The 144179-nt window shown below is 38.9% G+C and overlaps 2 protein-coding genes across 4 annotated transcripts; one reads left to right on the top strand and one right to left on the bottom strand.

Moving 5' to 3' along the window:
• Window positions 1-25177: 25177 nt before the first annotated feature.
• Fam107b (family with sequence similarity 107 member B) lies at window positions 25178-104233 on the bottom strand. Of its 3 annotated transcripts, none has more exons than XM_013362378.4 (4): window positions 104076-104233; window positions 36529-36712; window positions 28358-28508; window positions 25178-27820 (listed from the first exon to the last, which is right to left on the bottom strand). In XM_013362378.4, exons 2-4 carry the CDS (start codon window positions 36654-36656, stop codon window positions 27704-27706), a joined length of 396 nt encoding a protein of 131 aa, XP_013217832.1. In that variant the 5' UTR covers window positions 36657-36712; window positions 104076-104233; the 3' UTR covers window positions 25178-27703. The 3 variants fall into 3 exon arrangements, with proteins under 3 accessions (XP_013217832.1, XP_040133145.1, XP_040133144.2); XM_040277211.2 differs by lacking the exon at window positions 104076-104233 and adding an exon at window positions 76456-76579; XM_040277210.2 differs by lacking the exon at window positions 104076-104233 and adding an exon at window positions 39110-39266.
• LOC120887283 (uncharacterized) lies at window positions 103488-106731 on the top strand. Its single transcript, XM_078024689.1, has 4 exons — window positions 103488-103846; window positions 104060-104555; window positions 105128-105199; window positions 106601-106731. The coding sequence occupies exons 1-3, from the start codon at window positions 103488-103490 to the stop codon at window positions 105170-105172; spliced, it is 900 nt and encodes a 299-aa protein (XP_077880815.1). The 3' UTR covers window positions 105173-105199; window positions 106601-106731.
• The last annotated feature ends 37448 nt before the right edge of the window (window positions 106732-144179 follow it).

The following is a 144179-nucleotide window of genomic DNA, read 5'->3' as shown; positions in this document are numbered from 1 at the left end:
AATTCATTAATGACATATGATGCTTTTTTTTAAAGAGACAGAGAGAGAAAATTTTTTAATATTTATTTTTTAGTTTTTGGTGGACACAACATCTTTATTTTATTTTTATGTGGTGCTGAGGATCGAATCCAGCGCCCCACACATGCCAGGCGAGCATGCTACCGCTTGAGCCACATCCCCAGCCCGATGCTTATTTTTTAAAATCATTCAAACATGTATTAAACATCACAAATTTCATCGCACGTAACGTTCAGTGTTGGTAGTTTCATGGCTTACTACAAAACACAGTATTTCTTTCCCTTTTTAAGTTTATTCATTTATTACACCAATATTGACTGAGTGCTAGGATGTACCCATGTGGAGATCTATAATAACAAGCTTTGTCACCTCTGTCTTCATGGAACTTACATCTACACGAAAGTGCTAAATTGTTTTGGTTTGGTTGGAGTACACCCTTAAGTAATTTTTTAAAAGTCATTCTTCCTGGAACAATCCCCCATGGAAGGAAGTTTGACTTCTTCCAGGTATTTGCTCATATGTCACCTGCTGGGGGAGCCTCTCCAGGACCACACCATTGAAAATTACACCCTGCTCTCTACAGCACTCCCTGTTTCATTTCCTCCACAATTCTTCCAACATTTAATATGCCATATTTCATGCCAGAAGTCTGTTTTAGGGCACACTATTGCAAAGAGAAATGCTGCCAATCTGAGTCATGGCCTTAATGTTGGGTCACACCTTAAATGTTTCTTTTACTAATGGGGAAGATTTCCAGAGACTTTTCCTGCATTCTGTGGAAATCCTTAATATGTGATAAGCAATACTTGTGGCAAACATAGCTCAGTTGTAAGACATGACACAGATTCATCCACTTGGGGGTGTCTTCCTTTATTATGGTGCCTAAACGTTGGTGGTTATTTACAGGAAAATATGAAATTGTGGTCAATAATGTCCCAATAATGAATATCTATCTCATTTCCATGCCTTGCTGTGTCCACAATAACTTATTTTTTCAATGTTGGATCATTATGGAATCTTTTTGAAGACATTTTAAATAGCAAATTAAATCCTATAATATATAACCAACAATAAATATAACTAGATTGAAGTGAACAACTTTTATCACATCTGCTGAGTCAAGACAATGACAATTACCTAAAGACAGCAGGAATTGTAAGATGCCTCTGATTAGAGAAAGCATCCCAATCACAGAGTCGCTAAAGTAAAATACTGTGCTTCCCAGAATCAACAAAACATGGTTATCCATTCACTTTGTCCATTACTATGTCTCTCTGCTATTTGCAAGCTCAAAGAAGACATTGAAGTTTATCTTTCTATGGGTAGATCACCAATGCCTATAAAAGAACCTGGCCCATAATATGCACTCAAGTGTACGTTAAATGATGGCACAAGTGACACAGAACTTGACTCCCAATCTGCTTGCTTGGAAAAGTCATTATTTCCCACAGCCTCCACTCTCTGCAGCACTTCACTCAAGCTTGGAAAGTAATCCCATGGTCATGCTCCCTCTGGTTTGCTCCCTGACCCTTTCTCTGGCTGGAAGCCTGTTTTCTAGGAAAAGGGGAAGAGCTGATTGACACATGTCATCTGAAAGATGACTGATGATTTTCTAGGATGCTAGGGTTTTTTAATCAAATGCTTATAGATTCAAGCATGAATGTCCCAGAAGATTCAGTCAAACATACTTTATAAATCAAAACAAGAGCAAAAGAAAGGAAGGAAGGAAGCAAGCTCACTTCTTATACAGAAGAACTTCACTCGCTAATGTACTTGGATCTTGCTCTGATGGCAGCAAAGATGTCACTTCTGGGCACTAGGACATTTCAGAAGCCAAAGAAGTTCCCAGGCAACCCAGGAAGAGCTACAACTTCAGCAGGAAGTTGGCCCTTAACCTCATGTACCTCTGAGCAGGTATCTTAAGTTGGTATCTTAACCTCATGTACCTCTGAGCCTGATGGCTCCCCACAGCAGGCTGGAATGTGGGCAGAACAGCTCCAGAATCTTTTACCTTATAATCCATTTCTCACTGGCTGCATGTTGTCTTAAATTCCTATTTCTGTGATTTAATTTAATGGATGTTAGTAGTTGAGAAATACTATCTGTCTCTATGGAGAGATGCTGGTTTTCCTTATGCTCCTGCCATAGGAATTTATTCTTACAACCCTCATGAAGATGTTTCTCTTACCCTTGCAGATCCAGTGCAGGCTTTTGGAGCCTAATGTTGCAGAATCTCTATTTTAGTTACCTTGATGGCCCATCCAAACTCATCCGTTATATGTACATTTCCTTTAAATAAATCCTGTAAGGAAAAATTTCTGATGTGTTCTTTTACCTTAATTAGCACAACTCAACTTTTCATTTCAGGTATCAACAGGATCTTCACACTTTAGGATCTTAATATCAGACACCCAACCAAAGTTCATTCATCACTTTAGTGCTTTGTACAATGGTTAGTCTTTTCCATTCAAAATTCACAGAACAGCAAGCTAAAGAAAAGTATCTTTCAGGGATCCTGAAAGTGTGCTTGGGGCATACCAGTAATCAACGCCCAGATACCCAGCCTAACATTCATCTCATTTAACATGATGAAGGGAGCCCCTGCTAGGAGCTGCTGCTGGGCACTGTGCCAGGTCCTAGGGCTGTAAAATTCAGGAGGCATGAGCAGTGTCTGGGGGAACTTAAATGATAGACTCTGTTATTGGAATGAATTTAATTTTTATTTAACATTTATTATCTGTCTCACCTGATACTCTTTTCAAAGAAACCCATTCTTTCTATTAAAAGAATGGTACAATCACTTATGGAGAGAAGTGATTGAAGATCAACTCTTGATTGAAGGAGATCTAGGATCTCCCTAGATGGGTTTTTCTCTTATGCAATGGTCAGTAAAGGCTTTGCTTTCACATGTCTAGTAGGTGCATCTCAAAGTCCTTCCTCAAAGAGCCAAGAAGCTTTCAACTGCCAGACTATACCTTCCAGTACCTCATTGCACTCAAAGGCAGAAAAATATTTTAAATATGTTAATCATGTTTAGGGCTGTGTCGGAGACCAGCTCCAACAGGGGGTCTCAGGAGACGAATGGATGGTGAGGAGTCGGCGAAAGAGGGGGTGGAGAAACAACACAGACACCAAAGTGAAGGTGTTGATCCCAATCTTTACTTGTGAAGTTGATCATATATACTTTTCATTTTGGCAGGTTTACAGTACTTTGTGGTTACAAAACAGGAATCATTATTCAAACAAAACAAAATATTACGTAGCTACAATTAGAATAGAAGAATGTATCTTGGCTTATGCATAAGCAAGCATTTGTACTTTCAGTTCGAGTTTTGCTTTGAGCAGTTTCTGCTTAGTTAACTTTTAATAATAGTTACAAATGTCCCAAACTATTGGCCTATACCTTGACTATTCTTTCTTGACTTACTGACTGGAACCGGTGCCATGGTTACGGCAAGGGGTTGACTTGTTATTACTTTTAATCAAACAGAAGAGCACAAACCATTGTGCATAGGAACAAGAACAAGTTGCCCAGTACTAAGCACTAATCTATCTTCTTAACATTAATTTTTCTTCTCTAGATTTTAATTTAATTTCTCAAAAACTTCCTTGACAGGAATACAGGGAGTTTTTCATTAGACATTAACAATTTACACTCCACAGCTGAATCATTGCATTTAGAGCAAACAGATCTATGCTTTAGAAGTAGTTGCATTAATTGGGAAAGTCATGATTTTTCCTTTATACTTAATGGTCATATGAGAAATCGCAACTATACTTATTAAAGGAATACAAAAACAAATCAGCCCATTCCCAGAAACATACTGCGCTCCTCCAGAGGATGGACGCCTTGCGCCATCCACCTCAGTAGGGCCTTGCCATTGCCTGAGTCAGGGGAGGGGCGCAGCAGGGCTGGGCATGGTAGTAAATGCCTGTAATCCCAGTGGTTCTAAAGGCTGAGGCGGGAGTAATGCAAGTTCAAGGTCAACCTCAGTAATTTAAGGAGGTCTCAAGCAATTTAGTGACACCCTATCTCAAAATAAAAAATAGGTGGGTATGTGGCTCGGTGGTAAAGCACCCCTGGTTTCAATCCCCAATACCAAAGAGAGAGAGCAAGAGTGAGCACTTAGAGCCAAAGAAATTGTGACTGCTTTAGACCTGGGCTCTCCTCTCTCGTCTCCACTTGTGCAGCTTTTACGAGACTCTGATTTCTAAGGCAATTCCAAATGAAGTTTTCCAGAAGGAGCTGGTTATACTCTTTTGGCCTCATGCTAGGGGACCAGTGAAAAAAGAGGGGGCTTGAATTTATCATGCTAAACATAGTAAAAGGCATTCTCCATCCTGCTGATTAACTACAGCCAATGCTAGTGATTTTAATAATAAAGGAAAATCTAATCTAAACCCATTTGCTGTGATATTAATGAACACTAATTGTCTCACCCTTGACTCTTGGTGCAGTTGTTGGGCCCCCTTGAGAGTACAGGCCTATAGGCAGGATCCTCCAACAGAGCCATAGGAGAGAGCACTGTCCTCAGTAACAGCAGATGTCTTTTCTCCAAGAACACTCGTGGTTGGCTTCTTTGACCCAGCCTGGCTTCCTCTCCTCTCAGTACATGTCACTGTCTGCTTCCTAGATGACCAAGGTTTTTCTTGCTACTCCAAACACAAATCATAGGGTTGCACTGGAAGTTCTCCATTTTTTAAAAAAAATTTTAATGTGAGATAATTCAGGCTACTGAAGAGTGTGTACAACATCTATCAACACCGTAAATGATACTAAAGCAAACTCTTAGGCAACCACGACCCAGGTAGACAGAGCATTAGAGTGACTCACAAGTCTCTTGTGTCCCTCTCCCTGAGGCACCTCCTTCCTAACCCCAGGGCAGTGACTGCATCCTGAGCCCAGTAGGAACCACTCTTTCCCCTTTGTAAGGGACACAGGAAATTTCTTAAGCAGGATTCCTTATTCCAAAGTCACAAAAATATGCTTTCTAGATGCTTTATACTTTTGCTTTCCTATTTAGTTTCTTTAATCCTCCTGGAATTGTTTTCCTGTATATGATTTGAGGTAGGATCGTGCTTTATTTTTCCTATCTGGATAAGGATTATTTTAGCATCATTTATTAAAATATCAGTTTCCCCACCCTATTAATTGGCAATATTGCCTATGTTAAATATTTGACAGCAGTATCTCTGTATTTGGACCCTGTTCTGTACCATTGTTTGAATTTTTTAATTTCTGGGTCCATGCTATACAATCTTTATTATAATATTTTCTCCTGAGAGATTTTTTCCATTATAGATATATAATTATATATATATATATATATATATATATATAATTTAAATCACATATTATTAACAAATATATATTTGTTAATTTACTTTTATTTTTATTGTGATAAATTTTTGTTAATCTTTTTGGGTCATATTATGATAATTTGATACATGTATATAATGTGGGATAAACAAATTAGGGTAATAAGCACTTCCATCTCTTCAAACATTATCATTTTTACATGTTGGAAATTTTAAAGGGAGAAACAAGATTGCTATTATTTGCAATTGCTCAACTCTGTTTCCATTTATTCAACATTATTAATGCTTTTAAAGAATTTTTATGCTATTCTAAATGGCATCTTTCAAAAAATTTATGAACTTTTTTCCTTTATGTATATATAAACAGGATATATGTGTGTGTGTATACATAAAAGATATATATATATATATATATATATATATATAAACTTTCTCAGGAAAATTTGTATATATGATAGTAGAGTATATTTGATATACATACATATTAGCTATAATTTTATACCACATCTTAATATCTGGTGGGGCTAGCCTTCCTAGGCATCTCCCTGATTGTACTTGGCCCTTTATCCTTACATATAAATTTAGACAGTGCTTATCAAGTTATACACACATACACACACACACACACACACACACACACACACACACACACACACACCCTATTGGGATTCCTTTGAATAAATAAGTCAATTTGAAGAATATTTTCTAACCCATGAGTATAATATATTTCTCCATTCATTTAGGATTTTTTCCGTATTTTTCAATAAGGATAGAAAATAATAGAACTTTTAGAATGTTTATGTTATGCTCTATTTTAACTTTTCATTATGCTTTATTGCCTGGAAAATTTTGCACATGAACTTAATCAAATGTTTTGAAATGCAGCAAGAAGCAATAATAGAATGCAGAATCTTAGAATTTCTACAACCTTTTTTTATGTCTTTATAAGGCCACTTCATTTAACATTGTTACTCATTCAATATGTTTTATTTATTTGAATTGTATGTATTCAAGGTGTATAAAATGAGGTTTTGATATATATATACACATGCATAGAGAAATGATTACTACAAATTTACATGCCTATCCCCTTTCCTGGTTACACTGTGGTTATAATAAAAACACCTAAATTCTACTCTATTAGCAAATATTTGGTACATAACACACTATTATTAATTCCAGTCTTCATTCTGTACATTAGGTGTCTATTCTTGATTCTGCCTACCTATAAATCTGTATTCCTTAATCTGTTTCTCCCATTTCCTTCTCCTCACCACTTCTGGAAAACATTGCTCTACTCTGTTTCCATTTATTCAACATTATTAAATGCTTTTAAACCTTTTTTCTGTTATTCTAAATGGAATCTTTTAAAAAATTTATGAACTTTATTTTCAGAGCAATTTTAGGTTCACAACAAAAAGGCATCTCAATTTTATTTTCTAAATCTTCACAACAGTATATAAAAAAGACAAAAAGTTTTTGTATGTTGATATCACATATATAAACTTGGTAAATTTTCTATTCAATCTAATAAGTTTTTTACAGATTCTTTTGGATTTCTCATATATACAATCATGGCATCTGCAAATAATAGCAATCTTGTTTCTACCTTTAAAATTCCCAACATGTAAAATGATAATGTTGAAGAGATGAAAATGCTTATTACCCTAATTTGTTTATCCCACATTATACACATGTATCAATGTGCCCCATAAAGATGAACAAATATTATATCCCAAGAAAAATAAAAGTAAATTAAACAATCATATTTGTTATTAATATTTGATTTAAATTAATAATATATAATTTTAAAATTCTTTTATTTTTCTTGTCTTACTGTACTAGGATCTTCAGTTCAATGATGAATAAAAATTGTGATAGCCCTTACATTTTTACTCATTGCAAAAGAAACATTTTCACTTTTTCACCATTGAGAATGTCTGTGGCAGGATCTTTGTTTTGTTTTACTTTTTTCATGTTAAGGAATTTTAGCTTTAGAAGAATTTTTAAAATCATAAATGATATTCAATTTTATCATTTTCTGTATTCATTAAAATAATAACATATTTCCCCTTAATCTTATAATTTAGAAAATTACATTAGTTAATGTTTAAATTTTACATTAATTAATGCTCAAGGCAGTTTTGCATTCCTGGAAGAAACATACTTGATTCTGATGTACTATCCCTTGGCTATGCTGCTGGATTTGGCCTGCCCATATATTGTACAGAATTTTTATACCCATAATTATAGAACTATTGGCCAAAATTTTCCTGTCTCCTACTGGGTTTTTGTAGGTTCTGGAATCACGATGTTGAAAGCCTTGTAACTTACGTTTGGAGAACATTCCCTTTCTTGCTATTCTTAAGAACCGTTTGTGGGCTGGGGATGTGGCTCAAGCGGTAAAGCGCTCGCCTGGCATGCGTGCGGCCCAGGTTCGATCCTCAGCACCACACATAAACAAAGATATTGTGTCAGCCAAAAACTAAATATAAATATTAAAATTTTATAAAAAGGATCATTTGTGTGAAATTGGAATTATTTTCTCTTGACCAATGATAGAATTTGCCATTGAAACTATTTCTGGACATTTAAGTTATTTTGACTACTTTTCAATTTATTTGAAGTATATAATGTTATTTAAGAAAATTTTGGTTTTTAAAATATTATGCTTCCTTCCTGACTACAAATGATTTCATATGAAGCAATTTTTTTATTAGTAACCAAACTTAAGCTTGCTAAGTTCGGAGTCTGGACCTCTGGTTTTGGAAGGTCACAGGGTGATGCGATAGATCTGCCCAGAAATAAGAGCAAGTGAACACCAGAGAGATGGAAGCAGCCTTCCTTAGAGAACAATAAATGCAGTTTCTAAGGTTGTAAACTGCATAAATCTCATTTTACCATCCCAAGAAGGAGGATTCAGATCTCACTTACAAAACTCATCTTCTAAAAAGAGCACTGGCCACCACTATGCTAGGGAGCCATCCTGTTTAACTGGGCAACACTAGCCTCCTTTGTTCTTCTCTTCATTTATTAGATTTTAAATTCCATGAGCAACTGATGTAATATTTCTCTGTGATGGCCATAATTTTCTGAAAATTCAGACCAGTTCCAATTTATAGGCATGAATATTGATTTAGAAAAGCAATTAAACATCTCCAAAAGATGAGGTGCAGAGCCAAAATTAGGACCCTGGGATTGGAAGGGACTTCAGAAACCCTTTTGTGGCCTCTGTACTGAGAAGGTCAAAGACACAGAGCTGGCAAGAGCCAGAGTCCCAGCCCAAACTAAGGACCTGACGCCTAGGTCAGGCTCCATCACCTGGAAAGATTGTCCCAGGCTGCAGTCACTTGATTAATGTTTTTCAAAACTCTTTACAATGTCCACACTCTGAGAGAAAATTTGATTATATCAAGGTACATCCAAATCATAAAACTCTTTACAATGTGACAAACTTTCCTTTATGCAAAGACTGCACAAAGACAGTTTTAAATCTCTTTCTCAGGAAGATAATGGGAACTATTCCCTGTTTGATAACCCCTGGTTGAAAGGCAGAAATGTACATTTCCTCACGTAGTGAGTTCATGTGGAAAGTGGCCTAAAATCAACAAGAAGAAATTGCTTGGTCACAAATGAGTACTTCATGTTCTAAGGTTCATTTAAAAAGAACCTTTTAAAGCATCTGCTGGCTTCTGATTCCCTGATGCCTCCAACACTGTCAATTTACTCCCATTCAACAGACCCTTATTTAGCTCTGACTACTGTGGATATTTACGAGACCCTCTTTGTGTGTCAATGGAAGCACAAGTATGAGACCTCTGTGGGCCATGACAAGGATGACACCCATGAGAGGGTCTTCTAGGATGGGGAACAGGAGAGCAGCATATTGGCAGCAGCAGTGTGGAGGATGTTTGAGCTGCCCATGGGCAACTGGCGAGATCCCCATCAGGGAACAGCTGTGGATCCCAGGGTTGGAGCAGCATGGTGCTGGGACTGTGGAGGAGGAGTGGGTGCCATAGACAGTGGACCTCAGTCTGAGGTCTAGGGCCACCATTTACTAGCCAAGTGACCTTTGTTGATATGTTCCTTTACTTTTCTCTGCCTTGGTTTCCCCATAAAGTAATAACAGGACACAGTTCATAAGGTGGTTGTGAAAATTAACAGATAAGGCACTTAGTATAATACTGGGTGCATGGCAATGCTTACCAGCTGCTTCTGCAGAAGACCCTCAGCAGCTAGAGGAAGCTGGGCCAGTTTGGCATCACAGCTTCCATGATAGGTAAGGTAAGTTGGACCTTATTATAAGGACAAGGGAGGTTTCTGAGCAAGATGGTGATATTCTCAGAGCTCTGACTCAGAAAAAGAAAAGGACTGTCATATGGCGAAAGGAAAGGAGCCTTCCGTTAGTCAATGTTTTGCTGTGTGTGTGTGTGTGTGTGTGTGTGTGTGTGTGTGTGTGTGTGTGAGAGAGAGAGAGAGAGAGAGAGAGAGAGAGAGAGAGAGAGAGAGAGAGAGAGAGAGAGAATTTCCACTACAGAATGCTTCTGATGTCAGAAGCCTTGACTTCCTCACTTGCTGGAACTCAGGGCCTGCTCATTTGCTGGATGGATGGATGAATGGATGAATGGATGGATGGTGGCACTGGAATTCTCACAACAGTACCCAGATGTGGGCAGGAAGAAGATAGTAGGGAGCCTGGCACTAGCATGTGTGGCCTGTCACCAGTACATCTACTAGCACATCCACTAGGCCCTCCTTCCTGGCCCTCTGACTCCCTGTCCTTACAGATGAGGGAAACTGGACATCAGGAGACTCAGTGACTTCCCCACTGCCCCACAGTGGGAAGCAGCACTGGGACTGGAAAAGGAGACTTGATACTCTGGGTGCAGAAACCTGTCATGCCAAACTGACAGGTTTAAACGTAGTATTTACTACTGATGACTTAAACTAACAACAGAAGACTAAGGTCATGGTGGGAAAGTCTAAGATCAATAGAGCCAATAATAATAACAGCATAAACAACAATAAATTAATAAATGAATACAATTCTAATTTAAAAGTTTAAAAGGTCCATGATGCACACTAGATGGCAGCACTGGGCGTCATTTTAAGGACTTTGCTGGGAGCAGCTGTCACATCCCTTCACTGAGGTTCTGTCTAGGCCACGGCAGGGCGGGATTGCATTACTTAACTTAAGCATCAAAATTACTTAACACTTAAATCATTTAGGATTTAAACATCCTAGTAGAAAGATCAAATCCCAAATGCAGGGTCCTTGTGTCACCAACTTTCCTCCTGGCAGAGCAGGCAGGGAAACAGGAAAGAGAAATGTGCTCCCTTGTCCTCTCAGAGGCTGGCTTTGGTTGCCTCTCTGTGTCACTGAAGAAGTCCCTCTGGGGAAGCTTTGATTTCTAGAAGCCTCTGAGCTAGGGGTTGGTTCTTCCCAGTTAAGGTGTGACAGAGACACTGGCTTCCTCTGAGCCTTTGGATGGTCTGAGTACATCTACTAGCACATCTACTAGGCCCTCCTTCCTGATCCTCTGATTCTCCCTGTCCTAGGCACACTAGTGACAGGCCACACATGCTAGTGCCCAGGATCCCTCATTCTAGGACCTCACTAAATAGTTAATGCTTATTGAGGACCCAGTGTGTACCAAGTGTTCTGCTCCAAACACCAACATCCAGCACCAACATCCAGCACCCACATGCTTCACTTCCAAACTAGCCATCAGCATCCACCACCTCCTGAACCAGGCTCCTCGTGGCTCCATATTGACTTCCCAGCCTGGTCTCCTCCCTTCTCACACCAAAAGGGCTTTTTCTGGCTGTACCCACTGCTCAGGAATGCATCAAGGTGTCTCTGTCATGTGCTGACAGGGACATGTGTTTTCTCTCCCCAGACAATGGCATGATGGAACTTTAACATAGAAAAATGGTGGTTGGGATTTAAAAAATAAATATTAGAGGCTTTCAGAAGAGGAACTTGGGGATAGGTAGACGTTATGGCTTCAGATCACACCAAGTGGCAGTGTCTGTGCCTAGCATCTCCCTCACTCTGTGTGTTGCTCCCCTGAACAGCATAGCTCTGTGGCCGTTCTGCCCACACAAGTTCCAGTGACTGGAGCCTTGACTGGCTTGAGCATGATAGAAACAACATACGGATGAGTATAAAAAACAATGGTAACCACTACTCTTCATTAAGTGTTTTACATGGATTAATTCCTGTAACTCTTACCAACACAGTGAGGCAGACATAACCATCATACCCATTTTGCAGATGAAGAACCTGAGGTCAAAGAATTCATTTTTCCATGATCACAAAGGCAGACCCTGGTGGTACTAAGATTGAATCCAAGTTCTCTGATTCTAGAGCCTGAGCTCCTAGACTCACTCCATGGTCCACTCAATTTTCCACTAAAATCCAATGTGAATTCCACTGACCTTTGTTATAGAAAGTAGCCCCTTGTCTCTCTCTCTCTCTCTCTCTCTCTCTCTCTCTCTCTCTCTCTCACACACACACACACACACACACACACACACACACACACACACACAGAGTCATTCATTATTCAAGGAGAGCAGCAACAAATACCTCCCAAGGCAGTGACCAGAGAAAGGAAGCCACAGACAACCTGGAGTTGAGTGTTGTCTTTGCCTTACTGTGTTTCTTGAGCAAAATATTTCACTGTTTGTGTGTCTCTGTGTGTGTGTGTGTGTGTGTGTGTGTGTGCATGCACGTGTGCATCCCAAAAGCTGTGTCCATATTTGTCCATATGCAGCTGTGACAGACAGCATCATGGTAATTTCTCAAAATTGGACTTCAATTTCCCTCATATTCTCTTAGAAAAATATCAGTCACACTTGAATGGACCCCATAACACTTTTTCATACCCATTTTTGTGAAGGTCAAAATACAAGGAAGCTCTTAGCTGCCAAGGACACTTGTTCACCTGTGGGGCCTCCCAGGATGGGGCTTCTGTCCCACACAGTTTTCATCCTCATGCTACCCAGCACACAGTGGATGCTCAATAAATGTTGGTTCACGTAAAATAAAATGTGAGCCTACCCTAGGGAGGGGAAGGGGTGGGTCACCTCTTGATCCCTGGGTGTCTGCTCTTGCACCTCACTGCTCCTTGCTGGGCTTTGCTGAGGTCTCCGTGTCTGTTCAGTCTCTCTCTGCTGTACGCCAGGGAAGGAGAAGCAACAAGGCCCATCCAAAGCCACAGCCATCATGTGGCAAGTGAGACAGGGGGAGAACTACATACAGCACCACAGAAGTCGTGTGAGACGTGTGAACACATGTGAGAAACACAGGCCATTGCGGGGAAAAACAGAGCTTGCCTGGTGAGTGCCAATGTCAGATCAGCCCTTACAACACACATCTTTTGTCTCCACTATGTAAGAAGGAGAGACAGGAAGAGTGAGGAAGAGAGGGAGGGAAATTCATGAATCGTGCTGAGAATGAGGGGAGAGGGGGATCACCCTAGGACTTAAAGCTGAGAGAAAATAACGAAACTGAATTGAGAGACTCCTAGGCTTTACTGTGAATTAAACTCTGTTGCCTAAGAAGTAAACTGTGGTCTTGAAAGGGAAACCATTTGCACTTGGTTTTGTGCTATTCAGACCTGCCCATGGGCTTTCTATCCAGTCGTTTCTAGTTGGCTGGGTTTGTTGGCCTGACTTGCCTTCAGGTCCACCCTCACTGCCTGGGTTCTGGCTTCTTTGGGGGTACTCAGGGGCCTCATGGCCCTAAGGCAAGATGAGTGAGGGGCAGTAAGCCCAGCCCAGCCCATGGCACCCACAGAGAACTTGGGGAGAGTTCTGAGATCTCAGGCTGGTGTCTCCCAGCACATAGTAGGAGACAAGCTTTTGGGTAATTTCACAATGCAAAAAATGGGTATTGCCAGGGTCTCCACAATTTACTTTTAAGGGTTATGTGTGCCCTTAATACCTGATGTGCCCCCCTGAATTGCTTCGGCTTTGCTGAGACAATTCAAGACTAGATATTTTTGCCTGCAGAAAGAAGCCCCCACCCCCGCCCCACCCCACCCTTTTCAAAAGTAAATTCCCAGGGTTGAGATTCACTTTCTTCCAGGGAACAATTATATAGCACAACAAAAGAAAAAAAAGATTTTTTTTCCAGCTAGAACTCAATACTACAAATTCACCTACTCAATAGTTTAAGTCAATTCATTGATCATGGACAATTCATGAACCAGTGAACTCAGCCAGCTGCAGTCTAACTACAATGGAGAAAACTACATTTTTAAAATTTGTTCACAGTAAAAATAACTTTTGGAGAGTAGTGAAGGTAAAACATCAGGTTCAATACAGAATTGTCTTTCCTCTTGACTCTGATTTCCCAATATTAAAGATGCTGCAGTGTGCTTTGAAAAATATATAGCTTTTGTAAAAATTGATTTTTGTAAGCCATGCAATATAAAGGAAAGCAGCGTGGACTGTAGATGATCAACAATAAACTACCTTTAATAAGTTCCTCTTCCTGCCTTTTTGGTGGGAAATGCATTTATCGATCATGTCCTATATTTTTATTGAAGCCACTTGGCAAAAAACTGCCCTAGATGATCCTCTAAGAGAAGATGATGCTGCTGCCGCTGGAAGATCAAGTGTCAATCCCAAACCCCAGATTACCTGGAGATGCTGTCCATCCAGCCCAGCCAGCTAGTAGTTTCTCAGGCTTCAGTTAAAAGAAGAATAAATGGGGGTCTGGGGGAGGGGAGGCAAGAAAGGAGATTATCATGTCTTGATATCTGGGATAAAAAAGGTATCCATAGAGAATTGGTTCCTAGAAATATCTGTAGATGCCCAAATTCCTTAGGTAAAATGGTGCAGTATTTGCACTTGACCTACACACAGCCTCCTGTATGCTTTAAAGCATGTCTAGATTAACCATAATGCCTAATATAATACAAATGCTGAGTTGTTCCGCTGTGTTATTTAGGGAATGAAGAAAAAGTCTGTACATGTTCAGTACAGATACAATTTTCCCTCAAATATTTGCTGTCTATGGTGGGCTTCGTCCAAGGACACAGAACTGCAGATATGGAGAGACAGTTGTACAGTGAATGCTCACTCAGAGAAATCTCTGTGAATTTCCTTCTAAAATTTACATCACTAAAAAACTTTGATATGTAAGAAATGAATTGCTGGACTTTGAGTTAAAAACAATCTTTTGCACAGAAAAATATAGAAGTCCACATGTTTAGGAAAAATCTCAAAGTCACAGGTGAGGTCATTAAAATGTTGGAGAAAAGATGATGTTTTGGAGAAGCAAATAGCCCAGTGCACTTCAATATCTGTATATCTGTTGTGGTGAGTATTATTGTGTTCACTAATATCAGGTTTATTCCTTGCGGAGAGAGAGATTGAGAATGTTTTACTTCCCTGCCCCTTTGAAGTAGGCATGGCCCTATGACTTGCTTTACCCAATGATGGAGATCACTTCCACTGCTTGACTCCCCATCCCTGTTGCATTGTGGTGGTATCAAAGTACATGCAGAGGGCAGCTGTCCAGGAAGTTTCCCGGGCCCTTGGTGACTTAACAGACCAGGACATGAACATTAGTTCTGTTAATCCACTTTGATTCTGGACTTATTTGTTACTGTACCACAATCTGGCCCATCCTCACTGGTTTATAGACTTTTGAAATCACATTTTCATTCATTTATTCATCATGTCTTTTCTGCACATCTATTAAATGACTAGCGATGTTTCAGGACTGGGGACATGGCTGTGAGCAAAGACAAACCTCCCTAACCTCATGAACCTAGCATTGTGTACTTTCCTCACCTAATTTGACACCACAGTAAATCATCTTTTGTATTTTCCTTCCAGTCCTATCTCATACTTGATGATGGATGTCGTGTTCTGGCTGAATGACTTGCTGAAACTGTTTCACAAATTGCTTTCTGTTCTTTCCATGTCAAATAAATGAAAACTCAGCCAGCCTCTATATTCCATTATTTTAAATCTTTTTTTCTAAAAATAATTTTCTTGAATTTCTTGATTTTTATCACTAGAGCTTTTTCCAACTCAGTTCAGAAGCAGCACATGTGAGGACAGGGAGCAAGTAACCAAGTTACGTGGAGACATGGCCGTTGCACAATGTTCTGTGAAAGAGAAGGAGGAGGCTCCAGCTGTATATATTCACTCTGAAGCATGCTTCAGCTCTGATGTCTTAAAATATTAACATGGTGGTGGCACGGGTCACAACAGTAGAATGCAGAGATTAAACATAAGCTTTGATAATAGTCACAATGGGTTCACATCATAGTTCTGCCAGATGTTCACAATGTGAGCACTGAAAATTTCTCTTACTAATTCAACCAAGACTTCTTGAGTGCCTAGTATGTGCCAAATCCTGAATTGAGAATCATGCACCAAACAAGATAGATATTAGACTCAACTTTACAGCATGTGACAGATTAATTATGATATGGATCAATGTATCTAATGTTCGAAAGAAGAAAAGAAACTATCATGAGAGAATTTGAATTGTTTTTCACAATTAAGAAATAAGAACCTAAGAACTCAATATGAGTTAAGCATAGAAGGGAGAATAGGAGCTTTTCAGGAAAGGAAGTTGGTAGGTGCAAAGGCCCTGAGGCAAAAAGGAGGCCAGTGGGTCTGGAACAAGGAAAGTAAGGGGCAGAAGTATGAGAGGAGTTCGAGATGGAGGCAGGAGCCCAAGAGTGCAGGGCCTAGGAGTTTGGTTTTTACCCTTAAATCAATGTGAAGTCTTCAAAGAAGGAAGAGACATAGATCCTTTGCCAAAGATCACTTTGGCTTCTCTGAAGAATATAGATCTGATTGAGGCAAAGGAAGCAGGAGGCCATGAGGAGTCTCACTCTAAGATGGTAATGGGATCAGGGAGGGAGCACAGAAATTCAGTAGGTATTTAGGAGGTAAAACGCACAGAGCCAGGTGATTAGCTGATATGGAGGAGGCTGGATCAACAGTGATTCCCATCTTTCCAACTCATAGAAAGACTGTATGGGTGGATGAGGGCATGATTCTCCTGTAGAAGAGGGAACTGTAGCTCACCAATGTAAATTATTCAAGCCAAGATCTTCTCCCCCAGAAATGTCAGTAGTCCCTGAGGAGGGTGGTGAGAGGTGAATTAGATCCTGAGTGAACAGAGCCCAGGGCCTGACACATGAAGCTTGTGCAAGGATGGTGGTTGTTTCTCTGATCACCATTATCAACCATGTGAGTGGGAGACACAGGCCCCTGTTCTCATAGCATCTTGCCCTTCACATTTTGTACCACTCTCATTTGCTCATTTTATATACATTCGCATAATTCTTTTTTTTTTTTTGGTACCGAGAATTGAACCTACATGTCTCAATCACTGAGCCACATCCCCAGCCCTTTTTATTTTTTATTTTGAGAGAGGGTCTTGTTAAGTTGCTCAGGACCTCGCTAAGTTGCTGAAGCAGGTTTTGAACTTGCCATCCTCCTTCCTCAGCTTCCTGAGCTGCTGGGGTTATAGGCATGCACCACTGTGCCCAGCCATCACTGTTTCTTTGAAAGATATTTGTCTCCTCTCTTGACTTGAAGCTCCAAAAAGACAGAAACTGCATATGATTTTGCTCAGCATTGGAGTCCCAACACAAAGCATTGTGACAAAAATGAACAAACAGCTTGGACATGAGATACATGCTTTCCCAGAGCCTCATTCTTTCTTATGACTTGTACCCCTAGACAGGTATCTAAAGACAGCCTGCCATTTGGTTGTTACTGACTGCACCAGAGCAAACCACACAGTTCTTCAGATTTCACTGCTAGATCAAAACTTGCCCAAAGCCTCAAGCACCTCAAGAAGTTCTTTGAAAATAAACGACAGATGTTACCTAGCAACACTTCAAGCTGCCTTGCATGGGGAAGACTCTAGGCTTATCTGCCATCTCCCCTTTTCTCCATTACCCACTCTCCTCTTCTTGGTACTCATAAGATCTCAGGTTTGAAAGTGTCTAGTCTTAACTTTTGAAAACCAGGGAAATCAGAGAGAGAGAGAGAGAAAGAAGAGAGATATCAAGGCAAAATAAAATTCACATTTAACCTAAAACATTTGAACCATTAATTACGACACTTCTCTCATAGAGCATTTATGAGAGCATCTATCCAGCAATAAAACCATTTGATTTACTGTGTGCATTTTCTTAATTTGCTCCTATAGGTACTATCTTCTAAGTGTTCATATGGCATTTTATTTAATGCTTATTATTATTTATTACATCTTATGCAACGCCTTACCTCTGAACAAGATTATGAATACCACAAGGACTAGAACCAGCTCCTTGCAAGATATCTTATTAACATATGTAGCAAGTACTTGTAATTAATTGACTGGGTTGCTTATCTTTGAGAAAAAATAAAATTGAGAAAATATATAGACCCTTCTTCCAGATAGCAGAGTACCACCTGAGCAAATTCAAGGCAACTTGCTATTGCCAGAGAATCCTCTTGGCTCATTCAGGTTACACAGTGAATGTTTTTCTAGTTCACATCCTAGGTTGTCTATTAGCTCTCCAGGAGCTACCTCTGAACCCTGATTTTGCTTCATGGTTCATTAAGTAATAGTGCCCTCCTGCAAGGTTGTAGGACTTTTTTGTTTTGTTTTGTTTGGTACTGGGGATTAAACCCAGGGGTGCTTAAATGCTGAGCCACACCCCCATTCCTTTTTCATATTTTATTTATAAACAGGGTCTCAATGGGTTGCTTAGGGCCTGGCTAAGTTGCTGAGGCAGTATTTGAACTTTCGATCCTCCTGCCTTAGTACTCACCCCCCAGCTACTGGGATTACAGGTAGGCACCACTGAGCCTGGCTGTAGATGGTTTTAATCCTGCTGCTTTCTTTCTTTTTTGTTGACACCTAGCTGGTACAGGTGCAATGACTCTCTGAAAACTCTTGAACAAAAAATAACCACGAGCAAGTGACGTAGGAGACATGAGTGGGAACATATGTCAAGCTTCCACATTGGAGTCAGAATAGGGGAGGTGGCCACTTAAGATTCATTGCTGCTAATTCTATTGAGTGATAGCTTCTTCTAGACTTCAGAAAGGGCCAGGAGTCAGCAGTTTCCAAATTCTTGGCTAGCTCCTTTTCCAAGCTTAAGTCTCAAGCATGCAGCCAGATGAGGAAGAAGAAATGTACTCAGTAATATAATGAAGGCTCCACCTAGAATCAAGGAAAAAGGCAAACAGAAATTTAACCATCATCCAGGAAGCCCATCTTCCAGCAATACCTTGATTGGCCAACCAGGAGCTCCCCGAAAGCCCTGTACACCAAGTACCAGTTTCCTCACATTCTCAATCACCTTGACTCCAGCCAATAAAAACAGCAGCAGGAAGACCCAGAGGATTGTAAGCACATTACCTAAAATTCCAGTAGCAGTAGAAAAACTTAAAGGACAAAGCTGTCTTCAAGCAAAACCTATGTCCCTTGGATCTCTCTCAAGAAACCTTGGCTCACTCTCTGCTCCACTCTGAGGGAGTCTTAGGGATCTGAAGAACAGAACCAACAGAATGTATATGTAACTATAAAAAGGAATTTATTGTCTTGGCTCATGCAATCAGAGGCTGGGTAGTCCCATAATGGCTGTCTGCAAGCTGGAGAGCCCAGGAAACCAGTAGCTGTTCAGTCCCAAAAAGCTGGAGCTGCAGAAGAAGAGGGACCAATGGTGTAGCCCAGTCTGAGGCTGAAAGGTTGCTGGTGAGAGTCCACATTTAAAGGTTGAAGGAGCCAGAGTCTGATGTCTACAGGCAATAACAGCAGTGAAGAAATGGAGAACCTAATGGGCCTGGGTGAGCCTGCTTTCCACTTCTGCTTTTTCTTCCTTCTGAGTCCCCAGCCAAATGGATGGTGCTGTCCACATTCAGCAGGGGTCTCCCCTCAGTCCAGCAATGCACATGCAATCGTGTCTGGAAACACTCTCACAGATACATGCAGTGGTGTGTTTTACCAACTTTATAAGTGTCTTAATCCAGTCAATTCACAATCAAGGTAACCGTCACTTGGGGTGATGAAAGGTCAAAAAACCTTCCTTACTGTCTTTCTGGAGTCTGAACTTCTCATTATTCTTTCACTGGATCCCTTTCCCCCTTTGACTTCATCAGTTATGGTGTCTGGGGTTTCTGAACACTGAAAGCATTCAATTGTAATAGAATTCTATCTCCATAGTACACTTATATATGCACTATGTGTGCAAATACTATAAAATGAATAGCATTTAAATTTTAAGAGATACTTTTGTATTAAGCATACTTACAGTTAGGTTTTTCTTTGTGTTTATGTTTTTTTGAACCATTAGTGGCTCATTCTTATTGCACAAAGCCTTAAAATAGCAGATTAAACATGGAAGCCTTCTTTGTTTCTGAGCCCAAACAGCTTCCTTTCCCAGGAAGTAACTACTATTAACTGGATAGGTAAGCTTTCAGGCCGATTTCTAAGCATTTTTAATAGATATATGGCCAAATATACTTTTAAATTTTTTCACGTAAATGGGATTATACTACGTGTATTGTTCTATAGCCTTTTTTTATAGAACAGTAGAACTTCAAATCCAAATTTCTATATAAATAATAATATATTGAAAGACATGCATTATAGTTTGTTAGAGGGGACAGGTATTATACTTAATTTAGTAAAATACTACTAGATGGGGATTGTCTCATAACAGAAATTATGAGAGCTGCTACAAATATATCTTTGAACAACAAGGTATATAAACATAAATCATTCTGAAGAACAAACTGCTAGAAATGTAATTTTTGTGTCAAATATATCCATACCTTTAAATGTTTTACTGAGGTATAACTCACAATAAAATTACCCACTTAAGTAGATATTAATATTGTTCATATTAATACTACTATTCATATGGTTGTTTGCTTGTTTGCTTTTGTACCACAGATTAAACCCCGTAGCACTTAACCACTGAGCTACATCCTCAGCACTTTATTTTTATTTATTTATTTATTTATTTATTTTGAGATAGGTCTTGCTAAGTTGCTTAGGACCTTGCCAAGTTGCTGAGGCTGTCTTTAAGCTTGCAATCCTCCTGCCTCAATCTCCCAAGCCACTGGGACAACAGGTGTGTGGCACCATGCCCAGCCATATTACTCATATGTTTAAAGAGTCTTTTAACCATCACAATTTTAAATCATTTCCATCATCCTGAAAAAGAAACCTTGCAATCATCTATTATAGCCAGCTAGAGCACTAATCTGCTTTGTCTCCACATTCCAGATGTTACAAGAAAATGTAACTATTGGTTGTTTGTTTGCTCCTTTTACTTGCAGGTTTAGAGATTTACCTTTATTTTAGAATCTATCAGCATACCATTTCTTTTTGAGACTGAGTAATATTCTACTATATGGATATACCATATTTTACTTTTCCATTTATCAATTAATGGATATTTGGGTTGTTTCCACATCTTAGCTATTATGAATATTCCTGTTATGACCATTTGTGTGCATGACTTTGTGTGAATGTTTTCATTTCTCTTGGGTATATACTTAGAAGTGCTGGGTCTTATGGTAAATCTTTGTTTAACTTTTTTAAAAACTGCTAAACTTTTCCAGATTAGCTGCCCCTTTTACATTGTCACCAGCAATGTAACAAGGGCTTGAATTTCTTCACACTCTCATCAATACCTGTTTTTGACTATCTTTTTTATTATGTTCATCTTAAGGGATACTAAGACATTTGCACTTTAAAATTGGCTTTACTAATTTGTATTCTTGCTGAAGATATAAATATATATATGATATACACATATATATCATATATATATGAAAAATAATACCCATATCTCATATCACTACTAATAGCTATTATCAAACTATGTATTTCTGGGAGCAGTGATGCATACCTATAAATAATCCCAGTTATTTGGGAGGCTAAGGCTGGAGGATCACAAATTTGAGACCAACCTGGGCAGACGTTGTCCATGTAGCTCAATGGTAGAACACCCCTGTATTCAATCTTCAGTAGCACACTAAACAAAAACCCTACACAATTGTGTGTTTGTTTTTTGCCTTGTGAGTATTTGTACAAAATTACTCATTGTTATTTTAATTTGCATTTCCCTGATGCTGGTGACACTGAGCATCCCTTCATATGCCGCTGGACCATTTTATTTCATTTATAAACTTCCTGTGCACAAATTCTGTTCATTTATTGACATTAACAGATAATCTGTGTGTAATCCAGGTATTATTCATTTGCTAACATATATGAAATATATCTTTGTCTGTTATGTAATTTTTTTTCAGGTTCTGGGGATTGAACCCAGGTGTGCTTTACCACTGAGCTGCATCCTCAGCCCTTTTTTATAAGTTGTGGAGACTGGCTTTGAACTTATGATCCTCTTGCCTTGGTCTGCTGATAGGTGGGATCACAGTTGTGCACCATTACACCTGGCCCATTTTCTATTTTTGTAAATTTAAATTTTCATAGTTTTCTTCATTATAAATTTGGGGTTAGATTTTTTTTTAGTAAGTTTCTCCCACTCCCACTCCCAAGATTATAAAAGTACTTTTATATTTTCTTTGAATATGTACATAGTGTTATTTTTGTGTTGAACACTAATAAATTTGAGAATTATTCTTCAATATAGTGTTAAGTAGAAGAATATATGGTTCTAATTGCCCCCAAACTTTTTATTAAATTTATTCTTTCCTAATTTGAAGGACAATTTTACCTCAATCATAGTAATTTCAATGGGCAAATCAATGTTTTGGGGGTGACTATAAACTCTGCTGCATTGACCAACTTGCCTACTCTGGGCCAGTATAGGGCCAGTTAAGTCACTACTACTTGGAAAGTGCATTTGGATAAGTGCATTTGGCAAGCAGGTCCCCTTTCCTAATTCTTATTTTCAAAGAGAACATCTTGGCTAATCTTTGTAAATGTAAAGAAAAATCTTCTGGTTCAATGATACCTCTTAAGAAAAATAAGACAGAAAAACAAAGGTTTAAAATAGGAAAAAAGCCATGGCAATTTCATGTTCTCTCATTCTGTCACTATTAAAATTGCAGGGATACTTGTCCAATTCAAATTCTTTTGTGCACCCCTCATGACAGACTTTGAGGTCTGTCATGGGAAGAAACCAGGACTCCTTGATGGGCACAGGTCCTATGTAACATGTCAGAGACAGAAAAAATAAGGATGGTTCAAAACATCCTATGTAACAAAGTAAGGATGTTGCTAGAAATGTTAAAAGCAATGTTTTATAAATAAACAGAAAATAAAGACATAATAAGCTTTAATTGCTTTCTCTGGCCAATTTGAAATATTCTTAAAATCTACAAAAGGAGAGGGAAATTAAAGTAAGAAGTTGAACCTACAAAGAGTCACAGATTTGTACTGATACTCACAATGAGGATGATTAAAGGGAATTTAAGGGAATATTCACAGGTGTGTGTATTTTGTTCATTCTATGAAAAAATATACTTTTTCTTTAAAGTGGAAGAATGTGCTTGTTTCTAGTTATGAATACAGGAAAGAATACAGTCAAGATAAAGAAACCAGAAATATATAGTACAAGAAGACGACTGATTACCAAGAGTGGAGACACATAATAACTAAGTAGAAAAGGAATCCAGGAGATCATATACAATGATGAAGAGAATCCAACAGCACGTCCAAGGTAATAAACAGCCAAATATCTTGAAAAAAATAATTCTCCACACAGATTCTTCATACACAAAATCTCAAAGTGATCCTGCTAATTATATGGAACATCGATAAGGTCATACATAAGTTCTCAAAAACGGTAACAAACAAGGCCATCATAAAGGCTGACAATGAGTAGGTAATACTGGTCATGTTAAGTGAAAACACCATTACTGGGAAGAACACCAAGTTTTGAAAATTTAAAGTAAAATAAATGGGGAGGTTGTAGAATTCCAATAACAAAGTAAGTAAGAGCTAATTATATAAAAGACTTGGTCCAAGGCCTTGACTTATGGTTCAATGAGCTTGGACTGTCCAGCCAGAATCCAGGTCTAAGTAAGAAACAGTCAACAACCCAGATCTTTCTCCTTCATGTGGTCAGCAGACATCCCTTTCCCTTTAGAAAGGAAGCCCAGGAAGTTGTGTTTAACTGTGTCCCTAGGAAGACATGAAAGTAAATATGGCCATAGTAGTATAAAAGTCATTTTTAATATGCAAAAATAATTGACACAGACTTGGCTTTAGAAACAGGTTTACATAAGTCATTTTTAAAATGTGCTAACTGCATTTAAGCATGGGTTATATACTGTTTAAGGAGTTTGAAAGGTCCCAATCACCCAGACTAAACCTGTAGTTGTAGTTGAGGTTGTTTGAGACAACTCAGTTAACTAAATTTATAACAGATGTTTAAAAGCTCAAGAAAAATTGTTGTTTCCAGTCTCTTTCCTTAATTCAGTTGAAAAACCAGTGGGCAGGACCAGAGTGAGCAAGGTGGCTGAGGAAAGTCACACACAGGAGGACTAAGGAAATCATTAGCTATGAGGAGGAGGCTGGCAAACAGGTTTTCACTGCTGGAGAAAGGAGCTATAAATATGGAAAGAGGGAGAGGGAGAAGAACTTGGTTGGCATTAAGGGTATTGCTCATGATTCAATAAATACAGATAAAAATAAATATCAATGCATTTATATATTGGGAGCCTGGGTGCAGCAAACCCCAGGAACAATGAACATATCTTCAATAAAAAACTAAGAGTCCTTTTTACTACTTTCACTGGGAATTACTATCATTTCAGAAAATCAAGAGGCAAATAGGGAGACCCTCAAAACACCTCCAGTTGATAATCAGACTACATTTGCTCAGGTGGAAAAAAGAAAATAGAAATTATGATTTAAAAGGCTAGCCCATAAAGCTTTTATTTACTCTGAGACCTGGAAATAAAATAAGTTCATTTCTTAAAATAAATGTAAGACTAATGTTTTAATGCTTCTTTTAGATATACTACAGCATGTAGTATGTTAAAACTCACTTAACATTTTAATTGGTATGTCTTCTTTCAAATATATTACTATTGTAAAACACACATACATTAGTCCAGAAAAATGGCTTCAAAACTGTCACCATGGAAAACCTTGCAGCTACTGTACAAATCATTTCTGGAATCCATCTTCTGCATGGGTTTTTAGGGCTCATGATATACCTTAGAGATAGCAGATCTACTCTGCTAAGTAAGGCTTTGAAAAAACAAAGAAACCAACCAACCAAACAAACAAACAAACAAATGTAAAATAAGTACAGAGACACTAGAAGTTAGGTAACTGAACACTTGAATAATTAATTTAGGGTTGAAAAATAAAAGCATAAAAGCATAATTATCAAATAAAGGGACCTGAGCCTCCAAACTATTTTTAAACAAGAGGATAATGCAATCATGAGAATAGTTTTCCAAAATAACTTCTCTGATGAAAACATTAATCTGTGCAAGAAAAAAAATTTTCAGAAATCACAATTGTACTAGCTCACAAGCACTAAAAACTGATCCTTCCCAAAATGCTTCTCCATTGGTCATGTCAGTTACCTAAAATGCTCAATCTTTCCCTGCAGGACTGGCACCTGCTGCTCTAGTGCCATATACTCTCTGTAAAGGGTATATAGAGAGCTATTAATAGCTTAGCATGAACTTATTTGACATATAAATTCCAGCTTGTATAAATGCAGATGATAGGACATTTGCAGGGAAGGCTGTCAAAGACCATGGTCACCAAGGGAGAGCCTGGAACTACCTTCTGATCTCTGAATTGAACATAGCTGCAGCAGGTTCTGGACATCACCTTAAACAGATCAGACAAACACAGCTGCATGGTCCAAGCATGTGGTGATTTTTATTAAGAATAACTTTGGTTCTAAGAATTCCACCCTCAATTCTGTAATACTTTCCATTAAAAACAATTATACAAGAGCAAATACAAAAAATATTAAATTATGAAAACAAATCCATTAAGGCTCCCTTTATATATATTATATACACTCAAACAAGGCAAGATTGTTCAGAGTAGAAGAATAAAGTCAGCTGTTATAGCTTAGAAAGCAACACTACTTTACTATTAAGAGACTATAAAACACTGAACTATTTTAAGAAAACCACGGAATGGAAAAATGGAGCCATTTTTGTCAAATGGTGGCTCCAAGCACAGAACTGCTCAGATGTTCATGAGTCCTCAGTTTATAGTGCTAGGTACAGGAGAGACTGACCACCTTTTAAACGCAGCTTGTAGGCCCAGCTGACCAGATGATGTCAAAGCTTCCTTTCCTATACACTCTGCTACTGAGCCACACCCATTACTCTACACCATTTACAAGTCCTCTTTAGGCCAGACCTTGTAGTATAGCTACAATCAATTCTGCAGATCTTAGTGCAATTAGAAGGGAAATGCTTTTTTAATTAACTTTTTCCCAGTGTTGAATGAATCCTAAGGAAGTTCTAGGAACAGAATTGGTCCTTCCAGCCCTTGAGATTTTTGTCAAGTGGCAAAACTGCTTCAAGGAACAGATTTCAAGATCAAACATCCTATTAGATAAAGATAGGAGCCAGTCCAGAATCTTCACTTTACAGATCACACCGTTAAGTCCACAAAGACAGAGGAAGAACTCTAATTAATGTGCAATAAGGAATGTTCTTTCAAGATGATCACTTACCTCACTTTCTTCTCTCAAAGGGAATAATGATAAGAAAACTGTCACCATTCTAATCTCCAGCAGCAAACTATTTTAGAGCAACCTCAGCATGTCTTATTTAAATAATATTTGCTGATGAGACAAATAATCCATTTCAGGTATAAACAGCTAATATATTTCTCTAACTAGCAGTATATTATCATCTATTTAATCTTATTTTGTTCACATTGGGACTGAATGTGGGCCTGTTGATTACTAAAACTAAAGCATCTCCCATAGAAAGCTAATGTCTACTTGCTAGTTAAGGATTCCAAAGCTCTGAATCCAACTTTCTATGAGTTGTAAAGGAAGTATAAAAGCCTCTGATGTAGAAAGGCTGAATCATCTCTACGAAGAACATACTAAATCCACAAGAATTCTTCCATGTCAGCAGTATAAAATTAACTTTTCATGAGAATTTGCTATTATTTGCAACTTGGATGTCTTTGAATAGCATGCTAGTTAACATAAGGAAACTGAGTCTCTTCTCCCTGCACCTCAGTTTCTCCTGAGAGATGCAATACAGTAGTCATCAACATTATCCTTACCAACAGCATCACACTGAGAGAGTGGTAAAAGTTTTCCTTCATAAGAAAAAAAAAAGAGTAAAGAAATACACAATCATTAATCAACAAGTTTTCAAAGCTTGGATTCTACTAATATTCAAAATGTACAAACCAAAAGCCTCCTTGAGATCAACTGATACTTGTTTCACATTAAAATACCTAAAGAAGACCTTACCATCCAGTTCCTAATGGGAACTTTCCCTGCACTGTGCTCAAGAGAAATTAAGATTTTTGTACTCTTTACTTTTGACACTAAAGCTGGGCTATACAGACTATTTCTGTTTTCCAAAGGAACGAGGATTTTTTTTCTTTTCCTGAAAGAAGTATCTCAGCAAGAAATTTAAAAATAAAACTGAACTGAAAACATGCTGGTTATCAAAGCAATAAATGAATTTACACGAGATACCTTCTGGGAAGTGGATGCCTCCACAAAGCATAGAACTGAAAGAAATTAAAACAGACCAACATGAATCTTTACATGTTTTTATACCTTCTTAATCTATTTCTGAATTTTGATGCCAACAATGGTAATAGCTGTGCTCAACATTAACATTCTCCACTATTAATTCTAACATGGGTGAAAGTATAAATTAAACAAGAAAATTTTGAATTCTTAAAGTAGAATTTACAAATATTGGATGTAACTGATTAAATACACTTCTATGTAATCTAAATTATCTTGTAGATAACCAAAAGAAGAAATAAACACATTTTCTTTAGCTCTTCAAAGAAAATAATATTTGCTCCACTGAACTCAGATTGGAAGAAAAACCAAGTAGTGCAGCTCTCAATATTTTTTTCCAGGGTCCTCTTCCTTTTTTTTTTTTTTTTTTTTTTTGCTTTAGGTCTCTGAACACAGGTCCATTATTCCAACTTACGTGCTGGTCAATGTCCTTCATTTGGCGAATGGGAACTATAATTTTCATAGATAATTTATCCATCCAGACTGTAGTAAAATCAAATCAAATCCTTGTCATAGTCAAGATTCTTGGCTGGCTGGAATTCTCTCCAGGGGCTCTGGCCCTGAGACAAATGCAGAGGAGGCACCTAGACACAGCTCTTGCGGTGATGGCAGGACACACCAGGTCTCCAGACAGCCTCCGCCTAGGACTCCTGGGCTTGGGCCACCTCTTGGCCTGTTCTCCTGAGATTGCCTTTCACCTTCACAAACTCCGGGGCATTTTCTTGCTCTTCTTGCAATTTCTGCTTCTCCAATTCAAGCTAAATGAAATTCAAAACCAGGAAAATTATTTACAAACTGAGAGGCTTTTCAAGGCACTCCTCTCATTCCAATGGAAGAAATTCTCTCTTGGTCTCCCAATAGAAAGAAAGAAGAAAAGCAAGGGAGGGAAAGAGGGAGGAAGGACTGATTCTGCAGAAGCAGCACCCAACTGGTTGTTACTACCAACGACAGCATGAGAAGACAAGAATGAAAAAGTCAAAGCCAAGAAAACAAAATCCCGAGAAGAACACGCAGTTGCCCTGGAGTCCAAGTGAGGCTGAGCTGCATAAATTACTCCAGTACTCTGTGAATTCAGCGATATTTCTCTGATTTGCCTTTGCCTTGAGCATTTCTTTTAGGTCTTCAATAGAATTCCTGCCTCTGCCTGGAGTATAATATACGCCATCTGCTGACATTTTGTTTCTTTTCTTTCAAGGCAACAATGTTTATATCTGATATGTCTGGGAGATTCTGCTTGCTCCAATATCCTTATTTCTCAGAAATGAGAAAGAATACTTTCCCCCAGTCACTCTTACCTGCTCCAACTTCTGCTGCCGTTTTAAAAGTTCTATTTCCAGGTCAGATTTCTTCTTTTGTGCTTCTTCTTCCTTCTGCTTGATTACTTGGTCTCGTTTTCTCTTTTCCATCACCTTCTGCAACTCTGGTTTATTCTGAGGGGCAAGACCCCTGAAAAAAAAAGCATTAATGAAAATGAGAAATGTTAATCATGAATAAAAATGTAATTGAAGGTATCAGCCACAGAAAAGAGGTCTGTAGAATCAGCACACCTCTGATACCTACTCCTAAGCTAAGCAGTTAATGGGATGCTCAGAAACTCACCATCATCAAAGAAAGGAGAAGAACATCTTCCAAAGAATTTGTAAAATCCTTATTCAATAAAAATGTATTGAGAACCTACTTTGTGCAAGAATTAGACTCCACAAAACAGGGTGATGGAGAAGGGGATAATCCGGTGGGGAAATACCCTCATGCAATGGGTATGATATGTACCCACCACAGAGAGATAAATGCCCAAGACTCGGGGAGGCTCCACTGGAGGAGGATTCCCAAGGCATAGTCTCTGACCTCATGCATTAATGCAGTCCAGGGACAGGTTATCACAAAACTTTTTCCTACCCTAGAAACCTCTTCCTATTCTCCATTTTCAGATCCAAAAAAGAAACGTTCTCTGTGACTAAGATTATATCATTTCCAAGGGTCATGGCCAGGCGGAGCAATCAATCATCTCCTAACTGTCAGTCTACTGTTCTTTCCACCTAGACCATCTCAGATACATGGTTTATTTATAATACATGAAATTCAGGCTTCAAGGAAATTCTACTCTTCTGAGAGATAAATTAGGTGTTCATTTCTTTAAATGGAGGAAAATAAAACCAAAACAGGTTATTCACTAGCAACAATCCATCTGAAATGTTTGAGACAAGTCAAAGGAAAGACCCACTGACACTTTCTCAGGTAGGACTCCTATCTATGTTTGATGTCAGCTTAGAGTCACTTTTTCTCTAGGTCTGTTATAGTTTGGATGTGAGGTGTCCCCCAAAACTCACGTGTGAGACAGTGCAAGAAGATTCAGAAAAGAAATGATTGGGTTGTGAGAGACAGCCTTAACCCAATCAGTGAATTAATTCCCCAACAGGGATTGACTGAGTGGTAGCTGAAGGCTGGGGGTGGGAATAGTGTTGGGGTATATATTTTGTATCTGGTGAATGGAGTCTCTCTCTCTGCTGCCTGATCATAATGTGATCTTCTTCTCTTTGTCACACTCTTCTGACATGGTAATGTCCTGCCTTACCTTGAGCCCTGAGGAATGCAGCCAGCCACTATGGACAGAGACTTCTGAAATGGTGAGCCCCTAAATAAACCTTTCTTCCTCTATATTTGTTCTGGCTGGGTCTTTTAGTCACAGTGATGAAGTAGCTGACTATAATAATGTACTTTGCCATTTCCTTGGGATTTTCTCCAGCTGGGCTTTCCAGGATGCCAGATAAGACCACTTATCTCTTCCTTTTTGTCTCCCCTAGTTATTTACTTTGGCCTGACTCTACTAGCTCATCAGCAACCTCAACTTGATATTAAAATTTATTAAGGTCATTTAAAATAAAAACAAAATAAACCATAGAACAGGAAACACTGTTGATTTCAGACCATACAGGGTCAATAATGGGCTGATGTCCACACTCATGCTGCACAGCTGTATATACACTGACTCAAGAGCGGTTCACACTGGGCTGACTATAGACTCAGCCTGGGATCACAGAAGTGCTACACCTGCCCACCACTGCCTGCCCCTGCTGCTCACTACTGATCTGGAGGACGGGACATCAGTCCAGGCAGTCGTTCTTTGAACTACTCCAATCAACTTACATAGGAGTCAGTTGAACAACTGGTAAATCAAGAGTTCCCAGAATGAGGTTCTAGTTATAAGAAAATCAAGAACATATCTTTCTTAGCTGCTTTCAAAGTCACACAATCACACCTATAAATGAATCTTCAATATTACACTTCCTCAGTAATTTAGAAATTAAAAAATTCTGGCATCTTTCCTACTTCATTTTTTAAAAATCTCAATAAAAATTTTCAATGTAGTTGTTTACAGAGTAAAGATCAGTATGATCTGTCTTTGATGATAAGGACACAAAGACAAAATAATATATATGTCCTACTTTCTCAAATTTCAAATATTAGCAGAACTTTTAATTAAAAAAATTAATTTGGTCAAATTTCCAAAGAAATAAGGAGGAGTCATGTTTCTGATTTAATTACAGTTTGCCTCATAGTTATCAAGACTGAATAGAGGTATGAAAATACAAACAGAATATTCTAGAAATAAAATCTTTAATCAGCACATTAAAGGTTGCTTTTAAGCACTCTTGCTGTTCAGTTAGAAGAGTCATTAATCACTAAAAAACCTTTCTTAAAATAATCTGAAAAAAGACTAAGAAGCTTCTTAGTTTCATGACTAATAGAAAGTCTTGATTTGACACTATAGATAGAATTAAGATAATTAAATTTTAGGATTAAGAATTTAGTTATCTGAATAATTTAGATTTTAAAGATTTTTCTTTCACTGTATTCCACCAGCAAAATTCACTTAAATTATTGTTAGAAGACATTCTTCTGCAAAACTTACTGAAAGGACTTTGATATATAATACTTTAAGCTGATATTTCATTACAACTTATAAATGGGTTTAACTATTCTACAGTATTCATTTTCTGCTCAAAGATTTTACATGATGGTGACAATAAAATACTTAGTAACAGATAATTCAGGAAAGTGGTGCTCATGTGATAAAAATTCTGCACTTGTAACACTCAAGAAGTCATAGACCTTCAGTTAATATTTAATCATAGTGGGTCACTTAACTTTCTGTGCCAAATGGGAGACGTTAAGCTCTGCCTGTGTGCTTCTCTAAGTGGATCAGAATGCAGAGACTGTGGAGGGGCAGAAATGAGCAACTCCAAATTTTGTAAATAACAATATTACCCCTTGCATAAGAACATTTGATTCTCTTCAATCAATTCTGACATACACATAACAAGTACTTTCAATCCCTTCATGACTGACAGGGAATCAAGGGCCGGTGGCTTCATACTACCCAAGATAAGTAATTCTCAAGTCTGCTTCCTGGTCATGGAACTATCACAGTGGGCAAAGCCTAGTTTAAAAATTGTGAACTTAATAGGTACTCTTTGAATTTTTGCCAAAAAAAGTCAGGCAGTATACCCAGATCCATTAAAAAAAAAAAAAAAAGTGAAAGCACACCCCAAACTTGCCCCATTAAACAAATCACCATCTGCACTGTATTCTATGCAGTGGTGTCCCTGAGAAGTATATAAGGTAGTGCCTGCTCCATCAAGCCCTACCCATTTCTGCACCCAGATATAACTGTTACTAACTGTTTGGTCTGCATGCCCCCACGCTTTCCACACCTGTACAAACACAGTGTTCTCTTCCTCACTCTTCTTCACATCAGCAAAACACACTAAATATTCAGAGGCAAACTGGAAAAGCCCATATGCACTGCATCTTCATCTCAACCTCAAGCATGCTTGCAAGCTATGAATGAAGTCAACTCCTCACTAGGAACACATCACCAGCCAGAGCAGGAAGCTGGGGAGCAAACCATCGGGGAGCAAACCATCAGAGAGCACACGTGCCTGCCCCCTAAGCCAAACCTCTCCTGGTCTAATTGTTTTTGTTTTTTGGTGAAAGGGATGGCTGCATTTGGATTTCAGTGTGATTGTGAATCTTGGAATTGTCTAGTTTGACCTGCCTCATCTACATTCTTGGCTTAGCCATTTTCACCTGCATGGGTTCAAGTATAAATACTTTTCTCTGTTGTCACTACAACCTCCCCTATCTTTTTCCATGCTGTACAGCAGCAAAGTATTCATTGAGAAACTATTTGTCTGGTAAAGCATTTCGAAAGTTCAGCTGAAAACTCAGGGAGCTAGAAACCACTCACTTAGAAATGTACAAGACAAAGAACCATTAGAGACATGTTCAACTTAACTGGTTTATTTGTCCAAAAATTATTCTTTATAGAAAACTGAATCTCTTAATTTGTTAGATATCATCTTATTTTTTTTCTTTTCTTAAAATTAGTCTAATTTGTTATAATATGACAACAGAATGCAATTCAATTCATATTACACATATAGAGCACAATTTTTCATGTCTCTGGTTGTATACAATGTATAGTCACACCATTTGTGTCTTCATATGTGTACTTAGGGTAATGAAGTCCATCTCATTCCACTGCCTTTCCTACTCCCACATCCCCTCCCTGCCTCTCCCTTCCCTTTGCCCTATCTAGAGTTCATCTTTTCCTCCCATGCTCCCCACTCCATCCCATTATGAATCAGCCTCCTTATATCAGAGAAAACATTTGGCATCTGTTTTTTGTGATTGGCTAACTTCACTTAGCATTATCTTCTCCAATGCCATCCATTTACCTGCAAATGCCAAGATTTATTCTCTTTTAACACTGAATAATATTCCATTGTGTCATCTTATTTTTTTTAAAAGATGTTTCCAATACTGACATTTCAACTACTAAAAATACAATGCTTTATAATGCCTTTTGGAAACGGCTCTTTTGTACTACTGATAAAGGCCTATGGAACCCAAAACCTGACAAAGGGTCATAACTATCAGACCTAGAAGCAGACTGTGACCAGGTGGAAATTTAAAGACTGCTACTGGAATCTGAGCCAAATCTAAAAAGATGATAAAATTGAGAAGCACAGGTTCAGAGCTAGAAGATCTCTGAATACTTGTTCTCTTAAGCAGTAACTGTTTTTTATCTTATAATCTCTAAAAGTAAATTGGAAAAAAAAAAATTGAACTAACTGCTGCAGAGCTCTGAGCCAAATTTGTAGTTATGGGAGCAAAGGTCAATGTTCCAGGTAAAGTTTGTTTTTTGCTGATTTCATTCTCCCATCTTTTCATTTATTCAACCCTTTCTCTAGTTTATATAATTACTATGCTTATCTCTAGAAACTGTCCTAAATCCCATGCTTATTTCTGTCCTTTTTTATTCTAAAAATCTATTGCATGATCTTGAGAGATTCCTCAACAAGAAACAATTCTCTCTAACATGTCAAAGTGGGACAATCACAAGGTAACCTGCTGGTTTACTGGAAAGATCACTGGGTAAGATAAAATAAAGAAAGGCCCTTTATAAATTGTAGAAAAGAAACAGATTTTCATTATACTACAAACCAGTAATCAAGCCTGGTAGTAATTATTGATATGATGCTTTCTATTATTTGGTACTAAAATAGAAATAAACCCCCCACAGTTTCCAAAGGGTTCATGATATGGAAGAAAAATAAAAGGAAAGTTTTCTTCTGAGCTTGATAAATTTTCACCCTAAAACTGACTATGTTTCTAAAAAAGACTCTACTAAACAAAGATTTTATCTTAAAAAAATCTGTTTATATTTTCAACATATGATGAGATATATTCATCTTTTTTGACTTTGAAATATGCCTTTTTTTCTTAAATACATTTCATCAGATTGGAATGTTTCAAAGAAAAGAGGGAAAGAAATACAAATTTCCCAGCATGCCACATGGGGAGAAGATGGATGGGACTAGCTGACCACTTATATGTCATGTATTTTAATAGGTATTGTAATACATGCTACTATTTAATTTTTAAAGAAATATATCATTATTATTCCCTACTTTATAGATGACAAAAAATATATCAAGAGGGGTTTCTTGGTCAAGATCATAAGGTACATCAAGTTAAATAGTGAACCCTCAGGATTCATGATCTCTGATCTCAAATGTCCTCGATACACCTCAGTGCTTCAGCAAAAGTCATCATTCTTCCAAATTAGTTGCACTGGGCCTGCTAAAGAGTCAGCTATGTAAACAGGGAAAGAAAAAATGGGTCAAGACAGACAGAAAGGAGGTCCATTTTCTAGAAAATTTAGAAAGACTCAATTGCTTAAATCCATATGTTCTGCAGTGATGTGTATCACGCTACTAATTATATATTTTTATAGCTTTTATTTTATTCCTTTAATTTTTTTGTGCTGCTGAGAATTGAACCCAGGGCCTTACACATGCTAGGCAAGCACTGTACCACTGAGCCACAACCCCAGCTCCACTAATTATATTTTTGCAGAGTAATTTGCAGACTATAATCCAGAGAAGATCTATTTTACAAAATTAGGCTTATTTTTCCTTTATTCTGACTTGGAGTCTTTTTATAGACTTGCAATGAAAATAAAACAAAATAATTTGAGCTAAAATATTTCTTAAGAGTTCAACTAAGCTCTATCCTCATTTTACAGATAAGGGAAGGAAACCCTAGAGGTGGACAATCAGAAAACCAGTAGGTGACAAATGCTACTCTGTTTTGAAGCCCACTAACCTGATGATCTTCCAATAAAATACAGACAAAATTTCCCAGGGAAAGCTGGGAATGGATCCACCATTTGACCCAGCTATCACCCTCCTTGGACTATTCCCTGAGGATCTTAAAAGAGCATACTATAGGGATACTGCCACATCAATGATCATAGCGGCACAATTCACAATAGCTAAACTGTGGAACCAACCTAGATGCCCTTCAATAGATGAATGGATAAAAAAAAATGTGGCATCTATAAACGATGAAGTACTACGCAGCAATTAAAAATGACAAAATCATAGAATTTGCAGGGAAATGGATGGCATTAGAGCAGATTATGCTAAGCGAAGCTAGCCAATCCTTAAAAAACAAATGCCAGATGTCTTCTTTGATATAAAGAGAGCAACTAAGACCAGAACAGGGAGGAAGAGCATGAGGAAAAGATTAACATTAAACAAAGACGAGTGGGGGGAGAGAAAGGGAGAGAGAAGGGAAAACATATGGAAATGGTAGGAGACTCTCAATGTTACACAAAATTACATAGAAGAGGATGTGAGGGGAAAGGGGGGGGAAACAAGGAAGAGAATTGAACAACAGCAGATGAGGTAGAGAGGGATGATGGGTGGGGAGGGGAGGGGGGATAGTAGGCGATAGGAAAGGTACCAGAATACAACAGTCACTAATATGCCATTAGGTAAAAATGTGAGTGTGTAACTGATGTGATTCTGCAATTTGTATTTGGGGTAAAAATGGGAGTTCATAACCCAATTGAGTCAAATGTATGAAAGATGATATATCATGAGCTTTGTAATGTTTTGAACAACCAATAAAAAAAAATTTCCCAGGAAGGCCTGCTTCTAAATTCTGTGGTTTATTTAGAAATGTATTTAGTCATGTTTGCTCTGGGCATGAGAGTACTAAATTCATATTTTCCATTTTGATTGTGCAGCAAAGACAGGCAGAAGGTAAGCACTTACTAAAAATGATCAAGCTTGTTTTAAATTTAATAAACTTTAATCTAATAGCTCCATAGCACACGCCAGAGACAAAAAGGACTGAGTCACAATCCCATAATCCAGGAGGAGAAAGATGTCTAGAAAGATATCCAAGGACAGGAGTCATTAGTTCTGGTAGGCAGGAGTGAACTTGGAAGAACTGCCATGAAAATGCTCTGAACCCTTGTGTTTTGCTTTTTTTTTTAAGATTTAAAAATATAATTTTAAAATTTTTAATTTTCTCAGGATGTCACAATAGGGATGGAAATAAAAATAGAATTTAAGGCAGTCTGTAGAGATAAACATAGTAAAAATATAAACATATATATTCTGTTCCCTTCTAAAAAGTTAGTAAAAATATTGATAATTATTTAAAATACAACTTAAAAACAAACAAAAACATAAGGAAGAATACTCTAATCTATTCACTAATAAGGCTCTAGAGACTCCTCCCTGCCACTTACCAATTGCTAATGCAGGCAGGATTTACATTTGATTCTAATATTTCCTCCCAAAGCAAGGGGGAAATTCAGAGATTTCAAATTTAAGAAATAACATATTTCTCTTTTACTTGGTTCCCTCCCTTATGTCTTTGCCCCAGCCCCTTGCACCCAAATTTAAGAATTGTGGAACAAAAACTGAGCTGCAGCAGGGGCTTCACTTCAGGGAGGGATGACCTGGCTTGAAGGTGGAGAAAGAACAGGGAAGCCTTAAATATTGTCAAGAAATAAAAACTCTTCAAAGCCTCTGTAAAAACAATCACTGATAAATCTGGTTATTAAAATCCCTGTACAGAAGCCATGCTCCAGACACTACAGTACCTTTTTTGATTCATAAGGAGTTCTCTGTGAAGATCTTGATGGTTCCGGGATGTTTTGACAGGATTGATCAATTTCTGGGGCTTAATGAGTTCTGGATTGTCATCTTCTATGTAGTCTGGCTCAGCCATGATGTTTCTTGGGATGAGATATGAGTCCTTGGGGCTGGTATCCTCAAGAAGGCCGTCTGAAAGAGAAAAAGAAGACTTACTTGCAGGCTTTTCTGCCAAGACTTCTCTCTCAAAGCAGAAACCTGGCTGTACCAGTCCAGTACACTAGACAGGTCCACATCAGGGACATCACCGGCAAATCATCCCAAGTGTTTTGAAGGTAACTGAGGAGCACAGGACCGAGGAGCAGAGTGGTTTTCTCCAGTGATGTCTGAGACTATGGGGCAGAGGAGTCTGTGGTCCTGACTCTAGTCACTGCCTTTCATATTTGTACTGTGGTCACACAGGATGCCTCCTGCTACCATGTCACAATAGCAATCTTGCAAGAAGCATTGGGCACCAGGTCCCTTCAGTCTCAGCAAATGAATCTACACTGGAAACTCACAAGCCCTGACCCTGCATCAAGGCCAGAAACTTCTAGAGCAGTCTAATTTGACCTGTGATGCTCCTGGTCATGTCTCCTCCTCTCTTCACTTGAGCCATGTGGGTTTCATCCAGCCCAAATCCTTTCAGCTCTGTCCTCCAAAGGCACCTGCTCAGAGGAGCCTGAATTACTGAGAGCCCTGCTGAAAGCCACAGTCCAGCCCCAGCACTTCCCCAAGTGGGCTATCTACCAAATTTACTTATTTATGACTGAATGTACAGGGCATGAGTTCCTGAGGGTAAGGGTGACCTTTCATTCCACTGCTCTATCCCCAGGGCTGGATCAAAGGAAGGCAGACAGAAGGAAGGAGGGAGGAGACCTTGTAGCAAGAGCCTTTTGGGGAAGAGAGGGGAATGGAGTCACTGGGGTTTCAAAGAAGGAACAACTTGCTAAAGTGCCTGGACAGAGTCCCTTAACCTTTCAGGCCTCAGCCTCCTCTCGTCCTCATTCCTGGTCTCTCTGGAGTTGTCTATTCCATGACTCAAGTATATGTGTCCTCCTCAGTAAGAGGAGTTCCTGGGGAATAGGGCATTTGGCCCCCTCTTTTCCTACCCGCTAGGGTGGTACATGCCACGTAGTGGGTGCCCTGTGAATACCAGTCCTATTTTTAAGACACAAAAAATCCTAGTTGGGGCTGGGGTGAGATGAACAGGATTGGCTGGGCAATAGGCTACAGATAGGGGCCAAGGCTGGCATCGGGCTCACTGTGGACCCCGAGACTCAACTTGTGGTATGGATCTCATAACTGCTCCCCTGCCTGCAAAACAAACCTGGCCAGTAATTCATGATAATTATAATGCTATTTATGCTCTCCTGTTCAGGTGTGGCGACTTCAACTTCCAAACTGAAAATCAGATACCAGGCCTCTTTACATAGACTTTCTACAAAGTCCATGGTGCACAATTACTTACTGCCTGGCTAGTTCCACTCCCATAGATAGAAGAATGATCAGAGAATAGAGGAAGGCGTGGGAGGAGGAGAAGCACATCCGAACAGCTCACACCCAACACTGCCACCTTCCCCACTAGTACCAACAGCAGCGTATGTGTACTTCTGTCACAAAATGCATCCTGACACAGATTAACCACAGGTTTCTGTCCTCTGCCAGGGTAAGAAGAACTTCTTCCCCAGAATTTTAGATACCCAGGCCAACCAAGGCACTGAATAAATGTTAAACTAAATGAAATCTGTACTAAAAAGGAGCTCCTCCATGGATGAGCTCCTAAATGCAAGTTGGTGCCATTGAGGTGGCCCACAAGCACACAGATAAGAAAGGTGTGACAGAAGAAAGGTGGGGGCAGAGTGAAGGGACAAGGGGAGGCAGGTTGTACATCCTTGGCCTCCAGAACATTCGAGGGTGGGAGACACTAGAAGAGAGCAAAGACATGTTTGCAACTAAAATAAAAAAGCACAGGCGGCAGCAGCCGCTAAAATTAAAGCAGGGCCAAAGACACCAACGAAGTCTCCACAAATCCCTGAAGTGTCTCTAGATATTACTGGACTCTTAACACGTCTGACTAGAAACTATACAAAGTGGCAGCCATCACAGAGAGCTTTGGATACAGCACATGCAGGTACAAAACCACATTTGATTCTGCCAACGACCTTACAAATAAAAGAACTAGAACATTCACTTAACAGAAAATAAAATGGGGAAATAAAATTTAAATCCTGTGCCCACTTATATTGCCAGCAGCATAAAGCTAAAACTAAAATCAATGTCATCTCATCTCAAAACCTGTTTCTCCTCCAAACTGTAATGTTTTATATTTTTATACCAACAATTTGAAAATAAAGCAAATAAAAATCCAAAGAGGAAGTCAATTAAAGAAGAACTGTAGCTGCGTCTTTTGTTTAAATATTTATATCACTGTATATATCAAGACTCAAAATTATTGAAGGATAAGGAATATGTGACAAATTACCCCAAACATTCCTTAGAGACTACCAGAGAATGCATGCAACCTTAACCAAGTGGAGAATTACAAACCTTGTTCATGGTGAGTCAGGGAACCCATCTCAGCCAGCCTGACCAAAATGCAGTCCACAGTCACCGTGCTCCTTGCCTTAAACCTCAAATGCACCACGCACACCTCTAAGCAGTCAGTGGTCTAAAAAGTCAATTGCAATTTCATTCTAGTTAATCAGTAGACAAAGGTGGCTACAAGATTCCATAAAAGGTCCTATTTCTCAGCTCTAACGCACAGATAATCTCCATGACACCAAATCAACAGAAGATTGCCTCCGAAGGTCACTGCTACAGTGGTTGGGTTTGGAATAGATTGAGGGAAGGCAGGGAAAGAATCAGGGTGCTGCTAGCACAATCCTCCTGAAGAGGTTCAGCCCAGGATAGCTGCAGTGCAGGTGGTGAACAGACTGATGTTTTTCTGACTTCACTTTAGATTTAGTTTCCTCTGAGTCCTTTTCCCTCACTCTCCCAACATGCCTCTGTGAGCTCTGTTCCCTCCAGCATGCATGATCACCCTCTTTCTGCTCCATTCCTGGATCTCCAAAAGCCAAATCTCAGTGTTCTTTCAAATCCAGATAAATGTCAGCTCTTCCAATAATTAAACTATCCAGCCTCTAACAACAATGGAATTTTCTTTGTTCTCTTTTCCTGGTACTCATTGATTACCACCTTGTGATTCAGGATTGGAACATAAATCTTACCATCCCTTTCACCACAAAGACCACTCTGGTTACACCTTTATTCTTAAACCACTTGTATTTGTTCAGTGTGTTACTTCAATAAAGTAACAAAGACATGGGTTAACTACCAGTAGAGGGAACCCCTGAGCTGCCAGGATATTAACTAAGTACAGCGCTGAAAGGGCTGGTAGGCCAGGCAGAGGGTTCTGCACAGAGCATCAAGTAATCCAGAAGCCTGAGAGGAAAGATGACAGAGAAAACCTGGAAGTGAAAGCACTTTTCAAGGTGGTATTACTACATGAAACATCTCCTAGAAATAAGCACAAAGTCTTTATTGTCATACTCTACTGGCCAAGTCACTGATCTATAAAGTAACTTTTCAAAAAGTATCAAGTCAATGAAAGAAAACCAGGGTCTGCTCAATGAAGGAGAAATAAAACTGATTCAAAATCTTAGACGTAGCTTACCAACTTTGAACTTAATTCCTCATTTTACAATGAATATTACTGCAAGAATTGATTGAAATATATATGTAGGTACTCTCTATAATTCCTGACACAGAAGACATAGGTGAGCAATCAGTAAGTAGAAGCTATTACTAGCCAAGCTATGTCACCAACACCATCAAATGTTTTATTTAGAGGTCCCAGTAACCTTGAATACAAAACTATTTCTCTCTAGGCCTTGGATTCTTCAAAAACACAAGTTCAGTTAAAATATCCATAGACTTTCTGGCTGGTAAACTCAATGGTTCCCAGGTACATTCATGCTACAAACCTAAGAAACTGCTGAAAAGCACAAAAAGGTTTATCAACTATCAAGGTGCTCCATTCCATGGCTAATGGTTCTAATGGCTCCAGCGAGGGTGTTGGAGTGTAGCAAGAAAAAAAAGGCCTTTTACGCTGTGGGGAGGTGAATGGAACTCCCTGAAAAGATTTTAAGCAGTTGAATAACAACAGAATTGCATTTTAGCAAATACTAATAGCATGCCTAAAAATGCCACCCGATGAGAATTATGCTTTTAAGTTCTGCAAATGAAAGTCATTACTAAACCTGGCTAGCCCAAAGGATCAAGAAATCCCATCCTAACAGATGGATTTTGAGTTTTTGCTTTTTTTTCCCCCACTCTCTTTCAAAGTTCATTCTGGACCCAGCTCTATGCCTACCCCAAGTATTTCATTTTGGTTGCTTCACAGGTCTGCTGAACACTTTCACAACTGGGCTCATAAACACATTGCAACAATTTCCCCATCATATTACTTTGGCTCTATCCTTGCATATTTCTATGTCAAACAGATAAAATTTGAAAGCTAATCCGATGAGATTTAAAAATCAGAACAGAGATTATGGTAATTTTCATGTTTACTTAAATATTAAAAACCAAATTCTCCCTGGAAGCATTCATACTTGAATTCTGTTTAAAAGCCATTTATCCTATAGCAATGCCCACAATTTACAGGTGTACTACAACCAGTCTAAACACATTTTTTAAAAAAATATTATTTTATAATTATAGATGAACAGCATGTCTTTATTTTATTTATTTTTTTATGTGGTGCTGAGGATTGAATTCAGTGCCTCACATGCTAGGCAAGCACTCTGCCACTGAGCTACAGCCCCAGCCCTGAATATTTTTGAACTGATACAACTCATGAAAAATTAAAAGTATTCCAAGGATTTCTTGCAGAGAATCTATTTCCCAGGCTGTCTCTAGGAGATTCTGGCATTCTCTGGCAAGACCTCAAGAAACCCAAGATACTTAGGATTGGAGGCTGGTAAATTCCAGGCCTGCATCAGCCTGAAAAAGGGCAGGCACTCTTGGATCCAAAGCAATCTCCATCAGTACTCAGAGTTTCTAGACAGGCAGGAGAATGAATTTAAAGATAGGAATTTCTCCCAAGGCATTTGGCTTCAGCTGACAAATTCCTGACCTGCCTGGCCTTGAGGCAAACCTAAAAATTCAGCCTTAGACCAGTACACTATGACATCATGTGGCACCTAAAGGCATCAGACAAATGCCCAGAGGACCTCTGGGGCCACAGCCCCTAAAGCTTAGAAAAGATGCCCATCAGAGCAATCCACATAAGGGAAGAAATATTTTTTCGTACTTTGCCAAGCTCCATTATTGTTATAGGAGAGACCCTACAGTCCCAAGTCAGTCATTATAAACAATAGAGAATTCTCAACGAATTTGTCCCATATGCTGCTGTACAAATGTCAAACAGTGATGCTCTTGGGAAAATATCAAATTCATTTTCTCATCAGTTTTTTCATCCCCCCAAAATGCATTTTTTAAAATAAGGCACATTTTTATATTTAGAAGATTGGAAAGGAAGAAGAGATGCAGGACAAGAAATATCCAGAAGTCAGAACACACACCAATATCCAAGACAAGCTGGTCGGGGTGAGGTGGGGCCATGAGGTAGGTGGCAATGGGCAAAGCCCTGAGTGTCCTGAGTTTGAATGCCAACTATGCTGTCATAAGGACAGCATGAGGAGGAGCCACAATGCCTCATGGGACACTCAGTGCTGTTAGTAAAAACACACACCAAAAGTATTTGCCATTTATAGACATGAGATGAAAGGAGCCCATTCTGAGTGTCTCTCTTATATGTGTACATAAGCTCCTCCCCACCATTCAAACTTCCTGGGTCCTTGAATAGAGGTTCTTCTTCCCTGTTTTCTCCAATTGAGGTGGACAGTTGAGACAGGGCTCCACATTAGGTTGACTGGTTCTACAGGCTAGCTCTTCACTTACTGTGAAGGGTGATCTTGGGTAAGCATCTTCACTAGTTCGAAAAGGAATGACAGATAATCTCACAGATTTTTAGAAAGAGTAAATGAGAAATGCTTACAAATTCATTGCCTAACACACAGTGCACCTTCAATAAATGTTAGTGGTTTTAGTGCTGTCACTGGTAATGAACAGTGATTAATAACAATAACTTAATTACTGCTGCCCAAGGTTACAGACATGGAAGGACAAAAACCAGGATTCAAACCCAAGTTTGTCTGATTCCAACGAGAAGCTCTCAAGCATTCCATGCTTCTGGACTGGGAAAATGAAAACATCTTATAAAAGGTAACATGAAAATGGGGACAAGAGGCTAGTAAGGCATTTTCTTTAAAATATTTTTTCTTTTTTAAAATATTTAATTCATTTTATTTTATAAATACATGACAGCTGAATGCATTACAATTCTTATTACACATACAGAGCACAATTTTTCATATCTCTGGTTGTATATAAAGTATGTTCACACCAATTCATGTCTTCATACATGTACTTTGTATAACCATGTCCATCACATTCCACCATCATTGCTAATCCCCTGCCCCCTCCCTTCGCCTCTCACCCTTCTGCCCTATCTAGAGTTCGTCTATTCCCCCCATGCTCCCCCTCCCTACCCCATTATGGGTCACTCATCTTATATCAGAGGAAACATTCAGTATTTGTTTTTTGAGGATTGGCTAACTTCACTTTACATTATTTTCTCCAACATCATCCATTTACTTGCAAATGTTATGATTTTATTCTCTTTTATTCCTGAATAATATTCCATTGTGTATATATTCCACATGTTTTAAATCCATTCATCTACTGAGGGACATCTAGGTTGGTTCCACAGTTTAGCTACAGGGACACAGCCATATCAATGTTTATAGCAGCACAAAATATTTATTCTTATAAGAATGTCTACCGCAGTACCGTTCAAAATAGACAAAAGCTAGAAGCAATCCAAATGTCCATGGACAGTACGATGAATGAATATGTTGTATTGTGCTAAAACAATAGAATACTATTATAGCAGTTAAGAATGAATGGGTGAAAAACACAAGCAAGGGCATAGCTGAATTTCACAAATACAATGCTGAATTTAAGAGGGCCCAAAGGAGCATTTATTAGGTAATCCTATGTATGCAATGTTGAAACATAGGCAAAAACACCCTTGAGTGTTGGATATTAGGATAATGTTTACCTTGAGAGTAGATAATGAAGAGAAGGCTTTTCAAGAGGGGGACTCTTAGGGTATGGTGTTCTGTTTCCTGACATGAATTCTGGTTACTCAGGGACTCAGGGGCATTCATTCCGAAAATTCATCTACAGGTACTTTTTTGGTGCATGTATTTCTCTGTAGGTGTGATACACCTTCATAAATACAGCTCATATAAAATAGCTATTAAAATTACCACCTAGAGGGCTGGGGTTGTGGCTGTGGTAGAGCTCTTGCCTTACATGTGTGAGGCACTGGGTTCAATTCTCAACACTGCATATAAATAAATGAATAAAGGTCCATCAACAACTAAAAATATTTTTTAAAAAATTACCACCTAGAAATTATTTGGTTCCCTGCTGCATTATTACAAATTAGTGATGTCATCCATCTTAAACTGTCCTCCACATCTTGTGGTTAATGTAAAAATGAGCCAGGTTTGAGAACCAGTCATCACAGATAGGATCCTGCTTAGGTCATTTATGTCATTTTATACCAATTACTTAATCTGAACCTTATTTCCACAAATGGAAACCTGAACCAACATACCTACAGTGGCAGAGTTGTTTTAAACACTGAAAGTACTTCTGGAAAACATCTACCATTCATGGTACCTGCCCATATGGTAAATGCTTAACAAACTGGGTTAAATTACCCAGTTAAATAATCCCAACAAATTAATTCACTAATATAACTCTCCATTAAGTAATGTGCTATCAAAACAGATGATCATACACTGCAAGTCTACTACTTTAGACAAAGAAGTTATGTGGATGAAGGTAGTCCTGGCCTCTGTTCATTTTTCCAATCTGGACCTAGAAGGATGACAGAGAAGGGACAGATAGGTAGAAAGTGCAAGAAGGAAAAGAAAATCCCTGATAAGGCAAGGCCAAAGCAGACTACAGTGGGCATCCTGAGCCTGCCAGTGCCTGGAGAATCCTGAGACTCTCCCAATGTCTGGGCTTCAGTCTTCTTATCTATGATGATAGTCACTTCTCTTAGTGTCTTGGTATCCACTGGGAATAACTGTCCTGAGCACAAAGCAATTACACGAATGAAGGATCTATAAAATCATAATAACTCTTAGTTAAATTATTCAAACATCAAGTAAACCCAATAAACATTATTTAACTCCAAAGTCCCTTGAGAAATCTGAACTAAGCCACCCACTGATAAAACTCCATTAAAAAAAAAAAGGCCAAAACAGACAATAGGGGAGATCTCATTATGTTTTGCATAATGTTCAATATGACCCCATGGAAAGTGATACACAACGGGCTGCAGACAGATAACAAAATGTCCTAAAGTGTACTATACCAGTTTATACTTCTACATCCCATGCTCTTGATGTTAAACATGAAGTTTACTATACTAGCATCTTTAAAACCAATTTTCTATCCTATTCACGCATTTATATTCACATGTAACCAGAAACTGCTCATATATGTACAATGGCCATGAAGAAAGTAAGAGGATCAGAGAGCATATATGCCAAGGTCAAGCACCCAAGATCCCACTGGATTTCAGAGAGCACCATGTCCAAGATCAGCACCTACGCCTCCTCCTCATTACCCACTCTCAAGCACTCCTTATGGCCTGGTCAGAAGGAAGTGATGCTGAGGATCCAATAAATGAAAGCTGGGGATGCTTAAGCTGCTGGATCAGGAGACAGAGTGAAAAGGAGTTTAAGAGGTGAACAAAATCCTTCAGGGCCCTTGACCAATTGTAACATCCCCTGTCCTGGCAAGAGACTCATCCTTGGTGACTATTTCCGTACAGTTACCCAAACACATCTGAGGATATGAGACATGAACCATACATATTCTCTCTGTTTCAGGGCGGATTCTAGAATTCCCTGGTAGACTGCACTAACACCCTTATTCTGGGCAAAGTGCCCAGGGAGAGAACTGCTCCTTAGCCTTGTCCAAAAGCAGTGCATCTATACAAAAACAGAGACAGGTGACCAGACAACCAGCATGCATGCAGCCCTGGTGACACACAGCACAGCTGTCCACAGGCAGCAAGTCACAGTCCTTTACGAGCTGATTCTGAAGCCTATGTAGGTGGTACTGTATGTCTAGCTCCTTTAGTGCCATCTATATTACAAAAGCAGGGTGGCTTAAAATCAACCACACAAATGCATCTGTGTTTATTCAGGAAAATGGCTAGGCCTAGGGACTAACCTAGAAAAATGTCACCCTGAGAAGGCCTTGGTTTCTTTACCGGCCACTCGATAGGGGCTGATTGTAGCCCTTGGCTAGTCAGATGTTAATTCATATAAAATTTCTGCTTCTGGCCCTCAGGTCTATCCACAAAGGCTGAGACCCATGAAGCAGCCAGAGATGGAAAATAAAGCTACTTCCATCACTAACAAATAACAATGCCATTCTTCAAACATTTACTGCCTGTAGAACATGGTTCCACTCCCCAAACCAACTGTATCCAGGGGAACTTCCTCTGTACTCTGCAGCTTCCAGCCTCTTCATGGGTGGCATTCACTTCAGCCACATTGTGGACTTGAAGCTTTTGTCCATCTCCTTCTGGATTTCAAAGCAAGCTCAATTGGCCATCCTCTCTGGGGTCTGCCCCAAGCTTCCCCTTCCTTCCCAGAGCCTCAGTTGTCCAGGAATAGGTCTGAAGCCCTGTACCCTTCCCTCTGGCTTGCCTCTGGAGATTCTGTGCACTCTACCCACCTTCCATTTTGTGGCCCATTTCTAGAGTAGATATGAAGGCCATTCCCACATTTCCAAGCTCTGGGTCTAAAATTCCAAACTGCATATTGGAGCATTCACCTCAATCAACATGTGAAGAGTTGAGCTCCACCTTGCTCACCATTTATTGAGGGCCAGGTTCAAGAAAGGACAGGAACTTTCAACTGAGCTCAACTGAGCTGACACTGCACTGGTGATCACCTCAGGCAAACTAAGACTGAAGCTCTTCTCTGTCACACTCACACCATCTTCCCATTGTCAGAAATAATCCCTTGCTGTGCTCCCCTAACTTCCTTATTTTCTCAAAAGCATCATCATCCAGATTTCAAACTTAAGTTATCTCTGACAATGTCCTATCCCTCACCCTTGATGTGGAATCAAATCATCAATTCTTTCTCATAAAAGTATTTGAAAATCATTCTCTTGCCACTGCTAGAGTCTTGGGTTTCCATCCCCACGCCCTTCAATTCTCAGTATTATGCAATTAGATCCTAACTGAACTCCATCCTCCTGGTGGCCCTTTCTTAAAATCCAGCTGCACCCTCAGTCAAATCCAATGTACTGCCCAATTTAATCATATCAGAAGCCTCCAAGCCACATAGCACTGTCAGTGGGGGATATAATGTTCAACTGCCTGGCCTCCCTTTTATGTTTCTGTACATTGGGTCCTCAATTACCTTTTTAAACTTGTGACTCCTGCTCTCTAGCACAAACCCCTACTCTAATAAACCAGTCCCAGAAAACCCATGCATATCCCTATCTCCACCTCTCTTCCACATTTCCACCTGGATGGAATTCCCTCCTCCTGGTCAATGAAAAACACAGGCACTTTGAAAGCCCTGTACAAAGCTTGCTTCTCCACAAACCATGCCCCTTGTGGGGTTATCTCCCTTACTTGAACTATTGCATGAAATCTTGATATTCCCCTGTACCCATGGATTGACTCCTTACTCCCCCGCTTCCCTGTGAGCTATATTATTCCAGGTGGATCTGTTATCCCCCTGCAAGGACACAGATGTGAGTCTCCGAAGCAAGGAAATGGCCTCTGATTGACTTCCATCATGTGCCCAAAGGCTCTAACACGGAGTCTCATGTACAGGACATCTAGGAGATGAAGACCTAATAGATACTTGAGCTGTTGATTTCTCATGGCTTTAGCTGAGTCCTGGGCGGGGCAGGGGCTGAAGCACCTCTAGTCTTACTCCCCACTGCATTCTCCAGCCAGGTGCTTCATGTCAGACTGTGGGCAATTTATAAAAATGTAGGGAATAAATGGAGCACAGGCTGAAGCTCAGTGCATCCGAATACAATAACACCCACCATGAAGTCTTCACTGATTCCTCTTGAGCATCACTTCTTTATATCTCTACAGATGTTGCTGACACCTCTCTTAGGACACTGAAGCCTGCTTCTATTAGAATTAAATTTAAACTTTTCTCATCACTCACATTAAGCCCTCAAAGGAATGGCCTGACTCTTCCTTATTTCTTATCCTCAGAATTATATATCATGTTTTCCTCAACTGAATTTGACCAGTTAATACTCAGGTTAAGTCTAGAAGTATGGACCTTGGATTTAAGAAGAGGTTGCGAACAGAACAAGACAACCTAAGTTTGAACAAAGTCCCTGCCCTCACTTGATCCTGCAGGTGCTCACAACAAGTTAGAGTCAATGCTTCTTGTTACACATCTGTACAGGGAATCAATGCCCCTTTTGCTAACCAACAGCTTATACTCCCCCTCTTGAATAAAGCAGCTCAATAAAATCCTTACTACAAGTCTATAACATTAATTGTTATGCATGGGCAAATAGTCTTCTGCCACACAAAGATAACAGATTTTCTTTTTTTTCAGATTGTTGTGTGGTGGGAAATAAATATTAGAACACTGGCTTGCATAAATATTCCCATGAAATAATCAGTAGTTCATTAATATGCAGCACATTAAATTGCATAAACCTCTAAGCAACTGAAGTGCTGTCCAATTAATGGGTCTCATTAATAATTGATTACTTTAAACTCATTGGCTTTAAAATTGCCTTAGACTGATAAGTTACACTTATCACACAATATGTGATAAATGACTAATGTTAAGGTTAGATTTAAGAGTTCTCTCTCCTACATAAAGTAGTTTGATGAAATCTGAAGTTTGAGGACTCCTTAATTCTACCAGTAGAGTATTCTGTGGTCTAACAGTGTCACCCAGTGGTAAAAGGCACAGTCTGTGTTTAGAGTGGCTGCTGCTTTTCAAAGAAATCACTGACATGTGTTTCTTACTGGAAGGAAAAGAGGAGAGCAGTTTTTCAAATTGCAATAAGGAAACTGGTGAATAAATCTAAAAATCACAGGACTGGCACAGAAGAGAGCTATTCTTTGACCAAGGTGGCTCTGAAGCCTTAGGGGGGTACACTATAAAAGGGAGGGAGTGGTGTGCAGCTCTGAGCTGGCTCCACTGGTACAGGCAGGCAGTGAGGACCCACAGCAGGAGTAGGGCAGGCCACCTTAAGTCAATTCATTACCCCAAGCAGAGCAAGGCAGCTGTGGCCACTCTTGTTATTTTTGCTTCACTGTCTGTCCCTGCTTCGCTCATCAAACATTCAGCCACTTCAATTCTCAAAAGCTCATCTCTTTCAGAAAAAAAAATAAAATAAAAAGTAGACAATGATGTTTCAAGAATGATTCTAAAAAACTTTAAAAAAAACAAAAAATTTGTATATGTTGAAGCTCAATTGAAAATAAAAAATTAATTTCCTTATCTGTATAAAGAGAAGGCTGCGTCAGATGACCCCTGAGATACCTTACCACTTAAACATCATAATAAAGAAGTTCAGTTTATCTGTTGATCTCCTCCCCCTTGAAGATTCTCAACTGCTTGACCCAGGGCTAGAGAGAAGGTTCACATAGAAACAGAAAGTGGACTTTTTTTTATTAAACCCAAACTTCAAATCCAGGGGCCTCCTAAATATCATAAACAAGAAACACATTTTTAGAAATGCAGACCCTCAACATGGCATTTGCAGGTAAATGGATGGCATTGGAGAAGATAATGCTAAGTAAAGTTAGCCAATCCCCCCAAAACAAATGCTGAATGTTTCCTGATATAAGGAGGCTGACTCATAGTGGGGTAGGGACGGGGAGCATGGAAGAAATAGGGGAACTCTAGAAAGAGCAGAGGGGTAGGAGGGAAAAGGAGGGAGCAGGGGACTTGCAAGGATGGTGGAATGTGATAGACATCATTATCCAAAGTACATGTATGAAGACACGAATTGGTGTCAACATACTTTATATATAACCAGAGATATGAAAAATTGTGCTGTATACATGTAGTAAGAATTGTAATGCATTCCACTGTCATTTATTTTTTTAAATCAATAAAAAAGAAATGCAGACTCTTGAACTAGCAATAAGTAAAAATAAAGTAGTATTTATTCTTCCTTGTATAAAATCACATACAGTGACTATATATTATAGCATTATATTATTTCAAGTCTGAAGCCCAAAATCTACCCTGAAATCAAGCCAAAGTTCAGCCTTATCACTCCTCCCTTAGCTTTTCTTGACATTTCTTTGCCTTTACTCTAAAAATCCATGGATATTCTTCTTGCCTAATTCCACTAAAACCCAAACACATGAAAAAAGTTAATTTTTTTCTCCACAATCCCTTATGTTTAGAAACTAAGGATCTACTCTCATAGAGTACTTTTAAGAAGATAATTTTTACAGCTTCCTTTTTGATGAGTCTGTTGATAATACGTGGCAAAAGTTTATGTACATATACTTAAACCTGGAAATTCCACTTCTGGGAATTTACCAAAGACATAAGCAAAGATATAGACAAAAATGTATATATAAGAATACTTTTTCTAGCAATTATGATAGTAAAAAATGAAAAAAAATATTTAAATATCAAATAATGGGAATATAATGCAGCATCAAAATCAGATAGGGTTAGAGTAAGTTATGAAAAGGAAATATTCATGATAGATTAAGTGGGAGAAAAATACCAGATTCCAAAATAATTTGCCCTTTGTTTTGAAAAAAAATGTCTACATGTATGTGTGTGGTGGTGGTGGAGTGTCTAAATGCAGAGCAAAGAGCTCTTCAAAGTGCTGTTTCAGAGCCAGCAGCAGCAGCACCACCAGGACCAGGGAATTTGTCAAATGCAAATTTGTAAATGTGTAGCAAATGTGTAGCAAGAAGTACTGTCTCTAAAAATGAGATCTACTGAATCATCTATCTGGGATGCTCCCAGAAATCTATTTCCATAATGTGTATCCTGTGCCACACAAACTTTGAGGAAGTTATTAAATCCACCCCATTGCCCAGAGAGGCTGAGGACTTTGTGGAAATCTACAAAGCAAATGAGTGGCAGCATAGGCAGCTCACTCCAGAGTCCATGCTTGAACCACTTTACTGTAGGGCCTGTCCACATTAGCTCTCAGGTTTGGAAGTGTGCTCTGTATTCTTTCTGCTAAATAAAGAACATGGTGCGTCCCAGGTATAATCTGATTTCCTTCCTAGTGTCTTAGCACTTCTGTTACAGGGTGACGGTGGTGGGAAGACTGTTTTGGCATTATCACTAGCACCACCATTAATATACCTCTGGTTGAATACCTGGCTGACATATTTGAAGGCTATAAATAGATGTTTAGATCTAAGTGTACATTAAATATCAGCCCATACTAGAAACTCTCGTGTCCATTAGGAATAGCTAACAGGTAAGATGTTTCTACTGCCAGCCACAGTGGAGCAGCCATATGGCAATTCCATAAACAAGAGTTTACAAACCTTGTGGTCTACTGTCTTTGAAATTATGCAACTTTTGATCAATTCCTTTGGATTCTGCATTACTTCAAAATTTGCACATATGTAATGTTTAAATATTTAATTGTTATTTTGCATACATAGGATTCAAATTTACAAAAGTTATCACACCTTATCCCTAAGCCACAAATTCTTGAACAGAAAAGCCTCCTCTGGCACTTTTATTGCATGTTATTTTTTGAGAAGGAAACACCTCAGCCATTCATTTCAGGAAACTACAAAGGGGATGGACTGGGAATATGGTTGGTTTAGGCTCAGTCACTCCTGAGAGGAAGGAAACCACAGACCAGAAAAAACTTCCTGCTGGACTGGCTTTCAAAGCTTCCAATATTCCTGTCTTCAAGAGCTGAATAATAATTCCATAAAATTCATGACCAAGCCTAACTGACCAAACTAACATGCTCAAAAGAAGAGACTCTTATCTTTAAAAGCACTTAATAAGAGAAAGTTCAGAAATAACACTGAGGCTATCTGTCCAACCTGTCATTTGTACAAAAGAGGAAACTGGGGCTCAAGGAGATGAAATGACTAAGTTTACAGAGAAGTTGGCAAGGCCTAGACCAGAACCAGGAGCTGCCTCTGGTCCATGCATCAGTCTACCACATAACCTCCACTTTCCACAGTCCTTGTAAGTTTTCTAAATCGATTTTCTCTATTTCCTACTGTTTGGGGGTGTCTCTGGCACCACGACTAACATCACCATTATCCTGATCAATAACTGGCTATCAACTCTGAAGACTATAAAAATATTTAAATTACAACTGTACTTTAATAAAAGCACCACAGTTTTATCTGCTTCTGCAGCCTGCCAAATTTTAGGATAGTACCACGTCATCATGACAATTTGCCTTTTTGTTTGCGGGGGGCAGGGTGTAATTTGAAATATGACCATTTAACAGTGAATCAGTGAATGCTTAGACCCAGTCACATGGGAAATCCTCTCCAGTCTCTACTTACCAACTCATCCTTCTATTGAAACCTACCCTTCCCCAAACATCAGTATTCACAACAAAATTAAATAATAAGTTGTTGAAAATATGAAAATCAGCCCCACTGACAACTGGAGAAGAAAAGACAAGTTTCATGGACAGCTCTACCCCAACATCTCCAGCAGAACCTGAAGGAGGTTCAAAATGGGATACAGAGGACTCAAATTTCCACCATGACAAGAAGCAGACTTCCTCTTTTTCTCCTTAATATGTGTGATTGCTAAGTGACCATTCTAACGCCACCTGTCTCCTGCTCCTAGATAAAAATTGCTAAGCTACCCAATTACCAACAGTGCCTGCCTCTAACCAATCCAACCAGATCTGACCCCATCTCCACAATCACACCTTCAGGTCCCTCAGCACAGGCACAGACCACCTCTGCCTTTCCAAGACAATATCTAGGTTGCTCTGGGGTAAAGTCCTGCTGATGCAGAAGAAGACACCACCTCTATCATCACATATGTGTTCCTAGTGATTTGGGGACATGTGATTTGAGATACTTTTGTCTTAATAAGATAGCAATGTGTGGTAAAAGTAGAAAGAACTTTATTCAAAAGGTTCACAAACCTAAATCCTAACTTACCACTTCTCTGGGTAAAACAACCAGTACCCCACCATTTTATAACTTTTCATCTCAAATGTCTACATTTCAGCCATACTGTGAATTAAGTGCCTCTCCCTCATGGAAGAAAGTATGCTGACTTCTAACCACTCAACTTACTGTCTTACTCTGAAATACAGCACAGTTAAGCAGTTGCCCAGAAAACTTCCAATTAACAAAATAACAATTTAATATTTAAACATTACATTATGTGCAAATTTCACTCTTATAAAGAAAAAAGAGACTTTCATGCCAGAAACAATGGCCATGGTTATGTTTTTCTGTATGATTAAAAATGTTTCATAATTAAAAGAATATAAGGTGAGTCTTATTTGATTTCTGTTTTCACAATGAAAAATGAATGTGAGGACTGGGCATGCCTTGGGAGGACTGTCTGTCTCTAACTAGACCCTTGAGAGCAGCTATTTGTGCAGCCCAGGTACTTTTAATTAAAGTCTGTTTTCCCACTTACTCTCTTCAGGCTGCCTTGTGGGCTTTCTGAATGTGAACAACAAACAGCCCTTTCATTATGGAGGACACCAAAAGCAAAACAGGAATGGTACCCCAATAGTTGTTACAAGACAGAACCACAGAACTACCTATTTAAACATTCACTATGTCCCTCCTAAGTATAGGGAGGTGGGCCCTAAAATCTAGTGGGCAGAAAGATAAAGTCCCCTGTGGATAAGGGCATCAAGGACACAACATGATGCCATGGTACACTGGGTACACCCCAGGTGGGGAATAAAGGAAGACCTCAGAAACCAGATCTTCCTAAGACTCCTGCCAACTCCACAAGGAGGAAGGTTTTCCCACACAGATGCTCAATGAGAATGTTCTGGAGTGCAGGTAACACCTAAAAACAGGTAGCTGAAACCACAGAGGTCCATTTTCAGCTCACAGAAGAATGCTGAAGTGAGACAGTGCAGGCTGTCCTCGTTGCCCCACCCACCTCATAGCCCCTGAATCAGAGGAGAAGGGGAAGGCAGGGAAAGCCCCTCACTGGCTCTCTACATCTGGAGAGAAGTCATTCCCAGAAGTCCTAGGGGGGCTTCATGCATCTCAGTGGCCAGAACTGTGTCATGTGACCACCCAGTTACAAAGGAAGCTGGGGATATGTAAGCCTGGCATATCAGCAGTGAAGAGGAACATCAATGGCTACCTGGTAGACAATCAACTTTGCCTCACCAATGTACCCTCAAGGACTGCAGCTGGTGTTTCCCCTGGTTCATATGTTGAAGTTCAAAATCCATTCCACCAGGTGGCAGTATCTAAAGGTGGGACTATTCGAAGATGATTAGGTGCAGATGAAATTATCAGGTATACCCCTTATGCTGGGATTAGTGTGCTCAGAAGAAGAGAAAGAGACCAGAGCTTGCTCTCTACATTCTCTCCTCCCGCCACACCACACACACATCTCACCCCTGACACTCCAGCACACGTGCAAAGATACCAGGAACCCAAGCAGTTGCCTCTTGCCCTCAGCCCTCCAGCCTCTGTAAATGCTGATGAAGCACCAGGTCAAGACTTATTACAGCAACCTGAGGAGACCACGAAATACACCGAATTCAACCACTTTCAAAGGGAGGCCAGCTCCTGATGAGGGGCTCTTTGGTCTGCATTTAGCTACCCTGGAACCTCAGCTCCAAAGCTGGAAGGGAAACTGCAGCAAGGCAATTTCTCAGAAGTGTCTGGTACTCCTGCCATCCAGAGTGAAAGCTGCAGTAGTAACATAGATGCAGACTTGCTAACAGAAGTCTCTTCAGCCTTAGCTTTTCTATTTGATAATTCTTTTCAAGAGAAGGGGGTTTTGGCAAAAGTTCAAATGTAAACACATTAGCAGTGAGTGTGGGTGCCGGAACAGGGGAGTGCACTACACCACTTGGAACTCTCTCCCTTGAACTCTGTAAATGAATTCAACTCCCTCCAGAGGCTTGGTATTTTTGAATGACAGGCCTTACCATTTTCCCACAGGCTGACTCCCAGAGTCACAGAAAACAAAAACCAGGCAACCTCAGCTCCCTGAAACCATTGACACACCATAAACACTGATTATAGTCACCCGTGTCACAGTGCACCCAGGCCCAGAAACTGCACTGATCTCCCCACAGGGCCCTGCTCAAGTGGTGGATTATTTGTCTGGGGAAACCTTCCAAACCCAAATAGGGAAAAATGACAGCTATACACTTGGCAAACAAGGAGCACCAATAATTAAAGCCTAAAAACAAAAAAGACCACATTTAAACATCTAGACATCAGGTGCCACAATATCTGAAAAACATAACCACTTCACTCTGGGGGAATGGGAAAGGGCCTTAGAGAAACAATGCTTAGTTTCAGTGACAACGAACAGAGACACTCATAATCTGGGTCCTATAGAAGCAGAGTGATGTGATTCATCTTCATTCAAGCCAGAAGCTTTTAAGGATCACTTAATACTGTTGCAATATCTCCTATTTACTCACCATCTTCCATCCTCAAGTAAATTCCTTTTTCTCTCTTTTAAAACTAACTGCATCCCTCACACACAAATGTGTTAGAACACCAACCTCCAACTACTGAGTCTACAGCTCCCAAGTCCTTGGACACCAGATATTAGGGCTTTGGTCCCATGTGTCAACATCCCCCATTAGCCTATTCACTCTGGAAGTTTGTGGCACTTCAATCAAAGCTGTTACCACCTAATAATGCTGAAAATAATGTCAAATACATCTTCCCAAAGTTTCGGCATATCATTAAGACTTAAATCATACAATAGCCACCATGATTAAGTACAAGAATAGAATAGGATGGTAATTCTTTAGTAGATGCCATGCCAGACACCTTCCACAAGAAATGGAGAATTCTGCTGCTCACTCTGAATTTATCCAAATTGTAAATATTTTCATTTCTTTTGCTGCAAAAGGACTCATTCCCCAAGAAAGCAATATTCAGAAACTGCCCATCGGCTCTGACTTCTCTCACAGATCTTGTCACAAAAGTCAGATGTTTCCTTTAATAGTACCTGGATTTGTTATAGTTTGTTCGTTTAATTTTTGGTTTTTTTGTTTTGTTTTGTTTTTTACTGAGGTTAAATCCAGGACCTCATGTAGGCTAGGCAAGCACCTATATCCCCAGCAAAAGTACTGGTTTTTAAATCCACACAAATAGAAGCTTCTGGTTATTTTAACTGAATAAGAAGGACATGAACGAATGACATGTCAACACATTCATAATAAGAACTTGTCTTTTACTGACAACTGGTTATAAAGGAAGTCACAAAATGCTTCCTAAAGAACAATTATAAAATAATTCTCTAACAAACTACAGATGTACATGACAGCTATTACTTCCCTTATGCCTTTAAAAAGAAAACTAATCTGAAAAGCTTAGAAATAAGAGGATAGTTCTGCCTTCTCAAATAGATTAAGTATTTAAAGTAAAATGTAGCAAAAGGGCTAATAAAAATGAGATGATTCCTTTAAAAGTTTAAGGCAATTCAGAATTTGAAGAACAAAACCTGAAAATAAATTGTCCACTCTGGTTTTCAATCTTTTTTTTAAACATTTTTTCTAGATGTTGATAGATCTTTATTTTATTCATTTATTTATATGTGGTGCTGAGAATCGAACCCAGTGTTTCACATATGCTAGGTAAGCACTCTACCACTGAACCCCAGCCCTGGTTTTTAATCTAACAGTCCAAATATTTGGGAGCACTTTTTTAAAACTTCACTGTGTTAGAAAATATATAAGCACAATGGTTATATGTAACAATTAGGAGAGATGTGTTATTTTTAAAATTTCATCTGTGAAGCTTCATAATTAAATAATAACCTTGTTTTTTCATTTGCAAAATGTATTATTTTGGGGGGAAGGGGATTCTCTGTATAACTATGTCTAAAAACTGTTATATTTAATAATAATATACATTACCAACATTAAGGAATCTCTTTTCCTTTTTCTCCAGTTTAGTCTTCTGATTGTCAGTCCCATCAGCAGTTAGTACTTCTACCTCCTTTTTGCTTTTCAAGTTCTCCCAAACTCCCCTGTGCTTTGGAGCCTGCTCAGTGAAATAGTGGGAGCCAGAGAAATAAAGGATCAAAGTCCTAGATCCTGAAAGAGGTCACTCTGAATCCACTCAGGCTGTGATGGAAATACAGCTAAGAATGAGTCCGCTGTAACTGTTTTCTTTCTAGGCACAGTTAGACTCACTCTGAAAAACTCTTGACAAATTTTCTAAAATATTCCAGAAATATGACTTCCATACTTTTCAGTCTGTGAGCCTCTTTACACACACATACATACATATACACATACAAATGAAAACTAAGAGTTTCTAGAAGTAATACATCGCCTTTCCTACCTGCTGCACACTTTTTTCTGCTCCTTAATTTCACCTTACTGAAATGCTTCTTGTTGTCACTCAATTGAATTCATGACCCACTGGTGGACCAACCTGCAGCCTGAAAAATCTTTCCCTAATTCATTTACTTATACATGCCACAATAACAAGGTAATAATAATGACTGGCGAAGGCACTTGTTAATAGAAATGTAAATTGAAAGAGCTGCCTATACCACAACAAACATTTCTGAGAAAGTTTTATTTGGGGTAATATTTCTGATAATGTGGCCATCTGCTTCTCTTCCAGCTAATCTTTAAACTACCCTTACTCCAGTTGTTGAAGAAGAACCTCAAATCCCTTTTATTTATATGTAAATGATAAAGAGAATATAAATTAAAGATTACTTCAAGAATCATATTTGTTCATAGGTAAGTTTTCCCCACTGCTATGATGAAAGCTGGAGAACAGAGGACTGAGAAAGTACTTTTTGTCCCTTTTAACTTGTATTTATTTATTTTTTGCTGTGCTGGTGATGGAACCCACAGCCTTGTTCATGCTAGTCAAGCACCCTACCACTGAGCTATACCCCTGTAACAGGGGTTCACTTGATACTATGACTATATCTCTTGTGGCTTTGAAACTTACATGTTTTTTTCTTTTCCCCAACCTTCTTCTCCCTGACTTCTTCTCCTCCTTGACCTTTTCCCTCATCTTCTCCTTCCTGATCTTCTTTCTCCTAAACTTTACGCTGATTTTGTCCCTCTTTCTTTTTCTTTTTCTCCTTCCTGATCTCTCCTCCCTAACCTCATTTTCTTTGAATCACCTCTTTAAAAACCCCCCGGTTCTGGAAATGGGAAGAATCACAGCCTTTGGGACAGGAGTCCCCTGTGTCTCTCCTTTGCTAGCTAAGCAAAAAAAAAAAAAAAAAAAAAAACCTCTCTTTTTCCTTTTTCTTAAAGCCATGTCCTCGTTATAGGATTAGCACTGGAGACAAGGACGGGACTTTCAGCAATACCCCCAACCCTTAAAATATCTTTTAAGGCAACTTCAACATTTATAAATAAAATCCTACAGTATATGCCTTAAAAAAAAAAAACAGGGTAACCCAGTGAATAATTTAACTTTCTTAAATACCAAAATAATAATTTTATTTGTGCAACATTAAAAATTTGAACAAAACTCCACTTAGCTATAGTTAAAACCAGGGGTAGGAAGTTCTCCAGACCCAAACCCCCAAAATCAAGCAGTCAAAGGCAACGCAGGCAACTGGGTAAGAAAGGGTTAGGGAGAAACCAATAGCTGATGAAAAACTGGTGGGAGGCGGGGTAGCAATATTGCAGTATGAAACAGAAGGAGTCTCATAAGCTTCAGGATCTGAGAAACTCAGCTAAGTCTGCTGCATTAGCCAACTTTACAGTAAAAAAATAATTACTCATTAAATATGACTCTAGGCTGGGCACACAGACACTGATTTTTAAAACAACACTTTGAGGGAGGTTCTGAGGGTCAGAAAGGCAAAAAAACCTTCCCAAATTCATGCAGTTAATAATGGGACAGCCAAGGAGTCCACACAGGCTAACTCACAGAAAACCTTGTGCGGTTCACAAGACCTCTGAGCGTCTCTCCTTATCTTCCCCTCTCAGGCTTGCTTTATGAACTGACGTCCTGGAGATCAATATATTTATACAGCTTGACACACAAACTATCCCAGGTAAGCCAGCTTAACCTGTTCAGACAGCCAGCAATTGGAGTTTTCTTTATCTTCTCCTACCCTCCCACTGCCCCACCCCTGAAACACACCTCCCTAGGAAGTTTTTTCGTTGGCATTAGGAAATATGACCCACTTCAACAAAACAGTAGATATGAGTAAGGTAACACCTATCATTAGTATATTTACTAAAGGAAGGGAGGTGGGTATCTAACATTTGTCCATTGGCAAAGTTGTCAGGCGTATTTTAAGGTCAAGACAATAACAGGCAGACAGCCATAAAGACTGGGATGCAGACCAGCAGCAGAAGTGTGCTGGAACAATCCTTAGGTTCAACTTATATACCCAGTGAGTTCTTTACCACAGACAGGATGAAGGCAGCAAATGGTGAAGGCAGCACTACTGTGGAGATGGAGTGAGCCAGTTGAGGCTTGGAAACCTGGCAGAAATTAAAGGGGCAAGGCCACAAATATGCCAGGAATTCTGCTTAGGGCAACAAACAATCTCACAATGCAGGGTAGGATTGCATGAACATTGGTTTTGGAAAGAGGAAGCACCAGTACCAAGTAGCTAATAAATTCTGACAGGACTTTTCAAAATAGAGTTACATTCTCTATTATATTCCTTCCTAAGCTGGTTTGCAAATGCCATTCTCTCCAATCCTTTAAAAATGAAGTGGGTAAAAGAGGCAGTAACAAGCTGTTAAATTGAAAGAGCCAAAGTATATCAACAAAGTTAATTTAACCCTGTGGATAAAAGACAGGCCAATAACACACCCTCATCTACCTGATCACTAAATAAAGGTACTTTTTAAAGCAAGTATAGAAAAACTCAGTATGTGTGCTCCCATGATCTAACAGGTTACCTTTAAATGTCAGACTTAAATTGTTAGCTGTCACAGCAATAGTGGACAATAAGGCCTATTCCAATTAGTATTTAACAGTTGAGCTCCTTGTTTTACTTTATACCCAAACCATCAACTGATACAGAGGAATTAAGAAATCACTATTTTTATCAAGCCAGAGGGGATTATGATGGGAGTCATAATCTTCACTTGGAAAAATGAACCCACAAGCCTAAATGATAAAAATTGAACTTATAAATGTTCAGAAAACAGGACACATTATTTAAAAGATATTTAAAAATTTGAAAAGTCATAATGCTTATTTTTAGGAAAAAATTAATTTTGAAACTGACTAGCAGATTTATTAACACAGCTATTATTTTAATTAAGTACTAATGGTATTAAAAACTTGGAATCATATTCCTACTGACATAATTTAATGCCTGATTTTAAAACATAACAAAGTATTTTAGATTACATTGTATCTTTAATCTAGTTTTATTTTGCTTCATTTTTACTTTTAAAAATAAGGTTTGCTTCCAAACTGTTAGCAAAAAATTAAGTTTGTTTTTTCTTAAAATGCTAACTGCAGAGACAAAAACAGATTCGATTCAGTGACTTGGAATTATTGTGCATTGTGTGTTTCCTCATTACAACTGTTACTAAACCATTCTTTTTACAATTAACTACACATTGTGGCCTTATCAGGGCACAGGTCCAAACATCAGAAATATAGAAATGCCAGGCTCAACTCCAGCTTTGCCACCTCTCAGACCCTGTGCCTCAGAAAGTGATCCACCGCTGTCACAGGTCCTCCCTGGACCCCGGCCTAGGCAATCAGAAGTTCTCATGAGTAAGGACAATGTGATTCTAAACATGCAGACATTCTTAACACACAGACATACCAACATGCACACACACACATTTGTATATACACATATATGCACACCCACTACACTGGGCCATGCAATCAGGCTACACCCAGATCTTTGAAAACCACACTCCTCCCTTCCCCAGAAAAAGGAAATGTGAGAAATCTGTGTTTTTCTTGTCTATAGTATAAAATAACAGGGTGACATCGAAGTAGTCTATGACCCATGGGAATCCATATTAAAGTTTGGGCCTACAATGCAGCCCTGTATATCTGTATCTGGGCTCTCGGGACTTAGAGGCGGTAAGAACTCAGAGAAAGCAAACCATGGCCACAGAGCATTAAATTCCTTTTTCCATACTCAATGAAATAAAAGAATACTGTTTGAATAATAGTGATTAATTTAAAAAGACTTTCCAAAGAGTCCTTCCTGGTCAAAACTGATTGCTTTAGAGGCCAGTGATTTGATATCAGAAATTTACAATTGATAAAGTGGTCCATGGTAACTTCTCCCAAATGCACAGATGATTGAGAAGTGCTGATTGCCGAGTTTCTGGATTGTTCCCGGCTTGACCATGATTCCACAGTTGAAAAAAGAAAAAAAACAGTCAGCACTCAGCATGCCAGACATCAGCCCAGGTCAGTGTCCTCCTCTGTCCTATCCCTACCTAATGAGAGCCCTGCTCAGGGTGATGCAGAGCTGTGAACCAACTCCAGGCTTGAACTGAGATCCTACACTAGTACCTTCACAGGGGATCTCTGTATGATGCCATCCAGGCCACAGGCCACGGCCTGGCTTCACAGTTCAGCCTGTGATTGGAACTTCAGGCTAAGAATTCAGGAGGCCAGCCCAGCACTGCCACTTCTCAAAGATACCCAGGTACTCTTAGTTCTGTAGCAAACAGACACCAAAAATGAATAGTACCCACACTTTTGGGCTAAGATTTGACTTTTGTCCCATGGGATTTTCAGGGTACTTCACAATAACTTCTCCAAGGCAGTTGTTATAAATAGACTCCATTCCCTAATTATCTGACCCACATCTGCTTCCCACCATCCCATGCCAGTCTTCCCCCAAAAACTGCTCCCTATCCTGTAGCCACATCAAAAAACACATCAAACTCTTCCTTAACAAATAACCATCTCTCACCCTAAACCTCCACCTGCCACTGGCTCATCCTCACCCTTTACTCCATTCTCTACTCAAGCATCACATCTCTTATTCACCAATTTAACCCTGTCCCTTGACTGGGGATCTCTGCCCTAAACCCATTTCCCACCTCTCCCAATTTGAAATCACTTAATGTATTGCTGGAGACTTGTTATCTGATTGTCTCCTCTCTGGATATTTAGCTACATGAAGTTCAGGGCCACTTCTGTTTTATGTACTACTGCTTCTATAAGACCTGTAATATATTAAATGTTCAACTGTCATTTGTTAAAGTTTTACAATAGCTCAATAAATTTTGCACAGAAAAAAAGTCCATAAACAATTTTATCTGTCCTATATTGGTGATGGTGCAAAAACAGTTGTCACTAATCTTGGGAAAACTGTTTCTCCCTACTGGGTGTGTTTATGCTCTACCACACACTCTTATTAAAACGTTTTATTTTATCATTTTGTTTTGTTGCTATTTAATTGTTTGAAACTTACAAGAGAAACTATATTAGCAAAGATGGCTTGATACTAAAGAAACCCACAGAAATACCTATTCTACTACTACTACTGCTAGTTAACTTTTGAGCCTTAATACTTTCCAGGCATTGTCTTAAATATTCATATTTCATCCCTTCAACAGTTCTTTGAGGAGGTGTTAACATCCTAATTAACAGAGGCTGAGCTTCAACTAGTGAAGAAGGTGGTCTGCACTCAACATGCAGTGCAGACCACCTTCTTCACTACTACACTATATTCTATCTCTTGTAAATGGAGACTAGGAGACAAGAAAAATGAGACATAGCTGTCTCGTCCTGTTTGGGAGCCAAGGAAATCATTTTTAAAATTAGTTTTAGAAAAAGACTAAATTCATCCTTTCACCCTCTCTACCTGAATTCAGGCAATTCCCTCCTTACTCCTCCAAGCCTGCCCTCCCAGGTGTCCATCATCCTCCCAGTTCCCTAATCTCCCTCATCCACTGTACCACGTGCTTTGTAATTCAGATCATGGTCCAGTTGTTTGCCTCCACTACCAATGTGTATAAGTACAAACATGCACACTTGTACACACTTGGAAATTCTAATACGGCATGCTCTCTCTAGCTTTTAGAATTGAGAAAGTATATAAGTCTCCTAATTAAATAATTTTAATACAAAATAAGGCCATAAAAGGGAAACAGCACCTTGGCCTTCCTAGAGATGCTAAAATGCATAACTTCTAAAAGAATACTTGTTCACAAAGTATAGTTTGAATCATTACAAAGTGACCAAAATTGAACGAACATTTTTAAAACTGTCCATGGAGAAAATAAGCAGACTGGCCAATATGTGCCTCCATCCCAATTTTCCTACTTGTATTCCTTCCTCCATTTCAGAAGTAGAGAAGTTGCTCTGGACTGTGCTACTGGTAAATGTGGGGAGCACTGGAAAATTGTGGTGAGCTGAGCAGGGGAACTATAAAATCTATACTTTGTTGCTGAATTCTTAAAAACATATCAATGCCTTAATAATATGAGCTGCTGGGCATAATAAAAATCAGACAGTTTAAATTCTTATTAACTCCAAGAACTAAATGTGAAGGGGAGCCCAAACTAGTAAATAAAAAAATAGGAGAAAAAAACCTTCAACTATTGAGCTGTGTGAGCCCAACTAAAGAGTAAGTAAATCATACATCCCTGAAAGCCATGCAGATTTGTTTACTGCCATGTGAGCCAAATGGCTTAGTTATACCAAAGGAGAATCAATCGTGATGGCCACACCAGTCTAAAACACAAAAGACACTGACAAGGACCCAGCAGGATAGTCTAAGGAGGACCTATAGCCCAGATGGGAGACACCAGCCTGACTGAGGCAAGGAGGACACATCTGGTAAGTGGCAGGAGATAAGGCTAGGAAGGTAGAGGAGCCATGATCACAGGGTCCAAAATCAGGCCTGGTTTACCTGTGATGTGGCCAGTAAGACACACATGTAGCAGGTCCCTAAAGAGGAAAAAGGCATGGTAGAAACTGTTTTAGAAATGTGGGTAAAATAACTGCCACCAATTTCCCTGATTTAGCCTATGATAAAATGGAAAAGTGGTCAGAAACCAGATTATGAGAGGATTTCAGATTTTGTTCTGAATACCACAGGCAGGCAGGGGGAAAGGACCTTGCGGCTCAGGCTTATAAAATTACTACAGAAATAATAATGCTGTTCAGTCTTTCCTCAGCTTAAATCTGCAAATCCTTCTAAGTCCAGTCTAATACACAAAAGATACTGACAGATCCATGAAATAACAAAATGTAAATAGCGGTTTCAACAGTAAAAAAGAGAAATCACTAGGTATATCTGGAGTGCATTTTCTACTTTCCAAAATGTTCAACTTGAAATCAAATGGAAATTAAATTAGCATATTTCCAAATGTGATGACAATTTTAACTATTAGGGATGCCCTTAAAAATAATATTCACAGGTATTCTGGACAGGGAAGATGGCCGCTACGTACAGGGGTTGCTGAAGTGTTGAGCGTGGGGCTCTGAGCAGCGGCTTTAATCGAGATTTTAAGCAGCGTATTAGAACTCCTTTCACCATTAATCTGTAGTGGATCACCTTGCCAAGCAGCAGAAAAAACAAGGAGATCGAAAGAGAGACGCTTTTCTGCTCAGAGCCGCGGGTGCTCTGCGCCCATCTGCTGCCTCTTTCTCTTCGCTACTGGCAGAGGAGCTGAATAAGTAATCATCAGCGGATTGTAAGTACCTGACAAAGAAACCTCAGTACAACACCTTTTTTTTTTTTTTTTTTGAATATTTTCTATGCAAAGAGAGTTAGTGGATTGGGATTGTTGGCTGGGCGGTGGTTTCGGGGCCGAAAATCCACTCCGCGGAAGCCGCCATTTGCTTCCTGCTCTGACTACATCGTCCTGCTGCCGCACCTAGAGACGGGAACTGGGCTGGGCTGTGTGCCGAGTCCTATCCTCTGAAGGCGGGACCACGACGCCGAACGCAGCGGTTGCGTGTTCCCTGCTGCACCTTTGGGCAAAAACGGTTCTGGACTTGCTTGGCAGTCCCCTGCTAGGGGACCCGCGCTCCGGAGGGAGGGGCTGGAGAGCTGTGGCGGCAGCCGCTTGGACACAGGCACCTAGTCGAGGAGCGACGGAGGTCCCAGCGTCGCTGCTAAGGCCGCGGACAACCGCGGCGCCAGAGCGCGGCCCACAGCCTGCCTGCTCAGGATCACTAGGCAAAGCTGAGCTGACGTGGAGCTAAGGCGTGCAGCCGGGGCCCCTCAGAAAACACACACTGAGCACGAATCAGTGGCATGCAAGCTCTGGTTCGCCTGCTTCTCCTGTCTCAGCACTAACGATCCCACTGAAATAACTAGTCCCACCTGAACTCACAGAGGTAAAAACCAACTGAGCACCATAGCCGGACCCAGGGAATCAGGAGGGACGTGGGACCTGCAGAGCAGAACTCACAGCTATTGCTTTCCACCAGTGCTGACAACAGAGGTCCCTTGCACCAGATACCAGGGGAGTCACTACCTGAGGGCAAACAAGTTCGCTGGGGCCCTCAGCCCCAAGCCATACAAACGTGGGGTCTGAGGGAGGCAAACAGAAAGGGTGTGGCCAGGCATCCATGAAAACAGAGCTCCCAGGAGCAGCAGACCCAGCGTGTAGCTAGTAGTGTGGTAAGCGTCACAGGTGAGCGGGGCCTGGATTGAGGAACCACAAGAGAAGACTCTAAGTACTCAGGATTGGAGACCCACACAGTCTGGGAAGAAGAGCTGAGGCACAGTGATTGGTTCCTACCTATCAAGAAAAGAAGCCCGGCCCAGTGGGCATAGCTCCACCTACTGGAAGAGAAGTTAACCGAGCTCTATGACTGCATTTATTATTATTATTATTTTTCAATGATTATTATTAGTACTTTTTTAAATTTTTCTATTTTTTTTATCTTTTTATTTTTTTATTTTTATTTTTATTTTTTTATTTTATTTTATTTTATTTTTTTTTACTTTTTGATGTTGATTAGTTGTTGTTCTTTAACTTTCTTATTAATGGTTTCAATTTTTTAAATTCTTTTTATTCTATTATGGTTACTATTATCTTTTAAACTTTAATTTTCATTTTTTATTATCACTATAATTTTTTTTTGTTTTAAAGTCTTAATTTTTTGTTCTTTTCTTTCTTTCTTTTCACTTTTGTCTTCTGTCTTTTCATTTCTTTTCAATTTTCTTACTTCCCCTTTCCTGAACTCTACCTGCCTACACTCATTCTCTTTAGTGACTTCTTCCCTTCCCTTCTATTATCTCTCCTCCCAAGCATCCAATAAATTTATAAGAATAAACAATAACTCAGCAGTCAAACAGAACAAGAAGTAACATGAGCATAAAAAAGCAAGGAAGAAAAGGAGTACAAACAATGAAGGACAGCCTAAATATTCAGGAGGACTTAGAGTCATCAGAAAAATGGCCATATAAAGAACTCAAGGAACACCTTAGACAGATGGAAAAGAATCTTAAAGATCACATTGAAAGTGAATTACAGAAACAGATAAAAGAAGAAGTTAAGCATCTTTATCAGGAAATAGAGATTATTAAAAAAAATCAAAATGTAATTCTGGAAATGAAGGAAACGGTAAACCAAATTAAAAACTCTATCGAGAGTATCACCAACAGAGTGGAACAAGTAGAAGCCAGAACGTCAGATAATGAAGACAAAATATATCATCTTGAAAGGAGTCTAGCCAACTCAGATAGGCTGATAAAAAATCACGAGAAAAACATCCAAGAGATTTGGGATAATATAAAAAAACCAAATTTGAGAGTCATCGGGATAGAAGAAGGCACAGAGATTAATACCAAGGGAATGAGTAACCTGCTGAATGAAATAATTACAGAAAACTTTCCAGAAATAAAAAAGGAAACAGATATACAAATTGTAGATGCATACAGGACACCGAGCACACAAAATCACAGTAGACCAACGCCAAGACACATTGTTATGAAGATATCCAACATACAGAACAAAGAGAAAATATTAAAAGCTACAAGAGAAAAGAGGCAGATTACATTTAGGGGTAAACCAATAAGGTTAACAACGGATTTTTCATCACAGACGCTAAAAGCGAGAAGATCCTGGAACAACGTATTTCAAACACTGAAAGACAATGGTTGCCAACCAAGAATTTTGTATCCAGCAAAATTAAGCTTCAGGTACGACAACGAAATAAAAATCTTTCAGGATAAACAAAAACTAAAAGAATTCGTAGCCAGAAAACCAGCATTGCAAAGCGTCTTGAGCAAAACATTACATGAGGAAGAAATGAAAAACAATAACCAAAACCATCAGTGGGAAGTGCCTCTATAAAGCCAGAGGGCGGGGGAAAGCTAAGCTAGGAGAAACAAACTAAAAGAAGATAAATAATCAAACATGACTGGAAGTACAAACCATACATCAATAGTAACTCTAAACGTTAATGGCTTAAACTCTCCAATAAAGCGACATAGGCTGGTAACATGGATTAAAAAAACAAACCCAACAATATGCTGCCTCCAGGAGACGCATCTGATTGGAAAAGACATACACAGGCTGAAGGTGAAAGGTTGGGAAAAAATATACCACGCACACGGACCTCGCAAGCAGGCAGGTGTGGCCATCCTCATATCGAATAAAATCGACTTCAAGACTAAATTAATCAAAAGGGATAAGGAAGGGCATTATATACTGTTAAAAGGAACCATTCACCAACAAGACATAACAATCATCAATATTTATGCACCAAATAATGGGGCTGTGATGTTCATGAAAGAAATTCTCATCAAGTTCAAGAATCAAATAGACCACAATACAATAATTATGGGTGACTTCAACACACCTCTCTCACCATTGGACAGATCTTCCAAACAAAAGTTGAATAAAGAAACTATAGAACTCAATATCACAATCAACAACCTAGACTTAACTGACATATATAGAATATATCATCCAACATCAAGTGGCTATACTTTTTTTTCAACAGCACATGGATCCTTCTCAAAAATAGACCATATATTATGTCATAGGGCATCCCTCAGTAAATATACAGGGGTGGAGATAATACCATGCATTTTATCTGATCATAATGCAATGAAAATGGAAATCAATGATAAAAGAAGGAAGGAAAAATCCTACATCACATGGAAAATGAACAATATGTTACTGAATGATCAATGGGTTACAGAAGACATAAAGAAGGAAATTAAAAAATTCTTAGAGATAAATGAAAACACAGACACAACATATCGGAATCTATGGGACACAATGAAAGCAGTTTTAAGAGGGAAATTCATCGCCTGGGGGTCATACCTCAAAAAAAGGAAAAACCAACAAATAAATGAGCTCACACTCCATCTCAAAGCCCTAGAAAAGGAAGAGCAAAACAACAGCAAATGTAGCAGAAGGCAAGAAATAATTAAAATCAGAGCGGAAATCAATGAAATTGAAACAAAAGAAACTATTGAAAAAATTAACAAAACTAAAAGTTGGTTCTTTGAAAAAATAAATAAGATTGACAGACCCCTAGCCATGCTAACGAAGAGAAGAAGAGAGAGAACTCAAATTACTAACATACGGGATGAAAAAGGCAATATTACAACAGACACAACAGAAATACAAAAGACAATTAGAAATTATTTTGAAAACCTATATTCCAATAAAATAGAGGATAGTGAAGACATCGATAAATTCCTTAAGTCATATGATTTGCCCAGACTGAGTCAGGAGGATACCCACAACTTAAACAGACCAATATCAATAGATGAAATAGAAGAAGCAATCAAAAGACTTCCAACCAAGAAAAGCCCAGGACCGGATGGGTATACAGCGGAGTTTTACAAAACCTTTAAAGAAGAATTAATACCAATACTTTTCAAGTTATTTCAGGAAATAGAAAAAGAGGGAGCTCTGCCAAATTCATTCTATGAGGCCAACATCACCCTGATTCCGAAACCAGAAAAAGACACCTCAAAGAAAGAAAACTACAGACCAATATCCCTGATGAACTTAGATGCAAAAATCCTCAATAAAATTCTGGCGAATCGGATACAAAGGCACATCAAAAAAATTGTACACCATGATCAAGTAGGATTCATCCCTGGGATGCAAGGATGGTTCAATATACGGAAATCAATAAATGTTATTCACCACATCAATCGACTTAAAGATAAGAACCATATGATCATCTCAATAGACGCAGAAAAAGCTTTCGACAAAGTACAGCATCCCTTTATGTTCAAAACACTAGAAAAACTAGGGATAACAGGATCTTACCTCGACATTGTAAAAGCTATTTATGCCAAGCCTCAGGCTAGCATCATTCTGAATGGAGAAAAATTAGAGGCATTCCCCCTAAAATCTGGAACAAGACAGGGATGCCCTCTATCACCACTTCTATTCAATATAGTTCTCGAAACACTGGCCAGAGCAATTAGACAGACGAAAGAAATTAAAGGCATAAAAATAGGAAAAGAAGAACTTAAATTATCACTTTTTGCGGACGACATGATTCTATACCTAGAAGAACCAAAAGAGTCCACAAAAAAACTACTAGAACTAATAAATGAATTCAGCAAAGTAGCAGGATATAAAATTAACACGCATAAATCAAAGGCATTTCTGTATATCAGCGACAAAACTTCTGAAATGGAAATGAGGAAAAACACTCCATTCACAATATCCTCAAAGAAAATAAAATACTTGGGAATCAACCTAACAAAAGAGGTGAAAGATCTATACAATGAAAACTACAAAACCCTAAAGAGAGAAGTAGAAGAAGATCTTAGAAGATGGAAAAATATACCCTGTTCATGGATAGGCAGAACTAACATCATCAAAATGGCGATATTACCAAAAGTTCTCTATAGGTTTAATGCAATCCCAATCAAAATCCCAACGGCATTTCTTGTAGAAATAGATAAAACAACCAGGAAATTCATATGGAAAAATAAAAGGCCCAGAATAGCAAAAGCAATTCTAAGCAGGAAGTGTGAATCAGGCGGTATAGCGATACCAGATTTCAAACTATATTACAGAGCAATAGTAACAAAGACAGCATGGTACTGGTACCAAAACAGACGGGTGGACCAATGGTACAGAATAGAGGACACAGAGACTAATCCACAAAGCTACAACTATCTTATATTTGATAAAGGAGCTAAAAGCATGCAATGGAGGAAGGATAGCATCTTCAACAAATGGTGCTGGGAAAACTGGAAATCCATTTGCAACAAAATGAATCTGAATCTCCTCCTCTCGCCATGCACAAAAGTTAACTCAAAGTGGATCAAGGAACTAGATATCAAAACAGAGACTCTGCGCCTGATAGAGGAAAAAGTTGGCTCCGATCTACATATTGTGGGGTCGGGTTCCAAATTCCTTAACAGGACACCTATAGCACAAGAGTTAATAACGAGAATCAACAAATGGGACTTACTTAAACTGAAAAGTTTTTTCTCAGCAAGAGAAACAATAAGAGAGGTAAATAGGGAGCCTACATCATGGGAACAAATTTTTACTCCTCACACTTCAGATAGAGCCCTAATATCCAGAGTATACAAAGAACTCAAAAAATTAAACAATAAGAAAACAAATAACCCAATCAACAAATGGGCCAAAGACCTAAATAGACACTTCTCAGAGGAGGACATACAATCAATCAACAAATATATGAAAAAATGTTCACCTTCTCTAGCAGTTAGAGAAATGCAAATCAAAACCACCCTAAGATACCATCTCACTCCAGTAAGATTGGCAGCCATTATGAACTCAAACAACAACAAGTGCTGGCGAGGATGTGGGGAAAAGGGTACTCTTGTACATTGCTGGTGGGACTGCAAACTAGTGCAGCCAATTTGGAAAGCAGTATGGAGATTCCTGGGAAAGCTGGGAATGGAACCACCATTTGACCCAGCTATTGCCCTTCTCGGACTATTCCCTGAAGACCTTAAAAGAGCTTATTACAGGGATACTGCCACATCGATGTTCATAGCGGCACAATTCACAATTGCTAGACTGTGGAACCAACCCAGATGCCCTTCAATAGATGAATGGATAAAAAAAATGTGGCATTTATACACCATGGAATATTACGCAGCACTAAAAAATGACAAAATCATGGATTTTGCAGGGAAATGGATGGCACTAGAGCAGATTATACTTAGTGAAGCTAGCCAATCCCTAAAAAACAAATACCAAATGTCTTCGTTGATATAATGAGAATAACCAGGATCAGAGCAAGGAGGAAGAGCAGGAAGGAAAGGTCAACATTAAACAGATACAATAGGTGGGAGGGAAAGGGAGAGAAAAGAGAAATTGCATGGTAATGGAGGGAGATGCTAATTGTTATACTAAAGCACTCATAAGAGGTTTCGAGGGGAATGGGTAAATAAACAAGGAGAGAAGTGAAATACAGTAGATGGGGTAGAGAGACAAGATGGGAGGGGAGGGGGGGATAGTAGAGGATAGGAAAGGAAGCAGAATACAACAGATACTAATAGGGCATTATGTAAAAATGTGGATATGTAACAGATGTGATTCTGCAATCTGTATTTGGGGTAAAAATGGGAGTTCATAACCAATTTGAATCTAATGTATGAAACATGATATGTCAATAGCTTTGTAATGTTTTGAACAACCAATAAAAAAAAAAAAAGAAAAAAAAAAATAATATTCACAGGTTGTTTTAAGCAGAGGACAGAATGGTCTTTTAATGTAGAACAGTATTGAATTAGAATATGCAATTAAGTAGCTCCTGCCCAAAGGTGAGGCTTCAAAGTGAGCCAGAACCTGGGAAACAGTCTTGGGAGAGATTGCTAACAGTAAACATCACTCACATTAACTAAAGCCACTCTCCAGTCTCTGGAACTGTCCAGGTGAGGATGCTTTTAGCTTTCTTTTGACAAGTAGTGAGTGAAAGCTCTCTCTTAAGGCTTTGTGGATGCTTTATAGCATCTGGAGACATTTTAATAATAGCTTAATTATATCATAAGAAATGTCAAAAGAGAAACATAAACAGAAGACTCTCCCTTTTCAGGAAAACAGACAACCATCACATTTAGATTCCTCTCCAGAAAAGATAAAGGTTTGTAAGCAGCGCTCCTTTAGGAGAATACCACATCAGCCACATCAAAGTAGGCACATGTCCTTTAAAAATTCAGAAGCAAATGGGAACTAAGCCCTAGATGTGAGCTGCCTTTTGCATGTCTAAAAGCACTTCAACTTCTAGCCCTAAGACCAGGGAAAAGCAGGCAAGGCCCACACCCCTGGCAACAGACTCAGCAACAGTAGCTCTGCATATTCCTTGCAGGACACCTCTCCACTGTGAAGGCAGCTGCACCTCCACTATAGACAAGACAGCCTTGTGTCATTTTCCTTGGGTGAGAAGCAGTACTGCCTGAGCTGTCGCAGAAATGAGGAAAAGCAAAGTTTGTTTCCACTGTATGTGAAAGTTCAACTTTTACAACTTTGCTTAAATAAATCTTTAAGTTTCTCTACTAAATCAATAAATTGCTATTTAAAGGAAAAAATCTTAAAACTCAGGACAGCCATAAAAATAAATAAAATAAATAAAAACATAAGGAGGGAAATAGTATTTCTACTTCAGTAGGAAATGCTAGAGTTTTTCCTGTATACAGCAGCCTACTGATAAGCAATCAGTTCAACAGACATACTTATTTCTCTTTTAAAAAAAAAAAAGTCCCCCCTTATTTTAGAAGCAAAGTGCTAATTATACAAAACTGGAAAAGAGAGAAAAGTATAAAGAAAATAAAATGCCACCAATGTCTATACCACTAAACATATTCATATTTTGACATATTTCCTTTCAATTAATATGAATATATACCTCTTTTAATTGTTAAGGAAAATTAAGATTCACATTGAATAGACAACTTATTGCATTTGCAAACATATCACCTATAATAAAATATTTAATGATTTTGTAATATGTCATTATATGAATGTGTTACAAATGACTTAATATTCTCTACTGTCCTATTCAAATGCAATTGATTTTAATGTAACAAAGGAGGAAAAGGCCACTGTTTTGATTTTCAGCATCCCTACTGTGGCTAACCTTTAAGACCCTACCCACTCTCCCAAGTTTAGTGGGATATCAAAAGGAACCATAAGGTAATTCAAATCTGAATTTCAATTATCCTAGTCTTTCCACTCACATACATGTGTGAGGCTTCTGCATATGCTGCAATCAAAACCACCCACCACATAGACTGAATACAGAAGAAGATATGGGAAGACTATTTTTTATTAAAGCTGATTATAATAAAACAGGTTTCCCACAAAAGGAAAAGAGTACTACTTTTTTTTCACTAAATTCTTTTTGACTTAGAAAACAGCTTTCATTTTTTAAAAACTATTAAAGATCTGCACAAATATCCATACTTGTTTTATTTTGTTATTCTGACTCATAGGAACTCTAAGATAAGTGATGTGTGAGCTGTTGCGTGATCATTTGTTATGCAGCAATAGGTAAGTAGTGCAAGTTAGAAAGCAGGACAACCAAGTTTAACTGAGTTTAACCAAGGGGAGAAGAGAGAAGGTAGTAGCTAAAGGAGGAGGTGAGGCTTGGTTTGCCACTGTTTATTCTGTTCTGCTTGGATCCTAAGATGGGAGGGAACCAGTGCCCATAAACACCAGCACAGAAAGGTTGAAACACCAGCACAGAGAGGTTGAAATAGGTGAGAAAGAATGGGGTGGAGAAGTTGATTTTTAGAAAGTGAGAAGGTTCCTTTTTCATTTATATAAACAGAAAAATGCAGATTTTCAAAGGGGCCATAGGAATAGACAATGGTGTCATCTAACCATCTTATTTGTGATAGAAAGACCATCTGCTGAGAACCACAGACAAGAAAAGAAGAGGCTGAGAATGAGACTTGAGAGTTAAGAAGTGCCAAGAAGGTTGGAAAAATCATTATGGGAAGGGAGTGTGATAAGAAAAATGTTTATTTCCAGGAAGTGTTGAGGCTATTGGGTAGGAACAGGATTTTATAGAGGCATCTGTGTAACTTTCTCTGGCAGGACTGGGCCATCAGATACAGGCATGTGTGGGCGACCCAACCCTCCAGGGCTGGCTTGAACCAAGACAGCAGACAGAGGTGTGTCAGTGTGTTGACAAGGCATAGCTGGAATGCTGGCCATGGAATTGGAAATGTGGAGCAGGTAGGGATACACATGTGGGGGGGCAAGGGGCTGGAAACCAGCCTGTGAGGCAAGAACCTATTCCTTAGGAAAGTCTGTTGAATAAACTTAAGGACAGAAAGTTTTGGGCACCTGGTAAACCATGAATTTCAGAGCAGAAGCAGTTCCTAGTATTACTGAGAGCTGCAATAGTGATTCTTTAGGGTGGTCCACTCGTCATGGTTTGGGCACTGAAAATCCCATGTCCTGAGCAATCCTTCATTCCCAAGACTGCTTCAGCCCCCATTGAGTTCCAGGTAAACTGAGGCTGTTGGTCCTCCAGTTCTGGCTAGACTGGAATTACCCTATGAGCTTGAACAAACATCTGGAGCATTAGACTATAATTCAGTACCAGGTGTTCAATGAATGAGGATCCGGGACCAACAGAGGATACCACTGAGGAAAAGAAGACATAGTATGGTTGAAATGACACAGTATGGTTGAAATGAGCCTGAAAGAAGCAGAGAGTAGGAGAGGAATGATCTGAATCATTTCTTGCCTCCAGACCCCAGAGTACTCCCAGGGGTAGGAGATGGGGCACTCTCCACTCACAAGGCTGTTCAGACAGCAGCAAACTCAGAGAGGCTTTTAGGTAGGACAAGGAGGGAAGATGCTCAGGGAAGAGACAGGAGAGCTGGCTGACCAACACAAAGAAGAAGAGGAAAACAAGTGGAAGGGCCTGGAAGAACAGGGAGTGCATAGGGATGGGGGAACCCAAACAGAAGATGCTGGTGGGAAGGACACAGAGAAGATGGAGGAGGGCTGCACCCACATGATCTGGGGGACCACTGGTTGGTGATGCAGTAAATGGCATCTACCAGGGATTTGGTGTCCCCCACTGTCTGTGGGACAAAAAGCATAGCTGTATTTCAACACACTGGAAACTTCTATTTGGTGAAAAGACAAATTTATCCCAGAGAAAAGAAGTGAGGAATTTTCTAAGCTTGGGAATTCACTCCTTGGTCCTCATCTAACCATCCCCCACTCTTGGAAGTCTATTCTCCTACGACTGCTTCACACATCAGTATCTTCTTTCTCTTTTTATTCAACCTTTGTCCAACCTTGAGTATCCTTAAATCCTTCATCTTTCACTAATGACGTGTGTTTGGCATGACGGGATCCAAAAAAATTCTCATAATTTTACAAATATGACAACTGCCAGTAACTAATAGAGAAATGCAGAGTGTAGACAATATTTCTTGACAATAAAAGCCAAAAGGAAAAAGATTCAAGTTTTCACCCAGGGAAAGAAAAGGAGGGTATGTATTATGATGAGTTGTATTTTGTACTCTTATATTTCGCACTGTGTGTGTATGCTCATTTGCACAGTTGTACATGTGTTAGGATTGTACCATCTGGTGATTTAAGTCTTAGGGAAGTTATAAAGACTCAACAATAAAACACTGTTCCAGTAAAAACTTTTTAGGAAAAATATATGCAGTAAAATTAACTCAGTACTTTCAGCTGAGTTTTGGGCAAGATGAAAATAGTTCAGTCAGCCTGGGGCCCTAACCTAACAAAAGAACTGGAGTAAACTCACAGGTCAAGGGAAAGGTGAGACACATTAGGGGCCCTCTGCCTCCTGGGGTCCTCTATCTCCTGTCACATAGCCAAGGTCTCTTTCCTACCCCTCAAGGCAGGGTCCTGCTACCTTACACCTGGGGAAGCTCCTGCCCCCACCTCAGCTCACAACCATCCAGCAAAGGGACAACAAGCACTTCATCTTTTCTTCAAGGGCACTGTTGCCATTCACAAGGTCTCCCCACTCATGACCTAATCACTTCCCAAACTCCCATCTCTTAAATGTCATCACACCAGGTTTAGGATATCAACATACAAATGGGGGGGCATAAACATTCAGACTATGACAAAGCACTTCAAAATATATCTCAGTCCTATGACCATCACTGGATAGTCACATTTTACTGGAAATAGAAATCATCAAAGAAAACACACAGTTGAACCATCAGAATCCTAGACACTTAAAAGCATGAGTAATATAATAGAGATATAAGATTTTTTTTTAAAGCAAGGATAACTCATCCCTGGTTTGTCAGGCATGGTTGAGCATTTGAAGAAATCATAGGGAAAAAAGAATTGGCATACTACTGTAAAAGACACAATCTATTATAAAGCTCTCTTCCTGGCAAAGACATAACACCTGATACTCAGTATCACAAGACTAAGTTCATACAATTTCTAACGAATGACTAGATTATTCAGCAGCCCACAAGAAAACCCAAGCATTTATACTTAGCTCAGATACACATTATGTTGTTTCTGTTTTAATCATGAATGTTCAAGGTTTTGAAAAGTCATCGTTTAGCAAGGGAAAAACTTGCCCAGGAAATATTTCCACACCTGTCACCTATCAGGCTTTTACTAACAAAATGTTAAAGATTTAATTATTTAGATATTTTCAAGCAACAAATTAAAAGATCAGAATAAGAATATACCTCCTTATGGTGGTAGTTCCCCAGAGTGGTGAAGCAGTCTTTGGCTTTTCCTGATATATACTCTTTCTGGAAATCAAACAATCAAGTTCAAAGAGAGAAGCTGAAGCAACTTCAGAAAGCGGGAACTCTGTGCAACTGAATGACCTCATAAAGCATGGAAACTACAGCAAACGATGAAAACAAACCGTACCAACTCTGGTACCAGTTACAACCCTTCCAGACCCAGGGAACACACTGTCTCCAGAAACAAAAGTAAAATTCAGATGCACATGAAAAATCAGTTCCTCTATTTGAAAGCAAATACCCTCCACAGGAATTAACTAAAATATTTATGAAAGCTAATTAATGTTTACAAAGCAGCTCCCTCACTAAGGCTGTGACAATATATGGTGTTGCAACAGGTCAGACCCACTCTCCAGCCCTGGATGTGCACCATCCTCAGCTCCACATTCACCCAGTGTATCTGACACATCCTGAGTCACCTTTTCAACTATAAATATGTTCCCCAATTATTGGAGGCTGAGCTTCTTACTTCTTATAATATCACCACAGTACCTGAAGCACATAAGCTTTAAGATAAATTCAAACTGCACTACTCACATATTATAGTCCACTTATGACATACCCTGAGAATTTCCTCTGAGAAACAAAGGGTATGTTTATTTAATCAGTAAAAAACAAAAACAAAACACAGACAACTAGAAGGGACCTGAGTTTTAGGTCCTAGTCCCAATTCTGTCCATCTGTGTTGACCTCTGGTCTGAAGGGTCCTCCTCTCTAAAACAAGGAAACTCGTTCTAGATTGTTACTACTAAATTGGTAGGAGGTATAAAATCCACATCAAAACCAAAATATAAAGTGACAACTGCAGAAACATATTCAGCATCTAGTTAGTGAATTGACTTTAGCTCTAATCCACAAGGACACTTCCAGACCTTCACAATGCCCAGAAAAGGCCAGACCCCTTCCAGGGAGGTACCTGGTCATTCAGCACATTGTCAGGGAGAGATTGGGGGACAGGGGAACCCTGAAAACAGTCTACAAACAATGCTGTTTGGTATATCATTGTAGACATGTGATATTTTAAAAATATGAGTTGATCAGCACTTTCTATGGTCTTCCTGCTCTTCTTTCCACATGCATTCCAGCCTCCCAGCAGAGGAAACCCTGCTTAGCTCTCAACACAAAGTGTCACAAGACCTAGTAGTTACTGGTAGTAAGAGTTTAGTTCTGCTCTGCTTATAAAAAAAAAAAACTAATTCAATAAGAACAGGATTTAGTAATCACCCCCTCTACCACACATGAGAGTTTAAGAAGTATCTATTTACCTACACTAAGTCTTATCTGCCAAGAAACTTCTCATTGAGGAAGCACACAAACGTGGCCAAGAAAAGCAATGAGTGACAGCCTGAACACTGAGGAAGCAACCACAGAGCCACAAAGGGGCTCACAGAGGTACACACTTCCAACATCAGCCACTGAAAATATTTCACATCATGACACAGACCCATACTTTAAAATCCTGATCTGTAATACAGGCACAAATTTCCTACTGATTTTGTTTTTAAATGAAGGTTGTGGGCTGGGGGTGGACTGGGGCTTAGTGGTAAAAAGGAATTTTGTCCATCTATATCTAAAACAACATATAGTTTTTAAGAATGCAGGTTGTGACCGGCAATATAAAAATAGTGAATTAAATCTAGCAACAGATGGATAAACAAGATGTGATATTTACATACAATAGAATATTATTCAGCCCTTAAAATGAAAAGAAAATTCTGAGCCATATGCACATGGTTAAGCCTTGAGGACAGTGTGCTGAGTGAAATATGACTATCACAAAATGATAAATACTGTGTAAGTCCACTTACATGATAAGCAGTCAAGACAGAAAGCAGAATGGTGGCCTGGGGCTGAGCAAAGGAGGATGGGAGGCATTGTTTCATGAATGCCGAAGTTCAGTTTGGAATCAAAAAGTTCTGAAGATAGATGGCGATGATGGTAACATCATCATTCACGTAACACTGTGAACCATGGTTAAAATCCTAACTTTTATTATTCGTATCTTACCACATTAAAAAAATGAGTTAAGAAGCAGCCAACAATTGAGAAATTCCTCCTACACAAAGAGTTTCTATACTATGTGATATTGGGTAAACCAGCATAACAGAAAGGAAATATTTTTGGTAGTCTAACACAGTCTAGAACCCTGACAGTATATTTATGTCTTGCATTTCTTTTTAACTTTTTCCAGCTAAGAAAAAAAAATAAAGACATTTACTCAAAATTGAAAAAGGTCACAATGCTCAAAAGGTATTTGACAGAAAAATCAAGAACACTATGAAAACTCAGTTAAGAGCTGGTGCACACCTGTCATCCCAGCAGCTCAGGAGGCTGAGGCAGGAGGATCTCAAGTTCAAAACTAGCCTCATCAATTTAATAAGGCCCTAAGCAACTTAGTGGTACCCTGTCTCAAAATAAAAAATTTAAAAAGAGGGCTGGGGGTGTAGATGTGGCTCAGTGGTTAAGTGCCTCTGGATTCAATCCCTGGTAATAATAATAATAATAATAATGTATATAAATACATAAACATATTATCAAGTATATAAAACAGAATTTCTTGCTTTTGCCAAGAATCTCTCAGAGGAATAGACATTTTCAGAACATTCAATATAAAAAGTTTATTTTATTAGATTATACCCTCCCAAAGTATTTTGGGATCAGTTATATGTTACCTCTAATTAAAAACTAGGAAAAACAAGAAATTAAACACTAATTTTTGAGCAACAGATCAAAAATAATAGAATCATTCAAGGTTTTATTAATCAAAAAATGTTTCTTTTTAAAGCCTGTGATTTCTAAAGGTGTGCTAGATGATTTTATATGAGATCCTAGGAGTTCTACTCCCAAAATGGCAAGAGAGGCCTTGCTTCCTGATCCTGTCTCAACTCCTTTCCCAGAAGCTGCATCCTTGAAGCTCAGATCATAAACCTCTGCTCACATCTCTACACTGGCAGCCCTTGTTATATAGGCCAATGTTTTTCAAGCACAACCATAAATAAAAGTATCTACTTATAATCTGCAGTTTTTTATTCACACTCTACTCCAGTATTAAAGTCATTTTTCTTCAAAATAAACATTTGCAGATAGTTAATATTTCTGTGGCTGCAACAGGCCAGGAAACATTTTAATTAAACTAAGTTTTATTAGAGTACTCTCACTAATGTTGCCAAAGAATGGCTCCTTACCCCCAGTTCTTCCCTACTGGAAAGTCTTAAAGCTGATGGCTATTTTAATGTTCAATAAAATGTCAGCACAATTTTTCAAGTCACTACACACAAAGTTTTTTCACACCATTCGTGTCTTCATACATGTACTTAGGGTAATGATGTCTAACTCATTCCACCATCATTCCTACCCACTTGCCCCTTCCATTCTCCTTCCCCGGCTTTGCCCTATTTAAAGTTCCTCCATTCCTCTCATGCTCCCCGCTCATCGCCATTATGAGTCAGCATCCTCATATCAAATAAAACATTCTACCTTGGGTTTTTTTTTGATTGACTTGCTTCACTTAGCATTATATTCTCCAACTTCATCCATTTGCCTGCAAATGCAATGATTTTATTCTCTCTTAATGCTGAGTAATGTTCCATTGTGTACATATATCTCATTTTTTTTATCCATTCATCTAATGAAGGGCATCTAGGTTGGTTCCATAATTTAGCTATTGTGAATTGTGCTGCTACAAAAATTGATATGGCTATGTCCTGTAGTATGCTGTTTTAAAGTCCTTTGGGTATAAACTGAGGAGTGGGATAGCTGGGTCAAAGGGTGGTTCCATTGCAAGTTTCCAAGGAATTTCCATACTGCTTTCTCCAGATTGGCTGCACCAATTTGCAATCCCACTAGCAACATATGAGTGTGCCTTTTTCCCCACATTCTCGCCAACACTTATTATTGTTTGTATTCTTAATAGCTGCCATTCTGACTGGAGTGAGATGAAATCTTAGAGTAGTTTTGATTTGCATTTCTCTAATTGTGTAACATGAAATGAACTGTATTCTGCTATCAAGTATAACAAATTAGAAAAATAAATAATTTAATACAAAAATATGATGGTATTAAGAGGTGGGGGACTTTTAGAAGGAATGAGGTTGTAGGGACAGAGACTTCAAGAGAATGATATTTCTCTTCTATAGAAGAGACTTGAAAGAGACCCCCCACCACCACCCCTTCCAACTTGTGAAGTCAGAGTTAAGAGACTGAATCTGATCGCACCTCGACCTTGGACTTTCCATCCTTCAGAACGATGAGAAATAAATCTCTGTTGTTCACAAGCCAAAAACAAATGTCAGCACAAAACCTTCTTTTAATCAGGAAAAGTTCATTAAGAAAAGTGGTAACACCTTTGCCTCCAAAGCAGAATAAGCAACTACTCTTTTAACATTCATGCTGAATCTAAGCATGTACCTTGACTCCCCATTGACATGGAAGCTCCCTGAGAGCAAATACTCTGTATGTTTATTTTGTGCCCACAATGCTATTTTCCTAAAGAGTTTAATAAACATTAGTTAAATTAAAACATTCCACAAACTCAATCCAACTATAGCCACCTGTTTTTACTTTGCCAAAACACTCTTGAGCAATTTTCTCAATATTAAAAAGATGATGAAAAAAATCTAAAATAAACAAGTTTCTTCCCTATCATGGATACACATTTTCTGTTGAGATTCTGAAATAATATCACTGGCTTATAAATATGACAAGTCTTCACTGAGGAAAAAGAATCAGTCTCAGACATGCTCAGAGATGTGATCTTGCCAAATTGTGTTCACTTTCTGGTCTCATTTATAGAGTAACAGTAGTCCTCACTTAGGTCACAGCTCCCATGGTCAAGAATCTACTCTGAAGAGAACAAAACTTCACAAGCTGCCCCCTTGATCATAGGGGAAAAAATCATTTAAGAACTCCTGTTCAATAAAAGAAAAATGCAACCATGTTAGAAGAGACTGAAATAAAGAAGAATGGAGATGAGAAATATGCATATCATGCCTGATAAATCACTGCAGAGGACAGGCAATGACGGAATAAAAATTCAGTCTAAAGAAAACAGCAATTTAACTCACCTGCAGTTTACAACTACCTAAGCAAATAAACTGATTTTTATGAGATGTTTCTTTAATTTGCTCCCCAAATAATTACCAATTTCACACACCAATTTTGAAAACCATGTGTAACTATTTTTTAATGTGGTACTGGGGATGAAACCCAGTGCTCTTGAATGCTAAGTATGCATTCTACCACTGAGCTATGCCCCAATCCAGAAAACTAACTACAATGTCAACTTCTCCAAGGTAGGTTCAGACATTTAAGCACCATTTGCAAACAGCCACAACAACTAATGGAATTCTTTGAACAAAGGAAGGCACTAAGATACTGGATTTAAAAAAAAAAAAAAGAAAGAAAAAAGAAAATCCTGTAGTCCTTTGGAAATACCAATGCTTAAACAATTATATTTTAATACTCAGAACCAGTTATCTGGTTTGCCTGAAACACTCATATTGAAACCATTCTGCTGAAAAGTAACCAAAATCTCATAAATGGAATAAACCAGATAAAACCAGTGAGAGATTCATATGGAAAGGGTACTATGATTAATTACAAATTCTCACCTCCCTACCCAGCTAATACCAATCCTAAAATTACTACCCTGTGCTTATCAGCCAAAAAAAAATGGAAATTCTACCTAAGCAAACACAGAAATTCATGTCAGTAGAATTACCCAAATTAATACCTCAAAAGGGCAAGAGAATTTCAAAGCCAAATTGCTGCTTAATACCTAATATTAGATGAGAGGAGATAAAACTGCTTTGTGTTCTTTGGTACCTTTCTTAAAATAAAAGTCATATAAGCAATTAGGTAAATAAAACAGAATTATAAAGTCAAAGTACTCTTCTGAAGAAACAGCAAAAGTCAGAACAGTAGAGCTACATAATTCCCAGACCTGAGTATTAAATATGTTTTTGAGCTTCACAGTGGTCAGAACCAAAAAAAGTTACATGTTCTCAGTAAAATGATTAGCATTCCATTTTCCCAAGGGAAAGAAAAAAATATCATGGCATGATAATCTAAAATAAGTTTCCCACACTGAACCCAGAATAAGGAACAATGTGCTCCATGTGCACAAGAAGAAGGGCAAAGGCCTTTAATTTATTTTAATTCACTGAAAAGAAATGCTAACTGGGGGGACTAGGTTGTGGCTCAATGGTAGAGTGCTTGCCTGGCACGTGTGAGGCACTGGGTTCAATCCTCAGCACCATATAAAAATAAATAAATTAAATAAAGATATTATGTCCATATACTGCTAAAAAAATTTTTTTTAAAAAAGAAATGCTAATTAGATCCCCATATTTGGATTCCCAGGATCCTAACTTCATAAGCAAGATGGAACTTGAAATAATGTAGACTGAAGAATTTCTTCCCAAATATCATTTCCTTCTGCCAGTGTATTGAGAAGACAAAGAATTCAGCTATCCTCAGAGATTAAAACCTAAAGAACTCTTACTCTGTGTTGCTGTGGGGAGTATGAAAAGCAGTGTGTTTACAACGAACTTCAGCAGGAGCAAAAACAAATCTCTACATCCAGGCCAGGCATGTCCAGATCACTGTTTCACGGGATTCATGTTTGTGTGGCAGGCCAGGGCAGAAGAAGGCACCCCAAAACAAAGGTCACACAGCTATTTGCAGTGTCTCTGGTGAATTGCTAAAAGAAAAACAAAGCAGAGTCAAAGGGCTGGGCTCACACAGGTGAAAAAGGCCTCTGGATCTTGGTAAGAGCTTTCCAGAGAGGAATCTGCAGAACCCAAAATGTCTTGGGCAGGCACTGGCTTGACAGTTTAGGAAAACCACAATGGGTCAACCAACATGGGTGCAGCTGAGTACAAGGAGGAAAGTGTTTGGAAATGGGAAGAAAGGGAGAATGAGTAAGACCTGCTCTGGATTCACCCCACAATTGTAGGAGCAGTTAAGTCAGAGTTCCAAGATACTGAATGTACTAGAAACAAACTCATCTGAAAGATTCTCAAAGCAATACCCTGCCACAGCCTTATCAGGCCATCAGGATGTTCCCAGGAAACATCTAACTGTGCCTGGCACTGCTCTGACTATGAAGAGAGAATAAATTGTGGCCATAATTCTAGGAGACAATCCTAAAAACAGTACCAGAGCTTCAAGACAAACACTATCAATAACATACCCACATTCTATTAGTGTTTTATTGAATGTTCACTCTATGAAAGTCCACAGCTAATGCAACTATAAAATTCATCAAGGGCACTATTATTAGCCCCATTTTACTGCTAAGGAAACAATCAGGCATGTAACTCACTTGCCCAAGATGACAAAAGTAGTGAGCTACAGTTCCAGAAGGTGAGTGCTAATTCCAGAGTCAAATAACATTACTTGTTATTTTTTTTTTTAAGATGTTATCTTGCTGAGTTGCCTTGGCTGGCCTCAAACTTATAATCCTCCTGCTTCAGCCTGCCAAGTAGCTGAGATTACAGGCATGTGACATAGAACCAGCTACTACAACTCAATTTAAAGAAAGTGGTAAGAAAAATCATTCATCTCACAGAAGTTACCCAGGTTAGAGAGGGGAAGACAATCCTTTTCCATTTAGATAATAAGAGAGCCTATTGTTTAAGAGCCAGAGAGCAGGAGGACTCTTCATGGAGCAATAGTAAGCCAGAGCTAAATACACTGCAGAGAACCCACTCATGTTACTGACAAGTGACATGAAATGTGGAACTACAGCACAGACCACAGAACTCTGAAAACAGGACACAAACGCACCTTCCCAAGCACACAACTACCATTTGCCAGCTGCCCATCTACGTTTTTATGTATATATTTTTAACCTATAGGAGATCACAAAATGCAGCACAGCTAGTTCTCACTTTGTTTTGTTTAGAATGGTCACGGAAGTTGTGGCCGGACATGTCACCCCACCCAAATCATAAAGATAGGGCGGGTGGGGACAGGGGATAAGAACAGGCTCAGCCCAACCAGTGTGTGCATTATTTTCCAATGTCGGCTGCTATGAAGAAATGGAAGAAGTTCATCACTGAAAGGAAGCTACAGAGGCAGAGAAAGAAGCCCAAGTTCATCTACCACAGAAGGGTCTGCTATACTTCAACCTTTCTGGGATACTCCAGCTACTACCAGAGCTACTTCTTGGGATCTACAGAGGGGGTCATACTAATAAGTGCAGACAAAGCTGTCATTTATGTGTGTGTTTCAAGATAAACCCTTAGAAAAAAAAGGGTTTTGAGCTTAGGAAACATGAAACTAACAAAATCAGAGGTAAATGCTGTCTTTTGAAAGGAATTCACAGATATTCTGACAAATCCCAGATGCTGAACAAACTGGCCAAGGAGGCCAAGCAAAGTGACTTTACGAAGAACACCCATCCCCATGGAAATACACAGCAAGCTCAAGTCTGAATCCAGTTAGTAGATCAGTGCTGGGCTCAGAATGGCAGCAATTACTTATGTAGAAGTACTTACTTCCTGAAGGACCTACAGGGAACACAGAGACTAGGATGACAGAGTTCCTGTCCTCAAAGTTTCCAATCTGACATGGAAAACCATAATGCATAATCAAGTGACCACAGGAAAAGCCCAAGATGGAAAAGCACTCTCCAGATGATAGCTATGCCTTCTCATCCCCCTGCATTCAAGCCCCAGAGCCTCTCAGTCCATTTCACTAGGAACAAAGGAGTCCAGACACTATGATGGCCTACAGATGCTAGTATCCAAATAAAATTAGTTAGTGTGGAAATTCAAGGAAGAACCTCAGCTCTCCCTTCCTCTAAGGAAACAAGACATGCACATGTGGTGCTCTCTGCAATGACATTAGCTCCATGATGGCACCCTGGTCCCTGGAGCCCACCTTAGCAAGCTTCACTCCCTCACATAACATTTTTGAGCAGTCAATGAAAATAAGACTTGCCAAGCTACCTCTAACCAGGCTAACAAGTGAAAGAAGGCGAAGCTCCCTCTCCTCCTCTCCCCAACTCCCTCCTCTCCCCAACTCCCTCCTCTCATCAGTCCCTGCCACCAACACTTTGGTGAAGCTTCTATACACCCTGGGGAGCCCCCAGGAAAGAAGATTACCATCTCCAAGGGACTCAAGGCAAAGACATACAATTACAGATGCTGCAATGTGCCAAATCCACAGAAGTTGACAGTATTAGCTTAGCAAAACAGTCATATAAAATATGAATCAAGAGAAAAAAATTCTGGAAAATATAATGCAGAATATTTAAGTTCAAACAATAGTAATCAGAGAAAGCTGTCAAACTTCTCCCATGAGAAGGTAAACCTTGAACTCAGTATAGACACCCCTTGTTGATCAAAGCTTCAGTCAGACCACTTGTGGTAGTGCAGGCCTGTAATCCCAGTGAGGTGGGAGGTTGAGGCAGGAGAATTATGAGTTCAAGGCCAGCCTCAACAACTTAGTGAGACCCTGTCTCAAAGCAAAAAAATAAAATAAAATAAAAAGGGTTGGAGGTGTAGCTCAGTGGTAGAGCACCCTTGGGTTCAATCCCCATACCACACACACACAAAAAGAAAAGAAAAAATATCTTTAGTTAGGATCTTCATTCATGCACATGCACACAAGTACTTCTACAACCAAGTACATGTATGTAGAATGGCTATGTTATTTACCAACCCCAACAGGTCACTCGTGAGAGTCGATGAAGGCTCAGTCAGTAGTTATACCTGGACTAGGTTCATCCCAACAAACAAGGTGGTGTGCTCTCCCTGGCTGTCCACCTGCCACTGACAGCTGACCTGCTTGCTTGGGAGTGTGGGGTTGCCCTCACCCAACAATCAGTTCCTGCATTAACAGGAGCCCACAGAGTAACAAATCAGCTGGTCAAGAATATTTATTCAGCATCACTGTCCACTCCTGATTACTGGTGACCTCCTGACCTAATTTTCTCATGTCCAAGTTCAGATTCCTGACCCACAAATTGTCACTCCTACCACTCAATCCTCCTTATTTCCAGTTCAATCCTGGGCCATTAAAGATATACCTTCTCTACAGAAACATTCCAGCCCATAGACTATAAATCTCTGCTCACTCTGGCCAGTGCTAGGAATTAAATATTTGTGTCTCCCCCAAAATTCATGTATTTAAGCCCTAACCTCCAAAGCAATGGGCCTTTCACTCCAAATGCCCAAAGCAATGACATTTAGAAGTGGGGCTCTGAGAAAGTAACAAAGTCCTAGAACAGGAGCCCTCATGAATGGGATTAGTATCCTTAAAAGGGACGGGAAAGAGATGGTCCCTCTTACCACTAAGGAGACAGCAAGAGGGCCATCTACACACTAGGAAGCAGGCCCCCACCCTGAACCCCTCGAAACCTTAATCTTAGCTTTTTTAGCCTCTAAACTGGAAAATAAGTGATGGTTATTTATACTACTCAGTCTTTATTTTTTAATAGCACCCCAAATAACTAAAAGCATACCTTTGCATGCAGAGGTGTCTCTTCCACTCTGCAACTAGAACTTGGACAGAGCTCCAGTTTGGGCCCTCTACCTCTATCCTCCCAGTCCATCTCTATATTCTACGAATGCTTATAACTTCAGAAGCGAAAGGCCCATGCAATAAATACCAATGAAACAGGCATCCAACCCAAACCTGGTCCTAATTCTTTCTGAGTCCTAATGGAACTGAGTCTCCTACTGGGTCAGCATGTCAATAATCATGTATGGCATCATATTGAGATACCAATTTAGGGGGAGCGCACACAGGGTGGCACTAACATTTGTTAATATTTGTGTTTCAGCGTGGTGACACAGTGTAGGGATGAGAAAACTTGAGCTCACAGAAGGAAAAGAGGGAACCACATGCCATCCACGTCTATGCAGAAAAACATTCATGTTCTTTCTAGTGTACCCATGTCAGAACTAATAAATAACATACAACTGCAAAAGCCCATAGTCCTGGCATGTAAGAAGCAACCTTCCATCAATGGGGGAGATTTTTGTCTTTATTCTCCTGACTTTATAGAACTATAGTCTCTCATGTTTATTTGGAAAGAATGCATATATTATTCAATCATAGGATGATGCTTAGTCCTAGAAGTCAAAATGTGAACAACAGCAACAGCCAGCAAAAATAGTTCTCATCCATTTAAATAAATATCTAAGCCTTTGTTTACAGTATAAGTAACTATTTTTAATGCTTAATGCTTTTTGTACTTTCTATTAGTATGAACAAGACTTTTTCTTAAACACACATCAAACAAAAATAATGTTTTAAATATTTTAAACATTCTTTTTTTTCTTTTCTCTCTCTCTGCAATAAAATTCTTGCCATCATCCTGGTAACGAGGAAGTTCTGTTTCCTGTTCTTGTTTTTATTCTTTTGTGGTGACAAGTGCCAGCATGTGGGGTAGGTAGGTGGAGTGAAGCAGGACTAGTGAGAACAAGGGGAATTCTATTAAGTGAGAAGTCAAGAAAGTTCTAGTCCCGGACCTGCACTAAAGCACGTCTGCGTAACTCAGCAGTCCCAGATTTCAGTTTTGTCTGCAACCTCAGAGTTGCAAACTCTATAAGGCTTAGTATTGCACTCAATCTTATGACAATTACTAAAGACTTCAAATATGGGCACATTACTAGAGTGACACACTTCAGAGACATCACGGGGTGTGATTAGAAGACTACCAAATGAATCATCCATGAGTTAAAAAAAAATATCTCCATTTAAAAAGCCATATTAATCCACATGATATTAACAGGGAGCACCAACCATCTGCCAATTATTCTGAAGCAGCTATAAATAGACAGTTTTTGAAATTAGTCAGCTTTGTGCTATGGTTCACCAATAAGCACATGTATGCAACATGTTCTGGGAGGCATGCAAGCTGTTTAGTTTCTAGCATAAATGGAATAGAAGAAAAAAAAACAGACTTGGTACCAAGATTCACATATTTCAGCTATGAGTACGAAACAGGAAGCATACGAAGAACTGCAACTTGGAGTCGTTTAAAGCAAACAAAACAAACCTCCTCTGGGCCTATATATGTATAGCTGCTAAACCAACTGTTTATTTTATCACAAGTTGTTTAAAATCGGGGATCAGAGTACAAACCATGTGGAAATTATTGGGGTCTCCTGGTTCTCCCCCTACTAGTATGCTCACTTAATACAGGTAACTAGAAAAAATGCCTCTGAACCAGCACACTGGGTTCTCTATGGGCAGCAGGAATAAAGGAAAGGAGCAGGGCTTAGGAAACAAGAGGCTGACCCTTAGAAAAGCAACACCAGCTACCCCTTCCCACTGCCAGAGGGTGTCTTCTCCTGTCAATTCCTCCCCAGTTACCTAACTTTAGGAAATCTCAACTCCAAGAGCAAGGGAGAGAACAGGAGAGAAAGTATGGCAGATCCCAGATCCCTCCACCATCAATTTCTCAGTGATGTTTTCAAGTATTTGAAGGATAAGTGGTGATTTTAAAAAAAAAAAGACTAATTAAAGAAAATGTTTAAAACTTTTTTGAGTTTACATGGGGCACTTATCAAAAGAAAATATCAAACCTGCCTCTCCATCTTGTAAGACCTTGAAGCAGCTATCACCTGAAAGTTTTTTTAAGGCTAAGAATCCAAGTGAAATAACTAAGTATTTAAATAATTATTCTAGCTAATACATTACTTCCCATCCACCTTATTTACAATACATTAGAGCTTGCAGTTTAAAAAAATTATATATACACATGTGTATATATACATTTTACATCTAAAATATATACCTTTTGTATGTATATAAAAATGTATGTATGTACATTTTTGTGTGTATATATATATATATGTATGTATGTGTGTGTATACACACATACACACATATATGTACCACATTTTCTTTTTCCATTCATCATCTAGGGCTTTTATTATTAATTTCATTTATTCAAAAGATACAGAACAGGGACATCCATAGATTTGTATCATTAATGGTTTTCCGGGGAAGGAGTACTTGGGGTAGAAGGAGAAAGTTAATGGGGAGTGACTACTATTCATTCATCTGTTGAGGGACCCCTAGGCTGTTTCCATAGCTTAAGTATTGTGTATTGAGCTGCTATAAACACTGATGTGGCTATGCTACTGTAGTATGCTAATTTTAAGTCTTTTGAGAATATACTTAGGAGTGGGATAACTGGGCTAAATGGTGGTTCCATCCCAAGTTCTCTGGGGAATCTCCATACTGCTTTCCAGAGTAGTTGTACCAATTTGCAATCCCACCAGAAATATGAATATACCTGTTTCCCCACATCCTCACCAACATTTATTATTACTTGTACTCTTGATAACTGCCATTCTGACCAGATGAGATGGAATCAATGGTTTTAATTTGCATTTCTCTAATTGCTAGAGATTTTGAACATTTTTTTCATATATTTGTTGACTTTATTTCTTCTTCTGTGAAGTGTTTGTTCAGTTCCTTTGCCCATTTATTGATTGGGGTTTTTTGTTGGTTTTTTTTTTTTTTTTTTTTTTTTGGTGTTAAGCTTTTTGAGTTCTTTGTATATGCTGGAGATTACTGTTCTATCTGAAGTGCTGGTGGCAAAACTTTCCTAGATTCATATATAAATTCAATACCAGTAAAATTCTACATCACATACTACCACAAGAATGGGATCCTAATTAGAATAAGTTATACTCCATGTATGCACATCTAAATGGAGAAAAGAAATCCTGAAACTGGGGGGAAAAAAAGAGTATATGGAAGGCCTAGAAAGGCAATGTTGGTGGGTTTGCTAAGAATAAAGCATTCTTCTAGGAACCAGGCATGGTGGCACACGCCTGCAATCCCAGCAGCTTAGGAGGCTTAGGCAGGAGGATTGCAAGTTCAAAGCCAGCCTCAGCAAGTTGGTGAGGGAAGCTCTAAACAAGTTAACAAGACCCTGTCTCAAAGAAATAAAAAGGGCTGGGGATGTGGCGCAGTGGTAGAATACCCCTGGGTTCAATTCCTGATACCAAACAAAAACAAAAATGAATAAAGCATTATTTTAATGAGGAATAATGACATAAAAAATAATAAGAGGAAGGGAGGCAAGCAGGACCACAGTATATATAAGAACACATTCTCTGTAGTGACTCCTGGGTGGTCCTGGGTGTATGACTCCATGACTATGTGCTGCTCAGTAAAACAGAGCTAACTATAGTTCCACATCATGAGGATTTTTTAAAAATGATGCATGTAAACTACTTAGCATGTGCACAGAAAACACTCAAGTGTTTGTGATCATTACTCTACAATAAGTTTTAGTTCCAACTTACCTACCATTAGTTGTATGGTGTTCAGCAATCTACTGAACTCATCTAAGCATGTGTTTATTCACTTGAAAATTAGGCATCTAATTCAGGGACCTCTCAATTTCTACAGCTTTTCTATGCTCAAGTCCTCTCTTAACAATACAGTATATTTTCAATTTCAAATTCTTTTATAGGAATCCAGATTCCATATCTTTCTTTTATGACTTGCTGAATAGTTATGATTTACTTGATATCACATGTCCAGTCAAAAGCATGACTTCTAATTAAGAGAAAGCACATGGGGGGAAGTGTGTCCAACTCCTGGGGTGAGCTTCACGGTCATCCTTGTCACAATGTGGTTTCTAGGAGTATATAGTGGCAAAAGGATGGTCAGCCATGATTGGAGGAATCCATGCATTTCTATGCCAATATAATGGAGGATGTCGCCAAATCAGATTGCTACTATAGTATGTCAAGGTACACTCTGGTGGTGATGGGACAAACATAAACCAATTTCTTTGCTATGGCCACACTTCTCTGAAAGCAGCTCTCAACTACTTCTTTCTGTTAATACTGCTGTGATGCATACTTTCCAAACAGTCTTAACAATGAAGTTGAAAATTGCCTTTTAGGAGCCATTTATCATATCTTGGTAGAAGAGAAATAAAACTATTTCAGATTTATCATTCTCCTTTTTAAATTTATCAATGACTTACCTTTTCTAAGAAAAGATTAGGCATAAATGTCCTTGCATGTCAAGAAATTTAAAGTGATTACTGAAAAAGATAATCTACCATGATCTGCACCATTTTATAGAATTGTCCTCATAATCCCCTATCATAATCTACTAATATAGGTGGTGAACAGACACTCATGTTATGTAAACAATACATTTACTACATTGCAAAGAATTTAATGTTGCTGTTCAACAGACTTACAATAAAATTAACCTAACACAACAGCATTCATAAAAGATTGTGCAAATGGCAATTAACTTTAATGATAGGAAGTACCTGCAATAATGGAAAATCAAACCAGTCTTTGCTTTTCTCTATTAAGTCTCTTAACAACCCTGATCTGCATCAGTGTTGACAGTTTTCCCAGACACCCTGACCAATCTGTCTCAGCTCACACTCACTCACATGCTCATTAAACAATCTCTAAACAATGAAATAATTAATTCAAGCAACTGTCATCAATGGGTGCTAACGACATTGAGAGACAAGTCGATGAGGAAATACACAATGAAGAATCAGCTGCCAGGACAGAAACCTGATGATCAATGTTTGTATCACAAATCATACAGCCAGACATTTCCGTGAGATGATGCAAGATGAAGTAGATGACACCACCAACAAATTAATCCTGATCGAAAAGCTCACCAAGAATCTAATCAAGCTTTAGTACTTGATTTCAGTTTACAGAAACACAAAAACAGGTGGAGCAAGTTTTAAAAGCAAACTAGTAGCCAAATTCAGAATGTTCTATTGGACAAAGAATGTCATTTTTTGAAGAAATCAGTGCAGAGGGGGAAAGGGTGAGGGAAGTAGAGCTGTTCTCATTTTATAAAGCTTTAAGTGGCACAGCAGTCAAACGTGCTATATGGGTTTTGGTGGGATCCTGGTTGGAAGAAACTAATTGTAAAAATCCATTTTTAATCTAATGAGGGATGCATTCAATGTGGGGGGTAGAGGGGTGGAGGTTCAACAGATCACTGGTGTCCCTTCCATTCTTTGCTGTCTGATTTCTCAAACTGTTTCAGCTACCCCCAAGTTGAAAGGGCAGGGAAAGGGCAGGGCACAGTCACAGAAACTGGGCAACAGATAGGTGGATTCACCAGCTCCAAACAGTAAAAACCCTCAATGGGGAGGACTCACACATAGAGAAACAAGGGGGAGTTCCCAGGGATCTCTAGAAAGGACACTTACAGGTTCCTCTGCCCAGCAATTTTGCCAATGGGTCTCTGTAACAGCTCTGAGCTTCAAATGAAAAGTAGAAAATCAGTACTCTGAGAAATAAGCACTTGAAGCAAACAAAGTGCCCATGAGGTAGGAAAGGAGGAAGAGATAAGCAATGCCCAAGAGATAACTAAGATTTGGTATTCCTGAACAGTATTCCATATCCTAGCACCTCTACCTGGAAGGTTTCTCGGTTTTACTTTTTTGTCTCTTTTTCAACATCTGAGGTATAATGTGCATTAAATGCACATACTGCAGTACGGTTCAATTTTTACTTCCTCTAACTTTAACTTTATTTAGTTTTCCAGTATATATCTATTTTCTGAAGGCCTACATCTGTTAGAAGCCAGCCTGAGATAGAGCAGTAGAACCTGCTTCCAACTTTTATGCACTGACCAGCCAAGGCATAAAAATTCAAGTTGAACAGAGGGTAGCAAATAAAGACAAGGCTTTTTGAGCCTTTCAAGTCTCTACCTCTGCCCTCTAGTCCTGCTTTTCTCAAGTTTCTTGCTCAAGTCACAGGATTTTTACTCTGTCTCTGCACAGAACTGTCCAAAAAGTATGGAACCATAGTTGTTCATCCTCACCCACTGCTGTGGTTTAGATATTAGGTGTCCCCCAAAATCTCATGTATGAGACAATGCAAGAAGGCTTAGAGGTGAAGACTGGATAATGAGAGCCTAACCTAGTCAGTGAATTAACCCCTGATGGGGATTAACTGAGTGCTAACTGAAGGTAGGTAGGGAGTGGCTAAAGGAGGTGGACATTTCGAGGGATGTCTTTGGGATATTTATTTATTTTGAGAAATGATTACAAAATTTATTGTGTGAATATTAAATATATTTATTTAAATTAAATATATTACTAAATTCTACTATAAACTAGAATCTACCTTAGGGAAAGCTACCACAATAGTAGCTACCAAAGATCAAAGTGTTATGTTAAAGAATTCAGGATATACTGAAGAAGCTCCCACTGGCCAAAATTAGGACAATTTGCATATTAACAAAGATAATAACTGATTGGATTGAAACACATTATCAAATATGTTTAAATCCATTAATCATCATCATAATAATAATGCACCTTTGTAGGGTATTTATTTTTGTGTCTGGCAAGTGGAGTCTCTTTCTGCTTCTTGATCATCATGTTAGCTGCTTCCCTCTGCCACATTCTTCTGCCATGATATTCTGCAATACCTGGAGCCCTAAGGAATGGAGCCAGCTGTCTATGGACTAAGACCTCTCAAACCATGAGCCCCCAAATAAACTATCCTCCTTAAAATTGTTCTTATCAGGTCTTTTGGTTGCAGCAGCAAAAAAGCTGACTAAAAACACCAACTTCAAAGGCCTGGCAAAGCATTTCATCATTAATCTTTTTTTAAAAAAAGCAAATTCCCCTTTGGTTCCAACCACATAGAGATTACATAGAGAGTTGAAAGAAATATTTTAAAATTAAAGTTATTAATTTTTTGTTCTTAAAACCATATACTCCAAAATAAAAAGCAGCAGTCTTTTTTTTAAATTTTTGAACTCATAAACTAGATTATAAATAAAAATCCCTAAAAATGCAAGACACTTGCAGAGTTGGTTTAACTAGGCCATAAATATATTTTACAAACTTAGGAAAATGTGAGACTAGTGAAAATTGTCTTACCAGAAAATAAGGGTATAATCCAGGTTAAAGTCAGTACTTAACTCCAAAAATTTGATTGTTCACCATGGCCAAAATTCCATAACTAGCTCTAAGCTACCTGTGTGCATGAAATCTTTTCAAATATTTCAGAACTCTTGTGAAGGCAAAAGTTCCTTGTGTACTAATTAATATGAAATCTTCCAATATGGATATTATTGTTGATTGGGAAAAATCACCATTTAAATATAGAGTTTGGGGCCAGAGGTGTAGTTTAGTAGTAGAGCTCTTGCCTAGCATGTGTGAGGCACTGGGTTCAATCCTCAGGACCACATAAAAACAAATAAGATAAAAGCATTGTGTACATTTACAATTAATAAAAAAAAATTAAATAAATGAAGAGTTGGTAGATAGAGGGCGAAATGCATAAACACATAATACAATTATATAAACATTGAAAAAAATGCATGATGCCTAATTAACTTCTATCCATTAATAGTAAGATAACAGCCAGGGATGATTCATATAAAAATGTATTTCTAGTAAAAATGACATTTAAAACAAAACGCAAATATGCAACCTTGGCTTAATGACATAATTTGGTTTTTAATTTGGTGTCATTCTGACACTATGCTTAAAAATATTGCATCACAAAAGGATAACTTTAAGACACTGTAATTTCCATACAATAATACCAAAATACAAATTCAGAACAAATATTCTCCTTAAAAGTGCAACTGTAGCTTTATCTGGCAAGTGCATTAATAATGGGATTCCCAGCCCTTTTTGAAGCTAAGATGTACAAGCTTTAAATGAACAGTAAGGGACCCTAGGAGTGGTCACAAGTCTACAGAAACAAGACCAAGTATGTTCTCACCCTGTGTGATTCTGGGCAAGTTTTTTAACCTCTCTGTTTTAGTTTTCTCATTTGTAAAACAGTAATCATGTTATGTCCCACATGGAATCACTTGGAAGATCACATAAGATAATGAACAGAACCCAGGCCTGTCATTAACAAGTGCTCAGTAAATTCAAGCTGTAATTATTTTTACCAACTTCAGGCACATTTCAGTGGATGCTTTTCTCATCAGCTCAGAATGCCTTCTTCTGAGAAAGGTCAAGAATGTTCCTTAAAAGCAGATGTGTGATGCAACAATGGATACACTCAAATACATTAAATAAATGAAAACAACTGGAACACAAAAGGCTGTTATATGATTCCATTTGCACAAAATTTCTAGAAAAGCAAAACTCTGGAGACAGAAAAAAAGATCAGTGTTCCCTAAGACTAAGGATGGGAATAGGAACTGACTATGAAATCAAAAACAGGACCATGGCAATGGCTGCCCACTCTTAACAAAATTACAGAACCATATACTGATAATGGGTAAGCTGAATGGAATGTAAATTATACATCAATAGAGCTATGCTTGAAAAAACAGATGCATTTCTAAAGCATCTGCACAGGCAATTTCTCATCAATCTGGCATCATTGTAAATTCCAATAGTTATGGAGTGCAACAAAACTGGTTTAAAAATGCAAGGCTTGGGCACAGACCAAACTTTGCTCCTAATCCTGATTCAGCTTCTTCTAGGGCAAACTTTTTAATTCTCTAATCCTTGGCTTCCACATCTGTAAAATAGGAATAAAATGATACTAATTTCAGAGGGCATTGTATACATTTAAAGATAATCCTTGACTAGTCTTCCCATTCCAATAAATAAGATCCCTCTTCACCAAGTGGCCAAAAATGTAGGTGTCACTCATGATTCCTCGCTTTCAAATATCAGCTCCAAATGCTTTATGTTAAATCCTGCTAGTTCAATCTTCCAAATATATCAAGTATTCAAACACTTTTCAGCAGCTTCATTCAGTCATTTGAGCATCTCTCTCAGATGTGGCAGTGACTACCTCCATTGGTCTTCCTACTTCCTCCTTCACTGGACCTTTTGCAGTCACCACTTCCCTCCAAGGTCAGAGGACTATGTATAAAATGCAAAGTTGATGTCTTCCAACCCCACCTCAAAATTCTCCCATGGTTTTCTTGTCAGTCAAGTCCTGACCATGGGTCCCCACTCAAACCTTCCTCCTGCCCTACCCATCTGGTTCCATCTACACTAGCCTTTCTACCATTCCTTTCACAGCAAGCTTACACTGGCCTCAAGCATTATTTTACTTGCCTCTGCACAGTTGGACTGGAGCAATTGCTCAGTTCATTCAGGTCTCAAATTTTTCTAAGAAAGGCCTCACCCTATTAAAACACCACCTCCCCTCCCACCAGACTCAGCTCTCTGATCTGACATCTTTCTCATAGGAACCACCTTATCTCTGGGTCTATTTACTATCTCTCATACCACCAGCATATAAACATCATGCATTCAGGGGTTTTATCTGTCCATCCTATTCACCATCCTATCCACAGATTCCCCAGAATCTGAAACAGTGCCTTGCAAATAGTAGCATTTGTTAAATATTTGCTGAATGAATGAACAAATGTCATAAAGCACTTAACACTTGCCATATAGTACATGTTAAAAAACTGTATTTGGTAATAATTTGATTATCATTATTACAGTTGTTGTTACTGTTACTGCATTTCACAGAAGTGAAATTTGATCTGATAATTCAGGTCAAATTCTGTTTATTACCTCTATGATACCTCCCATTTCATAAGGTCAGAATAACCAAATGAACCCACTATACGAGGAGCTTACAGCACAACACAGCTTGCTCTCTGCAGGGTTCTGGGCTCTGCCTACTCTCACCTTCTCCTGAAGGGGTGGCCCACATGTCATGAGAACCCCAGAATGTTCTCTTAACCAATAATTTACAGTTACAGGCACTTTTACAGGTATAAAGGAAACATGGTTTCATCTCACTCTCAAGACAATGCTGAGAGGTAGGGAAATTAAAGAAGAAGGTGGAAGACAGAAATAAATGACTTGCTCAAAAATCATATTAATTTATGTTGAGCTTAGGTCTTAGGATTCTGTAAATCTCTTTCCAACACATTATACTAATATGTGAGTGGAAGAAGAATGGATGGTTAGATAGGTAGAAGGAAGGAAGGAAAAGGAGAAAGGAAGAGAGAAAGAAAGAGGGAAAGGGATTCAAGAGAGGGGAGAGAGGGAGGAAGGAAAAAGAATCTTGGCCACAGGCTTACCTAATTCCAATAACATCAAATTATAAAGGAAAGAACATTAAGTCCCTTCCACATACACATTACCAAAATATTCATAACTTCCTCAAGTACATGGGAATTTTAATATATCTACATTTAACATCCATAAACAACTTCTGATTATTTATGTTGCAGGACTTAATAATATAACTGTAGTTTTTTGTGAACTCATTAGCATCCATTAGGCCCAGATGCCTTAAAACACAAGTTTTTACTTTAACTCTCAGAGGTATGCACTGAACTTCCACATTACTATCAATACCACAGTGCCACAGGCCTCCCTCCTATACTTCTTAAGTGGACACTTTAGGAAGCATGCCAAAGTATAGAAAACAACATGAATTTCTAATGTTAAAACCAGGTTATCTTTAAAACTCTCCTGAAGACATGAAGAGAAACGAGGGCCAGGTGATAATGAACAGAGTCCCTCACCCTCCCTAAATGTTCCTATGCCAGCAACTTATTTTTTTTTTTTTTTTTTTTTTGGTACTGAGGATTGAACTCACGGCTCTTAACCACTGAACCACATCCCCAGTCCTTTTTTTTTTTTTTTTTTTTTTGTATTTTGTTTAGAGACAGGATATCACTAAATTGCTTAGGGCCTCACTAAGTTGTTGAGGTTGGCTTTGAACTTTCCATACTCCTGCATCATCCTCCTGAGCCACTGGTATTACAGGAGTGCACCCAACCATATGCCAGCATCTTGACATTGCTGCCAGGTGCTTTACTAAAAATTGGAGTCAAAAGGCTGTGAGCAAAATGTCTACTCAAGTCCCTATCCCATCTTCTAACTGGGCTGTGGGGTTTTCTAGTACTGCATGGTGGAAGGCCTTTACATATTTTGGAGATTACTAGGTATATGGCTTATTTTATTAGGTATATGGCTTGGAAATACTTTCTCACTTGTAGGCCACATTTTCCTTTGCTGACTGTCTCCTTTGCTGTGCAGAGGGTTTGGAATTTGAGGCAGTCCACTTGTTCATTTTTGTTTGCTGCCAATGTATTATATCCATGAAAGCAGTGTTAAAACTCAAGGTTATGAAGGTTCACCAATGTCATGAAGGTTCCCCCTATGTTTCTTTCTAGGAGTTTTGTGGGAACACCTAAAGATTCACCAACAAATGAATAGATAAAGAGAATGTGGCACAATGTTCAGTGCAATACTAGTCAGCCTTAAAAGTGCAGGAAGTGCTTCCACATGCAGCAACACAGATGAACCTTGAAGGCACTATGCTAAATGAAATAAGCCAAGCATGGAAGGTAAATGCTGCATGATTCCATTTATAAGAAGTATCTAAACAGTTAAATTCATAAAATTAAGGAATAAACTGGTGGTTGTGTGGGGCAAGGGATTGAATGGGGTGATAAGGGAGATGTGGAGTTATCAACAATGGGCATAAAGTTTCAGTCAAGCAGGATGAATAAGCTCTGGACATCTACTGTTCAACACTGAACCTGCAATCAACAATGCACACTTCTAAAAATATTATAAGTTGACTAAGAGGGTAGGTCTTATGTCACATGTTTTTACCATAATAAAACTTTAAAAAGTAAATTTCTAAAAGAGGGGTACTGACACAACAGCAAAAACACCATCACTTACCAAGTCTCAGGGACCACAAATTAGGTACTTCAAGACCTAACACTGTTCTCATTCAGCCATGGGAGGCAGGTACACCAAGTTCATCTTGCAAATGAGAAAAATCGAGGCTCACAGGGGTTATATTGCTTACTGGAGATCAGAAAATTGGGGAATATATTCTAATTCTGATGTGTGTGGCTTCAAGCTCCAAACCCTTCTCCTACACCACATTCAGATCCTTGTCCCATTCTACAATTCCACTCCAAAAGCCCAGGGCAACTGTAGAGCAGGGCTGTTGCCTATAGATGGTCCTGTATAACTTACATTAGTGCTGTCAATAAGAGGAGGAGAAAATGAGGAGAAAAAAAAAATCCTCCACTGCCCCTGTGCCTGATACCACTATAACAGGACAGCTGGTCTGAAACTGCATTTTTCCTACCTAGCTTCTGGACAAGATCTGACAACACGTACTTAACAAGGTTGCGGAGGCTCAGCAGTCTCCATCAAAAGCCCCCTGGTCTCATGACTGCGAAGCACTTATTTAGCAGTAGACCAGGAACAACACCCAGAAAGTCCTTCTCTGCCATGACCTACAACCCAAGCCTTTGCTGTGTGGAGAAAAGAATACTGTTACCAATCCATATGTCTCTCACAACCTCCCCACACAAGTGCACTAGCGCACGCGCGCGCGCGCGCACACACACACACACACACACACACACACACACACACTCTCTCTCCAGCCCCTGCTTACCAACTCCTGCACCTACTGCACTTTCCAAGAGTTCCCTTATTGTGAAATCAACAGCCCTTCCTGTTCTGGTAGCTCTTCCCATTTTCCTTCCTACAATTCACCCAAGCTTAAAAATAATTTTCAGCAAGTCTTCTCACCCTCTCCCCACAATCCCCAGCTCATTTTTCCATTTGTAACAGAGATGTTCCAATACCAACCCTCACTTCTGGCAATACCAGCTCAGATCACATGTCCCCACCACAATTGGCTTCCCATCACTATTGGCTCTGAGATTACCTTGAAAGAGGACAACAGAACAACACTGTGGAGTTTCCCGCCCTGCTCAATTCTACACTACAAAGTGTCCCAAATCTATAGCCAAATTCTACACAAAATCTAAGCAGTGCACTTAATCTATTCAGCTATGCCCCTACTGCTATACTCTCAGCTGATCAGAGTACAGACAAATCATCTTATATATCCCCATGTATACCCCAAATCCTCCTTTTACCTTAAATGGTCAGAAGCCCAATTTCCCATCCTTAGCTATGATTTACATCATTCTTTCTGACATGGCTTAATTTATAAAGTATTACTTTATATCCATAGCTCTTAGAACCATAATTGAATAATTTTTGTGTCATTGTGTACGATTCTTAAAATGTCATCCTCACCTGCCCTGCCACAGAACAAGGACCTTATCGGTTCTGTTAAACAGTAACAAATAAACAGTAAACAGTAAACCCAGTGTCTAGCATATAAGAGGCACTAAATAAACATCTGTTAAATGTAGAGGGAATGAAAAGCAAACCTCTCATCTATCAGCCTTAGAAACAGCCTTGATGGGCTTATCACAGTTCAATGGTAACCAAAGCCAGCTTGCCAAATAATTTTATTTCTTTTACTGACAGAGTTCTGAAATCAATAATCCTAGGTGGGTAAAAGCATGGATTCCTCTTCTGTACATTCCTTAAGTACTTAGGACAAAGTACTCACCTCAAGTGGATGAGACCCAGCACTTGTTGAACTAGAAAGGCAAAGGGTGACTATGGTTTACTTGAGAAGGAAAAGCAAAATCAGGCCAAGACAAGGAACTACACAAGGAATTGCAGTGATGTTATCATCAGTCATACCAAGATCACAAATGACTCTGGGATGCACAGATTCTCATTCCAGCGCAGCTCTCCTGGTAGAGCTAGCCTCAAAGTTGTTCAGTTTCTACTTTCTCTAAACTTAAAAGAAGGGTGATGACTCCCCAAGATAGGTGGGGACTTCTACAAACGCCTGAAATCTAGATCACTTCAGCAAACTCCCTGACCCATTTTTTCAAAACACTTGCACAAAGGATTCTGGAAAGAAAGGGCAGATGGGACACTAACAAAAATACTAAGTCTTATTAACTGGTCTTCCATGTGCCATCTTTCAGTTTGGACAGAAATAATCTATTCCTCATTCATCCTGAAGAATTAGTAAAAAAAAAATATTTTCCACCTTTACTTGTGTCATTTTAAACAATTAAGCATCAAAGAGATAAATGGATGAATGAATGACAGCATCCTACAGTTCAAGAACAAGATTTCATGGAGCACTTCTCTCAACCAAAAAACAAGTCTACTTTTAACCATCCCAGAAATGGAATTTGTCTCCTTCCTAGGAGGCTGGCCATCAGAAATAGCCACAGAAAATCCCTAATACTGGGATACTCCCACACTTTTCTCTCCTTTGAGGCAATAGAATTGAAGAGCAAACTCTGTCTGACCTCAAGGTCAGCTTGGCTGTGCTACTTTTATCACCCATGGTACCACAGGAGGATTGAAAAATAAGATTCTGAGCCAGGCATAGTGGTGCACACCTGTAATCCCAGTGGCTCAAGAGGCTAAGGCAGGAGGATATCTGGCTTGAGGCCACTCTCAGCAACTCAGGGAGGCTTTAAGCAAATGAGTGAGATCCAGTCTCAAAAAATAAAAAGGGCTGGGGTTGTGGCTCAGTGGTTAAGTGCCCTTGGGTTCAATCCCAGGAACCAAAAATAAATAATTTTTAAAAAATAAGATTCTAAGATGCTGGTGTTTCCTATTGAAGTCTCTTCTGACGTTATTATTCAAACTCTTAAAGGTATTCTGTTCACTATAGAAGACTGCATACCTCCCCCTTCCTTCACAGGACACTGCAACTAAGCACGCATACAGACTGAAAATATCCAAACTGCACATGAAGGAGCCCAAACAGTACTAACAGCAACAAAAAATGCACCTGTTAATTCAAAACCACAACTTCCTTCTTGTAAATTTTTCTCACTTCAAAAAGTATTGCATCAGCTTCATGATCAACCTACTTCTAAATGGTTGTCTCAAAGGCCTCTTTTCACTTTGCATATTAAATTATTCAAAGGTCCAAAAATTTTACAAGGGGAATATAAAAGTAGATAATGATAAAAGCACTGAGCAGCTGAATACAAGGTTGAATTACTTTTTTTGTTTTCCAGAGTACCCACACTCAAAACTACTCAATACTCAATGGGAAACCCTTATTTCACTTTTTCAATGCAAAATCTTTTAGAAGCAAGCATGTTTCCAGCTGTAAAATCACTGCTATTCCTGTTCTACAAAAAAAAAAAAGTTCATTTCCACCACATATTTATCACAAATCCCAGAACATGATTTTACTCTGTAAATACTTTTAAAGCTGATTTGTTTTTATTTAAAAATAGCTAATTCCAAACTATGCATGAAATCCAAAAAATATATAATCCATAAAACTTTCTTGTCGGCATATTCTTCCAAGTGAAGTGGATATTACACTGTTTTTCCTTTGTTTTCCCTCTACCTTCTGCATAGGTGGTTATTTACAAGGCTATTAAAATATACATTGCAAACCAATTTTGATTTAATCATGTGTGCAATATTTCAGAATTATGATTAAGTATCATATTTTAGAGTGATATAACTGGTAAAATTTAAGAATCAGTAGCAGTAGTGTAGTGTGTGCGCCTCTCTCTCTCTCTCTCTCTCTCTCTCTCATACTCTCATTCACTCACTTGCACAAACACCAGGACAACCCAACCATAAATCAAGCAAAGATGCATTCAGCCACAGGGTGTGTTTGGGTGGTATTCATATGAGTAATCTTTTCCCACAATTTTTCATTTTTTTAATAAACATACACAATTTCATAATTTAAAGTTCTAAACTTGAAACTACTAGCACTTTGAAATCACTAGACAAACACCCCAGACACTATTTCAACTTAAAGCAACTCGGACAGCTAATATGTCCAAAGTCATGAAGGGGTAGGAAAAAAAAAAAAACTGATGTATCTGTTAGCAAGGAATCTCGAGTTGCCCCCTTCTAATCAAGAAACTTCTCTCTGCTGTCACTGACTAAAATCTTTTCGCAGAAAGGTTGGATATGGCTATATCTGCACTTTATCCTCTGAAAATAATTTCTCCTCAAATTTCACAAGAGGTTGATACCATCCCTTACTGTATATTAAAACCTGACCATTCTCAACAGACCATCTCCTAGTGACCTAAACATGCCTAGGGGGAAATCACAGAACTCAAAACTGGAGTACTTTTTTAATGTGCAAACATCATCTGACATACTGGTTTCACTGGAGTAGCAGAGACAGATGAGTCAAATCAGAAAAGTTACTTGCAGACTAGAAACTGTCACCGCTACGTTTCAATCAGGGACAAACCCTGGCGACTCCGCCTTTGTCTGCCGGGCTGGGACTGGAGTCGGGCCGCTGACCCTGTCGGGCCGCCGGGGCAGCCAGGGCGAGCGGGAGCCAAGGACCGGGCATCTGCCCGCGAGCGGCGCGCCCGGAGCAGCGCAGCCCGCTTCAGACAGTCTAGTCTGCAGGGCCAAGGAGGTAACAATGAACCAAGCAGCCACTCGAGCTCCCCTTTCTCGCGTCGCCTCCGCCTCCCTAGCGCCCCTGGGCCAGGGCCGCCGCCCGCACCCACCGCGTGCCAGCCTCGACCCCCGGTACCTTCCCGGGAGCGGCACTGGGTGACTCGGGTTCCCGCACGCCCACTACCCTCCTGCGCACCAGAGACCCCCGCCCTACGCCGCACAAGGCTCCACCGGCCTCCTGCCAGGAGGGTCCCTCTGGCCAGGGGTCTGGGCAGGCCGCCGATGCGCCGCGTCCCTGTGGGCAGCCGGCCTCCACGAGACCCTCGTCTTTGTGTGAGAACTAAGTGCCGGGCCAACCTACCTCGGCGCGCACAAAGACGCGCGGCTCCCTCTCTGGCTCGCTGAGGGCGACCGCGGCAGCGCCCAGAGGCTTGGCTGCTCTGTGGCGGCCCGAGGTGGCGCGAGGGCGGCTCCGACGGCGGCTCCAACCGCGGATCCGACAGCCAGCCAGCTAGCGCGTCCGGCTCCGGGCGGCTCTCGCACCCTGCGGCCCCGCGCGTCCGAATTAAGTGGCGGGGCGGGCTGGGGGCGGGGCGAGACCATTGAGTCACCGCCAGGCCCCGCCCAAGAACGCCCTGGCCACACCCGCCACGCGCCCCGGCCACGCCCCCACTCCTGGCCCGAGTGGTCTGCGTGGACCCCAAGAGGAGTGCGACGGGTCTCAGATCCCATGCCGCGGGGAAATTCTGTTACTTTAGTTTGGTTGGTTTGGAGGACTCGCGAAAGAAGTGAGGCAATGTTTGAAGAAAAAGATCACGCGCCGCCAGATGAGAGAAAATTGGTAAGGTGACAGGCGCGCGTTCAGGGTTCCACAATAAGAAATTCTCTTTTTTCTCTTTCCCCACCCGCCCCCTTCATCTTTCTTTCTTCTTTTCTCCGTTTCTCTCTGGTCTCCCCTCTCCCTCTTCACTCGTCCCTCCCTCCTTTTCCCACTTTCTCTTTCTTGTTCCTTTTCTTATTCTCTCTCTCCCTCCCTCCTTTCTTCCCCTTGTTCTCTTTCTCTCACCATCTATTTCACACACACACTCTCATGAACGTGCGCGCGCGCACACACGAACTCAAGCTGGGTATTTGGCCGCCCACGTCTGGGCTCCATCTCCGCTAATACCCTGTGATGTTGGGAGAGACTGTCCCCATTGAAATCCTGTCAGTACTTATCAGAAGAAAACTCAAAAGGAATTAGGAAAAGGAAACAGATTTGTCGCAATTATACAAATTCATTTTGACAATAATTTGGAGATTGACTCATGTACTTCCCCCCCCCCTTAATAAAAGGGTAATTGGAGATTTAAATTTATGTGCAAGAGAATAAATGTTTATTTTGCCTTTCTCTCTGAATTTCATTTTCTTCAGGTCCCCTACAGCAAGTTGCTTCCCTGGCCAACCCAAAGGTTCTAAGATTACCATCTATCTGAATCACAGCAGGTACATAAGCAGGATCTGTATCAGAGTACAATAAGAACAGGGGTTTGATGCATTCTGGATCAAAAGGTTTTTAATTTTCATGGCAATGAATGACTAAGGGTTTATTCATTAGAAAACTTCTCTGACTAAATGAGCTTGGGTCATGATCACACAGAAAAGTCCTTCAATTAATGGATTTCAGTAAGCAAATTACTTAGGCTAAAGATATCTATCATTCACAATGCCACAGCCTCATAGCCTGGCCACCCTCAGACCCCAGAAGTCTGCTAAGGGGTAGAATCACCTGCAAAAGGATTTGCAGAGAGAAGCCCCTTCCCAGCCCAAGAAGCTGAGCTGTGAGAACTTCATTCAGAGTGTTTCCTACTATTTGATTCTTCCTTCCTCCCTGTCTTGTATTGTTTCTGTTCTAGACTGTAGCTCCACAAGCCATGAACCAGAACTTGGGATCCATTCTAGATTTTCTCTGCTTCCCCACATCAGTGTCAACTCTTAGTTCCTAACATTGTACATGATGTCTAGCTGTTCCCCTGTCTCAACCACCTGCACTACTGGGGTTACTTTATGCTATGTCACCACACTGGCAGGGCCTTCTAACCAGCCCTGTCTCCAATGTCACAAAGTATTTCCTCCCAACTGCTTCCTCAGCAAACTTTCTGAAACAAACTGCTCAGCTTCTTCTTGAGGAAGAAGGTGTCTCATTCCTACTCCATGATCAAGTCCAAGCTCTCCAGTGCAGTCTTCCAAAGTGCAACACACTTCTGTGACATCACTGCAACAAACTCTGTGTACTCTTCCTACATCCTGCAAACACCCAGACTGTGCAGTCACAGCACTTGCCAAATGGCCCTGCTCTGTGACTATGGAGCCTGGATGGAAAATGAGTAGGTCTGCTTGTATGCATTTCCACTTGCTTCTGCCCCTGCTCAGCATACCTCTACCCACCCCACCCCTACCTCCAACAGTCCTCCCCTCTTGGAGACTCGGGTACCTTTGAAAACCTTCCTATCCTGCTCAAACCAAATGGATCTTTTCTGCCCCTTCATACCAGCAAAGTATTGTAATTATTGCTCTGTATTGTAAATATGTACTCCCCTGAACATAGAGTTTGTGCTTGATATCTGTACATCCTCATGCCTAGCATAGCATTTCACATATGGATTAAATTGTGTACCCCCCATAATTTTTAGATTGTGTGACCACATTTGGACAATAGATCTGTAAGGAGTTACTTAAGATAAAGTAAGATCATAAAGATGGGGCCTTAATTAGGGGGACTGGTGACTCCTTAATTCAGTAGGACTAATAACCTTATAAGAAGAGGAATAAATGCTAGATCTCTTGATCTCTGTCTCTCTTTTTCTACACACACACACACACACACACACACACACATACACACAGGGAAGAGGAGGCTCACAGAAGTCATGTGAAGATACAGCAAAAAGACCTCACCAGAAACCAACCCTGCCAGCATATTGACCTTGGACTTCCAGCCTCTAGAACTGTGAGAAAATAAAATGTTTAAGCCACCAGTCTGTAGTATTCTGTTATGGCAACCCCATCCATCTAATAGAAAAAGCATGCTTTGAATTCTACCCTCAGTAAAGCACTATATTAGTCATCTTTTTAATCCTGTGACCAACATACCTGACATAAACAAAGGAAGAAAATTTTATTTTGGCTCACAGTTTCAGAGGTCTCAATCCATGGTTGGCTGACTCTCTTGCTTTGGACCTGTGATGAGGCAGAACATCATAGTGGAAGGATGCATGGCAAAGGAAAGCTGCCCAACTCATAATGGCATGGTGGGGGGCCAGGGACAAGATATAGTCCCTAAGGGCATGCCCCTAGTGACTCACTTCCTCTAACCATGCCCCTCTTGCCTACAGTTTCCATTTCTTCCCAGTAGTCCATTCAGATTATTAATCCATTAAATGATGAATTAATCCACCAATGAGGTTACAGACTTTATGATCCAATCACTTCCCAAAAGTTCCACCCCTGGACATCTCTGTATTGGGGCCATGTCTTTAACACATGAGTTTTGTGGGGGCATTCCATATCCAAACCATAACAAGCATTAACCTACCAGTGAGCTTGATTGTCCTCCCAAAGCAGCCTGGACAAACACCTGAGATACCAAGCCATGTGATAAGTGACCACACAGTGTTTCCCTGCCTTCTGAGAGAAAAGGAAACATGGTTTATTCTATAGTCTGAGAGAAAAATGCCCACAGACTCAAAGTCAACACTACCCGAACCCTAACTACCATAATTTTATTTAAAAAACAAATAAATGGAGAGGAAATGTTTACTTTGAATTTCTCAATTCAAATCTTTATTAAAATATAGCAGGCCAAATCCACCAATGTATTATGTCCACTGTTTGGGGCTGAATATTTTCCATCCCTAGGGAATCTTAGGGGAATTTTTATGGAGGATCCAATTTAATTTGGGAGCCTGGGAGCTTCTGTGAATACACCCTGGGAATAAGAACTTTAAGGCTATGTACTAAGTGGTTTTTTATCTCTACTCACCACAGTGCACAGAACAAAGTAGGTTTGTGACAGATGTTTGATGAATAAGACTTTTGATGAATAAGCATTTCAGGGCTCAGCTGGACTTTCCGAGGTGACTTCAGGTGATACCAGACTCTCAGTCTGAGTCCAATGCTCCATTGATTTCACATTCAGAATGTGGAAAGGACTCTGGATGGGTCAGGGAAACTAGTGGCCTAAGAACCTGCTGGACTATGTTAGGTTTTTGTTCCTAGACTGATGCAGTTAATCTAGAGGCATGGAGGGCCTCTAGGGTGTGACTTGCTTTCTCCAAGTGAAATACAAAAAAATACTCATCGGGATTGGTAGCTTAGTCACTTCGCCCATAGATTGTGTAATCTCAAATTACTGGAAAATGCATATAATTTTCTCTCTTAGAGCATTCATTCACAAGGTCATCCATATGCTAAGCTTTAACCTTGTCCTTTTGCTGTGACATCTGAATTTATTCTTAGAAAAATTGAAGAAGGCAGAAATGAACATTTGGGAACATAAAGTGGAGCAAAGCAAATCAATTTGAAATAAGGTATGTTCACTTCTATCTTCAACTTTGGTCATTTTCTCCATGCATAAATTTTGAAATTGTTAACTCTATCCCTAAGCATCATCTAGAGGAGCTCTAAAGAGATGAGGTGAGGTTAACAGTCTCCTGGAGGAGTGAAGTCCATTTTCATACATGCATCCTTTTGTCCCTTAAATTTTGCTCTATATGTTGGGCATCTGAATAAACAATAGCCCACTCAAAAAGACACACAATTTTCACTTTAAAATCATATTATGAAGCCTGTTCTTTAATATCATCTGTTTTCTATCACTGTATAACAAAACATCTCAAAACTTAGTTACTTAAAATCAAGAATAAATGATTTGCCCCCAGTACTGTGGATTGGCAGTGTAGATGGGGCTCAGCTGAGACATCTCTATTCTGCCCCTAAGTGACATCAGCTCAGTTTCTACCATGCATTTTTGCCACTTAGGAAGTTTGCCAGGGACTGGCTGGTCTGAGGTGGACTCAAAGTCAAGAAGCAGACTATCCTATGTTATGATGAAATGGACCCATCTTATCCATATGGGTATGGCTTGAGCATGACCTCCAAAAGTTCATGTGCTTGGAATACTGGGTCTTAGTGTGGCAGGAGGAGGTTATGAACTATTAAGAAGTGGAGCCTAACAGGAGAGCATTGTGGGCATATCCTCAGAAGGGATTCTCTCTGGCTTCATATTTCAAGAAGTCATCACTTCATCCCATACATATTCCCACTGAGGCAATGCCATCTGCCATTAGGCCCTGACTAAAGACCAAACACCAAACCAGGAGTACCTGATTCTGAACTTTCAGCCTCCAAAACTGTGAACTGAATAAACCTATTTGCTTGATAAGTAAGCCTGCCTCAGATACTTCATTATAGTAATGAAAAACTATCATTCAATGTAGTACTTAGATCGATACATGGTTGAATAAGTGGTACAAGATATATGTGCAGCACAGGCCAGACATCTTGGAGGCTAAACACACATCTTAGAATTCTAAACACACAATTATGAGTCTAGTTAAATGGAAAGGTAGGCACTGATTAGCATAAAATCTATAGAATGTGAGGGCAGGCAGAAAATGGGAGCCTTGAGAAGGTATCCATACAGAGTTCAGCAGTTAAGTAAACCAGAAGGACAGGCCTTGAAAAGGAATTCTTACTAAGTAATTATCTAGCTCCCACACAGTTTATGTACAATTAGTCTTCACTGAACCCTGATGGCCTGAACATTGAAAAAAATAGAGAAAGAAAAACAAAAGTAACAATATGGTATCCTAAAAATATCATTTAAATGGCATGGTAATGTGGATATATTAGAATTTTCCTTATTTTGCTTAAGTAGTTAGTGGGGTTGTTACCTAACATTAATCCAAAGTTCCGTAACCTTGGAAAATAATGTTTTTCTATGAAAGATGTGAAAAACTCATTTGTGGAATTTTTGTGTTTGTGAAAATATGTATGATTTGTCAAGCAAATATATCTATATTAAAATTAATGTTACTCAGAAGGAAGGAGTAAAAATGATAAACCCCCCCAAAAATATGATATATAAAAATATACTGTTGCATTAAAATGCTGTTGGTGAGCATTTGTGAGCAAAGGAATGAAATCATTTCATTTAAAATGCTAATAACACCAATATTAAAAATTAATCTTCCTCCATGTGGTAATTAACCCACCAAAGCATGTTGCAAGCTCCAGAGCAGAGCTGTGTCTCATAATATAATGGAATACTTCTAAAGAGTTAAAGAATGAATTTCAAAACATTTAATATATGTGTTTCTTAAAGTGTTTAGTTTTTACAAAACATTTATTCTTTGTTGTTTGGAATTCTAAAATCAAAGGGACTGTATAAAATGGTGGTTCTAATTTGTAACTAAATATCCCAAAGAATCAAAAGAAACAGCTGTTAGGCACATAAACAACATGATGCAAAGATCTGAGCTTTATGTCTTTTTCTTTACATGTATCTAAAATCAGAAAAGAAAAGGAAAAAAAAAAAGAATTTCCTGAGAGTCTTCCTGTGTATTAAAACTAAAATCTCTAAAAAGCGAAGGGAGGGGAGGGGCCCCTCAAAGGCTCATCCCTTCAAAGATACTAAGATAGTTTAAGATTAGATATTTAAGAGTAAACAAACTATCTCTGCATTTAAACAAAGCAAAGATCATTCCTATGTTTAACATTTCAGATGACTAGCATGTAATACAAATGGTCAATTTATAGAGAAGTTTTTACAATTTGTTCCAACTTTGTTTTTTCTTCTTGCTGATATTCACAAACATTTCCATTAGCAGGAAGTGTCTCTTGAAATGCCATTTATATATATTCATCTACCTTTTGTTTAATGAGATAAGTTTGTAAAGGAATGGAGTGAAAACTAGGCTAAGTCTAAAGAGATCTGCTTTGCAGTCATGGCTCTGCTTCCAAGTAGGTTCGTGACTTTGGACAAGATATTTAATTTGCCGTGGACTTCAGTTTCCTCTGGACTCAATGCTGAATGATTCCATAGCAGAGAGAGAGAGAGAGAGAGAGAGAGAGAGAGAGAGAGAGAGAGAGAGAGAGTGTGTGTGTGTGTGTGTGTGTGTGTGTGTGTGTGTGTGTTTTAGTAATGTTGCTGATGCTGCCACCAGACATGGCTGGAAAAGGAGGCTGTTTGATCCACTAAGTTTACAAGTCCAAACTACAGCTAACGTTAAATCTTTCCAGAGAAGGTTTGCTTATTAACCCTGCTTAGAGAAGTGTGTCACCCACACATTTGAACTGCTAATGATTACCAGACTTTTATTTGATTTTTTTTTTTTTTTGGTGGTGCTGGGGATTGAACCCATTGTGCATTCGAGGCAGGCCCTCTATCAACTGATCTATATCCCCAGAATTTTAAAACTGTCTTTCTAGTGATAACATCCTTCTATCCCAATAAAGTTTATTGTGAACTAAAAATTTTAAGTAATTTAGTGTTAACTGGGTAATGTTAAGATTAAAATAAGTTTGAGGGGATATAGCTCAGTTGGTGGAGTGCTTGCCTCACATGCACAAGGACCTGGGTTCAATCCCAAACACCACCAAAGAAAATAATAATAATAATAATAAAATAAAAAACTAAAAACAAGTTTGAATTTTAAAAGGGAAAAGAGAATGATAAAGAAAGTCTGTCTTAAAGGCATTTGCTTGTGGTGTTTTGCCATCTCCCAGTTCACCTCTCACGTCATTCACCACCAGGATTCAGGACAACTTGCCCTGTCCTCAGATTCCAGCCTGCCCTTATGACCTCCCTTTTCTAAGTCAACAGCTGAAACGTTGCAGGACACTGCACTTTGACAAGCACCTGCTTTCCTCAGATCATTTCTCTTTGCAACAACTGTTGAAGCCATCTGTTATTATCTACATCTTTCTATATGCAAGTACTTATAAGGCTATCAGAAAGAAATGCAGAGATAGAGTAGATATTGTTAAGTTCTTCAAAAGAAGGAGAAAATCAACAAACCTCTATCCAAACTGGTAAGAGACAGAGAAACAAAAACACACAGAGAAGGAACAAGAGAAAATACTAGGAATGCATATGAAAACATAGCTATGGATACTCAAAGGCTAGAAAGAGAATATAGAGATACTATGAACAGCTTCATTTGGAAATCAAGATGGAATAGAAAAATATAACTTGCTACACATGACTCAGGATGAAGTAGAAAAACTGGAGAATTCCATACACTTTAAATAAATTGAATTGGCTATTAAATTTTCTTACAGAACAGGAGGAAGCTAATGCTAGGAAATTGATTTTAAGAAAAGTTTGCTCATGAAATTCTTAGCATGGTGAGAGATCTTAATCTTTTAAGTGACAGCTTATCAGTATGACTAGTTAAAAGCAAAAGTCCTCTTTTCCCTCTTGGCTTCCCTTTTTACCCCGTACCCTCTTATTAAGAATACCCCCTTTGCCACCCAAATATTAAGACAGTCTTCATTTCCTCTCTCAGACCCCACATCTAGTTAGATGACAAAACCAAGCAATTGCTTTTTCTACCTTATCACTGAAATCCATACCTTTCACTCCATCTTTCAAATTCTTCCTGACCCACAGATATTTCATCCCCACTGGGTACAAATTCACTATTCCTGCCTCTTCCCACTTGCCCATAGGGCACACATATAACTCAAGTCATTGCCCAAGCAGACCACGTCAACTAGGCCAATCCAGTGAAACACACCATGTTTCACACCTCGAAGCCAGAAACCACTGGCTTTTCTTTTATTAAACTTCAAAGTTAGGCTGGGGTTGTGGCTCATTGGTGGAGCACTTGCCTGGCATGTGTGAGGCACTGTGTTTGATTCTCAGCACTACATATAAATAAAATAAAGGTCAATCTACAACTTAAAAAATAAGTAAATAAATAAATTCAGAGTTAGATCTTTCTAAAGATATTATTTCTTGTAAGATATGATTTTCTTGTCCCCCACAACAGTTATCCTAAGGAACCCATGCTAACACTAACACTAACAATTCCTTAATTGCTTATTAAGTGTCTCTGTGTGAAAAGGAGTGAACTAGACCTGGGAAGAAAATTGACTAAAAATCACAGTATCTCAAGAAACTAACAAATTTATTTTCTGTCCCATATAATATTTTTTTAAACACATGGGTTTTTTTGTTTTGTTTTGTTTTGTTTTTTGCCCTCATTATCCTGTAAATCTTGAAGGCAAGCAAGAATCAGTGTTTAAATCTTCACAGTGTTTAGCACAATGAAAGGTTTGTAATGGAAGTTAAATTGATATGTATTGAATTATATCAAAAATTAGCATGATGAGGGGCTGGGGATGTGGCTCAGTGGGAGAGCACATGCATAGGAAGCCCGAGGTCCTGCTTTCCATCACCAGCACCAAAAACACAAAAAAAAACCAAAAAACCAATGACCAGTTTGATGGACTGACTTAAGGCATCATTATGTTACTGCCAAGTTTTATGAACTAATAACAAAATAATGGTTTATTCTTCCAAATATTTTTTGCAACACTTATTTCAATACTTTCTAATAGGGGTTAGATATTTTCCTATTGTGTTAAATAAAGAACCTTAAAGATACTGTTTTTTAAAAAATTATTTTTCTCTGCTTGCAGATGGCAGAATGGGGTGTCTTTTTGGAAGTTTTGATAAAGCTGAGCTTAGTGCACACTGCACATTTGCTGGCCTGTTTTTAAGACTCAGTTTTACATAGAGGACAAAAACCTGATCAGCAGTTCTGTGGAGCTATTAGAAACTCGTGCTTCAAAAATGCCATGGCAAATGAAAAAACAAGGGGCATTGTTTTAACTGAGATTTCCACTGTTCTCAGTGTTCTCCCAATGACATGGAGTAAGCCCAGGGGACTATTAATGAGGCAGAAAATGAATATGCATAAGCTGGACTCCCACCAAGAAGCTGATAAAAGGTATTGTTGCATTGCCTAGATCAGCCTGGTGTTAAAAAGTGGATAGAGCCAGTGGATATATTTTTGGCAAGTTCATAGCAGACTTTCTTTTAGGCTTAATGGAGAACACAAAACTTTTGAATAAGGACAATGAAAGATATATTTTGAATCCTTTATAGTAGTCAGATAAAGAGAGTGGGTTAAGTAAAAAAATAAAATTAAAATAGTGGACAGGTAGGTAGATAAGAGCAGGAAGAAAAAGAAAAGAAAGAGGAGAGGGGCGTAAAAGAAAATACAGAAAGAAGACAGGAAAAACTAACCACAAACAAGACCACCCGGGTAGGAGGGAAGGAAAGGAAATAAAGAGGCTGGGAAGGAAAAGGAAATTGGCAGGGAGAAAGACTTGAGATATTTTAAGGTTTATTTTTTTTTTTTTAAGGTCATGCCCTGGTTTTATTGTGAAGTAAAGACTAAGGAAACAAACTTTCCTATTGAGGCAATTCTTGTGTGTACACTTGCTGGCCATTGTTGCATATTACAATCAGAATATCTGCAAAGAGAAGGGCTTGCACCTGAATACTGGGGGCCTGCTGGTTTGGAACTCTGGGGAATGGATGAGTCCAGGGAGAGCCCTGGTCTTGCTCATGCAGGAAACACCCTCTAAAAAAAAAACAAAAACAAACAAACAAAAAAAACTCTGGTGTAAATTGAATGTAACCCAACATAAACCTGTACTTTTTGTCACTTGGAACTTAAATTATTTCTTAAAAACATGGAAGTTGTGATCTATGATTTGAATTCAGACGAAAGTGGAACTGTGAACTCAAAGCCAAAATAGAACTAAAACCAGAGCAAGCCATCCTGGTAAGGAAGGCAGAGCATGGCCCTGTCTAGGAAAGAACTATTGTCAGGAGAAAAGGAAAAAAAGATTCAGATAGATGACAGGAAATAGGCCAGACAAGCACAGAACCAGAGCTGGGAGGTGAATTGCTGCTCTAAGTTAGGAGGCTTTCTTAAGTCTCAGATTGTCCCAAGGGCTGCTCGTTATAATGGCCAAAGGGCAATTCCCCAGAAGTATATGTCCTGGCTTTTGAAGGCAGCTTTCATTGTTCCTTGATGTTTATTAATTTCAGTTTACCCTGTATGTCCTACAATCCTTGTAGGCACTGTAAGTCCTTAAATTAGAATAATTTAGATTTAGATTTCCTACTGAATTGGGGGATTTGTTCTTTCCTTAATTATACCAAGAATCTTGGGCCTGCCTTCCTTCCTTCCTTCCTTCTTTCCTTCCTTTCTTCCTTCCTCTTTCTTTCTTTCTTTGTTTTTTTATTTATTCTTTTCTTTTCTTTTTTGCAGTGCTGAGGTTGTAACCCAGGGCTTTGCACATGCTAGGCAAGCACTCTAACACTGAGCAACATCCTCACACCTTGGGCCCTATTTTTTTAAAGTGTTATTGGTATTCAATTGCACTCTCTGGTGTAAAAAATTTTCTTGAAGCATAATTTACATATGGTAAAAAATATACTCTTTTTAATGTAAAGTACTGTGAATGTCAACAAACACACACAGTTGTATACCATCACTGCAGTTATGAAAGAGAATATTCCATCCCCTTGAGACAGCTAACACATGCCTCTTTGTGGTTAATTCACTTCTGTTTACTCTCCTCCCTACCCCCACAGCCCCTGAAATTATTCTCCTGATTTTTGCTTCATAGTTTTGCCTTTTCCAGGATGTTGAATACGTGGCATTAGAGTTTCCTATCTTTTCTGTGTGACTTCTCTCATTTAACACAATTTTTTTGAAATTCTTCCGTACTCTTGGATATATCAGTAGTCTGTTCTTTTTATTATCTGTACCATGATTTATCCATTCACTGTTGGTGAACTTTTGAGTTGCTCTCACTTTGTGGTGACCATGAATAAAACTGTTATGAACATCTCATATAGGTCTTTCTCAGAACTCTGTTTCCATTTTTCGGTGAGATTGTTGGATTGTATAGTATAACAGATCAAACTGTGTCCTCTTTCCCCCTCAAAAGGTATATTCAGTCCTAATTCCCAGAAGCTAAGATTGTGACCTTACTTGAAAATAAAGTGATTGCTTTATTTTGTAATTGGTTAAGATGAGGGCATGCTGGAGCAAGATGGGCCTTTAAACTATTACGATTAGTGTCCTTATAAGAAGAGCAGAGAGGACACAGAGACTGAAACCCAGGGAGAACATGACCAGGTGACAAGGACACGGAGATTACAGCTATGCATCTACAAGCTGAAGAATGCTGAGGATTGAAAACAAACGCTAGGAGACAAAAAGAAAGATTCATCTCTATGAGTGTCAGAGGTGATATGGTCCTGGTAACACCTTGATTTAGTGCTTCTAGCCACCAGAAAGGGCAAGATGTCAATTTCTGTAGCTTTAAGCCACCCACATTTGTGACACTTTGTTACAACATTCTAAGAAAATAATATGTATAACAAGTATGCATTTTGCCTGAGGGGAACTGCCCAGTTATTTTCCAAAATGCCTGTATGTACATTCCCCCCAGCAATGCTTGAGGAGTCTGGTTACTCTACAATATACCAGCACTGGGTATTATTAATATTTTTTTTAATTTTAGCTGTACTAACAGGTATACAGTGGTTTTCATTGTAATCCTTTACTGGCTTATGATGTTGAGCATCTTTTCATGAGCTTATGCCATCCATAAATCTTCTAAATTCCTGTGCAAGTCTTTTATCCAAAATTTTTTAGTTGTGCACTTTTCTTAGTTAAGTGTGTTCTTTTTTCCTTTATCAGGTGAGTGTTATAAGTATTTTCTCTCCCTCTGTGATTCTCTTATTCATAATGTCTTTTGAAGAAGAAAACAACTTTAATATTGATGAAATCATATTTATCCATTGCTAAGAGGTTTTTGTTTTTATTTTTTTAGTTGTATATGGACACAATAATTTTATTTTATTTATTTATTTTTTTATGTGGTGCTGAGGATCGAACCCAGTTCGTTATACATGCTATGAAAGCACTCTACTACCAAGCTACAACCCCAGCCCCTATCCATTATTTTTAATGGTTTGTATTCTTGTGTCCTAGCTAAAAGCCTTTGCCCAAACCAACACTCCACATGCTTTCTCTTGTGCTTTCTTCTAGAAGTTTTTGTCTTTATATTATTTGTTTTTATGTTCAGGTCTATGATCTATTAATATTTGCATATGGTGTTAGTAAGAGTTGAGTTTCTTTTTTTCTTTTGGCCTAGAGATATTCAATTGTTATAGCTCCATTTTTTATGCTTTATGTATTGATTATCTTAGTAGCTTTGTTAGAAATCAATTGACCATTCAAGAGTGGATCTATTTCTGCAATCTCTACTTGTTCCTTGTGTCTCTATATCTATACTTTCATTGCTACTATATTGTTTTCTTTGTCTTTGAAAACCCAAAATCAGGTTGTGTGAGTCATTCAACCCTGTTGTTCTTCAAAATTATTTTGGTTGTGCTAGGTCCTTTGTTTTTCATATACATTTTAGAATACCATGTCAGTTTTTTCTTTTTTTCAAAATGCTTGCTTGATTTTAGTTAAGACTATATTAAAATCTATAGATCAATGTGGGGAAAACTAACATCTTGACAATATTTAGTCTTCTGACAGGACACAAACCTGGTATATCTTTTCATTTACTTAGGTCTTCTCAGATTTCTCTCATCAATGTTTTATTCTTTGACCATACAAATCTTATATATATATTGTTAAAAATTTACACAAATGTTTCTTGGTTTTAATGCTATTATAAGTGATATATTTATAAAATTTTAATTTCTAGTTATTTATTGCTAATATATAAAATATAATTGATTCCTATAGATTGACCTTGTAAGTATGAACTTGATAAACTCACATCCTAGTAGCTTTTTCTGATCATCCTTTGGGATTTTTTTTTTATTCAGACAGTTATGTCATTTGTAATAAAGGAAGCTTTATTTCTTAGTTATCTATGACTTAAATTTGACATTCCTTTCAGGGAACTCAGGGGAAATCCTGTAGCCAGTGAAAAGAATGACATTTGGCTCTATATTAAGCTGCTTTGAAAGCACACATTAAACTAGTATTAATATCACATAGGCTCATTTCACAATTCTTCTGCTAAACTGTGCTTGACTCCTATTGCAGACTATTTGGTCTAAGATGTTAAATGTTCAAACTATAATGTTGACTATGGAAGAAGTATTTCCTCCTGCCATCTAATTTTTCAAACATATACAAAATGGAACATTTTGTGACTAAACATTAAGCCAAATGCCACAGGGCAAGGGACAATTAAAGCCAGACATTTGATTAAAGAGTTAAAATGGAGGAATTAAAGAATATAAAAGACAAAAAGGAAGCTAATGCTTACCTTAGCTAGGCTGCAACTCTATTAAAGGAAACAGGATACTTGGCCTGAAGAACTCCCCTAGTTTCCCAGACAAGAAGCATCTGTTGATTTTAGGTTGGGGAAGAGAGGAAGGAACATAAACAAGGTTCAGAAGGACTAAGATTTTTACCCTCTCCCAGCCAGGATGGGATCATACAAGCCCTGTTCCACAGCTTTCTGATCAGCTGCTGAAGATAGAATATAATGCATGGGCAGCAAAAATAAAGGGAAGGAAAAATTCTTCAGAGTGAATTTTTCTTGCTGTTATGCCAAGACAATGAACATTGGAAATAAAATAATTTAAGTTGCTCTGTGATCCCCAGGCCGGGTCTCTTCAAACTAATCATAGAACACATCTTAAATATTGCAGTAATGATGTGTCTATTTCAACAAAACTTTTCCATCATCTTTCCACAAAATAAGATACCTGGATTTTTATCTTGATTTTTTCATCAAAACATTAATAAAGTATACCTTTCAACATTTACTCAATAATCATTTCTGCATCCACACTTGGACCAAGCAGGATTTCAGTATCTAAAAACATAGAGATTTAGGTGAGGTCACTGTCCCCAGCAAGCTCACAGTGGAGGAGACAGACAACAAACATGAATGATGTCACAAAGTCACATGATGGGCAAACACCAACAGGAAGGATCCTAACCCATACTGGAAAAGTTGGTCAAAGTAATCTTCCAAAGGAGATCCCATACAAGTAACACATTAAACACAGCAGTTTCTACTCCAGAATGCTTAGAAATCCTTGTATTGGCTATTTTGATTCAGATTGATGGTCAGTTCATCAGACCAGGAAATTTATAAACATAATGTATGCCTTAAACTCTTAACTTAAACTCATATTAGGCATTTATTTCCCAGTTTATTTGATTGTAGGCTCAATATCTTCCTTTAAACATAGCCTTCTAATTAGAGCTCCTTGTTTTCATCTCTGTAGAAAGCAGGCCAACAGTGTGTAGACTGAACAATTTCGGGTGTGTTTCTTTAAAGGAGAGCAAGAATGTGGAAAGAATTACAAAGTGGTCCAAGTAAAGAATCCTTCTTGATTTATACAAATTTATCAGTCTGATACAGTTCTCTTACCCACACTTAATTTGATAGCAATTTGTCTTAAGCAGCTCATTTTCATAATCACAACTCTTTTTCTTTGGCACTCATATTTTGTTGACTTGATGTTTAATTAGATGACCGTATTACATTAGTAAATACAACTGGCATCCACAAATTTGAAAACAAATACATCATACACGGACAAACACACACACACACACACACACACACACACACACACTTATGCATATTAACTACCCTAGGTATTTCAGAAGAACATGGAGTTTCAGGGGACTCTCTTTCCTCCATGTTGTGGATGTCAGGAAGGAAACTGTCTTCTCAATCTGTCAGGCACTTGATAAGAATGGCAGAACAGGGGACCAAACTGAATGGGCTTTAGTTTGACCCACAGCCACTTCATAGAATTTCCTATCCTTGAGTTTTTGATTGGCAAGTTTTTCTGGATTGTTTTGTACAATCCTGTAACTAAAACTGAGACTAACAAGGAAGTTAGTTGGTTGTTTGCTCACATTCTTTGTGAGCAAACAACAGTTGATAGGACCAGGAGTGTATGGAGAATAGCCCAGCAGTGGCAAGAGTCCAGCACATCATGGGACTCACAGAGGTAAATTAAAGTGACTCCATCCCAGCAGTAACTAAGTGGAGCTCTGTCCCAGAACATGTACTACAGAAAAAGTACAGACATGCAAAGGAGAACAACCAATGCCAACATGGATAAGGGCACAAAAGAAGTACAAGTACATTGAGGAGGAATGGGCAGAGCTCAGGCTTCAAGCTTAGTATTTTGATTCTAAAACCACTAAAATTTCACCATAAAAAAAGGATCAGAAAATTTGATCTGGATTGTAAACATTTTCAAGCTAAGTTGGGCTGGTATTTTAAAGGCATGTAAAAGAGTCCATTTTCCTAATGCTCAACAAAATGTCAAACTCACCTTTCTCAACATTAACATTAAATACTGCTGAAGACATGGTTGTTTTAAATGAACTTGTTAACATCAGTGACAAAGAACTCTTCAGTTTCTTAAGTCAACAAAGATGGTACTGACCCCTAAACAGCTCCTAGCAAACACAAACAAAAATAGAACAATCCCAATGACTCAGGAGGCTGAAGCAGGAAGATTGCAAGTTTGAGGCCAGCCTCAGCAACTTAGTGAGGCCCTAAGCAACTTACCAAGATCCTGCCTCAAAATGAAAAATAAGGGGGATGGGAGGGCTGGGGATGTAGCTCAGTGGCTAAGTACCCCCTGGGTTCAATTCCTGGTACATTAAAAAAAAATTGGAGGCAGATGAGGGAACCTGGAGCTCAATTCAGAACACACATGGAGAATAATTTCAAATATACCAGAAGTTTTGTAGTGGCCATAGGAATCATGAATAAAACCATGAAGCCTATCAGAAGATATGAGAAGTGTGAAAGCTATTTCAAGGTTGGTTGCAAAGGCTGGAGAACATACGGTAAGCCAGTTCTGACTGGGCCAAGGTTTTACCTACTCAGCTTCATCTCAAAGCTAAAGAACTTGGGGGTCAACTCCCAAGGAGTTTGAATGTTCCTAAGTAGCCTTCCTTATTTGGGTATGACAAGCTGTACTTAGGACAAATGTGTTAACAACTCAAGCAGCTGGCAAATGGGGGATTAAAAGAACAGAGGTGGGTGGAACTATTAAATCAATAATCTAGAGAGCCGCTGAACAAAAAGTACAAACATTACAAAGTTGATTCATCTTGATGAATAAAAATCCAAGAGTAAAATATACACTTGTACTCCTGCTGGCCTATGGACCTAGATATAGCACAAGAATTCTGTTGATCAGAATTGTGTATGGGTACACACGTGTATGTGTGTGTGTATGTGTGTGTGTGTGTGTCCTGCCAGTTTTCCAACTTGGCATTTAATCTTTACCCTTTCTCGGGGACATCCTTGAATTCTTCCTTGACCCTAAGATGAAGTTTCATCTAGTCCCATGGACCTCCCCAGGACAGTGAGCAGAATTTGGCTCCTGCTCTGAATGACTTCATTTCACAACTGCTCCAGCCAGGACCTGACAGTCATGAATGTGACTATTCTGGCAGCCCTGCAGGGAGCTCATAAGAATAAGAGAACAGGAGGGACCAGTCCTGCTTTGCAGCTGTGACATGATGTGCCAAAATAGGCATTAATGTCGCGTGCACAAGAAACAGGAGGGACAGAAAGGATTTGCCTTGTATTAGAACTGAGCTGTGTTTTACAATCCAGATCAAATTTCTCCGTCTTTTTTTTTTTTTTTTAATGGTGAAATTCTGGTTGTTTCAGAATCTAGTACTATTACAGAGGAATAAGTGAAATAAATATTCAGGAGTGCTTTAGCCCAGACCCACTCAGTTTAACACAACAAGCACAACCATCCAACCCTACATGCAGCTGCTCGTGGATAAATGAACAGCTAATTTCAACAGAGCTGCTGAATAATCAAGGCTTAAAAGGAGAAGTCCTAATGGAAGCCAATCTCTTGCCTACTTTATTAGAAAACATACAGCTGTACATCAAAGCAAAGAGTATCTTCCTCCTCATTAGGGTTGAGGGGAGGTTCAAGACCCTGGATCCCTCAACATAGGCTTGGGAGAAGAGAAAAGCCACCTCCTGCTGTGCTGATGATTTTATTTACTTTGTTGAGGGCTGGTCACTGCTGGTCACTGCTGGCCACTGCCAGTCCCTGGGTGGCCTCCATTTACACAAGACTCTCTTCATGTAGCATGAATGAACTGAGATCCCACCCCTCTCCTCTGTATTCAATATACAATTCATTTGAGAAACAATAAAAAACAATGCTGTTTTATATTCAACTGGCAATGGGGAGTTTTGGATTGTCCTGTGCAATTGTCTTAAAAGCTAGAAATCTTGAAATTGGAGTGCCAAAGGGCATATTCCCTCCACAACACCTCTGCTATTTGGTTTCTCATTTGGGGGTCCCAGTTATCATGGATTCTGACTTTCATGGAAATAGGTTGTGGCACTTGAGATGGATTGTGTTATAGCTTTGGGGGTCTTGCTCTGCTTGGTTCCTATAAATCTATGTAACTCAGCAGAGCTCTTTGGGCCATGCATAAAACACACACAATCAATGGTTTCTGAATTAGTTTCTGAATTAGTTGCTGATCTGTGCCTAAATGATCTGTTTGTACCTCATTCCATCCCTTGGCCATCTGGTTATAACTCCTCATTTATTATCTGGATTTTTTTTCTTCTGCACCAATTGGCTACATTCCCTATTCTCATCAACTATTAGTCCCCTCACAGGATGCTTCTAATTATATATGACCATGGCCTGAAGGTGAGCTGCAGACAAGATATTTACAAGGCAGACACACTGGTGGGTCTATTTCCTTCCAGGCACCAATTACTATCCAGGCAATTTGGGTAAACTGCCATTGCTTTAACAGCAGAGTGTAAATTGTGGTCAAATGATTAAAAAGGAAACTTTCCTAAATGAATGCTATTAATTCTTAAAGCACTACCATCCAGTTCTACCAAAACATATCTTTATCACAGTCCTGGTTTTTTATGTCCCAATCTGTTTAATATTATATTTAAACGGTTTCATTAGAATTTAGAAACTGATGATATGGATAAACAGGTAGGAGGGGTCACAGAGAATCTAAAGGATGTTGTATAAATAGTAGCCCTGCCAGACATAAAGAATGTGAACACAATTCAGGATAGAAATAAACATTAAATAGATTGACTCCAATCAAGGAATAGAGCAAAGAAGATGGGATTTAAGGTTGGGGGAGTGGGGAAACACACGATATTATTTGCCCCAATCAGAGGCCACAGTTACAAGTAATTACAAAGAACAAGCATGAATTCAGGGACTTGGGATTTAGGACATTGACTTGGAGCACACTGTTGGTATAAGCCATCATTATATGAAGGATCAATACAGCAGTCTTTTGGTGAGAATAATGATGCTGATGGTTATAGCTCTTTATTTCCCACCTACACCAATCTCTTCGGCTTATATGCAACTAGTCTATGAGAAGGCAACTTCAAGGCTTTGGGAATGAAAACCTCAACTTCCTTGGGTAAGCATCCCTACCTTTCTTGGAAGATAAATGAAATGAAGAGAACTGTCATTGGTGCTTCAATGGATGTATCTAATCCCAAGCAAACTTGGAACAAATTCTACATATAATGAAATCAAATGTATAGTACTACTATTTTTTTCATGTTAACATAAGGAATAATTTTATATGTCTTCTATTTTAAAAATTTGTATTATCTAAAATAACTTGGCTTGGTTAATAGATTTGGATTCATGCTTTGAAGCTTATATGATAAAATTAAATTTGTAAACAGTACTGAAAAACCAGAGAATTTAAGATTACATAAATGCATATAAATGTATATTTTAGCTTTGTATTACAAATCTTGGGAAGATTCTGCTATTAAAAAATAGGACTTAGAAAACTAAATATGTAAAATTTGTAAATATAAATGCAACCGAAAATGTTTAAAGAAGTTTAAGTTTGTAAGTGGGATCAGATAGCAATCAAGGACATAAAAGTAATTTTTAAATATATTAGTATTATATATAGCATAATATGATTTATAAATTTAAGGAAAAAGTCATGATTTTACAATTTGCTTTTTAATATCAAGCATTAATATTAAAACACACTTAAGTCACTACAGTGCAATCTTTCCACCTAAGACATGAAATGTGTATATCTCCTTTGAGGTTACACAGTATATGAATAATTTACACCATGGTAGAAGTCTGGTGGAGTCCTATCTTCTTCTACAATGTGCAGTATGTGGACAGGGGTCTTCCTTTGGTGAGTAATTGCCTGTTTTCCATATTTAAGCTTAGGGCAATAATTGAGACATCTAAGAAAGCAATCAAAATGTGTTTCTCTCCATCACTTCAGCAATTTACTCTACAGCAAGCTGCCCTATATGCAATGTTAAGACTCAGCTGTTGAGTTCACTATTCCCTTACTTCTCCCTGGTATTAGAATTGCAGGAAAAACAGCTGAATTGCAAGATTTATCACAATGATCATTAGCAAAATAAATGATTGCCTACAAATCCCCATTGCTTCCAAAGAATCTCAAGGAATAAGAAATAAAAAAAATGCACTTAGGCAGAGCTGGCTTGTACATACATAAGTATGTTTGTTACTTAGGTCTCATTTTCAAAACCATGTTTTGAAATTAATTCTCTTCAAGAGCAATCACGTCTGTGTATTGAAAAATAACTTCATTAAAGAGGCTTCAGATGCCACTGTTTGAATTCTATGAATTACAACAGGATCTCATGTGCTTGAAATGGTTACCTAATGGGCTTTTATTATTATTGTACATTTATTGAGAGCCAACAAAACAAAAATCCCAAAACAAATAGAAAGGTATGAAATTGTAATCCAAACCCTACCTCTTTCTATTGTACTGCTTAATAAAAAGACCTTCCTTCTTGAATCAACATAGACTATTTTTCCAGAATAGTTTATGATTATCTAGCATGTCTTCCTTTGTTTCCTTCTTACATATGAATCTTCATGCTCTGCCTGAACACCACCTGCACACCTCTTCATCAGCTCTACCTCACAATCCTCTTTCTACTTTTCCAGGATTCTTTCCTGAACCACCACCATAAGAGCTCCTCAAAGCCAGTGTCCATAAAAAGCACATTCTTGCCCTCTGGGGAGAAGTTTTGCTCACGACTTCCCTAGGATGAATATATGTATCTTTTTATACTAGTGTCCTATTTAGATAGAAGATGTGGGACCACGTATAATTTCTATGGTTCAACTATTAAATCCACCTATTTTTAGAGATAAGTCCCTTTCCTGGAATTTGGTAGAGATTCCTCAAAACCGACCAGAATAGACTGTGATCATTTGAACAGAAATGATCTATAAGACTTATAAGATTACCACCATGTACCCAAACCTGTCCCTCTAATTTAGGACCTTTCAGGGAGTAAAAGGCCCTCTTGAAAAATGAGCCCCCCCCCAAGATCCTGTTCTCCCTATTCTTCCCTGACTTCATCATTAGGCCTCCTTCTCTCCTTCACCTCCATTGAGAGTTGTACCTTCAAACTCCCTGAGTGTTTCTCCCTAATGCAGGGCTAGCTACATAGGTTGTGGGAACCAGTGCAGAGCTAAAATGCATTTCAAGATGGTGGCAGCAAAGCATTGTACTAAGCATGAATTTTTTTTTTTCTTTCAGTACCAGGGATTGAACCCAGGGGCACTTAACCACTGAGTCAAATCCACAGCCCTTCCTTTTTGTATTTTATTTAGATACAGGGTCTCACTGGGTTGCTTGAGGTCTCTCTAAATTGATGAGGCTGGCTTTGAACTTGCGATCCTCCTGCCTTAGCCTCTGGAGCTGCTGAGATTATAGGCATGCTCCACTGGGCACGGATAACGTGGAATCTTTTGAAGCACAAGCCCCTGTACTACCGCACAAATCATTGCCTGTGAAGAAAAGTGCAGATTCCTGAGGTTCTGGGACCACAGACATCTGAATGGGATTCAGAAATACGCACATAAGGGCTGGGGATGTAGTTTAATGGTACAGTGCTTGACTAGCAGGTGGGAGGCCCTGGGTTCAATCCCTGAACTGCACCAAAGAAAAAAAAGAAGAAGTCTGCACATAAGAATAAGAATTACTATATAAAGGAAATCCAGGGAAAAGGTAGAGAGAGGAGAAGACAGGACATCAGATAAGGAAGAATAGTAACAGGACTTGGCAGAGGAACAGCAAGGCCAACCAACAGAGGTCAGAGCTTAGTGGGCACAGGGAAGGAAGTGCCAGAAAGGAAAGGGGTTCAGAAATGAGGCTGGAGCCATTTGCAGGAATAAGCAATTGATTAAAAAAATCATATGGCTGGTCAAAGCACTTGACTGAGTAAATAATCCCTTCAAGAGATGGTGTTATAATTTATATAGGTCTTTCATTGTGAAGCTGGCCAGTACAAACTAATCTGTGTAGTTCTTTAAGATAATCAATTCACAGACCATATATGGGCTCATGATTTTCAAAAAATAACACAAGGAGATATAATTGATGCTAAAATTATCTGGAAAAAACAATCTAATACTAAAGGACCTCGAAGTTCCTTGGAAAAACCACTAGAAATTTAATGATAAATTAATTTATTTTGGGCTGGAGATGTGGCTCAAGCGGTAATGCCCTCACCTGGCATGCACGGGGTGCTGGGTTCCATCCTCAGCACCACATAAAATAAAAAACAAAGTTGTTGTGTCCAGCGAAAACTGAAAAATAAATATTAAAAAAAAACCTCTCTCTCTCTCTCCTCTCTCTCTCTTTAAAAAAATTTAATTTATTTCTCTGAATTATCCATAAAATAATTACATTTGTGAAATAAATTAATTCAACAAATGAGAACATGAATATACCAGCTAATGCCTAATCAAAAAAAAACACTAAAAAAGCTTTCCATTAAACAAACTAAATTTAGTAATACAAAATAGGGTGCCTAACAAATATTTGTTGAGCAAATGAGTAAGTGGGAATGCAAACAGATTCCTTATTAACCCTCAAATTCCAGGAAGGAGAGAAGCAGGATGTGGAGAGGAATTACAGGGCTGACCAGCAAGAACAGAGCTGAAGGAGTTTCCAACCCCAAACCTGACAACTGATTTTCACAGGTCATCCTGAGATAATATCAGTTCAACAGACCCATGACTTGCAGGATTAGTTTGTATCTTTCCTTTCTCACATAGCGAGAAGTTTAAAATGTTTCTGGTAACCTGTCATATCACTTTGTGGAAGACAGAAAACAAATAGTAATGAATATGCCTCAACTCAAATGCCCAGAAGTGAAGGAATATGGAGACATTGTATGATTTTCTATCTCACTATAAATTGGTCTCTGCTGTTTTTTTTATCTAATTGAGTTACACATTTAAGACATTATCATTGATTCTTTAAAACTGATATAAAATAACTTTGAGGATTTCAAAACATTTTGTGTCCAAATTTAAGAAAAAAAATAGGCCTGGGTTTATCCACATGAAAGTGGTAAATTTTAAAGAAGATGGGAGTGGACAGAGAGGAAAAGTGATGAATTTCTACGTCCAGTAATGGCAGAGCCAGTATTCACATGGAGACTGTAAACTTTAAATAAAATCTAAAAGAAAATGGTAAACAACAGCAACAACAACAAAACGTCTCAAATGACCAAAAGCACCCAGAGCTTAGAGGGGGGGACCCAGTTAAGACCTGCTTGGACTCTGGACGTGAGATACTTGTACTCTGGACGTGAGATACTTGTTTTGAGTCACTAAGTTCATGGTAATTTGTTACACAGCCCAACATAACTAATAGGCTCCTCTACTCAGATAGGCATAAAACCTAAGGCCTGAGATTGCTGAAACCTGCCCCAAGGGCAGTGACAGCATCAATTCACAAAATTACCACTCTGGTTTTCAGCTGCTTCTTTGTTTTTGGCCTCTGAGAATTTCCATCATTGTTTTAGCAATTTAGTTATGCATTTACAAAAATTTTTGTTAGTTTGTATACAGCAATTAGTGTCCCCCACCCCATGATTTTCACCTTAGTCCTTCATACTGCTAGAAGAACTCCTTAAAGATTTCCATGCAAATTAGACACATTTTCTTTTTTATATCCAGAAATATTAGACATATTTCTTTTTATAGCCTGTCACTTTGAAAACTTGCCCATTCCCAGAGCACAAATACAACCTCTAAGGGGATAACACTCAAAACTTTTATTTAAAATGCCAACCTTTTTCTCAAAACATCAGTCTACATTTTTAGCTGCCTTTTAGAAAGAATTTTCTCTTAAAGGTCTTATTTTGACATTACATCTCAAAATTCCTTCTATTTTTGACCAATCTTTCAGATGGATTATTTTCTAATCATTCCTCAATATTTGCTTTCACTCCTCCCTGTGGCCAAGAGCTCATTTTTCCTGTTTCTAGCTCTTCTTACATAAGCTTCATCCATGCTAGTGGCCTAGGCCCTCGAAAACTCAGGTCAAGATACTACTTATATTTTCTCTTTAGCTTTCCTCCTCCTCCTCCTCCTCCTCCTCCTCCTCCTTCTCTTCCTCCTCCTTCTTCCTCCTCCTCCTCTTCCTCCTCTTCCTCCTCCTCCTCTTCCTCCTACTCCTCCTCCTCAACTTGTATTTGCTTTTATTTTATTATTATTATTTTTAGCTCCACTTCTTATATCTCATTTTTTCAACTCTGCTCATGATGCTTTTTCCACCTAGATTGTTTTCTGCCTGTCAACATTTTCCTGGACTAACCAAGCCAAAAGGATGTCTTCCTCCTCTGAACATGAACAGCACCAGTGACCCTAGGTAAGATACTGCTACGCTTGGCCTCTCCATCTACTGGGCTTTGAGCTTTCTAGGTAATAATTCTTCAATACACTTTTAAAAATCATGACTCAGATTTATAAGGTCCCTGGCTCAGGAAATGCAGGAATGGAAACAAGAATCTTATGCAATGACATAAAATAAAGTTGAAAATCAAGAAATATATAAAAATTATTAAGATTTCTGTTATCCCCTCTAAGCCTAACCTCAGGATCTACCAGACCCTGGATCAAGTCCAATCTCATCCCTTTATTTCCCTTCTCCTTCCAATTCGAGCCTTCATGGTTATGGCTTGAACAGCTTAAATCAGTGTCCACGGTTCTCATGGAACATAGAGTAACCCCTGATTGACCTACTTATCTAGCTGCTTCACTGATGATGTTTCCCCCACTCCTAACATCAGTAATACCCAATATAGTCACCAGAGTGTAGAAAGGATTTGCACCTTCCACCTTGAGCTAACACTGCCCTTTTCCTCATCCAACAAAGACTTATCCCAACTTTGAGGCTTGGCTGGGATTACCTCCTCTCTGAAGTTTGCCCTATCATCCTCCTTCCTCATTTGTGTACCAACTGTGATCTGGCCTTTAGTAACATCTCTCAGAGTTCCCATTAGTATCCAACACAGACTGTTGGATTTCTGTTGATTGATTTCTATGTGCCAGGCACTGTTATAAATTTTTTACCTGTATAAGCTCATTTCACCCTTTCCACAAGCATTTGAGATGGGTACTACAGATGAGGAAACCAAAAAATTAGGTAGCTTGCTCAGGGCCACAAAACACATAAGTGGTAGAACCAGGATTTAAACCCAGAACACCTGAATCCAGATTCTGAACCATTAACAAACTATACTGCCTACCAATAAGCATTGGTTAAATGATGTGGAGAAATGAATGATTTCTCCAGAATTGTAGGAAGTAGTTAACTTTTTTTCCATATGCCTTCATTGCTCAATTTAGCACATCCAAAGCAAACTCTCTTTTAATCCACATCTCTCAAAAAAGGCTTCCATCTGCTTTCATTCTCTTAGAAATAAAGCCAAGGATCCACCAAACATGAACCAATGCAGCTCTAACATGAGCACAGTATGATCCTAGTGACTACTGGATAATAAAGAGTGCTTCCCTCCAAGTTAAATAAATCCAGTAAGTTTTCTTTTTGTTTCCTGGATTTACTACAATAGAATTTTGCATAAATTGTAGCTAGAATCAAAGAATTTCAAAGCTTGAAGGACTTTACAGATAATGCATTCCAACCCTTTAATGACCAGGAAACTGGGACTCAGATCAACCAAGTAGTCAAACTGCCTATAGCCATGCAATTAGTTAGTGATTCCTGGGTCAAGGTCCATAGGGGAAAAATATTTCAAAATATGTGGGTGCATCCTTTTTCTCAAAGGGGAACACCTAATTTTGATACCTCCATTTTTTAATTAAAAAAAACTTGTTTTAAAAGGTTTTTTTAAATTTAGTTGTAATTATTTCATCCTTGATCTAGTATAATTATATATGGCTTCGACTTCCAAGTTGGCTTGGATTCAAAGGATTTATAGTGATTCTATAACACTCTATGAGATAAGTGTTCTTTTATCTCACAAATGAAGAGACAATTTTGCTTTCCTTACCAGCAGTGTTAGCAGAAGGGGAAAATGTGCTTTAACCAAATGTGTTTGCTGAAATAATATAATTGATCATCAACAAAGTCCTACCACCCTCTGTAATTTCTTCTTAGGTAGAAAATAACCAAGTGGTACTTTCCCTTCTTGTGGAAATTACTTAGTGGTTCCAATTACTAAGCTATGTCATAACTCTCAATTTTGATAGATAAACTGATAAAACATATTTTGGTGGTTTGGGGTCTTCAGACATGTGATACTTTAAATAATTTAAGGCAACATTGTTTTGATAAAATACAAATATACACTAAGCAGTGTATTTGGGTTATACAAATAGATGCAAAAGCAAGTTAGGCTAGTTTCAAAAGAACTGGCTATCTTAGCTCAGGCAGCCTTAACAAAATACTATAATCTGGGTTAGCTTAAACAACAGAAATTTATTTTCTTACAATTTTTGATGATGCTGGAAGTCCAAAATCTAGGTGCCAGCACAGTCAAGTTCTTACGAAGTTTATCATTCTGGCTTACAGATGGTCACCTTTTTGTCGTGTCTTCACATAGTGGGAGTTGGACAGGGGAGATCGATTCCCTGGTATTTTCTTCTAAGGGCATTAATTCCATCATGAGATTTTTACTTTCATGACCTCATCTAAACCTAATTATCTTCAAAAGGCCCTATCTCCAAATACCATCATATTGGGGGAATAGGACTATAACATGAATTTAAGGGAGACACAATACAGTCCATAGCATTCTACCTCTGGCCCCCTAAAAATTCAGTCTTTCTTGCACGCAAAATATGTTCATTCCCTCTTGAGAGCCCCAAGAGTCTTATTTCAGCATCAACTTTGAAGTCTAAAGTTTCAACCAAATGTTATCTAAATCAGATATGAGTAGAACTTGAGGTAATATTCACCTTGAGGCAAAATTCTTCTCTAGCTAAGAACATTTGAAATCACAAATTATGTACAACCACAATACAACGGTGGGACAGATGTTGGATAGACATTCACATTTCTAAAAAGAGGAATCAGAAGGGGTGACAGATTCTAAGCAAGTCTAAAATCTAGCCAAAAAAAAAAAATTCATTAGATTTTAAGACTTAAGAATAATCCTTTTTGACTTGATGTAACTTCCAGGCCCACTGACCCTCATGACTCCAGGCAGAAGTCCTCCCCCTATCGCTCTTCCAGGACAGAGGTTCTGCAGTTAAGAACTTGCCCACTATGTTCCACTTGATAGTTCACTCCCAAGGGTCCAGTTAGTGACTGTCTGGTCTGCTGAAACGAAAGTGGTGGCTCTGATGATCTCTGAATTACCATCAGCACCACTTTTCTTTTCTTTTTTCTTTCTTTTTTTTTTTTTTGAAGAATTGTGCATGTTTGCAAACAAATACATCACTTCTCCCCTATTATCAAATCCATAGCCTTCCCTCATTTGGCCCCATTTCCATACCCTTTAATTTAAATTTTTGTTTTGCAATATGAACAGACTGAGAATATTCTACATCTTTAAGTTCTGGTTCCTTTGTCATAATAATTTCTTCTATCCTTTTGCATTTTACTACTTATAGAACCAAGTCATTCTTCAATACATTGCTGAAAAATCTCCTCAGTTAAATATTCTATTTGGTTCACTCCCAAGTTACACCTTCCACAAAACACTAGAACACAGTTCTGCCAAATTCTTGGCCACTTTTTAATGAGAATTATCTTTTCTCTAGTTTTCAGTAACACAATTCTCATTTCTGTTAAAGAGCTCACCAAAATTGCCATTTGTGTTCATATTTCCAGTATATACTTCAGAATCCTTCCAGCTTTTACTCATAAATGAATTCCAAAGCCATTTTCATACTTAGATATTTGTTACAGCAGCACCCTAATATATGGTTCCAAAATTTGTATTAGTTGGGATTTTCCAAAGAAATAGAACCATTTGGAGATGGATGAAGGATGGATGGATGAATGGATGGATGGATAGAAAGATAGATAATAGATAAATAGGTAGAAGTAATATACGGAATCAGCTCATGTGTTTATGGAAGATGAGAACTCCAAAGATCTGAGTAAGCATGCTGTAGACTCAGGAGACTCAATGATGTAGCTCAATCTGAAAGCTGCCACTTGAGATCCATGAAGAGCCAACGTTTCAGTTGAAGTGTGAAGAGTATAAAAGGTCAGTGTCCTAGCTCAAGTAATTAGGCCGGAGGCGTTACCTCTTACTTAATGTTTTTGTTCTTTTCAAGTCTTCAATTGATTTTTTGGTTGAAGCTCAATCCACTTTACTATGCCTACTGATTCAAACATTAATCTCATCCAGAAACACCCTCACAGACATACCCAGAATAATGTTTGACCAAATGTTCACCTTATGGCCCAGGCAAGTTGACACAGAAAATTAATCATCATAATGACTTATTCTCTGCATAATCCTTTTATTGCAGTAAGGTAGCAGGAGAAGCCAGCATATTTGAGAAAATCTATGATCATACAACAATGGTAATAATGATGGCTAACATTTATCAGATACTTACTCTGTTCTAGGCACTCTTCTCACTAATTCTCTATTTAACCCTTCATACCTGGCACTGTGCATTCCATATATTGTGTTGAACTATCCTCACACTCCTAGCTGATAAGGTAGCTCTTATTATCCTATTTTACAGTTAAGAAAATTTTCTAAAGTCAAACAACAAATAGGAAGTTGAGCTGAAATTTGCATCAAGAATGTCTGAGTTGGAAGTCTGTGATCTTTCCCACTGATGCTGCCTGCCACTCCCCATTCATACTATGTACATTGGTAGAAATAATACAAAAATAAATGACATTTTCCTCTGCATGAGAAGCCAAAAAATGTGAAAATCTCATCTTGGTTTTGCTTCTAATTTGCCTGATGACCTTAAGCATGTCACTTAATTGCTTTGTGACTCAGTTTCTTTACCTGTAAAATGAAAATTACATCTTCCTACCCAATGATAAGGTGTTTTAATAACAGATTTAAATACAACAATTGTAAAAGCTTTATGAAGAATGCTATGCAAGTCAGGTATTAGGATGGCTGTACTTTCTACAAAACACAGGAACCTTCCTCCTTTTTGATGACAGACAGAGGAGGTTTTCCTTATATGCTCCCTCTAGTTCCTCCTCTGCATGCACAGTGGCTAAAGAGGGAATTTATTACCTCTTGATTATAAGAAGAGAGATATATAAGATGTCTGGTCTAGTAGATACTCAATAAGCATTAATTTTTGTTTTGCTTTTGTTTTGGTACTGGGGATTGAACTCAAGGTCACTTAACCACTGAACCACATCCCAGCCCTTTTTTGTATTTTATATTTAGAGACAGGGTCTCACTGAGTTGCTTAACACCTTGCCAAAGTGCTGAGGTTGGCTTTGAACTCATGATCCTCCTGCCTCAGCCTCCCAAGCTGCTGGGATTACAGGTATGTGCCACAGCTTCTGGCAATTTCTTTACTTTATGTGAATGGGCTTAAGAGGCAAAGCCTGGTATCTGCTATCAAGGGTCATGGGGAATCCATCTATAGTATCTTAAAAATAATAATCAATCATGATCTTCTTGCATGCAATTAGATTCGAAATTGGAAATACTAAAAGTGATAAGGAGAAGAAACTATGCCTTGGGAATTGCTTAGTTACATCAGAACCTCAGCCTCATGCTTCATCCTTGGGGAAATTATATTCCTTTTTTGGGTGGGACCTCACTGTCCTTTCTGCCCATGGGTACAAATCATTTATTTGGCTACAAAGCCTCTTTTATTGCCTGTCTTGCATTCTCCACTTCATAAATCTTCAAGAGGTGTCAAGTCCCAGAAGGCAGTGGCTATTTTAGTAAGTCTGAAATGATCCCCCAAAGGCTTGTCACCTGGCTGCATTAAGAATGGCGGATAGATTTTTGCTCTCCACTTGTTTAAGCAGCCTGAGAAAGAACACCGTGGCAGTCTGATTTGGTGAGTCTTTTTCTTCCCCCACATTTCCATTCACTTATAACTCATTTTTCTGGCTGTCCGTGACCATGACCATGGTTGTGACGGAGCATATCAGCCTGGAGAGACCCCTCAGCCTATAGGGGCACATGGCTATGAAAGAGACAGCCTCCTTCCCAGAGGAGTTAGCTATTAAGACATATTTTTCTTCTTTCTCATTGACTAGTGGAAAATTATGCCTGGGAGGAAGATAAGATAAACAGTGGCATTTCAAATTTCCCCTAAGCTAGGGTTTATTTTTTACTTTTCCCAGATCTTAGATAAATTCTCGTCCTGATTTCTGTTTTATGTCACTTTGGCTGACAAATGTCGAGCTCTTAACATTGATTAAAAATATCCCATTTGGCTGGAAACAGAACATCATGATGCAGGAGGAGTTCACTGTTTTGTTTTGCTATCTTGATAAATGAGAGGTTAATAACAAGAGCTGGATTCATAGTCTTGGGTCAAGACTTCTGTTTAGCTCCACTACAGAGACCACCTTCTCAGCTCTCCTTCTCCCTCACACTCAGTCTGCTTGATCCTCTGAAAGGTGGATTCACCCTAAACCTCCACGAACCTCTCATGGAAAGAAGTGATGCAAGAGAAAGACCATCACATCATCAAATATAGCTACCTCTCTTTAAACTACTATCTTGCCTGTCAGTTACTAGTCACATGGACATCTAGATAACCTCTTTTACACTGAAATCTCCCTAAGGTTTCTGACTATCATTTATGTTACCCCACAAAACACAACATAGTGTCTTCTGCTTAGAAGACAATTGTACATACTCATTGGTTAAATAAGTATGAATATAAATATTTTAAAAATTATAGATGACATGACTTTGGGGGGCTCTTAGGCTCAATTATAATTACCTGCATGCCAGCTACACACAGTTGTGCATGCCTGTAATCACAGAGATTTGGGAGACTGAGGCAGGAGGATCCCAAGTTTGAGGTCAGCCTGAGCAACTTAGCAAAAACCTGTTTCAAAATAATTAACTGCATGCTGTCATTCATCACCAGAACTCTTTGTTACATGGTCAGTGCTTTGAATCCATGCTAGCCAACTGGCAGGAATATATAATATATATTAAATATAATTATATATTTATAGTTATATTATATATATATTAAATTATATATAACTATATATTTTCAGCATATATATTATATATAATGTATAATTCTCTCCTGTGGGTTTGCTACTCTCATACAGATTGCTATTTGAAAACCAAACAACGGATTTCCAGTCAGGAGTTCTAGACCCAGGCCAGCATTATGTGCAATGGTCCATACAAATTTACACTTTCTAAACTAGAACACTGAAGCTAGAGAAAAGACATGACCAGTGCTTCTTGTCAAGACTGTCTCTAGAGCCCGAAGCAGTAAATACACTGTGACTGGTACTTTATTACTGCTCCAACCATCTGGCAAATTCAAGTACATATTAAAGATGTTGACATATTTAAAAAGTAAAGAATTTGTTTACTATCTATGGACAAACTGAAAGGAAGAGTGGGGTAAGACTCAATTCTTCTGAGGGGAAAAGGAATGTAAAACATTTTCTTCATAGATTCAGCGCATCTGAAAAATGTGCCTAAAAACATTATTATAACAGAATGCAATTCAAATTTTCTTCAGTCACCTCATTATTTTCCATTTTAGGTCAAAATCTAAAAGAACAAAGAAGGAAGTAAGATCTGAGGGAAGTATGGTCTAACCAGGAGCAAAAAAAGCCCCAGAGCACACAAGCTGGATCCAAAGAGGAACAGAGCCCTCAGACTCAGTAAAACCAAACCTCTGGAGTCTACTGATAGGCCCTGATTCAAAGCAGGTGCAACAGCTCTGGCCATTTGCTGACAGGCAACATGCAGGAAAAGAAACAAAAAGCCAGAGAAGTGCTGGGCGCTAAGAGGCTTTCAGAGGCTCCTGTTGCTAGGGAACCACTTCCTCTGTGTTCATATGCAGCTAACTCAAGCTATTCAGCTATCACTAGAATAATCTTTCTGAGGCTTGGGGCAGGGTGTGTGTGGAGAATCAGCCCTCAAAGCTTAGAAGTCATGGCAACACCAAGCCAAGTTCAGTGTTGCCAGCACACACCAAAGAGCCAAGGGTGCCAGAACAGGAAGTAAAAAGGCGTCTTGTTTTTATTCAGAAGGACAAAGGATATATGGATCCCCTTCTGCCTTTACCTGCCCAGGTATAGCAACTTTAAACAGTGACATGCCCGCAGTTTTATTATCAAATTCTTGAGAGCTGAGAGTCTGTTTTCTTCATCTACAAATCCCTACATCATCCCACACCATGTCTTACCACTAGTTCTCCAAGTTCTTTGAATCCATTGCTTTCCTCCATGAAGATTTATCAAGGACTTGGTTCTATGTGTATGCACTGTGTGGGGTGCTGGGATGGAGACAGAACTCAGAGACACAATCTTCCACTCAAGAAGCTTCCAGGTCTCTAGCAGTTGTAGCTACGTTTTTTGGTTTAATTCTTAGGTCTCTGATCCACTTTGAATTTATTTTTGGGTCAGGTGAGAGATGGGAATCTAGTTTCATTTTTTTCCAATATGGGCATTCAGTTTCCTCAGCACCATTTATTTAAAAGGCTGTCTTTTCTCTAATATAGGTTTTTGGCACCTTTGACAAGGATCAGATAACTGTATCTATGTAGATTTTTCTCTGTGCTGTCTTTTCTGTTCCATTGGTTTTCCTGTCTCTTTTTATGCTAATGCCTGTTTTTTGCTACCATAGCTCTGTTGTATAGTTTGAGGTCAGGTATTGTGATACCTCCAGCCTCACTCTTCTGGCTCAGTATTGCTTTGGCAATTCTGATTTTTTTTTATTCTTCCATATGAATTTTAAGATTGTTTTTTCTAGTTAACTCTGTGAAGAATGTTGTTGGTATTTTGGTGGGGATTGCATTGAATCTGTAAATCACTTTTGGAAATAAGACTATGTTAACAATATTAATTCTGCCTAACAGCATGGGAGAATTCCAATGTCCTAAGGTATTCTTCAGTTTCCTTCTTCAGTGATCTATAATTTTCACAGTAGAGGTCTTTCACCTCCTTGGTTAGATTTATTCCCAAGTTTGTTTGTTCGTTCATTTTTGAGGCTATTGGGAATGAAATTGTTTTCCTGGTTTCTCTCAAGGGATTCATTATTGGAATATAGGGAAGCTATTGATTTTTGTATGCTGATCTTGTGTCCTGCTGCTTTGCTGAATTTATCAGTTCAAAATTCTTCTGGTGGAGTTTTTTTCAGGGTATCTTCTAAGTATAAGATCATGTTACCTAACAGTTAATTTGGCTTCTTTTCCTGTTTACATCCTTTTAATTTCCTTCTTCCTGATTACTATGGCTAGAGTTTCAAGAACTATCATATTGACACAGGCACTGACTTCCTTAACAAGACCCCTAAACCTCAAGAAATAAAACCAAAAATCAATAAGTGGGATGGCATCAAATTAAAAAGCTTCTGCACTGAAAAGGTAACAAGAATGTGTAGAGACACCCTACAGAATGGGAGGAAATCTTTGCCAGCCACTCTTCTGGCAAGGGGATTAATAAGCAGAATACATAAAGAACTCAAAAACCTTACCACCCCAAAAGACAAATAACCTAATAAATGGGTAAATGATCCAAACAGACATTTCTCAAAAGAAGAAACACAAATGGCCAACAAAGACATGAAAAAATGTTCAACATACTTAGCAATCAGGAAAATGTGAATCCAAACTACACTGAAATTTCATCTCACTGCAGTTAGAATGGCAATCATCAAGAATACAAATAACAATAATTGTTGGCAAGGATGCAGGGGGAAAAGCACACTTATACATTGCTGGAAGGACTTCAAATTACTACAACCACTTTGGAAAACAGCATGGAGATTACTCAAAAGGCTGGGAATGGAACCACCATGTTACCCAGCTGTCCCACTCCTTGGTATTTATCCAAAAAAGTAAAATCAGCATACTATAATGATACATGCATACCAATGTTTATAGCAATGTAATTCACAATAGCCAAGTTATGGAACCAATCTAGGTGTTTGTCCACAGATGTATGGATGAAGAAAAGTCATATATATACAAAATGGAGTTTTACTCAGGCATAAAGAATGAAATCATGTTCTTTGCAGGTAAATGGATGGAACTTAAGAACATCACACTAAGTGAAATATGCCAGGTTCAGAAAGTCAATTTTTTCTCTCTTTTGCAGAAATTATAGAGAAATAAGGAGAAAACAAAAAGGAAAACAGTAGAATAGATCCATTTCCTTTCGTCCCCCTCCCCTCCCCTCCCCTCTTCTCTTCTCTTTCTTTTTGTGCTGAGGATTGAATCCAGGGCCTTGCCCACGCCAGGCATGAGTTCTATCACTGAGCTCTATCACACTGCTTTGATCATTTATCTTTGAAGAAGCTGAGGTTTCCCTGGATCCATTAAATGAAATTGGCTAACTTATGCTATATGCATATATGAATACATTGCAATGAATTTCACTTTTATGTATAAGTATAATGTATCAATTTTAAAAATGAAATATAAATGGAAAACCAGAAGAATACAGGAAGAGAGTCAAGGGGAAGGAGGATGGGAGGGAAAGGTGAAGTACTGGGGAGTGAGAATGAGCAAGCTATGCAGTTATGATTATGTCAAATTAACCCCTCTATTATGTATAAGTATAATGCACTAAAAAAACTTTTAAAAAGAGACAAAAATGGAAGGAGATGATTTAAAAAAGGAAAACAAAGAAATAAATACCTTTGCAAACAAACAAAAAGAGAGACAGGGAGAGAGAGAAGTTTCCAGGATTGTAAGAGAAATACAGTAAGGATTAGGTTTGGCTACAAATAACAAGAAACACAAATACCCAAGATGCAGATGAGAGAGTGGGTTTCATTTTTTGGTTCTTGTGCATAAATGAAGCCTACAGCTAGACAGTCTACAGTTGTATTATTTCTCCGTGGTCATGAGAGACCCAAGCTCCCATGTTTTTCCTCCACTGTGCTGAAACATGGTTTCATCTCTGAGTTCTCCACCTGATCCAGGGTAGCTGCCTCGCTATCCTGCCAATGCTCTGACAGGAAGGAGGGGGAAGGGTGTATTCCCTGAAGCCCTTTTGTAGTACACGGTGCTTCTGAAGTCTTTCTAGAAACATTAAAGTCTGCTTGAGGGCTGTGAAATCTGTCTTATTTGAATACATTACTTTTCTTTTTGCATTATGAAAGCTACAGGATCTTCTTATTGCAAATTTGGAAAAAAGATGAATTCACCTTAAATTTCAATACTCACTTAAGAAGAGCAAGTACTTATTATGTATTATGTATTTATTGTGCTAGGAACTAGGGCTATGAGGGTGAACAACTGCATTCTGCCGTATTTCCTCCATTTTGTAAAGCTCTGTCTTGGTTTTCATGTTCCGTAGCTACCATTACAACTCCAAATTTTATATCTTACTTTTTCCACAGCATTAGGAGTACCCCCCATTTTGTTACATCACTGAATTTTTAAGAAGTAATACTTAGGGCTGAGGATATAGCTCAGTTGATAAGAGTGCTTGCCTCGCATGCACAAGGCCCTGCGTTCAATCCCCAGCACACAAAAAAGAAAAAGGAAAAAAAAAGAAGTAATGTTTGCTCGTAGTAAAAATGAAAATATTTTTTAAAAAAGATCTCCAGCCATATTCCTTTGTTCTTATCTTTTCAGCATGCACCACTCTAAATTAAGGAAAAGTGGACTGTTAAAAGAATTAGAAATAGTGGAGGAAATTCGTAGCGCCTGAGGTGTACATCCCAAAGTTCCCCAGTAAAATGAAACTCCAGCCACCCAGTGGCTAATTCCTAATAACTAAAATCTCCTAGGCCACCCTCCTCCTATTCTTTCACATTTCTCTATTCTTTGCACTTGCAGAAACTATGTCCAAAATAAACAAGGTGTATGAGAATATTTGTCTCCAGCCCTAGTTCTGGAGGAACCAAATGAAGATACATCTTGCAGTGGTGTGGATGTGAGGTCTCCCCCCAACCCCCCCAAAACACAAAGCTCCTGTTAATGCAGGAGAGTTCAGGAGTGAATGATTAGATTAGGAGGGCTGTGATCAAATCAGTCCATCCTAGTTTGAATAGACTTAGTGGGTAGTAACTGTGGGCAGGTGGGGCATAGCTAGAGGAGGGGGTCACTAGGGCATGTCCTTGGAGATTATATCTTGTTCTCCTGGCTCATCCTTCTCTCTGTTTTCTGGCCACCATAAGTTGAACAGCTTTCCTCCACCATGTCCTTTTGCCATGATGCTCCTACTTCACTTCAGATTCAGAACGATGGAGGCAGCCAACCACAGACTGAACCTCTGAAACTGTAAGCTGAAAATAAACTTTTCCTTCTCTAAATTGTTCTTGTCAGGTACTTTGGCCACAGCAATGAAAACCTAATTAACACATACATCTACATACTTTAGCTTATATATATATATATATGACTGGCCAGCTCACTTTCTAAGGGAGCTGGGAAATGTAGTTTTATGGCTGGGCTGTAATTGCACCCAATAATATCTGGATGCTGTGGCTAAGATAATATGAATAGAAACAACTGACCCACCGCTGTCACCAGAGATAAGATATATCCTCACATAACTGAAAAGTATAGGCCATAAGAAAGGCACTGGAGAGATTACATCTTGGTATGTACTTCATTACTTCATTGACACTACAGAATATAACTTGGACATTCAAGCCTGGGTGTGATTTTTGTATGTGAATAGATACCCTGGCAGTTATGTGTAAGATTTATAAGGACAGGTGAAACTCAGACACAGAAAGGCCAATTAGGAAACTCTTAAGATGGTTTAGATATGAGGGAACAATGTCTAAAACTTAGAGTGTGATTGCAAAACTGGAAAATTTGGAATAGATACGAGAAATACTGCAAAGGAACCTTGTAAGACTTATACAGAGGTTCAGTAGAAAGAGTGCATCCTACATGACCTTAAAGTTTGAAGCCAGGATCCATCAGAGAGAAGAGTGAACTTTGGGGCATGTTTGTTGTTGTCTTTGATTCTACCAGATTTAAATATGATGTCCTATTAGACATCATAAGAGGACATAATAGGACAGAGTTAAGTTAAAACACAGATAATCACCTTCACCAAATTTAAAAGAAAAAAGTGATACTCATTTTACATTTCACCTCCATCAAAGCATGACTTTATATGCTCAGGGGAAATTCCAAGAACTCATCATCCCTCAGAGCTCCTTCTTTATAAGAAAACAGAAGGGTTAACCTTTCTAAATGGGACCAGATCACAGACCCCTGTGGATAAATTCACTCAGACCAGAAGGATATAAAATTACCCCTCTCAGTATGGTACTACTCAGAAATACTAAAGTGTGTCCAGAAGACTGACTTGAGTTTTGCAGAGTAAAATGGCAAAAAGTTAAAATGTTTCTGGTCTTAACCAGCCTTGGGTTGAGTTATGGTGCCATGCCCTTCTTGCTATATGACCTTGGATAAACTAACTTTTTTTTTTTTTTATTGTTGGTCGTTCAAAACATTACACAGTTAATACATCATCTTTCGATAAACTAACTTTTTAACCTTAAACCTGCCCATCTGTAAAGGGGGAGTCAAATAGTCCTACTACTAGGGCTGTTAAGAGGATTAAATAAGAAATGCACACAAAGACTCAGCCCAGTGCTTCATGCATTACAAGAAGTAATAAAGATTAGCTATTGTTGTTTTCATAGTATCAAATCTGGGAGGGGGACCAAATATTTTGTGTTCAGCTGTCAGAAAAGACCAGTTAGGATAATATGCTCCAGAAATTACAGAAATTCAGTTTGGCAGTCAGGCCAGATTAACTCAGGACAAAATCAATGGGTTAGACTGGGTAAGAAGCTGAGGAAGTTTTAGTCACCTGAAAAAATTCATACAGTTATTCATTTTTAATGCCTTCTTGAGTTATTAGAATAAAACACATACTATAAATCTACATAGAGCAGGACAGCCACAAAAAAAATTAGGCACAAAAAAAATTGCAAGGCACAAAGTTTTGGAAACATGGTCATCAGGGTTATGAGGGTTAACTGGCTCTGACTGAACATAAAACCAAGTAGGCAGAGCTTACAGCCCTACCTCAACGCCCAACACAAAGGGAAGGCTCCGTAAATGTTTGCTGAACACATGGATCCAGTGGACTGATGCCACCTTATTTACTATGCAAGCCAAATACTAGAATCAGGTCTTTGCAAAATATGCCCTGACTTTTTGAGTCTCTTTGATCTTTTCTGCTTCCATGACTCAGAAAAAAAGCCAAGAACAGTTTGGTCCCTTTTGTCCATTTCTCCTTGGACAGCAAAACTGAAATTTTCATGATCACCAAGCACACAGCCAGACAGGCTAATGCTCCCTAGGTGATTTTGCAGCATCAGCCTTGCTGAGCAAGAGCAGAAGCAGCGTGTTTTATTTACTCCAACCCTGTCAGAAGCATGCAGTGGCCTCTCACTTCCCTTAAAAGAAGAAGGTGTAGGAGAGAAGCCCAGGCCCAGGGCATTCCCTGAGACCTCCAATTCCCTGGGTCATCAGGGCAAAGCTGGAACTGTATTTCTAGTGTTCCAGCCACGCCCACCCATTAAGAAATTGCATTTCCTGGTGGTACTCTTCACAGTGCAAAATCTTTTGTAATCCTCCATTACTGAAATCATGAAGAGCCTTTCGATAGTATAATATTCACCCCTTATACTGAGTAAAATTTTAAAATGCAACTACAGGGAGCTTCAGGGAATTTTGTGTAAAGATCGCTGGCAGAGGCAAGGCAAGCGCTCACAAGCTTGATACTAGCATTTCCTCCTCTGTTTCCATAGCAACGGCCGCCACTCCATCTTACCTGCTCCTCAAATCACCACCAAAGAAGAGGTTTCTGATAAGGGAGCAAAACCACATGATATTGTTTATTAAACTGGGAGCATGTGGGAAGAGTTTCTTCCTGCCTGGAAATGATAAAGGTTATTATTTGTTTGTGTTTCTTCCTTTTCCTCTTGCATTTCTCCTCACACCTCAGTCCAGGGGCTTGCTTAATCCTCAAATGCCTGCAGGGGTGAGGCAGGATGGGGAGGGAGCTGCTGGAAATGCAACTCTGCTGAGTTTTATTTATTATTACTTAGGAATGAGGGCCTGGTTTGGCTGGTTCTTAAAATATCTCAAAAGAAATTGGAACCTATATTTCACATAAAATTTTCTAGTTGTTAAACATTGGCAACATGTTAAAATTTTTTTTTAATTGCAAGCCAAACAAAACACATCTACAAGATGAGTTTGTCCTGTTTAGAACAGCCTTAAGCAGTTACAGTCACCTCTGGGTTCTCAGTATCATTTACTGTTTTCTGATATCTGTGAGGAGCATACACTGCATATTACCCCTAAATGTTAATTATAGCCCAAATTTATAGAAAGTTATAATTCATTTGAGAAATGCCTTTGTAACTTTGTTGTATGTTGTTATCTCTTTCACTCATTCTGACTGTGATAAAGGATGAGAAACCAGATGCATTCTTTCCTGAGCTGTGTTTTTTAAAAAATAAAACAGGCTCAAAACAGAGAATAAGACTATTTGAGTTCACCCAGAACCAATCAGCAATTAGGGTAAGTATTAGGGCCCATGCTTGGGAGCTAGAAAATAAATGCTATTATGATTCAAATCCACTCAAAAGGTTTGAAAGTTTTAAAAAATATTTTTAAAGGATTTTTGCCATCTCAGCTAGGCTCATGGATGCTTTCAAATATTGCAGTTATGTTCAATCAGTGAGCCTCAAAAGGGACCTTCTCTTAGCTTGGGTTCCCCCAAAAGCATGCCCTGAGACATGGAATCAGATGAAAGCAGCTGAGGTGGGAGTTGAAGGTGGACAGGTGACACAGGGGAGGAAAAGTTCTGTCACAGGGTTGTTTCTTCTCCTGAAAGTGACTAGGCTTGACCCAGCTGGAAAACTGGGAACCAGTTCTGGACCCAAGCACAAGGGATCGGGAGTATTT

This window comes from Ictidomys tridecemlineatus, chromosome 10 (assembly GCF_052094955.1).
Source record: "Ictidomys tridecemlineatus isolate mIctTri1 chromosome 10, mIctTri1.hap1, whole genome shotgun sequence".
NCBI lineage: Eukaryota > Metazoa > Chordata > Mammalia > Rodentia > Sciuridae > Ictidomys > Ictidomys tridecemlineatus.
This window is presented reverse-complemented; position numbering and strand designations above follow the sequence as displayed.

What these genes read in the sequence shown, in the direction of transcription:
- Fam107b (XM_040277210.2), bottom strand. Translation starts at nt 39,137, where the DNA reads ATGGGTTCCCTGACTCACCATGAACAAG. An exon ending in CCTGACTCACCATGAACAAG is followed by an intron (nt 36,713 to 39,109) that starts GTTTGTAATTCT and finishes TTTCTCTTTCAG; the next exon opens with ACGGCCTTCTTGAGGATACC. An exon ending in GGCAGCAGAAGTTGGAGCAG is followed by an intron (nt 27,821 to 28,357) that starts GTAAGAGTGACT and finishes AATTTCATTTAG; the next exon opens with CTTGAATTGGAGAAGCAGAA.
- LOC120887283 (XM_078024689.1), top strand. Translation starts at nt 103,488, where the DNA reads ATGAGTCAAATCAGAAAAGTTACTTGCAGACTAGAAACTGTCACCGCT. An exon ending in CGTGCCAGCCTCGACCCCCG is followed by an intron (nt 103,847 to 104,059) that starts GTACCTTCCCGG and finishes GTGAGAACTAAG; the next exon opens with TGCCGGGCCAACCTACCTCG. An exon ending in CGCCAGATGAGAGAAAATTG is followed by an intron (nt 104,556 to 105,127) that starts GTAAGGTGACAG and finishes CATTTTCTTCAG; the next exon opens with GTCCCCTACAGCAAGTTGCT.